This window comes from Vulpes vulpes, chromosome 1, assembly GCF_048418805.1.
Source record: "Vulpes vulpes isolate BD-2025 chromosome 1, VulVul3, whole genome shotgun sequence".
Taxonomy (NCBI): Eukaryota; Metazoa; Chordata; class Mammalia; order Carnivora; family Canidae; genus Vulpes; species Vulpes vulpes.
In genome coordinates, this window is record NC_132780.1 from 6951151 (window position 1) to 7063577 (window position 112427).

At 36.3% G+C, this 112427-nt stretch overlaps 3 protein-coding genes across 11 annotated transcripts; 2 read left to right on the forward strand and 1 right to left on the reverse strand.

The window, feature by feature from the left end:
- Positions 1 to 18055: 18055 nt before the first annotated feature.
- Positions 18056 to 40480, reverse strand: ZNF790 (zinc finger protein 790). 8 transcript variants are annotated; one of them, XM_072751346.1, is made up of 6 exons: positions 40096 to 40437; positions 35442 to 35581; positions 31982 to 32063; positions 30732 to 30855; positions 30354 to 30449; positions 18056 to 22205 (listed from the first exon to the last, which is right to left on the reverse strand). In XM_072751346.1, exons 3-6 carry the CDS (start codon positions 31988 to 31990, stop codon positions 20533 to 20535), a joined length of 1902 nt encoding a protein of 633 aa, XP_072607447.1. In that variant the 5' UTR covers positions 31991 to 32063; positions 35442 to 35581; positions 40096 to 40437; the 3' UTR covers positions 18056 to 20532. The 8 variants fall into 8 exon arrangements, with proteins under 8 accessions (XP_072607447.1, XP_025866022.1, XP_072607610.1 ...); XM_026010237.2 differs by having other exon boundaries at positions 30732 to 30858; XM_072751509.1 differs by having other exon boundaries at positions 30100 to 30449; positions 40096 to 40429.
- Positions 40481 to 45706: 5226 nt separating this feature from the next.
- On the forward strand, positions 45707 to 65847 carry ZNF345 (zinc finger protein 345). The gene is made up of 3 exons (XM_026010304.2): positions 45707 to 45828; positions 46664 to 46738; positions 63360 to 65847. The coding sequence occupies exon 3, from the start codon at positions 63440 to 63442 to the stop codon at positions 64877 to 64879; it is 1440 nt and encodes a 479-aa protein (XP_025866089.1). The 5' UTR covers positions 45707 to 45828; positions 46664 to 46738; positions 63360 to 63439; the 3' UTR covers positions 64880 to 65847.
- LOC112928556 (uncharacterized) lies at positions 45711 to 93739 on the forward strand. Of its 2 annotated transcripts, XM_072751892.1 has the most exons (6): positions 45711 to 45828; positions 46664 to 46738; positions 83260 to 83386; positions 83685 to 83783; positions 85246 to 85299; positions 90782 to 93739. In XM_072751892.1, exons 2-6 carry the CDS (start codon positions 46706 to 46708, stop codon positions 92257 to 92259), a joined length of 1791 nt encoding a protein of 596 aa, XP_072607993.1. In that variant the 5' UTR covers positions 45711 to 45828; positions 46664 to 46705; the 3' UTR covers positions 92260 to 93739. The 2 variants fall into 2 exon arrangements, with proteins under 2 accessions (XP_072607993.1, XP_072608046.1); XM_072751945.1 differs by lacking the exon at positions 85246 to 85299 and having other exon boundaries at positions 45775 to 45828.
- The last annotated feature ends 18688 nt before the right edge of the window (positions 93740 to 112427 follow it).

The window sequence follows — 112427 nt, forward strand, 5'->3', positions numbered from 1 at the left end:
CAACATCTAGATTGATTTAGTTAGGTTTTTATTCTTTATGCTGTTGTTATGAGGTTGTTTAATGTGAAACTTGAATGAATATTATCTCAGCGTTTTATATTTCATAAATTAAAACTTAGTTTCCTATTGAGGTAATAATGAGGGGATAGGAATGTACACTAATCAAATAATAAAGACAAACAGAAGTAACTGCTACACTGCTTTTGTTGGTAAGATATATTGATACCATCACACCCATTCAAAATTAAGCTCTATTTCCCCTACATGCATATAATTCTTTTCAAAGGTCATTAATTTCTTTTCAAAAGTCATTAATTTGTTTTACAAAGTTACATAATAAAGTTTAACCCATACCAAAGAAATAGTGCAAATTAAAAACTCACATTCACTACCTCCCACCCATCTACTGTTAAAACTTTGGTTTTTATCTTGTGATGTTTCCTTCTGTTTTCAAATATGGTCCATATTTGAGTCTAAAAAAAATATGTTTCAATGGGATAACTACCCACTAGAATTTGTTTTATTTTGTGTTAGCTTTTTCTTTTCTTTTTTTAAGATTTTATTTATTTAATCATGAGAGAGAGAGAGAGAGGCAGAGACACAGGCAAAGGGAGAAGCAGGCTCCATGCAGGGAGCCTGACGTGGGACTCGATCCCAGGTCTCCAGGATCAGGCCCTGGGCTGAAGGCAAGCACCAAACTGCTGAGCCACCCGGGCTGCCCAGTGTTAGCTTTTTCTTATAGAACATTTCAAACATATAACGAAAATAGGATAGTACAAAGAACAGCCATGTACCCATCTAGTTTTTTGGGTTTTTTTTGTTTTTTTCTTAAGATTTAATTTCTTTACTCAAGAGAAAGGGAGAGAGCACAAGCAGGGGGAGAGGGAGAAGCAGGCTCCCTGGTGGGCAGGGAGCCCTATGTAGGGCTCAATTCCAGGACCTGAGCTGAAGGCAGATCCTTAACTGACTGAGCCACACAGGCACCCCTATTTTTATTTTTTAATTTTAAATCTAGTATAGATAACACAGCATTACATATTTTTAATAATCACTCTTATTTTATCTTTCTTGTTAACCTTCCAAATATTTTTGGCTGGGGTATTTTAAAGCCAAACCAGTATATTTTAGCATTTCCCCTCTACATATTTCAGTACGTATCTTGAACAGATAAGGACTTAATATCTGGTAATTTTTCAGATACTAAGGATTATAGTAGTCTTATTTGACTCAGGATTTAGAAGACATCTGCTCATTGCATTTTGTTGGTATGTCTCTTGTACACTTGCTCTTCTGACTTTTTAAAAATGCCTACAGGAACATAGTAACAGCAATGTCATGATATATCCTCCCTATTTCCCTGCAAACTGAGTATTCAGGTTATTTCTTTGTTGCTACAAACCAGTGCAATAAATGCCCTTATATGCTTATTCTTGCATGTTTGTGTTTTTATTTCTACAGAGTATATTCCTACAGATTAGGCTAAGTCAAATTACATGTACATTTTAAATTTTAACAAATTATGCCAAAACGTGAAGCAGTTTACATTCTCATCATTAATGTATGAGAGTGTTCATTCCCCATTACATCACCAGGAGCAAAAAATAAGGACTTCCTTTGGAGCCATGATGGAATAACAAGTTAAAACAGGGACTGTTGATCGCCAACAAAAGAGATACAAATTTAGAGAGTACTGTGATCATACCAACTTTCTACCTGGAGATACATTCTCAATAACGAGAAAGGTTATCCCAAACAGAGTATGCTGGTCTGTGTTGAGAAGATGGAGATTAAAGAGACTGATGTGTCTGGAAGTTGCAGAGCAGTTCTAGAGAGAAGGAAGCTGTGCAGAGAATTTCAGAAATGTGTGAAAGGGTCCTCTTCAGTCTTTCCTAATATTAAGTAGTACATGCATAGAGTGTGGTTCTACAAGACTGAGTAAAGTGCAGAGAGCTGCAAGTTGTAAAATGCCCAGAGCTGACAAATGGCAGAGATGCTCTAATTCTGACCAGATGATCACCCATACCATTTGATAGGTAGCCCAGAAGAGTCACACAATAGGAGTAGAGGTGAACTACCTCTAAAGCACTTTAGACCTGTCCTAAACTGCTTTTTCAAAGTTTCAAAAGAATCAAGTAAGTAATCTAGCTGTCTACAGAGCAAATTTCAACACTCTAAAAGAAATGTAACAATAGGGGCAGCCCTGATGGCCCAGCAGTTTAGCGCCGACTTCAGCCCAGGGTGTGATCCTGGAGTCCCAGGATCGAGTCCCATGTCGGGCTCCCTGCATGGAGACTGCTTCTCCCTCTGCCTCTCTCTCTGTATCTCTCATGAATAAATAAATAAAAATCTTTTTTTAAAAAAGAAATGTAACAGGGATCCCTGGGTGGCGCAGCGGTTTGGCGCCTGCCTTTGGCCCAGGGCGCGATCCTGGAGACCCGGGATCGAATCCCACGTCGGGCTCCCGGTGCATGGAGCCTGCTTCTCCCTCTGCCTGTGTCTCTGCCTCTCTCTCTCTCTGTGACTATCATAAATAAATAAAAATTAAAATAAAAAAAAATAAAAAAAATAAAAAAGAAATGTAACAATAGCCACCATTTAACAATGTAAATTTCACAATGTCCAGTATCTATACAAAGAAGGTTAAAAAAAAAAAAAGACACAAAACCAGAAAAGAAAAGTCAATCAGCCAACTGAAATGGCAGGAGAAATAGTATCAGTATAAAATTACTAAAGCTGTTATGCTCAATAGGTTAAGAATTTTTAAAACCACAACATAATGAGGACAGATATGGAGGATACAAATGGAATTTCTAGAAAAGAAAAATATCTGAGAACAAAATTTTTTGGAAGATTAAACACAGAAGAAGGAAAAATTCAGTGAACTTGAAAACAAACATACCTGGAAAAAATGAAGCATATGGAGAAAAAGACTGAATGAGAAGACACTCCATAACCTGTGGGCACATATAAAGCAGGATAAGATACACGTAAATGAGATGTCAGCAAGATGGTAGAGTTGGCTGTCCTGGACCTTTTTTCTCTCAACAAACACACTGATTCAGGTTTCATGGAAAAATTTCCATTGTGAGAAATTCAGAAACTGATTGAAAGACTTCTGTACCCCAGGAGAATGCAAAGTCAGACTCATCAAAACCCATAGGGAGATACGGGATCCTTCCCACCAGAGTCCTGGTATATGGTGCAATACCATAAGATCAGTAAGAGACCTGCTGGCTACTAGCTTCAACGAGGGGAGGGAAGGGGATGGTTTACCCATCCTGTACCTCAAACTTCCTAAATGACTCCCAGAATACTGACTTTGGTCTTGCCAGTTGTGGAGTTTTGACAGGTCCAGTAAAATCTAGTCACTGAGTAGAAATGGAGATGATGGGTTGAGCTGGTAGACGTTAGCTCTGTTCAGCACAGAGCAAACAGAAGTAAAATCTCAGCCCTCAGCTTCCCCCTGGGGAAGAAAAGAATTGATCTCTGCCCAACACCCCAGTGTTGCCCAATGAATTGGCATTTGACTTAGTCTCAGAACTCTGAAATGTCTGGCAGTCTATCTACCTATGGGAGAACAAAGATAATAGTTTCAACTGATAAATGCCACAGCCCCATTTGTATCTCAGCACAAAAGGAATGGGCAAAAATAACAGCTGCCTAATTCTTCCTGGGGAGAGAAAGAGTACATACAGTTCCCCAGATAAAGATGGAGACTGGCAGAGAATTTAAAAATATGTTTCCACTATATACTGGATACAAGAGATACAATGTAGATTCAAATATCAAATTTCAAAACAAAAGGACAGAAAAATATACCATGCAAACATCAACCATATCCTATCAGACCAAATAGACATTAAGACAAAATTACCAGAGACAAAGAGGTACATTTTACCATCACAAAGGGTTTAATCCATCAAGAAGACAACAATCATAAGAATATATGCAACTAAAACCAACAACCCAAGTGTCCATCACCAGATGAACAAGGCAACAAAACGTATATGCATACAATGGAATATTATTCAGATTTAATAAAGAAGAAAATTCTGACAACTACTACAACATGGATGAAACCTAAAGGCAAAATACCAAACATAAAAAGCAAAAACTGACAGAATGAGGGGTGCCTGGGTGGCTCAGTTGGTTAAGTGTTCTGGCTCTTCATTTCAGCTCAGGGCATGATCTTAGCATTGTGAGTTCAAGGCCCCTGATGGACTCCACACTGGGCATGGAGCCTGCTTAAGATTCTCTCTCTCCCTCTGCCCCTCCCTCCTGCTTGTGCTCTCTCTCTCTCTCTCTCTCTCTGTCTCAAAACAAAAAGCAAAACAAAACAGCCCCCCTAAAAAAAAACCCAACCCCAAAATGGACAGAATGAAAGGGAGAAGTAGATAATTAGATGGTAATACTTAAGGATATCAAAAGCCCACTTCCAATAATGGATAGGACAACTAAACAGAAGATCTTCAAGGAAGGAAACAAATGATTTAAACAACACCATAAGCCAAGTAGGCTTAACATATATAAAAAATTCCAGTCAGCAACACCAAAATACACATTTTTTAAATATATGGAGTCTTATCCAGGACAGAGCATATTTTAGTTTAGAAAACAAGTCTTAAAAAAAAACAAGTCTTAGTAAATATAAGAGGATTTGTGTCATACAAAGAATATTCTCCAATCATAATGGAATTAAATTTAAAAAGTGAATAATAGAAAGAAACTTGGGAAATTAATAAATATGTGGAAACTAAATAACATGCTTTAAACCAATGGATCAAAGGAGAATTCAAAGAATTCACAAAGAAAATTCAAAAATGGAGAGGGAGATAAGATGGTGGCCTAGTAGGAGGACTCTAGGCTCATCTTGTCCTTTGACCACAACTAGATAACTATCAAATCATCCTGAATACCCAAGAAGTTGATCTGAAAACTGACAGAACAAACTCCAAAACTAGAAAGAGAGAAGAGGCCACATCAAAGAAAGTAGAAAGTATGGAGATGTGGTTTGGGGGAGAAATGGATCACAGGTGCTGCAGAGGGGAGGGAGCCCTGGTCACAGAGAAAGGTGAGGGAGAGAGGAGCACACAGGAGAATACACAAAGAGAACACTTCTCCAAAGCCATTGGCTCCTGATTTCAGCTCAGGTCATGATCTCAGGGTCATGAGACTGAGCGCCACAGAAGGATTGCCCAAAGAATCAATTTGCGAAGACTATCAGTGTATTTTTTTCCTTTCTCTTTGGCCTCATGTGTTTAAGGAAATTTCTGTCAAATCACTATCTCACCACTAAATTAATAGAAGATTTCAGTAGTCAAGCACAAAAGAGAATAAAGTTTTGACAAAAATAGTTTTAAAAAGTTCACTAAGCAATCACAATTCACAACAAGCAGCAAGAAGAAATCCTGAGGAGGAAAAAAAATCTCAATTACAGTTACTACATGATGATATACAAAGATTTCTAGTTTTAACCAAAACATATGTCATGCAAATATGCATGCATTAATAGGCATTAATAGGCATGCACTAATAGGCAAAAAAAGACATAAAAATTGATCATGAGTTCAGACATTGTACTGACTAGAAAAAACTTTACATCAACTGTCTTAAATATACTTAAAAAGCTGAAAGACACCATGAACAATAGCTAAAGGAAACCAGAAGAACATCATCTCAAGAGATTATCAGTAAAAGAAATTATAAAAAGGAACCAAAAAGAAATTGTGGAGCTTATAAATATAATAACTGAAATGGAAAATGCACTACAACACCTACTAGGATGCCTATTTTAAAAATTGAAAAATAACAACTGTTGATGGGGATGTGGAACAATTGGAACCCTCATACACTGCTAGAAATCCTACATGCTGCTATGAAAAATAACTTGGTTCCTCAGAAAGCTAAATATAGAATTTGCATATGACCCAACAATTCCACTCAGGTACTAAAGGAATTAATAACAGGGACTTTAACAGATACTTGTACATAAAAGTTTACTGCAGGATTATTCATAATAGCCAAAATATAGAAACAACTCAAGTGTCCATCAACAGAACAAACAAAATATGGTATGTATGCACAATGGAATATTATTCAGCCATAAAAAGACATGGAATTCTTACACATACTACAACATGGATTAATGTTGAAAACATTACATTAAATACAATAAGCCAGACACAAAAGTGTATGTTTCCATTTATATGAAATAGCAAAAGTAGGCAAATTTATAGATACAGAAAGTAGATTAGAAGTTTCCAGGTGCAAGGAATCAAATGGAAATTGGGGAGTTATTGCTTAATAGTTACAGTTTCTGTTTAAGGTGATGAAAAGGTTAGAAATAGAAGTGATAGTTGCACAATAATACGAATATAACTAATGTCACTGAATTGTACACTTAAAAGTGAATATGGCAATTTTATGTTGTATATATTTTACCACATCTAATATGCCAAAATTACATTGAATATTACACTTTAGAAGAGTAAATTATGTGGAATGTAAATTATATCTCAATAAAGCTATATTAAAACTAGAAACAAACCAAACTATGAATGTAACTTAAGTAGTTGTACTACTATTTGCATTATTTATTCCATCTTGGATGAATTGGTTAGTTCATGGTTTACAAGAAATGGTTCATTTTTTTAAAAGTTGTTGAATTTCTGTGAGTAGAGTTACTTATAATGCTCCCTTATTATCCTATAAGTGTTTGCTGGGTTTATACTAATATTCTATTACATTTCTGATGACAATCTTGCTAGAAGTTTATAAATTTCATTGATCTTTTTGAAGAGCAGATTTTGGTTTATTTTTCTCTATTGTTTTTCTGTTTACAATTTCATTGATTTTAAGCTCTTATATACTTATTATTTCATTCCTTCTACTCACTTTGCATTGTTTTGTTCTTTTTTAAAAAGATTTTATTTATTCATGAGAGAAACAGAGAGACAGAGAGGCAGAGACACAGGTAGAGGGAGAAGCAGGCTCCATGCAGGGAGCCTGATGTGGGACTCGATCCTGGTACTCTGGGCTGAAGGCAGGCGCAAAACTGCTGAGCCACCCAAGGATTTCATTTTGTTCTTTTTCTAGTTTCCTGAGGTGGAATTTGAGTGTTTTTTTTGAGAATTTTTTCATTTTTAATGAGCATTTAGTGCTTCCCCCTCCTCCTGTGTGTCTGCCTCTCTCTCTCTATGTCTATCATAAATAAATAAATCTTTAAAAATATTTTTAAAAAATTTCAGTTCTATCAGTTTCTACTTTATATGTTTTGCAGCTGTGCTACTTGGTATATAAAAATTTAGGATTGCTGCCTTCTGGGACTGACCCGTTTATCATCACGTAATGTGCTTTTATAGTCCATAATTTTCTTTGCTCTGAATTCTACTTTGATATCAACATAGCTACTATAGTTTTCTTGATTATTATTTGAATGGTATATCGTTTTCTAACCCATAACTTCAACCTATATCATATTTTAAGGTTTTTTTTGTTTTTGTTTTGTCAACAGTATATGGTTGGGATGTTATCCATTTTGCCAGTCTTTTTAACTGATGTTTAGACCATTTATATTTAATGTAATAAATGATATATTAGGATTTAAACCTGCCATTTTATCATGTTTTCTGCTTGTACCTTTTGGGTTTTGTGCCTTGGTTTCCCTTTCTTGCCTGCCTATGGATTACTTGAACATTTTTGGTACCTTTTTTAGTATATCTGTGTAATTTCTTTTACTGGATATATATCTGCACAGGTATTGTATTAGTAGTAATATTATACTACTGTTAACATTTACCACTTCAAGTGGAATATAAAAACAATGCTACCTGTTAGATTACTTTACCTTTATGATATACTTAAGCATTATCTTTGAAAACTGTATCAGACAATATTTTAGCCATCAAATATGATTTTAAAATGTTAAAAGAGGATAATCTGTTACATATACCCATATGTTTATCATTTTTGTTGCTTTTTCTTCTTTCTTGATGTTCCAAGTTTTCTTTCTTTTTTTTTTTTTTTTTTTTAGTTTTTATTTATTTATGATAGTCACACAGAGAGAGAGAGAGGCAGAGACATAGGCAGAGGGAGAAGCAGACTCCATGCACCGGGAGCCCGACGTGGGACTCGATCCCGGGTCTCCAGGATCGCGCCCTGGGCCAAAGGCAGGCGCTAAACCGCTGCGCCACCCAGGGTTCCCAAGTTCCAAGTTTTCTCATTATCATTTTCTTTCTGAATAAATAAATTTCTTTATGAATTCTTTTAGAGCAGAACTTCAGTGACAAATTCTTGTTTTTCCTTCATCTGAGAATGTTTTCATTTTACCTTCCTTACTGAAGGATATTGGTTAGCATTCTGGGTTGAAAGTTCTTTTTTCAGAAAAATAAAATGTACCACTTCCTTCTGGCCTCCACAGTTTCTAATGAGAAATCCACTGACATTCAAATCACTGTGGTTCTATAGCAATGGTTCTCAATTGAAAACAGTTTTGTGTAACTTCTTGCAAGATACATCCACGAAGGCAAAAGAAACAAAAGCAAAAATGAATTATTGGGACTTCATCAAGATAAGAAGCTTTTGCACAGCAAAGGATACAGTCAACAAAACTAAAAGACAACCTACAGAATGGGAGAAGATATTTGCAAATGACGTATCAGATAAAGGGCTAGTTTCCAAGATCTATAAAGAACTCATTAAACTCAACACCAAAGAAACAAACAATCCAATCATGAAATGGGCAAAAGACATGAACAGAAATCTCACAGAGGAAGACATAGACATGGCCAACACACACATGAGAAAATGCTCTGCATCACTTGCCATCAGGGAAATACAAATAAAAACCACAATGAGATACCACCTCACACCAGTGAGAATGGGGAAAATTAACAAGGCAGGAAACCACAAATGTTGGAGAGGTTGTGGAGGAAAGGGAAGCCTCTTACACTGTTGGTGGGAATGTGAACTGGTGCAGCCACTCTGGAAAACTGTGAGGAAGTTCCTCAAAGAGTTAAAAATAGACCTGCCCTACGACCCAGCAATTGCACTGTTGGAGATTTACCCCAAAGATACAGATGCAATGAAACACCGGGACACCTGCACCCCGATGTTTATAGCAGCAATGTCCACAATAGCCAAACTGTGGAAGGAGCCTCAGTGTCCAATGAAAGATGAATGGATAAAGAAGATGTGGTTTATGTATACAATGGAATATTACTCAGCCATTAGAAATGACGAATACCCACCATTTGCTTCAATGTGGATGGAACTGGAGGGTATTATGCTGAGTGAAATAAGTCAATCGGAGAAGGACAAACATTATATGTTCTCATTCATTTGGGGAATATAAATAATAGTGAAAGGGAACAGAGGGAAGGGAGAAGAAATGGGTAGGAAATATCAGAAAGGGAGACAGAACATAAAGACTCCTAACTCTGGGAAATGAACTAGGGGTGGTGGAAGGGGCGGAGGGCAGGGGGTGGGGGTGAATGGGTGACGGGCACTGAGGGGGGCACTTGACGGGATGAGCACTGGGTGTTATTCTGTATGTTGGCAAATTGAACACCAATAAAAAATAAATGTTTTTATTAAATAAATAAATAAATAAATAAATAAATAAATAAATAAAATAACTTAAAAAAACAAAAAGAAAAAAAGAAAACAGTTTTGCACCTGGAGGAACATTTGTCAATGTCTGGAGACATTTTTGGCTGTCACAACTAGGAGTTGCTACTGGCTTCTACTGGATAGAGGCTAGGGATGTTGAAAACATCCTAGAAGACATGGCAAACACCCCCCCACCCCCGCCCCCACCCCACCAACAATGAATTCTCTTGACACAAAATGTTACTGATGCCAGAGTTGAAATGCCTTGTTATATAGGTTTCTTTTGTCTGGATGCTTGTAAGATTTTCTTGTCTTCAGTTTCCAGAAATTTGAATATGATGTGTCTAGATATGGATTTTGTTATTTATCCTGTTTACTCATCTTCTTGAATCTATAGGTTTGTGTCTTTTGCTAAATTTGAGTTTTCAGACACTTTCTTCAAATATATTTTCAGCTCTGTTTTTTCTCCTCTCCTGGGACTGATATAAATGTTAGATTTTTGTTGTCATTAAGGCCCAAGAGCTTCCACTAATTTTTTTCCTTATTTACTTTTCTCTGTTTATTCAGAATGGATAATGTCTGTTGCTCTCTTCAAGTTTGCTGCTTTTTTTTTTTTTTTTTCTGTCATCTCCATTCTGCTCTTGTGTTCATCTGGTGATTTTTTAAAAAGTTCAGTTATATTTTTCAGTTCTAATGTTTGTATTTGATTCTTCCTTATATCTTTTATTTCTTTACTGATACTCTACCTCTCTCTGATTTGACTTAAAAGCATTTTCCATTGCTTTGTTCCATTTTAAAAGATTTTTTATTTATTCATTTGAGACAGAGAGAGAGCATGAGTCGGGCAGGGTAAAGGCAGAGGGATACGGAGAAGCAGCTCCTTGCTGAGCCAGGAGCCTGACATGGGACCTGATCCCAGGACCTGGAGATCATGACCTAAGCTAAAGGCAGACGCTCACCCATCTGAGCCATCCAGGTACCCCACTTGTTGCATTTTTTATTATAGCTGCTTTAAACTTACTCTAAGATAATCAGGTCTGTGTCATCTTGGTCTTGGCAGGTATTGACTGTCTTTTCTGATTCAAGTTTTGGTTTTCCTGGTTCTCCGTTTAATGAGCATTAATATTTTTATTTTTTGGCATTTTGAGTGTTAGGTTATGAGATTTTGGTTCCAACTTATATAACTTTATTTTTTTTTTTTAAGATTTATTTATTTTAGAGAGAGAGGGAACATGAGCAGGAGGGGTGGAGAGAGGAGCCAAATCTTAAGTAGACTCCTTGCTGAGCAGAGTCCCAGGCTGGGCTCAATCCCATGACTCTGAGGTCATGATCCAAGCAGAAACCAAGAGTTGGATGCTTAACCGACTGCACCACCCAGGTGCCCTATAACTTTTTTTTTTTTTTTTTATGATGGTCACAGAGAGAGAGAGAGAGAGAGAGAGAGAGGCAGAGACACAGGCAGAGGGAGAAGCAGGCTCCATGCACCGGGAGCCCGATGTGGGATTCGATCCCGGGTCTCCAGGATCACGCCCTGGGCCAAAGGCAGGCGCCAAATCGCTGTGCCACCCAGGGATCCCCCCCTATAACTTTTTAAAAAAATGCTTGTAACTTAAGCAACAAAAACCTGCCAGTGTTCTCCAAAGCTGTTTTACCCTTTATTTTTTTTTTAAATTTATTTATTTATGATAGTCACAGAGAGAGAGAGGCAGAGACACAGGCAGAGGGAGAAGCAGGCTCCATGCACCAGGAGCCCGACGTGGGATCCTATCCCGGGTCTCTAGGATCGCACCCTGGGCCAAAGGCAGGCGCCAAACCGCTGCGCCACCCAGGGATCCTGTTTTACCCTTTAAACTCCCACTAGCGGTGTATGAAATTCAGCTCCTCCTCATCCTTGCCAACATGTTTTATAGTCAGCATTTTTTAAAAAAGATTTTATTTATTTATTCATAGACACAGAGAGAGAGGCAAAGACACAGGCAGAGGGAGAGGTAGACGCAGGCTCCATGCAAGGAGCCCAACGTGGGACTCGATCCTGGGTCTCCAGGATCACACCCCAGGCCGCCGGCGGCACCAAACCGCTGGGCCACCGGGGCTGCCCTAGTCAGCATTTTAAAAAAAGATTTTATTTATTCATGTGTGTGTGTGTGTGTGAGAGAGAGAGAGACAGACAGAGAGAGAGAGAGAGAGAGAGAGAGAGAGAGAGAGAGAGAGCAGAGACATAGGCAAGGAGAGAAGCAGGCTTTGTGCAAGGAGCCCAATGTGGGACTTGATCCCAGATCGCGGGATGATGCCCTGAGCCACCGAGGTGTCCCTATAGTCAGTTAGTATAAATGCTAACTATACTATTAGCTTATTTTGCTTTAATTTGCATTTCTATAAGACTAATGAATTTGAATATCTTTTCATGTGCTTGACATCTACATATGTTCTTTAGCTAAGTATCTGCTCAAATCTTTTGCTCATTTATAAATTGGGGTATTATTGAATTAAAAATTTTTTATATTCAAATCATTTATCAGATGATTCGAAAATATTTCCCCCAATCGATGGCTAATCTTTTCATTTTAATGGTGTCTGTTGAAGAGCGTTCAATTTTCATGAATTATTATCAACTTGCTCTTTAAGGATCACACTTCCAGTAGAACATTAAAAAAAAAAAAAAGTTCTGCCTAACCCAAAGTTCTGGAAGTTTTGTGGTTTTAGGCTTTACATTTAGGCCTATGACATAATTTTACTTTTCTATGATGTGATGTATAAATCAAATTTACCTTTTTTGCATATGTGTAGCTAGTTCATCCAAGCACTGTTTTGAAAACTCATTTTCATCTTTGTCACAAATCAGTTGTTCATATGTGTCTATTTCTGGACTGTATGCTATTCCACTGATCTATTTGTCTATCTTGATGGCAATAACACAGTTTTGATTACTTTAGCTTTATAATAAACCTTAAACTTAGGTAGGCAATGCTCTTCAACTTTGTTCTGTTTCAAGGATGTTTTGCTAGTCTAGGTCCTTTGCATGCCTACATATATTTTAGAGTCGGTTTCCACAAAAAATAGTTTCTTGATATTCTTATTGGTACTTTATTAAATCTACAGGTCAATTTGGAAAGAATTGACGTAACAGTATTGACTACTCCAGTCTCTAAACATGGTGTATCTCTGTTAACTTAGGTCTTTAGCTCTCTCAGCAGTGCTTTTTAGTTTTTATGGTATGATTCTTTGGACTTCTTTTTCTAGATTTATCACTCAGTGTTTCATGCTCTTTTTGCTGATGTGATACTGTTAACATACAAGTTCCAGATTGTTCATTGCTAGCACAGAAAATTTGATTTTATGTATATTGATCTTTATCCTGCAACCTCACTAAATTCACTTATTAGTACTAGTAGTAGCTTTTTTGTAGATGCCATCGACATGCATTTGTTAATATAGTTTTAGGTCTATTCCAATCTGGATACCTCCTCTGCCCTTTTCCACCCTTATTTGCCATGGCTAGAGCCCCCCAGTACAATACTTAGTGGAAGTGTTGAGACAAGACATCTTTTTCTTGCTCCTGGTCTTAGGTCTTTCACCATTAAATATGATGTTAGCTGTAGTTTTTTCACAGATACTCTTTACTGGTTAGGAAATCCCCTCCTCTTCTTAGCTGATGTTTTCTCATTAATGGATATTAGATGCCCAATAGTTCTTTACTGGATGCCAGACATAAACTTTGCCATTAGGTGCTCCATATTTTTGTATTTCTAAAAATATTCTTGATCTTTCCTTGGAATACTGTTATTTGGAAAATTTGATTCTTTTGGAGATTGCTTTTAAGCTTTGTTAGGATCAGAGTAGTGGTTAGTCTGTGGCAAAATTTCCCCCACAACTGAGGTAAAATCCTCTGAGTACTATGTATGAAATCAGGTTTTTCACTTTGGCTGTTGGGAGTAGGAATTATATTTGGAATTATATGAGCTCTGAGGATTGTTCTCTCCAATTCTTTCAAGTGGTGATTTCCCCCTGGTTTCAGGTAATTTTCTCACATAAATGTATTGATGAGTATTTAGATGAACTTAAGGGAAATCTTCTGCTGATCTTTGGACATCTGTAACCTGAGCCCTGTAAACTCAGACCACATTAACCTCATCATTCCATCTTAACAGTAGGAAACGACTGGGGTCTGCCTGGTTATCCCTCCCATTCATAAAATTAACTGTTCACTCTTAAAGTTGACTGTCGATTAACAGAATAAAGTTAATGCAAACAGATAACACTTTTCTTTTTTAAATTTAAAATGCTTTCTCTATAGTATAAAATATACTATTCCCTGAGGTTATGAAATATTCTTAGCTGTGTTCTAAAAATGTTATTCTTTTGTTGTAAAGTCATCAATCCATCTTCAACACATTTTCATGTATTTCATGTTGCTGAATTGCATTCTTATGTGGATACTCAATTGTTCTAGAACAATTTATTGAAGAGGTGTTCATTCCCCAGGGCTCTGTATGCTACCTTTGTAATTAACCAAGTTACAAAGCATGGATCTATTTCTCAGACTGTGTTTGGTTTCACTGGTCTTTTTATCCATCTGTACTATACCATATTGTATTACTATCTATACACTTATGTCTTAATATGATAGAATGTCCTCCCATGTTGTTCTTATTCAATAGTGTCTCCTTTATTCATGACTCACTGTATTTCCATATAAACTTTTAAGTCAGCTGGTTGTTTAAAAAAAATCCTATTGTGATTTTGTTTTAAATAGTTTGCTTGATCTCTAATTTGGTAACTAGCAACTCTACAATATTGATTCTTCCACCACATTACTGAGGTATACAGCTCATCTTATCCAAGTATCTAGTTTTCCCTCAATATGCTTTTATTGTTTTCTGTATAGAAGTCTTAAAGATCTTTTGTTATAATTATTACAATCAGTTTTTAATGCTATTATAAATGTCCATTTAAATGTTTTTTTTTTTCTTTCCTTAACAGGAAAACCAAGAGAAGAAAACCTACAATTTTGAAACACAGACCTCTTCCACATGCCTATTTTACCTTGTTAAACAGCTTCTGTCTTGCTACTGGATCCTAGGCAAGACTGCATAGCTAACCATAGGACAATATATGACCACACATGTTGAATTATTATGAACTGGGTGATATTTCTTTCAAAACATGGCCTTATAAATTAATCTGACATTCTGACATTGGGGGCCCTTCATTCCAATGACAAAGCAAGGAAATATGTCAAAAAATGATATCCACAGATTTGCTACTCACTGATAAAAATTAATGGATTACAATATCAACTCTAAAGAGAGGGGATGAATAAAAGCTCAGACCCTTCAGGAATGGAGGTTTTTATCAACCCAACTAGAACTCCCAGATGAAATACAGCAAAATGTTAGTGGTAGATTTATGTAATGTGCATACAGAATATGCTGTAATATTCCTTCAGCTTTTCTGTATGTTTGAAATTCTCATAAGATGTTGAACAGAAAGGAGGAATACAATCTGAGATGCTTTTAGCAAAGAGAACACAAAATAAGTATCTGAAGGAAATATTAAATACTACAGTTTCAAGACTTGTAAAAAGAACTATGGCAGCTCTACTTTTTCTCCCCCAACTATGTGTGTATGAATAAACTTCCTCTCTCCCTCTTTCCTAATCTTGATTTATATAAGGTCTTTTGATGGTGATTAAAGATAAAATATTTACTCTAGTTTAGCACAAACTACAGTGGAAATGTGACTGGAGAAGAGGAATCACCATGACCAGTGACTATGCATATTCCCTTTTGGGAGAGGGTGAGGTATTTATTTTAAAAGTTTGTAAAAATTATGGACAATTTATTTATTTATTTTTTAATTATGGACAATTTAAAACATGCACCAAAAGAGAGGATTTTAAACAACTGATAATACTTTTTTTTTTTTTTTTTTTTTTTTTTACATTTACTACATCCCCTAATTTTTTCTGGGGTGTCTACATGCAAATCATTTTACTCACACTTTAATATGTCTGGCAAATAAAGATTTCCACTTGAAGTAGCTGTAGTCTTTACACATCTAACCAAATTAACATTATTTAATATCTAATACCCAATCCATGTTCAATTTTTCATGACTTCCTTAAAATATCTATTCAGTTACCTATTCAAGTCTGGACCCAAGAACGTTCTACACTTTGAATCTGGTTGATATGTCCTAAAGTCTCTTTGTTTTTTTTTTTTTTTTAATTTTTATTTATTTATGATAGTCACACACAGAGAGAGAGAGAGAGAGGCAGAGACATAGGCAGAGGGAGAAGCAGGCTCCATGCACCGGGAGCCCGACGTGGGATTCGATCCCGGGTCTCCAGGATCGCGCCCTGGGCCAAAGACAGGCGCTAAACCGCTGCACCACCCAGGGATCCCCTAAAGTCTCTTTTGAACTACAGCAGTTCTCTGTTTTTCTCCCTCCTTACCATGCCACTCATTTATTGAAGAAACTTGGTTATTTGTCCTGTAGAATTTTCCAAATTCTGATTTGGCCAATCGTGATTTTCACTATAGCACTTAAGGGCTTTAAAATTCATTTTATTTCCTCTAAACTGGTAATTAGATCAAGAGACTAAATTAAGATTCAATGTTGGGAAATATAGCTTAGGTAGTACTTTCCCCTATCTATGGTATCATATTAGGAGGCATATTAATACCATACTGTTCCAATTAAATGTTGCTAAGATTGGCCAACTAATTCAGGTGTTATCAACCTGATTGCTACCTTCCGAAATTCCAATCACCCATTTATTATGGATTGTTGCTAAATCCATTATTTTGTTAAAGGATGCCAAATATAACTTTCTGTCTTTCTTTCTGAATATGTTAGCTAATTCTTTTATAATAAAATCTCCTCTCACCAACTATTTGATTACAGATTGTACAGAAAAATCATGATAAATACTTGACTCTTTTCTTCAACTTACTGAAATTTCAGAATGAGCTAGTACTCTGGCAAAATCCATAACGAGCTCTATCTTTTTTTTTTTTTTTTCATTTTGAATTTAGGAAGTTCTACCTATGATGATTTCAACCCACTGCAATAGTTTTTGATGCTTAAATTATCCTATTTTTGATCAGTTTCTTTTGGTTGATGATACTATGGTCTTTGATAGCTTTATTGCTTTTAGGTACAATAAGATGTTTTATGATAATCATATATACATCTGGTATCCTTGACCTGTCTTATATCATTCCTTCAAGGAGCCCTTGCTTTTTTAAATAGAAAACAGAATTTAAAAACTAGTCTAGAGCTCATTGCTTCTGTTACTAATGCTTCTAAATCCCTTGGTGGACAGAGGTAGGAAGTACTTTCAAGTCAAATGAAAGAGTATAAGATATTTTACTTATGTTTTTCTTTTGAAAAAATGTAATTCCTCATGAAATTAAGTTATGTAATTAATTTTGGAATCACCTAATATCAATATTACCACTAACAAAAGACTAGTAAAGGCATTTTAGATTTCTTTATATTTCTCTTTTTCCTTCAGATACAGAATATTCTGGAGATATTCTAATAGTAAGTCAAAATATTTTTTTAAAGATTTAATTTATTGCAAAGAGAGAGAGAGAGAGAGAGAGAGAGAGCAAGAGTGAGAGCAAGCTTGAGTAGGGGAGGACCAGAGGGAGAGGAACAAGCAGACTCTGTCACCCAAGTGTTCCTGACTTAATTTTTAAGATAAAAGCTGGTATGTAAAGTATCTACATAGATCCAAAATCAAACTAGAAATCAAGGCATAACTGCAGATAATTACCTTTCATCCTCACCCTCTCCTGCTGTTTCACCTTGAGATTTCTTGTTGAAAGTACAGGCATATATTATATTCCTCTTTTTTCACAAATAGTAGTATCATATAATATCATTCTGTACTTACCTGTTTTTAATATATCCTGAAGATCACTCCATAGAACACAGGTACACAAAATTCCACTGTACATTCATATAATTAATTCAGTCAGTCTACTGCTGGACATCTGGGTTGTTTCCAGTTTGCTGCATTTACAAATAGTGTTTTGTAAATTTTTTCCTTTGTGTATACCACATTTTGTAATTTTGCCAGTGTATCTCTGGGATAGAAGCAAGGATGTGGGTCTTATGGTAAATGCATGAGACTACACATGGATATTGCTTGATTCTTTCCTATATAAATTGTACTATTTTGCATTTTCATCAGTAGTTTCTGTCCTTGTTCTTCCAGTCTTGCCAATGGAGCATATTAATACATTTTTTTATTTTTGCCCATCTGATTGGGATGAAGTGGCATTTCAGTGTGTGTAACTTGCATTCCCATCTCAATTTTTAGACTCTTTAAATATATGTCTGTAGCATAGTTGCAAATATTTCCGTTCTGTCATTCTCCTTTATCTTTAATACTTAGTCCTATAAAATTATTTATTTTTTTCTTATTTCTACTGGATTTTTGAATCATACTAATTGATAGCTTCATTCCTGGGTTATAAAGGACTTTACCTATGTAGTACTTGTAAAGTTTCTTCCTATTTTTTACATGTAGATTATCTTGATTTGTTGGGAATTCACCCTAAAAGACTAGAGAAGACATCAAAATTCACAAACATACCAATGGAAAGAGTGAAAGTTCAAGAAACATGTACCTCAAGCATTCAAGGAGATCCAGGAATTCACAATGAATGAGACAGGAGCACCAGATATGCAAACTGATACTAAACTCAACACAAAAGTCTAAGCAAAAGGAAAAAGGAATGCCCTATATTTATCTATATATGTCCAGAAAGCTGATATTTTTCTCAGTGTATTCATCACCTTAAAAAAAATAGCATGATGAAGATGGTTGGTTTATTACAATAAAGTAATATAACAAAAGAATTTCATTTTTCCCATGTAAATTGAGAAATTGCACAGAAGACAATAATGTGGGAGGGAACTTCTGTTCCCTAATATTGTTTAGCTACTGTTAAAGAGCTGGATTTAAAATGTGCTAAGTACATGTTTATAAGCTCAGCATTCTTTATTTTATGTAATAAGATATACCAAGAAAATATCCTTAGAATAAATTTAAGTACTGAATTGATAAAGTACATCTTCATCATCAGTATCTTGAAGTTATGTGTAAACTACAGAATTATCACCTACCTATATAAGAGTTTAAACATTTTGGTTAAATATCATTTGATTCCTGCATTAGTTTTTTCTATGTATGTTCATGAGTGAAATTATTCTTGAATTTGTTGTTCAAGGGCTACTCGACATCTAATTTTATTATCAGAATTATATTGGTCTTTTAGGATCTGCTCACAATTTTTCCATAGGATTTTCTTCAGGGGGTAGTCTGTACAATTATCTGCTCCTACATAATTTTTAAAGATTATTTTTTCCAGTCTTTAAATTTTGGGGCACCTTTTAGTTACTCTTGAGATATCATTTAAAATGTTCCTAGAAAACAAATAATACTCTATTTAAAAGTTGTGTCTAATAAGGTTTATATCTATTTATATGATCATTAAAAATATTCTCTAAAACATCTATCCGAGTTTTCCTTTCTTATCATAAGAGAAAGCATTGCCAAAGCCTAGTAATAATAGTTTCTTCAAAGAAATATTTTGACTTAAAAATTTAAAAACCTTTTGTATTGTTCTTTATTCCATGATTTTTGCTTTATTTTCATTAAAACTTTCTATCAATTCAAATGCCCATTGAGGCATTAGCTTGTTTAGTTCAGTAATCATTATTTAATTTGACAAATATTTGGACTCCATAATATGACATAGTGCTGGAGACACAGTGGTGACAAGAAGTAAACTGCCCTCAGTTGTCTTAGTTATATACACACAGTAAATTCCATTGAGAACTGCCATGGTCATGTTCATAGAATTTGATATACAGGAGTTTCATTATCATTCACATCTAAATAGCCAGTAACTTGACTACTGACCTGCTCATTCCTTTGATAATTATTTATATATGTAGTACTAAATTTCCACAAGGTCAGAATTTATTTGGCCATTTTCTAATTTTTAAATTTAAATTGTGGTGATAAAATGGATATGACATTTGGCTTTAGAAAAATTTGTTAGAGACAAGTCACTTCCAAATGCCTTTAAAAACAAAACAAAAATCATTGCTGAACACTCAACAACTCCACTTTCATTGAAACCATAAGGCTTTCTTTATAGTATGGATTTTTTTGTGCAGCAAATGAAATACTGATTCAACGCTTTCTTCCCTTCATTCTGTTTTACAGCCTTTTCTTCAGAATTAATATCCTACTGTTCAAGAAGACACAAATACTGATGGCATATTTATCTATATTCATTATATTATTAAGGTCTTTCTGTCATAGAAATGGTCTAATACTAATATTCATGATGGTCATGACATCATTTAAGTCATCAAGCTCATTTAACCCTATAATCAAATAAGTAAGTGAACAGACACAGATTTGAGTTACTTTCCAAAAAATACCAGTAAGATGTTTTGGAACTAAGGCATACCATATAAATTGTATGACAAAGCTCAAGGCTTTCCAAGATTAATTATGTAACAGAAATTCAACTTTGGTATAATTTTATGGAAGTGTAACAAGATTTAAATAGAGATAGAAGGTTTCCCTACATGAGTTAGATTTAGACTCTATGTGGAATATTATCAGTAATGTAGAGAATACTTTAAGAATGATTCAAAAGATATTCACAGTGTCATCTTATTCATAGGGTTTTACTCTGATATTCCAAATGGAAAACCATAAGTAAATGCTTTCCGGTATTAATAACAGATTGCATTTGAATTGTCTGCTATTCAGTGTTACGTGCTCCAATAAAGGGTTTTCCAATATTACTTACACTTGTGGGGGTTTTCAAAAGAAGAGATTGATTCTCATCAATGAGTCGTGAATAAAGGCCTTCCTATATTTTTATATCATAAGAGTGAAATAAAGTGAGAGCTTGGAGAAAATGATGTCTCAAAATTTTTATATTCATAGGATTTCTCAAAACTGTAAATATCCTGGTGCTGAGGAAAGTCTGAGTCGTGACTAAATGTGTTCCCATAGTCTTTCCATTGATAGAGATTCTCACAATTGTGAATTTTCTGTTCAGGAAAATATGGATGGTCATTAAAGATCTGGTTACTTTCCTTACATTCATAGGATTCTGCATCAGTATGAATTTTCTTATGTCGTGTAAGTTGTGAACCCCAGATAAAAGATTTCCCACATTCTTTACATACATAAGGTTCCTCACCAGTATGTATTCTCTGATGTCGAGTAAGTTGTGAACCCCAGAGAAAGGCTTTACCACATTCTTCACATTCATATGGCCTCTTTCCAGTATGGATTTTCTGGTGTCGATTAAGTTCTGAACCACGAAAAAAGGTCTTTCCACATTCCTTACATTCATAGTTTCTCTCACCAGTATGAATTTTTTGATGTCGATTAAACTCTGAGCCATGAAGAAAGGTCTTTCTACATTCCTTACATTCATAGAGTTTCCTCTCATTATGAATTTTCTCATGTTGAGCAAGGTATGAGGCCCAAATAAATGTCTTCCCACATTGCTTACATTCATACGGTTTCCTACCAGTATGAATTCGTTGATGTCGAGCAAGGTGTGAACTCCAGATATAGGCTTTTCCACATTTCTCACATTCATAGGGTTTCCTACCAACATGAACATTCTGATGTTGAGCAAGATTTGAACCACGAATAAAGGCTTTTCCACATTCCTTACATTCATGAGATTTCTCACTAGTATGAGTTCTCTGATGTTGAGTTAGGTGTGAGCCACGAGTAAAAGCTTTTCCACACTCCTTACACTCATAAGGTTTTTCACCAGTGTGAATTCTCTGATGTTTAGTAAGATGTGATCGCTGACTAAATGCCTTCCTACATTCATTACATTCATAGGGTTTTTCACCAGTATGAATTCTTTGATGTCGTGTAAGATCTGAGCTACAACTAAAGGCCTTCCCACATTCCTTACATTCATAAGACTTCTCACCAGTATGAATACGCTTATGGACACTAAGTTGTGAATGAAATCTAAAGGACTTCCCACATTCCTTACATTTAAAAGGTTTTTCACCAGTATGAATCCTCCTATGACCAGTAAGGCTTGAACGCAAACTAAATGCCTTCCCACATTCTTTACATTCATATGTTTTCTTAGCAGAGTGAACTGTCTGATACTGAGTAAGTTCTGAATCAGAAAGGAAGGTCTTCTCATATTCCTTATCTTCACAAAATTTCTCTCTAGTGTGCATTAATTGATGTTGAGTACAGTCTGAGCCAGAATGAAAGGCTTTCCGAGACTCTTTAAATTCATTCAGTTTCTTTCCTGTATTCTGTTTGTGATGTACATTAAAAGTTGTGTGATGGTTAAAAGTGGACATTTTTTCATAGGTAAGTGTAACCTGCTTAAAACATTCTTCCTGATTTTCCTTTTGTGTTTCAAACTGATCTTTGCTTTCCCAATCACCCCTAAAACATAAATATTCAAGGTTGTGTTTTTTACAAATTTCCAATTGAGGTAATTCTCTCTCAAAAGTGACATGTTTTTGTGATAACTTCTTGCTCTGACAGCTGGACTGCATGTCTGAAAGATAAGAAGATAAATTCATACTGTTTTACTGTTCCAAAAGACACAAAATGTCCAATGTAGATATAAAAAGTAAATCTTAAAATGCATAAGGCACACAAGAAATGACTGGCTTAAGAAATTCTCAAATTCTGGGCAATATGAAAAAGGGGCAAAAATAAATAGAAATTTAAGAGAACTGAAAAAAAGTTGAGGTGAGTGATTAGATACATAAAAGCTTTGTTTTAGTCAATTACATCTGAGTAGTTCCATTTAAAAAAAATATTTATTCAGCTATCACCCAGTCATGGACTGCCAATGTAAAGATAAGACTATTTCATTCAGTATGGTAAATCAAGTCTTAGCATGTTAGGCATTAAAAAAATAATTCTGTAAAAATACAATATTAAAAAAAAGGATATGGGGGGAATTTAGGATGGAATAAAAGGTAATACTACAAAAACCAAGTACTGGGAAGCATGATTAGGATCTTTTAATCATATAATAATTTAATACATCTCACTGTCTAGTTGCTTCCATCATTACTGAAATGAGTATGTATACTGCTTCCATATTACTTTTGTACTAAGAGGAGGAAACAAAAGTACATCTAAACTAACTGAAAGAAAATTTCCAGAAATGTAATCATACCTACATAATCAGTTTTCAGTTTGCCTTTGCACAAGCAAAGACTTCAACTTGCTCATTTCCTCCATGGTACATAGCCAAACCATCTTTTTGTCACATGACCCCAATGAAGGTGGTTTTGTTTTCTTTATTCTTGAGTTCATAGTATTGCTCATCTATTCTGCTTTATGCTTTGAAGCCCTTCCCCAGGTCGCCTCTTCTTTTCCCTTCTGTGTAAGGCCACCAAAATATTACAGAAAGTATCTACAAATTTTCAAGTACCATGGAAGATACTATGATGAATGTCTTATATAATTCTGAGCTTAAAAACAGCAATGTTGGGAAATAGGGTTATCAGTCCAATATGTGGGAAGTAATCTGGTCTAGAGTCAACAGACAGTAGGAACTCAGCAACACAGGTATGTCGCATTTAGGTTAAAGGACATAATTATGGGTGACAGTTCAAAAAGGAAAATAGGGGATCCCTGGGTGGCGCAGTGGTTTGGCGCCTGCCTTTGGCCCAGGGCGCGATCCTGGAGACCCGGGATCAAATCCCACGTCGGGCTCCCGGTGCATGGAGCCTGCTTCTCCCTCTGCCTATGTCTCTGCCCCTCTCTCTCTCTCTCTGTGTGTGACTATCATAAATAAATAAAAATTTAAAAAAAAAAAAAAAGGAAAATAGTTTGAGAAGCTGCCAAAGGCAAAGAGCTAGGAAGAATGTGACTCATTTTTGATATGTGCTAGGATTTGATGAAATTGTCATGCAGTTGTTAAAATTTTTCTTGGGATGATAGAGGCGGGAACTGATCAAGTGCTCTAGCAGTGACTAAGTTGAAAAGCAGTTCAGTTACATGTGTAAGTAGTAGTGTATTATAGTGGAAAAAGGACAGACCATAGTTTCAGGCTCAGTTCTATTTACTAACACCATCTTTAGGTTATGAGAAAATTACTAAGCTTGCCTGAGCTTTCATTTTTCTGTATGATACTAGGGATATTAATATCTTTTTTTAAGAGATTTATTCAGAGGATTGGGAAAACATACTATTTTTATAAAGTGCCTGACACAGAAAAAGGACTGAACAATTAGTAGCTGCTGCTGCTGCTGCTTCCACTGATGACAGGAAAAAAAACGTGGGAATGTGGGGGACTGGAAATGGTTTACCAGTATTTCACACATAAACTACTGCTAGAAAGTAATTATTATTATTGTGCTAATTAATGCAGGCAAGGAGTTTAGGATAAATTAAAAAGAATGTTGAAGGAATATAAACCAAGACGTTAAAATAAATTCCGCAGATAACAGAATATGATGAGGAAGCAGCTATTTTGAGATGCTTCCTAGACAGCTTACAATATGACAATCCTGCTCACACCCAGAGTCTCAGCATTTAGATAAGGAGCTGAGCTTAGGATTCCCACCATAAGTTCCTGCTTGGCTTTTCTCAGGCACCTTTAAAAATAACCAGTTAGAGTTGAGCCCACAAATAGTGACCTCCACCCCAAATACCTTATAAGTATGGTGCTCACTACTTTGCTCTCTTATCTCCCACTTGCTCATGACCAGAGATGGAGGACTGTCCTTCTCATAGCTCATTGTATGCCCCTGCTTCCATTTTCTACAATTCATAAGTATTTAATCTTGTGACTTTACTTCTTTTGTGTGATTGTATGAAAACTGTGCCTTCAATCAAAACAACTCCAGCATTTTCACTTACCAAAGTGGAAGCTTGGATATTGAGGGAGCTACCTGCTGTCCCTATGTGGATGATTTGTGCCTCCTCATTCAGCAGGTTATAATCTGCATATCATTAATACACAAGCTATGGGCTCCTCAAACACAACATAAACACGGAGGTTAGAAATAATGACTCTACTATACCTCCTATCACCCTATTTTTTTCACTTCCATTTATATTACAAGTCCTTGACTATGACTCTTGTATACATCTCTTCCTGGTGAAACCTAACTTCCTGCTTATCCTGAGTCTGAATTAAATGAGTGAACATAGCTAGAAAAAATAAAATGTGTTGACTAGAATCATTTCTAATTTATATTTTAAATGCCCACAACTGGGTTCTCAGCTGTGTCCAGAATTTTTATATATTTCTGGTCACAAACAATCAAGTGGAGGACAATCAAGGAATCAGAAACAGCAGAAACTTAGGTTGTGACAAAAGGAACAAGACAGATTATTCCATAGGTGTTATTTCACTATAAGCATGTAAAGAAAGAATTATAACTTTTCTTTATACCATATACAAACAGAAACTACAAGTAAATTAAAGACATAAATGGCAAAAAAAATCTTTAAAACTTATAAAAGAAAACAAACATCTCTACTAAATCTCTATGGGATATCAAACTTACTGGTAAATATTTTAGATGAACAAAACAAGAAAATTCTACAACTATTACTTGAATATACTAAAAGGCTCAGCCAATCTTTAGCACTCAGAGTGTACTGGTACTAGTATTTGGCTTAGAGACTGACAGAACTTATGACATCTCAAGGCTAAGGTGATAGAGATTAGTATCCAGGGGCTGTCCTATAGAGGAGTCCTAAACATTCATGTTGAGTTAGAATAGAAAGGCTATTACCAAGGAATATGGGTAAAAAACAGAGGTAGACCTACACAGGAAATATAGCTCAGTTTCAAACCATCTCGGTGACTAAGGAGGGTGATGGACTGAGAAAGCACCAAAATATTAATGCCTTCAGTTACCTGATAGAAGCAACGGAAATCCTCTATAAAGGAAGGTAGTCTAGGCATTAGTTTTACCATTTTACAAACACTGTCTGCCATAAACAGTCCTAAACATTCATGTTGAGTTAGAATAGAAGGGCTATTACCAAGGAATATGGGTAAAAAACAGAGGTAGACCTACACAGGAAATATAGCTCAGTTTCAAACCATCTCGGTGACTAAGGAGGGTGATGGACTGAGAAAGCACCAAAATATTAATGCCTTCAGTTACCTGATAGAAGCAACGGAAATCCTCTATAAAGGAAGGTAGTCTAGGCATTAGTTTTACCATTTTACAAACACTGTCTGCCATAAACTAAGTAAATAACCAGACAATATTAATGTAAACAGACTACGGAAACAATAGTAGAAATACATCTAAAAGTTCTCTAGATATTGGAGTTATGAGACAGGGTTTAAAAATAACTGTGCTTAATGGGATGCCTGGGTGGCTCAGTGGTTGAGTGCCTGCCTTCGGCTCAGGTCATGATCCTGGGCTGGGATCGAGTTCCACATGGGGCTCCCCGCAGGGAGCTGGCTTCTCCCTCTACCTTCGTCTCTGCCTCTCTCTCTGTATCCCTCATGAATAAATAAAATCTTAAAACAAAACAAAACAAAACTGTGCTCAAGAAGCTAAACTCATCATTTTAGTAGAGAATAAGAAACCAATACAGATCAAAAAAAAAAAAAAATCCAAGAGAAAAAGATTGGAAAAATCTTAAGAGAAGCATTATGACATAGAAGATTCAGTTAGAAAACTAAACATAAATGTAAGTGGAAGCTTAAAGGGAGAAGAGAGGAAGAATGGGAGAAGCAGCAATATTTCAAAAGATAATGGCTGAGAATTTCCAGAACAAACTCCATGAACAGGTGAATGAATGAAGTATAGCCAAAAGTGGAATACTACAGAGAAACAAAACTAAACTATTGATACGTGCAACAACATAGATGAATTTCAAAATCATGCTAGCAAGAAACAAGGTCAACAAAAAGAAAAAAGAGTATACCTTGTATAACTCAATTTATGTAAAATTCTAGAATATATAAACTCATCTAGAGTTACAGAAAGCAGGTCAGTGACCACTTGAAGACAGGAGTGGGAGGATGGATAGCACAGGGGCATGAGGAAAACTGGCAATAACTGAAGGGTTTCTTTTCTTTCTTTTTCTTTGTTTCTCTCTCTCTCTCTTTTTTTTCTAAAGATTTTTATTTATTTATTTGACAGAGAGAGAGCCAGAGAGCACAAGCAGGGAGGATGGCAGAGGAAGGAGAAGCAGGCTCCCCATTGAGCAGGGAACCCAATGTGGGGCTCAATCCCGGGACCTGAGCTGAAGGCAGATGCTTAACCAACTGAGCCACCCAGATGCCTCTAAAGTGTCTGTTTCCTGATTATAGTGATTATTTCATGGATGTAACAAAATGTCTGAACAGACCAAACTGTATACTTCAAATATATGCAGTTTATTATTCTTTAATTATATCTTGATTAAGTTGTGAAGTGAGAATTTTAGCACTATAATAAGAGAGAACTAAAATCCTAAAGAAAATAAAGATAAATATCCTTTTAGCCACTTTAACTAGGTATTAGTGTATTAGTATTTCCTTTATGTGAATGCTCATTCACACTAAAAATACAAAGTATTAAGCCAACAAATGATAAGTATAGATCAAGTACACAGCAAATATCAAATAAATACAATCAGTAATTCAGTAAACAAACACAGAGGAAATATCTATCCTTACTAGAAATCAACAGCCTTTAACCTACTAAATTATTAAAAAGTTTTAATTAAAAAAAAAGTTTTAATTAAAAATAACTCAATTTGTAGTGAGACTACATTGAAACTTATATCATTCCTGACCTCCATATGAATCAACGCCCTCCAATCCTTCTGAAAACACATTAATTCCTACAGTATACAAATACATTCAAGTCATAGCTACCTCTCAGATACCCATGTGTTTACCATGAATCTGTTTGTTTCCAAACTTGTTGATACCAATTGTTTTTGACATTTTACCTATATGTTAATAACATTATATAAAGAAATATGAAAGGTTGTTTGTTTTATATGAAAACTAAGTGAATGCTCTAAAAAAAAAAAAACTAATTCAAAAAGGCTGAAAGAAATTCTAAGGACTGAGGGGAAAAAGAGATTCCACAGTAAGATTGTCTAAATTCTCATTCAGATAGAAACCAAATAATTAGGAGAATGAATTATTAGTGTAGTTAATATAAGAAAGCATAGGGAGAACTCTAATTAGGGAAAGTATGCACTGGTCCCTTATTGAAACAGGTGAACCAGTTATGGGTTGTAAATATTAATTTAAGGGATTCTCGGAATTTTGTATGATTTAAAATAATCAATTAACTATCTTAAATTAACTGGGTACACAGTATTCTAACTTTAAATCCTCTGGCCAAGGAATTTCATATCTGAAACACAACCATAATTCAATGTGGAAAAAAACCCCATGAATAATTGACCTGTACCAAGAATTACAACTTTAGTAACAAGAAATGCAGAATAACCTTAATATACAACAGAAGATTCATAGTATGTGAAAACTGACCAAAATTTTAAAAGCATATAGTAGTGTTTAGGGAACAAAAGTATGAAATAAAATTGCACAGACCTTTAGGAACAAAATATGTTATAAAATCTTATTTTGAAATACAGTTGACCCTTAAACCACACAGATTTAAACTGCACAGGTCCACTTATATGTGGATTTTTTCCAGTACCGTAAATTTATTTTTTCTTTCTTATGATTTTCTTAGTAATATTTTCTTTTCTCTGACTTATTTTAAGAATACATTATATAAAGACATAACATATGATTTATATTATCAGTAAGGTTTCCAGTCAATAGTAAGCTATTACTCGTTAAGTTTCTGGGAAGTCAAAACTTATATATTAATTTTTTAAAGATTTATTTTAGAGAGAGATAGCAAATGAGTTGCGGAGGGACAGAGGAAGGAGAGGCAGAGAATCTCAAGCAGACTCCATGCTGAGCACAGAGCCCCAAGCGGGGCTCGATCTCACGACCCAGAGATCATGACCTGAGCTGAAACCAAGAGTCAGAAACTTAACCAATTGTGCTACACAGGCACCCACCTCTATGTGAATTTTTGACTGTCCAAGGGTCTATATTCCTAAACCCCTCAAACTGTTCAAGGGTCAATGGTAACTACAGATTCACAATAAGTTGCAAAGAGTACCCTTTATCCAAGTTTGTCCAATGAATACATCTTACATAATTAAAGCACAATATCAGAATCACGAAACTGACATTGGCACAATGCATATGTGTACTATGTCATTTCATCACTTATGCAGATTCCTATAACCACCACCTCAATCAAGACACATCTAGATCATTATCTCACAGATTCTACCTCTTGTGCTACCTCTTTATAGCCATAACCACTACCACCATTCCCCAGCTCATCCCTACCCCTGGCAACCACTATATGCTTTCAATCTCTAAAATTTGGTAATTTCCAAAATGTTCTACAAATGGATTCATTTGGCATGTGACCTTTTGAGTTGGCATTTTTCATTCAGCACCATATCCTTGAGATTCATTTCAGTTGTTGTAGGTATCAATAGTTCAGAAAAAGAACAATTTAAAAACACAAATATAGCTTTTGGAATTTAAAAACATGATTCTAGTGAGGAGATAAAATTTATTTTCTTTTCTTTGATATTTCAAATAAAAAAGAAACTCCTAAATAAACAACTAACAAATACTGTGGAAAAAAAAAGAAGCTACAAAAGTATATTATTTCAATCTGAGTCCTGCCCATAAACAGAAAATTCATCAATTAGCCTCAACTTGCCAAATATGTGCCTTGTTTCCTCTTGACAGCAAGGTTTGTTTTTTTTTTTAAGATTTTACTTATTTATTCATGAGAGACACAGAAAGATCCCTGATCCCAGACCCTGGGATCAGGACCTGAGCCAAAGCCAGACGCTCAACCACTGAGCCACCCAGGCATCCCCAGGACTGGTCTTTTGTGACACTGCCCTCTCTTTGTTTTCCTCCATTAGCCTTAACCTCTCTTCTGCTACTTACTATTCCCTGTAGCCAGAAGCCATTTTCACCTATTATCCTGATTTTCAACTAAGCAGACTATCAGGACTTCTCTTAATGTAGAGCCTATTTTGCTGAAATGTATGGACATGTTCCAGTCACAGAAAATTCAAGTTTTTTAATAGATTATATACTCTTTGTTAACCCTTCCTATCCCAAAATGAAATTAGAAAATCAATAAATGTTGCTTAAAAGAATGAATTAGTAAGTGTAGGAAACGCAGAAGCAAGAATTTAGGCAAGATAAGAAGAATTCAAAACATAGTAGATAAAATAAAAAACAGTCAAGATTTTTGGAGGGAGAAATTTACAAATATCTAAATGAAGAAATTTACAAATATCTAAATGAAAAAATTTACAAATATCAACATGAAAAAAAGAGAAAAAGAAATTGAGTCAAAGCACTGATACATTACCTACTGAAGAAAAAGAATGGTACTTACCTTTTTATAATATGAGGGAAAGAAAATGAAGAGTAGTACTGAATTGCAGTGGTATTTGGAGGTGAAAAGAAGAGTCATTTGGAAATTCATGGTGAAAAGGTTACTTCTGGCTCTAGGTCTCAGAACTTTATTCACAGGATTTTATCTCTTGAGGAGACTTAAGACCAGTATTTCAGAGATGCTGCTGCCTCCGTAAACATCTGAGCTCTTATCTGCAATGATGGTGTCCCTGTGCAGACTCAGCCCTTACTCACCTGGGCATGGTCCTCTTGTCTCATCCTGTAAAACCATCCAAGGCTCTTTCCCTTTCTCCAGTAAAGAAAACACATCTGGCTGATAAATGCAAAGTCCTGATCAGAGATAAGAAATAAGAAATAACCACATGGTAAGGATTTCAAAATTTGAATCTAGTCCTTCAGTTATGAAGGAAGAAAGACAATTATAGGAAGAGTAAGAAAAAGGCATGAAGTATTTCTCCATCTAAAAGATGGAGAAGATGGAGGTTAGCAAATTTACAAGGCATAAACAATTTCCCAGAAAGAAGTCAGAAATTTCCCTAAGCACTTGAAAGACAATGCAAAAATTCACAATGTAAAAATCAGAAATTTCTGGGGTCAAATTCTGAATCTTACCCAGCAAGATCATGTTGCTGTAGTTCTCCAACATCACATCTCTGTACAAGTGTCTCTGTTCCAAGTCCAGGCACTCCCACTCCTCTTGTGAGAAGTCTATAGCTACATCCCTGAACACCATCAACTGCTGAAAGAAACAATGCAAGCATCAATGGTGAAATTTAAAAATCTTTTATTTATTTATTTATTTATTTATTTATTTATTTATTTATTTATTTATTTTAAAAGTTTTCTTAATTTTTTTTAATAATAAATTTATTTTGAAATTTAAAAATCTTTTAGATAGAACGGGGAAGAAGTGAAAAAGAGCACTGTATACTTACTGTATACACCACGTATATAGTGGTGTATTGAGTATACAGTGGTGTATACTCACTGAGCAAAAAACTGAAGTCGGCTGCCTGTAGTATGGGGGGAAATTACATGGAAATTTGTGACTGAGGCTAAGTGACTATATGCTCTTAAAACCTTCTATTGTTCAGCCACAACATCCTTATGACCTTCCAGGGACAAATATCAGACAATAGGATGGCAGCCCAGAATCAAGAGTTCTTTGTTAATATCACTTGGAGGCCACACCAGGCTTAATCACTAAGTCCAGCTTTATTATGGGATAAAAATAATCCCCTGCCCCTCCTTAGGCTACTTTTAGTTGACTTTTCTGTTAGCTGAAGCTGAAAAGATTCTTAGCAGATACACTCCCTAACTGAATACCATTTTCTGTGAGAATGTATAAAATCTGGGTTCTGGGCTAAGTAGCTGACAACACAGGTCTTGTTAATAATATTAATCTCTCACTGATTTCCCGGCAAGATCCCAGATCTCTCTGAACTTAACCCTCCACCAATCCTCTATTTAAAAGCATGATAAAGTGCCACATAATAAAATGAACACCAACCAACACCAACTCTCACCTTTATTAAATGAGACACCCCATTCTACAGAGTAAATAAAGCTTTCATGCAGTGTATCCCTTTTAGCCACTCAGTTCCACCTTGTTAAGCCACAGATTTGAAAAGAAAGTCTCTACTATTTCCTCCTTCAGTGCACTATCAAAGTCTTAGAACATAGGAGGTGCTGAATGCCATGTTGGAGAGAAGAGGGACACTTAGGGAAGGCAGAGGACTGTTTCATGGCTATCACCATATTGAATAGTGACTCAAGTAAGCAGTTTAAGGATAATAAATAAAAGTATTCATAAGATGTGATATAAATGGTTAAAATTTTGGAGAGAGGTAATTCCAACTCACATGGGCCATGACTTAAAATTCCCAGAATCAATCAGTCTTCTATACTCCTCTCCTGGTGAAGCAGAGTCCCGAGGAAGCAGAGCTAGAAGGAAGGAATCATGAGAGGTCAGGTTTTCCACAGAACTTTCAAATGGACTAAAAATGCCATTTTCTTCCCTGAAGAAAGGTCAGAGAGATCTACAAAAATCCTGGCCCAAACCAAAACCCAACTGACTCATTCTCACTCCTCCTTTTTCCTAGTCCTATGTAACCACTAATTCCCGTTCTGTTTCTATAGATTTTCTTATTCTGGACTTTCACATGAATGGAATCATACAATATGTGAACTTATTGTTACTCGTGTCTTTCATTTAGCATAATGCTTTCGAGGTTCATCCATGCTGTAGCATGTATCACTATTTCATTCCTTTCTACAGCTGAATAATATTCCACTGCATGACTAGACCACATTTTGTTTATCCATTAATAGACATTTGGGTTGTTTCCACCTTTTGATTATTATATATATGCTGCTATGAACCTTTGTGTACAAATTTTTATGTTCAAATACCTGTCTTAAGGTTTTAAGAACACGAGTTTTACATTTCACTTATTAAATTTATTCCTAAATATTTTATGCTTTTCGATACTATTGTGAATAGAACTGTTTTCTTAATTTCATTTTTGGATTCTTCATTGCAAGTGCATAAATATACACTTGATTGGGGGGGGGGGGGCAGAGGGAGAAGCAGAGAGCAAATCTTTAGCAAGCTCCATTCCCAGAGCAGAGCCTGAAGCAGGGCTTGATCTTACAACCCTGAGATCATGACCTGAGCCAACAGTCACCCAGGCACCCCTACACTTGATTTTTATCTATTGATCTTATATTCTAAAACTTTTCTAAACCCTTTTATTAGTTCTAATAGTTTGTGTGTGTGTTTATTCCTTAGGATTTTCTATTATCAAAAAAAAATAAATAATGTCATGTGTAAATAGAGATGGTTTTACTTCTTTCCCAAGACAGATGCTTTTTATTTCTTCTTTCTTGCCTAACTTCCCTATAAAGTCTCCAGTACAGGGGATCCCTGGGTGGCGCAGCGGTTTGACGCCTGCCTTTGGCCCAGGGCGCGATCCTGGAGACCTGGGATCGAATCCCACATCGGGTTCCCGGTGCATGGAGCCTGCTTCTCCCTCTGCCTGTGTCTCTGCCTCTCTCTCTCTCTCTGTGTGACTATCATAAATAAATAAAAATTAAATTAAATAAAATAAAATAAAATAAAATAAAGTCTCCAGTACAATACTGAATAGAAGTAGCAAAAGCAGCCATTCTTGTTTAACTCCTGATCTCAGGGGGAAAATATTCAGATATTCACTATTAAGTATATTAGCTACATGATTTCTGTTGGTGCCCTACAGCAGGTTAAGGAAATTCCCTTTCATTCTTAGTTTATTAGAGTATTTTTAAAATGAGAAGGTATTGGCTTTTGTCAAATGCTTTTTCTGTATCTATTAAAATGACCATGTGATTTTTTATTTTTTATTCTTTTGATATGATGTATCACAGTAATTAGTTTTTGGATGGTCAGATAACCTTGCATTCTTGGGACATATTCCACTTGGCCATGTTGTATAATTCATTTTATATGTTGTCAGGTTTCATTTGCTATTTCGTTGAGGATTTTTGTACTCAAATTCTTATGATATATGCTTTGTCTGGTTTTGGTATCTGGGTAATATTGGCCTCATCAAATAAGTTGGGATCTTAGCTGTATGTTTTTCTCCTTTTTGAAAAAAAAATTATTTTTAAGTGAATTCTAGGGACACCTGGGTGGCTCAACGGTTAAGCGTCTGCCTTTGGCTCAGGGCATGAGCCTGGAGTCCCGGGATCGAGTCCCACATTGGGCTTCCTGCATGGAGCCTGCTTTTCCCTCTGCCTATGTCTCTGCCTCTCTCTCTCTCTCTCATGAATAAATAAATAAAATCTTTTTTTTTTTTTAAAGTGAACTCTACACCCAATGTGGGACTCAAATTCACAATCCCAAGATCAAGAATTGCATGCTCTTCTGACTGTGCCAGCCAGGCCCCCCTGGCTATATATTCTTTAATTGCAGCAGAGGCACCACTGGGGAATTCAGAACTGTTAGTAGGAGTTGTTCTGAACCAGGTTATGTTCTGAACAACAAAGAAAACCTGGTTGTTCAGAGGAACCATACTTTATTTATTTACTTACTTACTGATTTATTTAAATTTTAAGTAGTTAACATACAGTGCAATATTGGTTTCTGGAATAAAAGTCAGTGATTCATCATGTATATACAACACTCAGTGCTCATCATAACCTTCCTTAATACCCACCACTCATTTTAGCCAATCCCTTACCTACCTTCCTCCATCACCCTTAGTCTGTTCTCTATTGTTAAGAGTCTCTTATGGCTTGTTTCCCCTCTCTCCTTTTTTTCATTTCCTCTTCGCACATGTTCATCTGTTTTCTTTCTTAAATATTACAGATGAGTGAAATCATATGGTATCTGTCTTTCTCTGATTGACTTATTTCACTTAGCATAATACATTTTAGCTCCATGCTGTCACAAATGGCAAAATTTCATGTCCTGGTGGCCGAATAATATTACACACACACACACACACACACACACACACACACACACACACACACCACCTTTATCCATTCATCAGTCGATAGACATTTGGTCTCTCTCCATAGTTTGGCTATTGTTGATAATGCTGCTATTAATACCAGAGTGCATATATCCTTTCAAATTTGTATTCTTATATGCTTTGGGTAAATACCTAGTATTTTTTTTAAGATTTTATCTATTTATTTGATAGAGAGAGAGAGAGAATGCACAAGCATGTATGAGTGGGGGAAAGGGAGAGACAGAGGGATATGCAGACTCCCTGCTGAGCAGGGAACCCAATGCAGGACTCAATCCCAGGACCCCAGGACCATGACCTGAGCCAAAGGCAGACCCTTAACCAACTGAGCCACCCAGGTGCTCCCATGGTAAATGCCTAGTATTGCAATTCCTGGGTCATAGGGTGTTCTATTTTTAACTTTTTGAGGAACTTCCATATTGTCTTCCACAATGGCTGCACCAGTTTGCATTCTAACCAACAGTGTAAGACAAAGAATATAGAAACTAGCAAATGGAACAAAACAAAGAAAGAGATGACAATTATTGGAAGAAAACACTGAAAGTCAGAGATAATCCAACTTGCAACTAAGCAAACCCCTACAGATGAAATCCAAATCAAAGAAGAAGAAAAAAAAAAAAAAAGAAGAGAAAAAACATTAAAAACTTTATTTTTAACATTAAAAAATAATTTCCTGAAATAAAGCATGAATATACATAACGAAGAGACATCAGGGAGAAATGATTCAAAACTGTCAGTATGATAACATTTCCTAATAAAATTATTAGGCTAAAACCCATGGGAAGTCAAGATAAAAATATGAACTTACCCATAAGAAAAAGGAAATTCACTTGTCAATAGACTTCTCCACTACTAAATTCAGTGCTCCCAAGAGGGAGGTAGTCTCTCCAATATATTTGCAGTAAAATGAATGACAGAATCGAAGATTTAATATGCAGCCAAGCTGTCCTTCAAATAGAAAATATAAAAAGTTCTATGCTACAACAACTTAGGGAATATTGTTCATATGAGTGCTTTCTAAACTACTAAAGGACATATTTCTGCCATAAAAGAGAGAACAGAGAAAATTTCAGGAAAAGCAGTGATGGTAAACATATTTAAGTGCAGACCTAAATAAAAATAAGATGGAGATTATGGTACCAGTATGTAAGATGGTTCTTAAAGGTATCTAGTATTTGGTATTAATGCTGTGTAGTTGCCCCCTCCACTGAATAGAGCTGACTTGTGTACCAAAAAGATATTGTGGAAATGATGGAGTATGAGAATAGGTCAAAAAGAACATTATGGCTTCTTCCTATACTCTCTTGCTGCCCTTCTGCTCTGGGGAAAACCATATAACATGTTATGAGGTCCATATGGAGAGGAACCGAGGTCTTTTGCCAATAGCCACGTGAGAAAATCATCTTGGAAGGTGGTCCTCCAGCTTCAGTCATACATATAGATGAGTGTGGCATGGCCAAGAGTTTGGCTATAACTTCAGGAGACCTAAGCCAGAACCTCACTGCTAAGCCACTCCTAAATTCCTAATCTGCAAAAACAGTGTAAGATAATAAATATTTATTGTTTTATTAGGGTAATATGTTTTACAGCAATAATTAACAGAGAAATAAAGTTTGCAAAATGGAAAATAGACAAGCTCACTGACTGCCTCATTTATAATAACTGGGAGAGAAAGGATATCATTTAAAGCAGCCAAGTCGGGGGATCCCTGGTGGCTCAGCGGTTTAGCGCCTGTCTTTGGCCCAAGGCGCGATCCTGGAGTCCCGGGATCGAGTCCCGGGATCCAGTCCCACATCGGGCTCCGGGCATGGAGCCTGTTTCTCCCTCCTCCTGTGTCTCTGCCTCTTTCTCTCTCTATGTCTATCATAAATAAATAAATAAATCTTTAAAAAAAAAATAAAAAATAAAGCAGCCAAGTCATGGGTAGATATACAGAAATATTTAAGAATACAAATATGAAGGCAGAGAGAGTAAAAATGTCAACTGCATTTCAACATACAAGCAAAAATTAGGAAATTAAAATTTAGATTTAAAATGACAGGGATCCCTGGGTGGCGCAGCGGTTTGGCGCCTGCCTTTGGCCCGGGGCGCGATCCTGGAGACCCGGGATCGAATCCCACATCGGGCTCCCGGTGCATGGAGCCTGCTTCTCCCTCTGCCTGTCTCTGCCTCTCTCTCTCTCTCTCTCTCTCTGTGTGACTATCATGAATAAATAAATAAAATCTTTTAAAAAAAAATGACAGCATTTGGGACACCTAGGTGGCTCAGCAGTTGAGCATCTGCCTTCCGCTCAGGACATGATCCCGGAGTTCCGGGATCGAGTCCCACATCAGGCTCTTGCATGGAGCTTGCTTCTTCTCCCTTTGCCTATGTCTCTGCATCTTTCTGTGTCTCATGAATAAATATATAAAATCTTTAAAAACATAAAAAATAAAAAAATAATATGACAGCATTTACAATAGCAACAAAAATGTTAAATACCTATAAATTTAACAAAATAAAATAAGGACAAGGCCTCTACATTGATTACTAAAAATAACAGAATAAAATGAAAGAACATCTAAATGAATGGAGGAATTTATCACATTTATGAGATGAAAGTGATTATTTTCAAGATATCAGTTTTTCTGCAATATAATGGTGTAAAAAGGTTAAAAGTAAAAGGATGGGAGAAGATATACCATGGAAATCATAATCAAAAGAATGCTATAGTAGCTATATTAATGAGACAAGGTAGATTTCAGAACAGATTATCAGAGAGAAAAGATGGTCTTTTCAACAAACAATACTAGATCAACTGAATATATGAGGGAAATGAATTGATCTTCCCTTATACATACACAAAAATCAATTCCAGAGGGTTTGTACATCTAAATGTGAAATATAATAAATATAGAAGAAAATATTAGTATCTTCATGCCTTAGAGATAAGCAAAGTGTTCTTCTTTTTTTAAGATGTTATTTATTCATGAGAGCAGAGAGAGAGAGAGGCAGAGACATAGGCAGAGGGAGAAGCAGGCCCCCCATGGGAGCCTGATGTGGGACTCGATCCTGGAACCTCAGGATCACACCCTGAGCCAAAGGCAGATACTCAACCACGAAGCCACCCAGGTGCCCGAAGCATCCAACTCTTGATTTGGGCTCAGGTCATGATCTCAGGGTTGTGAGATCAAGCACCACATCAGACTCTGCACTGGGTATGGAGCCTGCTTAAGATTCACCCTCTGCCTCTCCCTCTGCCCCTACTCCCCTCTCTAAAAATAATGATGATGATAATGATGATGAATATTTATCAACTAACAGCAGCAACTTCAATAAAGCAGAAGCTACAGGTTATGTAAGAGAAAACTTCACTCAGAGTATTTTAACACATTTTTATCAATCAAAGACAAATCAAGTGGAAAACAAGTAACCATAGACAGGTCATATATTAGACCACAAAGAAAAATTTTTAAATTCCAATGTTAAAAAATATCATAATGCAGCAAAACTGGAAATTATAAGTGAAGAGGAGGCCTATCTGCCTTACTGAATTCCTCAACTTTATCAATAGGGATTGATTTCATGTCACAGGGCTCAAGACCCCTCCACAGCACTAAGGCTAAGACGCTATACCACCTGTTCTGAGCAATAAATTATCATAAACACAGTGGCTTAAAACAATACAAATTTATTACCTTATGCTTAGGCAGTTAGGTAAAAGCCTGAGATGGTTCTCAATGGGCCAATATCAAGGTGTCAGCAGAGCTGTGTTCCTTTCTGGAGGTTCTAATGGATAATTATTTATTTCTTTATGTTTTCCAGAGTCTAGAGGCCACCAACATTGGCTCCCTTCCTTCAGCCAGCAATTCTGCATATCTCTGACCATTCTTCTTTGATCCTATCTCCCTCTGACCCTAAAGACTTAGGAAAGGTTTACTGAATTTAAAGAATCCAATTGGGCCATTGGGTAATCTAAGATAATTTCTCCAATTCAAGGTCCTTAACTTAATCTTGTTTGCAAAGTCCCTTTTGCCCTGTAAAGCAAAATAGTCACAGATTCCAGGGATTAGGACCTGGACATCTTTCCAGGGGCATTATTCCACCTACCCCAACCACCTTTAAAGCTTCTATCCTTGGCTCTCCTCTTCCTGAGGGATACTCAAAAATCCACCCTTTCTATCCCATCACTTCTTCTCCAGCAGTCTTGAATCCAAAGAGAATAAGCATCAATATTCCCTGTATCCATGTTTATGTCCATTGTCAGAAGCCTTAGATTCCCTGATAATCTGTCTTTTGAGACACTGTACTCCCCCCCCTCAGCTAGATGTACTTTCTTGTCATCTCTCCCCACATCTGGACACTTTCTAGTATGCCCTCTGGAATTCATAATTCATTAATAACAAACTCCTCTTTTATCTCCAACACTTCCTTGAATACTCCCTTCACCTTTGGGTCTAAGGGAAACCTGGCTCTCCCCCAGCGGACTCTGCAGCCTTTTCAACATCTCCCTCTCCTACCCTCCCTACCCCCAGCCTCTTGCCACTGGGTCTGGAAGCAGGGCAGGTATCCTCCTTGTTCTTATTACTTTCAGACCTTCCTCTCTTCCTTTTCTAAAAAAGCTCTACCTTGGAATTTCATGCCATGAGATTACATATAACTCACCACACCTCACTGCGGCTGACATCTACCAAATACAGGATATTTCTCCTTGTTTTTTGAAAACTTGGGCTCATGGCTTATTCTCTGCAACACTACTCTTTTATTCTTGCAGTTGCAGTGCATTCACACAGTTGAGCCTTGCTTACTCATTCTTCCCAGTATGTCTACTTTTCCCTCTCTTGTGGCTCATTATTACCAGCATACTTTTAACATTGTTATCCTCCCACCAGCTGCTGTTCTATTTCTCTGCTCATATTTACAGAGAAATTCTTGGAATATGTTCTCTACACTGTCTCCTATTCCACTCCCCACATTCTACATTACTCAATCCAACTAACGGCCATCAAAGAAACTGCTCTCCACACATTTACGAAGGACTATGGTTATTACTAAACGCAATATTCTTCGTTTCTGGCTCCACAGCTGCTGCTACCACATTTACACACACAGGCACACAGTGTGCAGCCACAATCATGCATGCACATGCACAGGGGCACCTAAATAGCCATCACCGTCATGTACAGCTTCCCTCATCATCGTGCACATTATGATGTGCACACACACATACACACCCTCACCCCCACGGCTCCTGAACGATTACCCCCACCTCCCGCTCCCGTAACCATTTCACACAAGCACCCACAGATCCCATCGTGATCGCTGGCGCACGAGCGGGCACACACATACACAGCTCCCTACCAACTTCCTTCCCCATTCCTTCTTGCTGGCAAAGCCTGAGACTCCGAAAACATTAATCCCTCACTACCCTTCCCAGTGGCGTTGGCCCCTCAGGGGTCATTTTGTGTCTTAGATGATCTTACCTGACCCTGCGATCCCTACAAGAATGTTCCGCGGTGACTCGGGCGGGACGCTTCCTACAGTCGCGAGAGCGTCGGTGCGCGGACAGGAAGCTGTCTCGGCTACGGTGGACACTGGAAAATGTAGTCAAAGCCCGGACAGCCTTCAGAGCCCAGCGCCGAAGATCTCAGTTCATAGGCCTTGGCCCCGGTCTCCATCCTTTCCCTCGACAAAGACCATCGCCCTCATCACTGCTCACATCCGTGGCAAAGGGCTTCTCTATTCGTTCCAGGCCGCGATTCGAACGCAAGACTCCACTGAAGCCTCCACGCTGCTCCCCCACAAATGCTGGGAACCTGGACAATAAGCCAATGCGGCCTTTCGACCGGAAGTAGCCTTGGACGCGATGGCCCCTGGGAAATGTAGTTTAGGGTCGTAGAACTACTTCAGAGGAAGGGTGTCATTCTTTGCTGCTTGAGTTTGCTGTCTGGGCATGTGACAGACACATTGTGACAGAAAAGTCCTGTTAGACGGTGGTCAAGCGATCAGTGACTCCTTCCCATCTTTGTCTGAGTCTTGGTCCAGCCTGATGCATATCTCTTATCCCACAACTATCGACCTGGGGGTAGGATGAAGGGGCCCAACTGCAGGAAGGTCCCTTCTCTGCGAAGCCATGGAAGCTCCTCCTTTTTTTTTTTTTTTTTTTTTTTGGAAGCTCCTTCTTTAGCCAAGGTGTACTATCCTCTTAACTCCTCAAATAAATACTTCACTTAAATAAATAAATAAATAAATACTTCACTTATTCTCATCCTCCAATTACCCTTAAAGAGTTTGGGTTAAATTAATATTCAAGCTTACATCAGTGCTTTGCAAATGCTATTCATGTCTTGGCTCCCTCCCACCCCCCGAAAGTTAGTACTTGATAGCTTTTGAATTTTGCTTCCTCTTCTCTGAGCTCATCATTTAGCTGGACAGTTTAGGCAGAGACATAGGCAGAGGGAGAAGCAGGCTCCTTGTGGAGCCCAATGGGGGACTCGATCCCAGGACTCCGGGATCATGACCTGAGCCAAAAGCAGACGCTCAACCACTGAGCCACCCAGGAGCCCCAAGATCACAGTTCTGCAGGACATGGGTGTCCATCAATTTATAAATGTCTTAGTGATATACAAATAAAAAGCATTCTTATCAATAGCCTAACTTTCAGAAACCTATAACTCAATTTCCTGGAACCCTAACATCACCCTCCCCTCCATGAGTGATGTGGAAAACAGAGGCAGAAGGGAATGTAAACAAAATTAAGTTTCTTTATAACTTGCAGTCCATTGACAAATACTTGAGATAGAAAGTCCTTTTGGAAACCTCCCTTTTCCTTACTTTCCCCAACTCCCAAGTATATAAAAGTGTGAGGTCACCCCTCACACTTGTAATGCAGCTCTTTATGTCCACGAGTCCTGTCACTGTGCTTTAATAAAGTCACCTTTTTGCACCAAAGATGTCTCAAGAGTCCTTTTCTTGAACATTGGTTCTGGACCCTAACACTATCCAAAACTACATCAAGATCACACTCACATGTCTTGGGAGTTAGGATATAGACATATCTCTGGGGTGCCACAATTTCCTCTACGCGTTATTATCTTTAGTCTTACCCTAATAGATTTCTTTAGAATTATCAACCTCTCGCTACTATAAATGCCACCTAGGTACAGGCAACATGTAAATGTTTTTCCTTATTTTTTAAAAAATATTTTATTTATTTATTTGAGAGAGAGAGAGGGAGAGAGCTAGCACAAGCAGGGGAAAGGGGGAGGGAGAAGCAGACTCCTGCTGAGCAGGAAGCCCAATGCTGAACTCATTGAGGGGCTCAATTCCAGGACCCCAGGATCGTGAGCTGAGCCAAAGGCAGATGCTTAATCAACTGAGCCACCGAGGTACCCCAAATATTTCTCTTTAACATGGACTATCTTGGTTTAAGAGAGCAAAGAGAAAATTCTTCATACACTCCCTAAAACTTGTTCATTCCATACTTGATTTTTTAAAAAGATTATTTATTTATTTTATTTATTTGAGAGAGAGAGCTCATGCACTTAGGCGAACATGGCATGCAGAGGCGAGGCAAAGAGAGAGGGAGAGAATTCCAAGTAGATTCCTCGTTCCTCCTTGAATATACCAGGCTTATACACAATGCCTGGCATTTATGTTTTGGTGTTTTCTTTGTTTATAATTTGCTTTATCCAAATATGTTCAAATGTCACTGCTCCTTCCTTTTGGTTTTGTTAAAATATTTTCTTCTTAGTTAGGCTTTTCCTAACTATTTCACTTAAAATTGCAATTCCCAGGGCATCTGGCTTCTCAGTCAGAATAGCATGCAACTCTTGGTCTCAGGGTTGTGAGTTCAAGCCCTACATTGGTGTAGAGACTACTTAAATAAAACTTTAAAAATGCAATTCCCTTGGGACTCATCCCATTTCCAAGCTTTATTTTTCTCTACAGAGCATAACTTTATCTAGAATACTACATATTTCATTGGCAACTTTCCCTGACTAGAATGTAAACTCCTTGAGGAAAGGAAATTTTGGCCATTTTGTTCACTGATGCTTTTCTATAATAGAACCTGGCGCAGATAAAGGGCTCAATAGGTCACACTGAGCTGCTAAATGAAGGAATACAGTGTTTGACAGGAACAGGAAATAGGCACTCTCATAAATTTTTTGGTGGGAATGGAAAGTGATTCATCTTACGTGGATTGCAAATATTTATAAATAAGCTTTGGCCCGGTGCTTCTTAAAGGAATTTATTACAAAGATGCATGCACATCTATCCAAAGCTGAAATTTTGGTGTCCCAGAATTATACGAACCTGAAAACAACCTAAATATTCATTAATATGGTGTTAAAATATGACATTTCCCCTACCACAAAATACCGTACCGCTATACGAAGGAATAAGGAATATGTATTAATATGGGATGTCTCCTAAGAAATAATAGTGAGTAACAAGCAGGATGTTTTATAGTATATTAACATTTGTGAAAAACAAAGATGAGGGGCTTTATGTACATAGATATGTTGGTATAAATATAGAATTACACAAAGTACATATAAACTGGTCACAGTCGATGCAAGTGGAAAAGAGAAATAGTTGAAAGGGAGACTTCTTTTTTCATTATAACCTTGGTCAAATATTTAAGATGAGTAAGATGGTTCCTTTAAAAACAATTGCAAAATTAAAAAAAATTGACAGAATGGAGAGCTGGGGGAAAGCAGCAATGATTTCTAGGCTAATAACCTCAAGAGATGATGAAAGTTGCTGAAATATGACTGTGGGAAATAAGTGATAATGGGAAATGCAGATGTAAAAAATAAACATAAAGTTTTTAGCACCAGGAAGATAGAAAATGGAATGTAGTAAAACAGAAACTGCAGTGTGCAACAATAATAGTTTTGAAATACTGTTGATTTGTAAAGGACTGACGGTACATGTAGGCTATGACAATGAAGAGAATATGCCTCCCCCCTCCTTTAGGATTACTTAAATAAAAGAGGGCACTGATACAGGGAGAATGATGACAGAAGGATTCACATCAACCAAGACTGAAGGATAGTAGGGCCTATAAAGGAAATCCTGAAAAACATTTCAGTGGTGTCAGCTCTCCCACTGAACACTTGGGTCCTGCCTTATCCCAGGCAAATCTGGCTGGTTCTCACTCACACACTTGGAGAGTATCTCTTTCACATTTCCTCTATTCACCACCCATGGGTCTCTCTTCTTGTTCCAACCTAAATATTTTACCTAGTTTGGTGATGTGATAGCCTATATCTAGGAAAGTGACATAAGATTGAATTTCAATTCACACCATCCCCAAAATCAGACAGAGCCTGGGTCTTTAAGGAGGTTACCACATAAAGAAGAACAAAGTAAATGACCTTTTACCTTAAAGGTTGAGCATATACAATCATATGGCAGAGGGCTTAAGAATACCTGAAACTTGTATCTCAAAGCTGAATATATTATGCCATGTAAAGTTTCTAAATATTTCAGAAATGGAAAAGAGACAGCATTTTACTTTTAAAAATTGGATTATAGAGGAGCTCTCCATGACTATTCTGGCTGTGTTGCTCTAGGTCTCCAGCATCACATCCCTGTACAGCTTCCTCTGAACATCTTTTAATTGTGGTTGATACTTCTGGTTGAATTGAGCAATTACATCTACAATTACATCTCCAAACATTTGCTCTATCAATGACTCCAAGAGAACAGAAAAAAGTAAATGGGGGCAAGACAGTGGACAAAACAGGTACTCCTATATAGAGCAAAGTATACCTTGTTAAAATGTCGTACTGATTTGTTTTTCTATTCCAGAACAAATGGTTGGAACCTTAAGAGTTCATGTAAAAATAACAGGTTATTTATTGTATAAATTAAAATGTACCTTTCTCTCTTAAAATCGAAGCTCCAGGAAGATATACCTTTATTATCAGTGTGAAGAGGAAATAAGGCTTGCAGGATTCAGATTCCTCAGGCACCCATACTGAGATGACCCACATTCATGTGATCACACACATACTCATATCCATACCTGCAGGGATCCAGACACTCTTGCCCTACCTGCTGTACACAATTACCTCAACCACACATCCCCATGATATGACCCTCCAGCCTCACAAAGCCACACATAATCTTCATTCTACCGCTCTGTCACACTCACCAATTTTACCCACCTGCAGTTTTTCTTTCACTCAACTGTCCTTTCCCCGAACCAGTCACACATATAATCTCACTACTGTCTTACACGGGACCTCCTCTGTCCACTTTCACATATATGACTGGGCTTGAAGATTCCTCTCTTTGAAACTCCCCAGGCTGATTTGGTCGCAGATGCTCAGGTCCACATTTGGGTTGGTTCTTCTGACAAGGTCCTCAACAGCCTGCCTCAAGAGTGTTTTTGTATTTCCAGGGAAAAACAGAATTCCGAGCACCCTCCAGGGCACTTAAAGTGAGACCAGGCCTCACCTCAGTGCCTAGAGGACGCAACTTACCTTGGCCTGGTCCATCTGGCCTTTGGCAAAGTCCAAGACTGCATTTCACAGGAGGGCCCAGTATATTGCAGTGAGTGGTCAAAGCCTGAGAGAGCCGCACTGGGGGCTATGTCAACGAAAAACTTTTCTAGGCAAGTTAAATAGGTAAGGAAGACTTTCTTAAAGACTGTGGCAATGGAGAAGAGAGGCTGAACTCAGCTCAGTATATAACAGTAGCTTGGATTTATAGCCAATGGGCAGGGTGAGGGAGTCAGTGAATAGAAATTACTAAGAGGAGCTTGGTTAAATATCAAGAGCAGGGGGGATTCTTGCTCAACTATAGTCAGCAGGTCAAGAATGAGACCTAGTCAAGAGGAAGGCTCAGAGGAGCCTGACCACAGTTTGGTCGAAGGACTCCTAGTTAGCTGACACTCGCGGGAACCTCCAGTGCGCGGCTCGGCCAGAAGGCTCAATTCTGGCTGGGTCCAGGCTCCTTGCCACGCACCAGTCAAGATACCCAGAAGACAGCTTTTTAACAATGTCCCTACTACAGCTGTACTACATTTCCCAGAGGCCTCTAGGCTCAGTGCTCCCTCTCGCGAGAACTATACCTTCTTCTGAGCAGTGGGCGGGATCTTCTGGCGGGTTGGGGCAAACGACCTCCGGGCGCCGTGGGAGCTGCCGCGTTCGACTCGTTCCAAGCTGACTAGAGGGGTGCTGACCCTCCCGAAGGAAGCATAGGTGAGGTGGCCGGGAACCCGGGGTTGGGGCCGGCGTGTCTGGAACCTCTGGCCTGTGCGGGCTGTGTGGGGGAGCCAGCGGAGCAGGGGAGATTGTGAAGAGGGCGTGTGTCTAAATGTGACTGTGTCTCGGTGTCAGTGAGAGCGTGTACGGAACTGTGAGGGCGGGGAGGAGGTCTGGATTTGCGGTTGTGATTGTTCAGGTGTGATGAGGTTTAATTGTGTGGCCGGGTGTTTGCTAGCGTAGCGTTCTTTGACCGCCGTTGTAAAACCGGGTGTCTTCTTGGTGCGTGTGTGTTTATGACCATTTGCTGAACCGTGAGTGCGGGACGCCTTGACTGTGAGGTCTGTGATTGTGTTTACCCGTGGTGTTATGTATTTGTGATATCATTGGTGTAGGATGCGTGTCAGTTCGTTGTTGTCACTGTGTCCCCGTGAAGTGTGGCCGTGGGAATGTGAGTGTGTGGGGTGCCTATGACTGCGATTGTGACTGTGCCCGTTCCTGTGGTGTGTATGCCTGTGTGACCATGTGCAGCCGGTTGTGTTGAGGTTTGGGGTGCCTGCGTCCCCATGGTGCGAGTTTGTGGGACTCTGTGTCCGTACAGCACTGTAGTTGTGGGGCGCCTTTGTCTGCCTTTGTGACTCCAGCGCTCTGCTCCCAGGGGACCTCTGTGAGCTCAGGGACAGATTTCTGCCCAGAACTGCAGTGACCCTGCTCTTGTCTTGGTACAGGACGTCCTAGCCTTGCCTGACTTATATTTAAAGGTGGCGGGAGGTTGGTTGACCTGGGGTCCCAGAAGAACCTGATGTTTCCTGACTCCTTTCTTCTTCCCCAGCTCTGCTTTGCTTGCACAGAGGCTTCCAGAGTGGAGTGAAGAATGGCTGTGGAACATGTACAAGGCTCCAGCAAGGTAGTTTGTCATTTCCCCTTGTTTCCTGAAATCCCCTTTTCTTTGTCAAGACTTGACTTGCTTTTCTCCGCTTGAAAATTCTTGCCCGTTAGGTGACTTCATCCCTGGAATTTCCACTTTGATAAAATGTGATTGGCTGCAAACCCTAAGTCTTCAGGGCCACCTGATTTTCTCTTACTAATTTGTCAATGGTTTAATTTCCCTTTATGCTTCTTTTTTTTTTTTTAATACTGTTTCTTCCTACTTGTAAAAGTAAAATGACTATTTAAAATAATTTCAAAAGTGTGTCTTTTGAAGAAAATTTCAATTCCCAGTTAAAGCCAATACTTTTTTGTATTTTCTGTTTTATGTACAAAATGTGATCCTGTTCTGTTTTATATAATAAAATGTGAATTTTGAAGATTGAATTCATTCAGCATTTACCATTATAGCCTGCATTTTTACACAAAATTGTATTCAAGTATTTTCCCACATGATTTAATATTTGAAACATTTTTAGAAGTGCATGTTTATTTGAATGCCTGTGGCTTTTTCCTCCCAAATTAGAAACAGAAATGGCATAACCTAGTCATATGTGCCATTTCATACATAATTATAAAGACTCACATAGGGAGTACCTAAGATATAAAATACAACCATTTCTAAAGAAACCTCTGATGTCCCATTAAGCAGTCACAAATAATTGTGTTCCTCTGGTGATGACCACTGTGATCATTTCTTTGCCTTTCATTAGAACTTTAGTGTATGAATTCCAAAATCATATAGGTTTAGTTTGTGTTTTCTATCTTTGTATGAATAGACATTATTTTATGTCTTTTTTTAGTAAAAAATAAGACCTTCATTCATGTTTCCTCTAACTACAGTTCATTTTTTCCCCGTTGCTGTCCATATATTTTCTTGAATGATGGCATCACAATTTACTATTTATCCATTCTACCTTTCGTGGATACATGACTTGCTTCTAGTTTTTGGCTGTTACAAGCAATGTGACTATGAATATCTTGTGCACATATTTTGGCACATGTGTGTTTGCATTTCTTTAGCTGATATGCTAAAATTATGATTAAATTGCTGAGGGATGGAATTTGTACGTCTTCAGTTTTACTAGACCATGTCAAACTGTTCTCTAAAGATACTGTGCAAGTTTTTTACTTGTATGAGTAGTTTGTAAAGGTTCTTTTTGTTCCACATCCATGCCAGCCCTTGGCATTGTCATACTTTTAAATTTTTGCCAATTTGGTGGATGTCTAATGTTATTAGTCACATATTTAATTGATATTTCCTTGATTAGCAATGAAACAACACAATTCTTGCCCAACCAGATGTCCTCTTTTATAAAATGCTTGTTCAAATGTTATTCCAATTTTTAATTGGTTTTTCTCTGATTAATGTGTGTGTGTATTTATCTTCTGAATAATGGTGACTAAATATTTTCTTCTGCTCTGGCTTGGTTTTTCATTCTGGTGACTTTTGATGAACAGAGGTTCGAGATTTAAATGTAATGAAATCTTTTTCAGTGGTTAGTGTTTGTTTAAGAAATTTTCTGCTACCTTGAGGTAGTGAAGATTTTCTTATGTTCTCTTCTGAAAGCTTTCTAGTCTTTGGCTTTAACGTATAGGTCTTTACACTACCAGGAATTGATTTCTGTAGGCAGTGATGTAATTTCATTTTATCCCCCATGTGGGTATCCGGTTGTTCCAGTATCATTTATTGAAAAGTTTATCTTTTTTACACTGATCTGCAGTGGCTATTTTAGTAAAAAATCAAGTGATCATATATATCTACATCTATTTCTGGACATTATATTCTGTTCCGTTGCTCTGTTTTTCTCTCCTTGCAGCAATATCATGCTATCTTATTCACTGTGACTTTATAATATTTGGAGCAAGTCCTTTTACCTCTTGTTCCTGAAGAGTGTCTTCGCTGTTTGTGTTCCTCTACATTTCCATATAAATTTTTTGAAATAGCTTGGTTCCATTCAAGCATCTTTTGTAATTTAGGTTGAATTGCATTGTATCTGTAATTGTGTGAGTAGAAATTTGGGATCCTTGTAATAACATAAACCTCTCGGTTGTTCTAGGTCTTGGTAAGGTTTCTCAACAAGTTCTTGCTTATCTCCTGTAAATAATTCTAGGCCAATAGGAACCATATAACCCATTGTATTAGTGTTTTCCTTTTGCATTGATTGCCAGTAATGTAAGCACTTCAAATAATGATCAATCATAGTAATTTTTGCCTGGGATAATGAATTTTACCTATGACCATTGTGTATGATTAAATTTTTTTTTCCCTTAATTCTTAGCCCCCTCAAATACATTTTTGGAAGTGAGGATATAAAAGTTAGGTAGGGGATGCCTGACTGGCTCAGTCAGTGGAGAGTGTACCTCTTGATCTTGGGGTTGTGAGTTCAAGCCCCACTTTGGGTGTAGAAATTACTTAAAATCTTTTAAAAAATAGGTATAGCCTTAGATACAGATGTAGCTATCTATTGTCTAATATTTTTATTTTAATAACATTCTGGTCCAGTCAGTTCTGCTTTTTATGGTACCTTTACTGTTCTCTCCTTATTATATTTCTTTTTTATTTGCCTTTTCCTCTTGCCTCTGCCCTCCATTGTCTTTTGTCAGGTGGTTTCTGCTTCTGCATCTTTGCCATTTATTCTCATTAACTGCTTAGTTTATTTATTATTATTTATTTATTTATTAAAAGTCAGTAATATGTTACTCTTGAGAATTTTACTTTTTTAAAAAAGATTATTTATTTATTTATTTATTTATTTATTTATGAGACACACACACACACACACACACACACACAGAGGCAGAGACATAGGCAGAGGGAGAAGCAGGCTCCATGCAGGGAGCCTGAGGTGGGAGTGGATCCCAGGTCTCCAGGATCACGCCCTGGGCTGAAGGCGGCGCTAAACTGCTGAGCCACCCGGGCCGCCCAACTGTTTAGTTTAAATATTGGCTTCTTCAGAAAAAGAAAAATCATCTCTCAGATTATTTTACCTATTTTAGTCTCTCTAACATGGTGTGAAAAGCATAGGTTCTAGTATCAAATGTGGCTTTTGAGCTTAGCTGCACCACCTGTAGCTGTTTATACTATAAATGAGAGGTTCTTATTCTCACTTAATGTTTAGAATGAAATAAGATATATGTAGAACACTTAGTACACATCAGAAGTTCAATAAATGTTAGCTCTCTGCTACTTCTCATTTTTGGGACCTCTATATCAATTACAGTATAAAGCACTCATCTAAAGGTCTTTGGTGATTCCCAAAAGAATTTTTTAAATTGAGGTGTAATTGACATGTAACATTATATTAGTTTCATAAGTAGAAGATAATGAATTGATATTTGTGTATATTTTGAAATGACCCCACAGTAAGTCCATCACAATTAATATCCATCACCATTCATAATTTTTTCTTGTGATGAAGATTTTTAGGATTTAGTCTGTTAGCAACTTTCAAATATGCAATGCAGTATTATTAACTCCCCCTGACTTATTTGTTTTATAGCTGGAAGTTTGTACCTTTTGAACCCCTTTATCCATTTCACACCCCCACTCCCAGTCTCTGGCAACTACAAGTCTGTTCTCTGTTTCTATGAGCTTGGTTTTTGTTTGCTTAAATTCCACATGTAAATGAAAGAATATGGTAGGTATTTCTTTTTGTCTGACTTACTTCACTTGGCGTAATGCCTTCAAGGTCTATCCAAGTTGTCACAGATGGCAAGATTTCATTCTTTTTTATGACTGAATAATATTCCAATAATCTTTATTCATTCATCATTGGTCATTCAGATTGTTGCTGTATCTTAGCTATTATAAACAGTGCTGCAGTGAACATGGGGGTGCATATATCTTTCTGAATTTGTGTTTTCATTTTCTTTGGAAATATACTCAGAAGGGGAATTGCTGGATCATATATGGTAATCCTATTTTTAATTTTTTGAGGAACGTCCATACTGTTTTCCATAGTGGCTGCACCAATTTACATTCCTGTCAGCAGGGCACAAGGGTTCCCTTTTCTCCATGTCCTTCTCAACACAGTATTTCTTGTCTTTTTGGTAATAGCCACTCTAATAGTCATAAGATGATATCTCATTGTAGTTTTGATTTGCATTTCTCTGATAGTAATGTTGAGCATCATTTCACGTACCTGTTGACCCTTATGTCCTTCTTTGGCGCAATATCTATTCAAAACCTCTGCCCATTTTAAAAATAAGAATATTTATTTGCTGTTGAGTTGTATTCTTTATATATTTTAGATATTGTCATATACCCCCTTATCAGGTATATGATTTGCGAATATTCATTTCAGTAGGTTGCCTTTTTATTTTGTTGATGATTTCCATTGCTATTCAGAAGCTTTTAAGTTTGATATAGTGTATTTGTTTATTTTTGCTTTTTTGCCTTTGTTTGTGGAGTTATGTCTAAAAAATCATATCTAAGACCAATGTCAAGTAGCTAACAGCCTCTGTTTTCTTCTAGTTGTTTTATGGTTTCAGGTTTTACATTCAAGTCTTTAATCCATTTTGAGTTATTTTTTTGTATGGTGTAAGATAATAATCTAGTTTTATTCTTTTGCATGTGGCTGTCTAGTTTTTTCAATACCATTTTTTAAAGAGACTGTCCTTTCCCTTTTGTGTATTTTTGGCTCCTTTGTTGAAATTAATTGACCATAGTTTATTTCTGGGTTTGTGGTGTGTATGTTTATTTCTAGGTATCTATTCTGTTCCACTGAATGTGTGTCTATTTTTATACTAATACCATACTATTTTGATTACTATATCAAAACAATAATATACTTTAAAATCAGGGAGCATGATATGTCCAGCCTTGTTCCCCAAAGGATCTTCTAGGCAAATTTTGCTCCCCAAATGCTTTGTAAATCATTGAGCGCCAGGACTGTGTGTGTGTGTGTGTATGTATATATATATATATATATATATATATATATATATATATATATATATATATATATAATAGAACTTTTTTTTTTTTTAAATTTTTATTTATTTATGATAGTCACAGAGAGAGAGAGAAAGAGAGGCAGAGACACAGGCAGAGGGAGAAGCAGGCTCCATGCACCGGGAGCCCGATGTGGGACTCGATCCCGGGTCTCCAGGATCGCGCCCTGGGCCAAAGGCAAGCGCCAAACCACTGCGCCACCCAGGGATCCCTAGAACTTTTTTTTTTTTAAAGATTTTATTTATTCATGAGAGACACACAAAGAGACACAGGCAGAGACACAGGCAGAGGGAGAAGCGGGCTCTGTGCAGGGAGCCTGATGTGGGACTCGATCCCAGGACTCTAGGATCATGCCCTGGGCCAAAGGCAGGTGCTAAACCGCTGAGCCACCCAGGGATCCCCTTATATAGATAACTTTTAATCCATTTTAGATTTGTTTTGCTGTGTATTGGGGATCTAAATTCAATTTTTTTTCATTTACTCAGTATTGTTCCAGTATCTTTTATCCAGTAATAACTTATTTCCTTTTCCATTACTTTGCACTATTTACTTGGTATTATGTTATTTTTTTTTTTTTTGGTATTATGTTATTTAAATAGGCTGTATTATCTATTAAATTTTTTAAGAATTTATGTCTCTGTGCTTGTTCCTGTGCCATGTTAGGTAATTTCCTTTTACAAGTTTTTGAATACCTGATCAAATATGTCACTTTTTTCTGATAATAGCTGTATTCTCTGTTCCTTTCATTACAAAATATATTATTAATAACAAATTTAGAAAATACAGAGAAGCAGAAATAAAAGACAAAGGTCATCTGTAGTCCTATCAATTAAAGACTGCTGTCAAATTGTTAGAGCAAATGCTTAGAATTCTTTCTTTAATGTGATCATACTATGGCCACTGACTTGTAACTCATCTTTATCATGCCAAAATACAGAATGAACAGCTGTCACGTTTCTTCACATTTATATTCACCATGAGTTATAATGGTCTCATAGTGTTACCATTTTTTTTTTAGATTTATTTATTTATTCATGAGAGACACACACAGAGAGAGATAGAGGCAGACACATGCAGAGATACAAGCAGGCTCCTCACAGGGAGCCCAATGCAGGACTGGATCCCAGATCCTGGGGTCATGACCTGGGCTGGAGGCAGGTAGCCAACTGCTGAGCCACCCAGGCATCCCTTGTGTTACCATTTTAATCAAGCCCTTCTGTGTTGAATATGGTTTGCTTACAAACTATTGCCTTTGTAAATAAGTATGTCCTTATCCTGAATGCTAGTGTTTTCCTTTTTAAATTTTAGTTTTAGTTAAATCATAATTATATATTTTTTCTTACAATTTATATGTTATGGAGGGGCTCATGTGACCACAGTCCCCAATCCCAAGTGTCTATCCAAAGTACCCAAAGTTGTAAGTTAATTATTTATAACAAGTTTTGGCTCTTGGTGCAGTCAGAAAAAGGAGTTTAGAGACATCCAGGAAAGATGACTTACCCACGGCGGAATTTATGTGTCTATTTCTCAAATCATAAGTAGATTTTGAACATAAATGAAGAATGTAACACTTCCCTCCCCAACATTGGTATGCTTGTCGTATATGTTAAATCATTTTATAAAGTTGTGATATCTTAAAATGGTAAGACTTAAAACGAAATTCTAATACAACTGTATTAGAGAATCAGGAGCAAAAAAGTAATAGGTTATCTGACGGTTCACTGGATGAAGTGTCTAACAGAGTACTTTTTATTAGAATTTTGTGGACTTACACAAAATAACTATAGCATAATAAGATAGGGATAATTGATAAATAAAAATGGCATTTCTTGAGCTTTATTATGTTCAAGGCACTATATATACCTTAGAAACTGATAATTTTTTACCAATATTCTATAGAGGAGAAAACTAAGTTTTAGAGGGACAAATAATTTACCCAAAGACATAAGTGTTAGGTCTTAGATTTTAGGACCTGGATTGAAAGCTGAGTTTGTCAGACTTTAGAGCTAATGATCTTAACCAAGATAGTTTGGATTGAAATCTCCAGGAAAGATATAAAAAATAAAATTAGCTAACATATCATCGACAAAATGGAAGTTTATTCTTACTTAGGGAAAGGCAGTTTTCTTAAATGTTCTCAAACTTTTCTTTTCAGTTGTACTAAGAAAAGATAAGATTTGTCTTGCTAAATCGTGCTGTACATGTACTATGATTCTTTTTTTTTTTAATTTTTTAAAAATTATTTATTCATGATAGTCAGAGAGAGAGAGAGAGAGAGAGAGGCAGAGACAGAGGCAGAGGGAGAAGCAGGCTCCATGCACCGGGAGCCCGACGTGGGACTCGATCCCGGGTCTCCAGGATCGCGCCCTGGGCCAAAGGCAGGCGCCAAACCGCTGCGCCACCCAGGGATCCCCCATGTACTATGATTCTTAAACAACATATACACATATATCTATATGCTATTTCATTTCAATAGCTGTGTGACTTTATCATACTTTACCCAATATATATATTTTGTGTATTTTTGGGTTTTCAACTATTTGCTCTTAATAAAAACTGTTGCTATGAACATTCTAGGATGTGTTTTTCCCAGGAGTGCAACTGCTGAATCATAGGAATATGTATATTAACCTAGATAATACTAAACAGTTTCAGAGTGGTTCTATGAGATTCTGTTTCGAAAAGGGTATGTTTATGTACTGCTTTACATCTTTGCCAATATTTGAAATCCTTACACTTTTTATCTATCTGACTTATGTATAGTGATCTGTCATTACAGTTTTAATTTATAATATATTACTAATGAAACAACATCTTTTTGTTCTGATTTTCTTTTGGCTTCTTTTTTTCAAAAATTTTTCTTATTTATGTGAATTCATATAATAGTTAACCATTTTATTTTTATTTTCTTAAGATTTTATTTATTTGACAGAGAGAGAGAGAGAGAGTGAGAGGAGAGAGAGAAGCAGGCCCCCTACTGAGCAGGGAGTCTGACAAGGGTCTCAATCTCAGGACCCTGGGATCATGCCCTGAACTGCAGGCAGACGCTTAACTGAGACACCCAGGCACCCCAATAGTTAATCTATTCTAATATTAGAATGTACAGTTCAGTTGTAGTAGTGTAAATTCTATGGTATTTAACCTATCTTTGCAATGTTGTGCATACACCAGCTCTCTCTAGTTTCAAACTTTTCTTCACCCCATAAAACACCCTTACCTATTTGAAGCACAAAACCTTTAACTTTGATGATTTAAAATGTATTTTTTTATTACTTATATTTTTGGTGTCAAATCTAAGAATATATTGCCAATTCCAAGGTCATAAAGATTTATAAATCCCTGTTTTCTTGAAAGAGTTTTATATGAGGCACTTGGGTGGCTCTGTTGGTTAAGTATCTGCCTTCAGCTTAGGTCATAATGCTGGAATCCTAGGATCAAGTCCCATGTTGGGCTCCCTGCTCACTGGGGAGCTTCCCTTTCTCCATCTGCCCCTCTACTCTGCTTGTATTCTCTCTCTCTTGCATTCTCTTTTTCTCTCAAATAAATAAAATCTTTTAAAAAAAGAAAAAAATTAATGAGTTAGCTCTTATGTTTAAGCTATTGATCCATTTTCAGCTAATTTTTTAATTGTTAAGCCAATTTTTATGAAAGAGGGCTTTATTTTTTTTTTAAATTCTAATACAATTAATATACAGTGTTATATTAGTTTCAGGTATACAATATGATTCAGCAACTCTATACATTATTCATTGCTTATCACAATAGTGTACTGCTAATCCCTTTCACCTATTTCAGCCATCCCCCTACTGACATCTCCCCTGATAATCACCAGTTTATTCTGTGTATTTTAGTCTTTTTTTGTCTCTTTTTTCTTTCTTTGTTTTGTTTCTGAAATTCTACATATGAGTGAAATCATATGGTACTTGTCTTTGACTTATTTCACTTAGCATTGTACCCTCTAGATCCATCCATGTTGTTGCAAATGGTAAGATTTTATTCTTTTTTATGGCTGAATAATATTCCATTGAATATATATACCACCTCTTCTTTATCCCTTCATCTATTTATGGACATTTGGGTTGCTTCTATAATTTGGCTATTGTAAATAATGCTGTAATAAATATAGGGGTACATATATCTTTTTGAATTAGTGTTTTCATATTCTTTGGTTAATTACCAGTAGCAGAATTACTGGATCATATATATGGTCATTCTACTTTTAATTTTTTTAGAGGAATCTCCATATTAGTTTCCACAGTGTCTGCAATAGTTTGCATTCCCACCAACAGTGCTGGAAGGTTCCTTTTTCTCCACATCCTCACCAACACTTGTTTCTTTGTTACTGATTTTAGTCATTCTGACAGGTATGAGGTGCTATTTCATTGTGGTTTCTACTTGCATTTCCCTGATAATGAGTGATGTTGAGCATCTCTTCATGTGTTTGTTGGCCATCTGTGAGTCGTCTTTGGAGAAATACCTGTTCATGGGTTTTGCCCATTTCTTAATTGGATTATTTGGTTTTGAGGTGTTGAGTTGTGTATATTCTTTATATATTTTGGATACTAGCCCTTTATTGAATATATCATTTGAAAATATCTTCTTCCACTCAATAGGTTGTCTTTTAGTTCTGTTGATTGTTTCCTTTGCTGTGCAGAAGCTTTGTATTTTGATGTAGTTTATTTTTCCTTTTATTTTCCTTGTATCAGGAGACAAGCATCATGAAAAATGTTGCTGTGACTGATGTTGGGGAAATTACTGCTTGTGCTCTGTTCTGAGGTTTTCTGGTTTCAGGTCTCCTTAATCCATTTTGAGGTTATTTTTGTGTGTAGAGTAAGAAATTGGATCCACTTTCATGAGTTAATTTTTCATATGAAGTGAGATTGAGGGTTTGACTTCATTCTTTTGCATATGTTTATCCAGTTTTCCTAGCACCATTTGTTAAAGAAATGTTTCTTTCCCCACAATAGACTTGTCATCCTTGTTGAAAATCAATTGGTCATAGATGTTTAGGTTTATTTCTAGATTCTCAGTTCTATCCCATTGGTCTATATATCTAACCTTGTGTCAGTATTGCAATGTTTTGATTACTGTAACTTTTTGTTAGTAAGTTTCAAAATGGGGAAGTAATTGTCATAGTTTGTTTTTCTTTTGCAATATTGTTTTTCATTTCTCCAGAAAGACCATTGAAATTTTGATAGAGGTTGCATTGACTCTGCAGATTGCTTTAAGAAGTTTTGCCATCTTTTAACACTAAATCTTCCAGTCCATGCATGTGGGATGTTATTCTGTTTTAACCCCAGCTGGTTACTGCAGTTGAATTCTGTCACTAACCACCCTGAGTTAGTGTCAGACTCCACAGGTTTTAACTGTTTATCTCACTCTACTTTAGACCAACTGGCTACAAATCTGTTTGGGAAGAAAGTCCCCATGACTGCCCTCCTTGCCAAATTTAATAATTTACTAGAATGACTCTTAGAATTCAGGAAAGCACTATACTCAAAATTAAAACTTTATAGTAAATAATAAGGATACAAATCAGGAATAGCGAAATAAAGAGATACATAAGGAAAGTTGGAAAGGAATCCAAGTACAGTTTCTGTAGAATTTCCTTGTGAAATTAAGGGTACATTACCTTTCTGGTTCATCAACGTGTTCATCAGCCAGAAAGTTCTACTGAGCTTCAGCGTCCAGACTTTTATTGGGGTTCCATTATGTGGCGTAAATGATTTATCCCTGACTTAATGATTGAACTCAATCTCCAGTTTCACTTCCTTCTTCCAGAGGTTGGGTAGGTTCATTCTTTCTGGTGACCATCTCTAAGCCTGAAGCTAGCTATACAGTCACACCATGAGTTACCTCATTAGCATAAACTCAAGTGTGATCCAATGACAATGACACTTCTATCACTTGGGAAATTCCAAGAGTTTTAGAAACTATGATCTAGAAACCTGGGACACAGACCAGATAAATTGTTTATAACGTAACAGATATTTATTTAGTGGTTCCTTTTCTCTTGGATTATTTAGCTTTTTATTAATGATTTGAGAAAGATCTTTATATTTTGGGTACTAGATTTTTGATAAATATTTTATAAATATCTTCTCCATTCTAAGGCTCCTTTCTTTACTCATTGTCATGGATTTATTCATAACTGAGGTGTGAGTCATGTTTGCCTTGTTCTACAACTTTATTTTCTATGTAATTAATATTGCCTGTGTTTTTTTTTTTTTTTGCCTGTTTTTTAAGTGAGGGTTATGCCTCATTGTCCATATAATATCGCTAATTCATACTCAGAGTCTTTCAGAAAATAAATTTCTGGGAATTCTGTCAGTTTCCTGATAGACCGCACGCCTTCAATCCTTTGTCCTTCTCTGTCTACTATTATTCCAAATTTTGCCTTTTTGAATTCTGCGCTCTTCTGTGTTGAGTTGTTATTTCTTAGATTTCATGCCTTCTTGTTTCTTGGTTTACTCCAAGAAAACTTCAAATTATCAAAATTGTTTTTTGGGGTGCCTGGGTGGCTCAGTCAATTAACTATCTGCCTTCAGCTCAGGTCATAATCCCAGAGTCCTGATATCGTGCTCAGTGGGGACTTTGCTCATGTTGGACTTCCTGCTCAGTGGGGACTTTGCTTTTCCCTCTTCCTCTATCCCTCCCCGCCCCAGCTTATGTGAGCTCGGTCTCTCAAATAAATAAAATCTTTTCAAAATATTGGTTTTTTATATAGGTGGCATGTAAGAATGGATAAATGTGTTAAACTTGTGAGATCTGATAAGGGCTTTTTCAACCAGTACATTGGTTCTTTTGCAGGACAGGAATTCTACATCAAATTACTTTTTTTTTTTTTTTAAGATTTTATTTGTTTATTCATCAGAGACACACACACACACACACAGAGGCAGAGACACAGGCAGAGGGAGAAGCAGGCTCCATGCAGGGAGCCCGACATGGGACTCGATCCCAGGTCTCCAGGGCCACACCCTGGGCTGAAGGCAGCGCTAAACTGCTGAGCCACCCGGGCTGCCCGAAATTACTTTTCTTTAGAATTTTGTAGCTATGACTTCTGGCTTAAAATATTATTAAGAACTCTAAAGCCATTTTCATTCCTGCTCTTTTATTTATGCCCTGTTTTTACTCTTTGGAGCCTTTTATGGTCTTTTGTTTCTAGAGTCCTATAAACCAAATGTAAAATACATCTCAGTATGAATCATTTTTATTCTTTTTTTTTTTTTAAGATCTTATTCATTTATTTGAGAGAGAGCACCAGCAGGGGGTTATGGGGCAGAGGGAGCAGCAGACTCCCCACTGAGCAGGAAGCCCAATGTGGGGCTTATCCCAGGATCCTGGGACAATGACCCAAGCTGAAGGCAGATGTCCAACCAACTGAGCCACCCACCCAGATACCCCAGTCATTTTAATTTTTTATGCTGTCAAGTGAATCCATTAAATGTGGAGATTCATGTCCTTCAGGTATGGAGAATTTCTTAAATGCTACTTTCTAAAACAACCTGTAATTTCTATTTTCTTTGAAAATTTTCTGATATACAGCAAAATTGAAAGAATATTCCAGTGTATATTATATAGCCATCACTTAAAATTGCCTATTCATATTTTGCCACATTTGCTTTATGTGTCTAAACACACACACACACACACTTTTTTTTTTTCTTTTTTGCCCTGGAATCATTTGAAAATAAGTTGAGAATATCTGGACATTTTACCTTTAATACTTTTAGCTTGTATTTTCTTTTCTTTAAACATTTATTTATTTATTTATTTATTCATGAGAGGCACAGAGACACAGGCAGAGGGAGAAGCAGGCTCCATGCAGGGAGCCCGATGCGGGACTCAGTCCCTGGACTCCAGGATCACACCCTGGGCGGAAGGCAGGCACTCAACCACGAGCCACTCAGGCACTCCGTGCATTATCCAAATAACAACAGTGACATAGCAAATCTATGAAAATTTATACTAACTCATTAATACCACCTCCAACATTTCATATTCAAGTATTTCCAATGGTTCCCAAAAGTGTTCTTTTAGCTGATGTAATGTTTTTTGTTCATTTGCTTGGTCACTTGCTTGATCTAGGATCCAGTCCCTTTAGTCTCTTTTAATCTAGAACAGACTTTCATTGTTTGTTTAATATGACACTGAATGTTTTAGACAATTCAGGACAGTTGTCTTATAGACGGTCTCAACAACCTCCATTTGTCTGATGGCTTTCTCATGGAAATTGAAGGCTTAGATTCAGTGTAAGTATTTAGTAAGCATACTATATAGATGACAGGATGGTGTAGCTTTTATTCTATTACATTGGGAGGCATAGGTTGTTGCACCATTCATGATGCCCAGTTTTATAAATTAAGGTTAAAGGTGGTGAATACTAAATCTTCTCAGTGTAAAGGTGTATTTTTCCCTTTATAATTAGTAGTCTGTAGAATGATACTGTGAGAACAGTAAATATCCTTTAACTCAACAGCTATTCACTTTCTAGTTTTAGAATTTACTGAGAATCTTTTCCTGAGTCAATAATTAGATTGCTGTTTTCAAAATGATGATTTTTCTGGTTTCTTCATTCCTCCTAGCATACTGCCTGACACTTGGCAGATGCTTAGCACACTTTTAAAAATGATCTCTTTCCATTAGATACTGAGCTGCCTTGCATGACCTTCCAATTTTCATTCATTTTCCATTTCCGTATCTTGCCGTACTTTTTAAAATAAAGATTTTATTTATTTATTCATGAGAGACAGAGAGAGAGAGAGAGAGGCAGAGACACAGGCAGAGGGAGAAGCAGGCTCCATGCAGGGAGTGTGATGTGGGACTTGATCCCAGGACCCCAGGATCAAGCCCTGAGCCAAAGGCAGATGTTCAACCACTGAGCCACCCAGGTGTTCCCTTGCTCTACTTTTTAAAGAAATGTTTTTCATTTATTCTTTAACCTTTGTAATTGTTTATTTTTATTCCCACTTTATATTTTCATTTCCTAAGATTCTTTTTTTCATCTCATTCCTTTTAGGTTGTCCTATTTTCCTATCATGTGAAATAATTTCTTGTGTCCCCCTTAGGATATTGATGGTGGTTTCTGAAAATTTTTTTTTAATTTTTAAAAATTTATTATGATAGTCACAGAGAGAGAGAGAGAGAGAGGCAGAGACATAGGCAGAGGGAGAAGCAGGCTCCATGCACTGGGAGCCCGACGTGGGATTCGATCCTGGGTCTCCAGGATCGCGCCCTGGGCCAAAGGCAGGCGCCAAACCGCTGCGCCACCCAGGGATCCCTGAAATTTTTTTTTATTATGTAGTTTCTCTTCTAAGTTCTTTGGGATTTGTTCATTTAATCATTTTTTTTTAGTTATACATTTTCCTTAAATATGTGATGATTTTTTGCCTTTCTGTATTTTAGAATGGACACTATGAACCTGATCTAACTTTTTGTATGATAACTGGTAAACCTCCATAGGTACGTAGTGCCCCCATTTCTTAAACCTTTCTGGGGGTTCTGCAGGATAAATCCTCCTCCTCTGGGTTTTCTTTATTTTTTGAGTTAAGTTTCACCATTCTTTGGTTTGCTAAGTTAGTCATCTTTTATCTTTATGCTTTCCAACTTGAAAAGCTTTGTTGCTGCTATCGCCTCTTTAACTCTCTTTGCCTTTTTTAAACATCCATTTCATTGGTTTTAGTGAAGCTTTTAAAAGGGCAAGAAAAACTGCATGTGATCCACTTGTCCTCCTTGAGAGAAAGTGTATTTCTAGAGAAATCTTGTTTTCAGAAGTTTATTTTTAAGGACAATGAATTTTGAAACTAATTTATTGCATTAGGCATTCATTAAATGTATTTTGGTCTTTTTGCATGTGCCAGAGTTCAAGGTGATTAAAGTAACAGACATTGGTTATTCTTCCTTCCTGAAGGTTGGCTCCTCTGTAGCAGACAGACATTAAGCAAACTTTCACATATGAAATTTGTGATTGTAGGAGACAAATGTGTAATCAACCATTACCCAAACAAAATACAAAGAATGGGGCGAAAAAGGTGGGGGAAAATACTTGAGAGATAATGGTGAGATGTGCATAATTAAGATTGGATATTCAGAAAAGATCTTTATTAGGATATGCCACTTAGCAGAGACCTAAACAATGCCCAAGAACTGGTAAGGCCAAGAGAGGGTAGTGGAGAGTGAGTATGGACAAATATGTAGGGTAGATGAAACCATTTTGGGTATGCATGCCAGGAAGCATTACAGTTTAGTGCATTTGAAGCACTGAGAAGACTAGTGTAGCTGTAACTTATTATTGAGGGGAGAGAAGTATCAGGTTGAAGATGCAGGCAGGAGGAAGATTACTGATGAATTATTAAGATATTTATTTATTATTAAATATTAATAATATATAATAATAATTATTATTAAATCACCAAGGTAAGGAGTACAGGTCTTATCCCAAGGACAGTGGAGAACCCCTGAGGCCTTTTGAACAGAATAGTGCCAGGCTGAAATATCACTCTGGCTGCTAAAGGTAGAAAACTGGAAAGGCAGACAACTAGATAAAATATTGCTTTTATTTCAAATAGAAGATCATTTTGTCCTGGATCATCTATTGACAGTGGAGATGGAAAGAACAATTTCAGGACATATTTAGGCTTACCCCAAACAAACTTACTGTATGAGTGTTATGAGAATGGAGCTCAGATGTTTTCACCTTTGGCGCTTGACATATTTGCTCAGGGACTTAATTGATGTCTTTAAGTTTATTCCTTTTCCTAGTCCCTTTTTTTGGCATGTAAGTCTTTCAAAATAATAGCTATTGAACACTGTGCAGTTACTTTATAAAACTACATAAATATATTATGTGTTATCTCAGAATCATTCAGTAATCATTAGAGCTGGAGTTCAGAATACTTGTCGATCTGCATCCTTGCAATCTGCCAATAGTATCACATTACCTCTATCTGCTCTTCCCTTCTTTCAGACTTTAAAACTAGATTCTCAATTATAGTAGCTTTTCCTGAGTCCCCTATTTTGTTCTCCCAAGATTAGCCTCATAGACTTCCTAGACAAATATGGTTTTATCAAACTTTTATGGATTATGTGGCATAAATAAGCCACATTCTTACCACAGTAGATTCTTCCTTCTGCATTGCTCATTCATCACATTAATTTTCATCAGAACACTGCCATATCTTCTATTTCCTTCAGATTATAGGCAATTTATGTTGATATGCAATTCATTATTTATCCTAGATTTTTCCTTCTACTTGTCGTTTCTTAATGCTCCAAAAACCCCTAAGAAATGGGTTAAATAGTAATTACCCTCATTTTAAAATGTATATGACACCAGATTGAGGTAGAGCTTAGGCATCTTTATATATATCAAGTTCCCCATGTTTAAAGGGGATTTTTTAGTTAAATCACTATTTAGGAATAACTGACTAATCTGTTTTCCTAAATATCTCCTTGGCCTTCCAGTGTGACTTCTTTTTACTTTCCTTATCTATTTGTCAAATTGCCCAATCATATTTGAGAACTGTATAAACCACTGATTTTTTATGAAAATTAGTTTCAGTTAAGTCTTTTCTATTATAAAAGTTTTTTTTTCTCCCAGAACACAAAAAAAGTGAATGTTTGCTTTTATATTTTCTTTCAGACTGTGAATCAAAGTTGAGACCAAGAAATTATTTCTGAAAAAAGGATATTTATGGAATAGAATCATCCTGATGAGAGATAATGGAAAGACTTATAAAAAACAGCATTGAGTGTTCAAGTTTCAGAGGTGATTGGGAATGTAAAAGCCAGTTTGAGAGAAAACAGGAATCTCAGGAAGGACATTTCAGTCAAATGATATTTACTTCTGAAGACATGCCCACTTTCAATACCCAGCATCAGAGAATACATACTGATGAGAAACTCCTTGAATGTAAGGAATGTGGGAAGGATTTTAGTTTTGTATCGGTCCTTATTCGACATCAGCGAATTCATACTGGTGAGAAACCTTATGAATGTAAAGAATGTGGCAAGGCCTTTGGTAGTGGTGCAAATCTTGCTTATCATCAAAGAATTCATACTGGTGAGAAACCTTATGAATGTAGTGAATGTGGAAAGGCCTTTGGTAGTGGCTCAAACCTTACTCATCATCAAAGAATTCATACTGGTGAGAAACCATATGAATGTAAAGAATGCGGGAAAGCTTTTAGTTTTGGATCAGGCCTTATTCGACATCAGATAATTCACAGTGGTGAAAAGCCTTATGAGTGTAAGGAATGTGGAAAGTCCTTTAGTTTTGAATCAGCCCTTACTCGGCATCACAGAATTCACACAGGTGAGAAACCTTATGAATGTAAGGATTGTGGGAAGGCCTTTGGCAGTGGTTCAAACCTTACTCAACATCGAAGGATTCATACCGGTGAGAAACCTTATGAATGTAAAGCATGTGGAATGGCCTTTAGTAGTGGTTCAGCCCTTACTCGGCATCAGAGAATTCATACTGGTGAAAAACCATATATATGTAATGAATGTGGGAAGGCTTTTAGTTTTGGATCAGCTCTTACTCGACATCAAAGAATCCACACTGGTGAGAAACCTTATGTATGTAAGGAATGTGGGAAGGCTTTTAATAGTGGCTCAGATCTCACTCAACATCAGAGAATTCACACTGGTGAGAAGCCCTATGAGTGTAAGGAATGTGAGAAGGCCTTTAGAAGTGGTTCAAAACTTATTCAGCATCAAAGAATGCACACTGGTGAGAAACCCTATGAGTGTAAGGAATGTGGGAAAGCCTTTAGTAGTGGTTCAGACCTTACTCAACATCAGCGAATTCATACTGGTGAGAAACCTTATGAATGTAAAGAATGTGGCAAGGCCTTTTGTAGTGGCTCAAAACTTATCCAACACCAGCTAATTCATACTGGTGAAAAACCATATGAATGTAAAGAATGTGGAAAGTCCTTCAGTAGTGGTTCAGCTCTTAATCGGCACCAGAGAATACACACTGGTGAAAAACTCTATGAATGTAAGGAATGTGGGAAGAATTTTGGTTCTGGCTCAAGCCTTACTCAACATCAGAAAATTCATACTGGTGAGAAACTTTATGAATGTAAGGAATGTGGAAAGGCTTTGGGGAGGGGCTCAGAAATTCATCAACATAAAAGAAGTCATACTGGTGAGTAATTCTGTGAATTAGAAACTTTCTAAGTTAAAAAAAAAAAGAAACTTTCTAAATTAGAATTATGTGGTTAAGGAAGGACACAGGACATGTAAGAAAATTCATACTAGTGAGAGTCACTACAAATGTAAGTAAGGTACAAACACCTTATTTATGCTTTACCACTTAGTCTGAGAGAATTTTATACAGGAAAAGAAAAACTACTCTTAAGAACTTTATCTGTATTCATTCTTTCATTATTTTGGAAAATTCATACTTGTTAATATTAAAATTAAAAGATTGTGTATTGTATTTTGCCTTTATTTTAAACATTGAAAAATTCAATTGGGGGCTATCCCTGCTACTTTTGTTTACTGATCCATCTCAAAATTATTTTAAATTATTTATTGAGGGTCTAAATTTGCCCTTCTCCCTGTTTCTCATTTGAATGCCATTTATTTAATAGCCATATCTATTTTTGTATTTTTTTTATTGCCTGTTTGATGGTAAGTTATATTTTTATACATATAAAGCATGGATATCAGGTCAGTCTTTGTTTTCTAAATTTGCATATATGTGTTTGTATCTGTGTTCCATTTTGTTTGTGTTAAGCTACTATTTTAAGTATCCTTTAATATCTTATGGATCTGTATCTTTTGTTTCGGAAGATTGTTTTACTTTTATAAAGTTTATACTCTTTTTACAAAACAGTTTCTCTCTATATTAATGTAGATATGAACAAAAAATAGTTATCTGTAATCATACCAATCATAGACAATCATTGTCAAACTTTTGTAGTAAACCCTTTAAGACTATGTCATTGTTTTTGAAAGAAAGTGTGATTATGCTATACTATAACCAGCCTTTAATTCTTTGTAAATATGTTGTTACTCTTCTATTGGCTTGAAACTATTCACCTGTCTTTTTCAAACCCCTATTTTTGTCAAATATTGAAAATTCTGCCATTATAAAGAGTTACCTTAATGGCCCCTTTTGAATGTGTCTTCTTTATTTTTTATTGTTCATTTCAGAGAAAATGTATGGGGTCTCTTCTGGATTTTAACGATTTGTGCTATAATCTGTAAGCGCTGCTTCCCTTGACCAACATTTATGACCCCAGTTATTTCCCCAAAATTAACCAACGTACGTATTCTTCCAGCTCCTTTTATATGCATATATAATGTGCTTTTGGTAATGTGGGCATAATCAGCTCACTTCAGAGGCTTGTTATGTGGATTCTACAGTTGTGCCTATCACATAATAAAACTTGCTTAGTGTTAGCCTTCGTCATTATTATCTTTTCAATTTTGTTATTTATGGAAAAGCTTTTAACTAGTATTCATGTTTTATTGAACATCAAAGACATTATAATGGGAAAAAAGACACTTATGTAAATTAGTATAAGAAAGTTTGACCAACATTTATTTCCTATTGACAAGAGATAATTCATTGTAAAGAAAAATATGAAATGATAAAGTGTAAGAAGGCAAAATTCATACTGAGGTGAGAATAAAAATTCTTCATAGAAATTTGAGTTTTGAGGAATGACCTCAGTCAGCATCATGGCAGCATAAGATGCCCACCTTCATTTGGCCCCCCACAATTAACAAGTAGAAGTGCCTCTGTGGTTCTCGTGGGATCTAACACCATAAGCTAAGGGACCTGAGAGGAGTCTCACCCGCATTGAGTAATAAGCTGACAGTCCTTGATACAGACTATGGAACTAGCAGGAGTCAACCAGCCCAAGCCCCTCTTGGCTGCATTCAGGGCAAATCTGGAGAGTGCTGATTTGAGTAGACACTCACAAATGAGAGAGCCTTTGTAGAACTCTAGATATCCTGAGGAGATATACTAGCACTCTATTGGCAAAAAAAAAAAAAAAAAAAAAAAAAAGAGGGGGTGAGTTGAATTTTACTAAGGCCACTCCTTCCCCAGGGTGGCACACTATGGAGCTGAACTACCCAGTGATGACTTCTTCCATGGGGAAAAACAGTGAGTGATTGTCCAACTTCCCTACTTGTATAGGATGCTGCAGAACTGTTTCTTTCTTGCAGCACCCACAGCATTGAGGCAGTACCTGCATGACTTGGGGGAGGGAAGAGATCAGGATATAAGAATATCAGAGTATATTAAAGGAATACAATTCCTACTGGCTGCATTCAGGACTCCAGCAGGAAGCCCATCACAAGCTGCTGGGAAAACCTTGCACAAGGATCCCTCACATGGCTTGCATGCACCCCCAATGCCCCAATCCACAGTTACTCTAATTCTTCAGCTAACTCTGTGTATGCTCCCAAGTATGGGCATAAAGGCCAGTTTTGGTAGACAGCATGCAGAAAACAGGCCAGAGTCTGTGGCAAGGGAGAAATCACAAACTTGAGCTGTAGTATTATCTTAGGAAAAACCAAAGAGGTTTCCAGCAGCCAGCCTGGTGAGTTGTAAGGTTGAGAGACAACGAATAAGCTTAAAATTTCTGCCACATGGGGACAAGAAGCATGGAGTACATGTATTCCTATAAGGACAGAGAAAGCCCCAGTTATGGACTGATTAAAAAGTATCTGACCTGAAGGCAACTAGAAATGTTTGGAGGAGATGACTACTTCAAATGAGAAACCAGCAATGCAAAACTCCAAGAAACACGAGGAATCAATGAAACATGGCATCACAAGATCTAAATAGTCCTCTAATAACTGAACTCAAAGACACCGAATTCTGTGATTTGCCTGACAATTCAAATTAGCTGTTTTAAAGAAACTCAATGAGCTACAACAAAACATAGAACTTAATAAGCCAGGATAACAACACATGAGTAAAATGAGAAATTCAACAGAGAAATCATAACAAACCAAACAAATCTGGAGCTGAAGAATTAACAAAATGAGAAATGCAATAGAGAACATCAACAGAAGAATAAACCAAGCAAATATAAAACCAGAGAGATACAAGATAAGGGCTGTGAAATACTCTTGTCAAAGGAGAACAACAAAAACAACAACAAAAAAGGATGAAAGAGAATGAAGAAAGCCTACAAGATGTATGGGACACCATAAAATAAACAAGACTATAAAAAATAATTTGTTAATCAATTCAGAATATAAAGAGAATTTATTTTTTTTATAAAGAGAATTTTAAAAAATAGTAAAATTAAAAACACAAAAGGGGGCAGTAAAAGAGTAGAATTTTTGTGTGTGATTAAAGTTGCTATCTATCAGCTTAAAATGGATTATTTTATAAAATTTTTTAAAGATTTATTTACTTTAGAAAGAGAGCAGGGAGGAGGAGCAAAAGGAGAGGGAGAGAAAGAATGCTCAAGCAGACTTCTCAGTGTGGAGCCTGACACAGGGCTCAATCCCAGGACCCCGAGATTATGACCTGAGCTGAAATCAAGAGCCAGCTGCTTAACGGACAGAGCCACCTAGGTACCCCTGTAAGATGTTTTATATTTTTGTTGTTGTTTCACAGTAACCACAAAGCAAATATTTATCAGATTCACAGAAGATAAAGTAAGGGGAATTGGAATGTTTCCTCTTTCATTTCTGATTTTATTTGGATCCTTTTGCTTTTTTTCTTATTCTAGATAAAGCTTTGTCAATTTTATCTTTCAAAAACAGATTTTGGCTTTGCTAATCTTTTCTATTCTTTACTAATCTCTATTTCAGCTCTGTTCTTTGTTATTTCCTTCTGCTAACTTTGGCCTTAGTCTGTTCTTTTTCTAGTTCCTTGACATTTAATGTTATTATAAATCTTTCATTTTTCCTTATATATGCATTTATTGCTATAAACTTCCAAGAACTGCTTTTTAAATTTTTAAACTTTTTTTTAGAGACTTATTTGTTATTAAACTTATTAGAGACAGAGAAAGAGAGAGCACACACAGAGGGAGAGGGAGAAGCAGACTCCCTGCTGAACAGGGAGCCCAATGCAGGGCTCGATCCCAGGACCCTAGGATCATGACCTAAGCCAAAGGCAGACACTTAACTGACTGAATCATCCATTCCAACTGATACCACAGCAATACAAAGGATCAAAAGAGACTGCTATGAACACTTGTATGCTAACAAATTGGACAATCTAGAAGTGGATAAATTTCCAGAAACATATGACCTATCAAGACTGAATTTTGAAGGAATAAAAAATCTAGACAGACCAATTACAATACTTGTAAGGTGATTCAATCAGTAACCGAAAATTTCCAAAGAAGAAAAACCAAGCACCAGATGGCTTTACTGTTGATTTTTATCAAACATTTAAAGAATTAATGCTAATTCTTCTCAAATTTTCAAAAATTGAAAAGAAAGGAACACTCCCAAGGTTAACCTAACTTTGATGCTAAAACTAGACAAGGACACTAAAAGAAAACATTACAAAGCAATAATCTTGATGAATATAAATGCAAAAATTCTCAATATTAGCATTGAATTCAGTAGGGCATTAAAAGAATCATACACCATGATCAAGTGGGATTTATCCCTGAGATACAAGGATAGTTTCACACATAGAAATCAATAATTGTGGTATACCACATTAATAGAATGAAAAATAAAAATCGTATGATCATCTCAACAGGTGCAGAAAAGCATCGACAAAATACAGCATCTTTTCATGGTAAAAGAACTCAACAAATTTGGATATAGAAGGAATGTCCTCAAACAATAAAAGCCAAATATGGCAAAAGCCAAATATGGCAAACTTGACAGTGAAAGGGGGAAAGCTTTCCTTCCAGTTTGGGAATAGCACCAGGATGTCCACTCTCACCACTCTGATTCAACATAGTAGTGGAATTTCTAGCCAGGGCAAAGATATGAGAAAATAAGTATAAGGCATCCAGATTGGAAGAGAAGAATAGAATTTTCTCTGTTTAGATGATATGATCTTATATATAGAAAATCCTAAGGACTCCACCTTGAAACTGTTAAGAGCTAATAAAAATAATAAAGTAGGATACAAAATCAACATGCAGAAATGAGTTGTGTTTCTATACACTAGCAACAAAATACCTGAAAAAGAAATTTTAAAAAATAGTATTCGCAATAGCGTATAGGTACATAGAACAATAGGTATATAGAAACAATAGGTATATAGAAAACAGAAATAATAAAATATGTAGAAATAAACGTAACCAATGAGGTGAAAGATCTGTGTGGTAAAAACTATAAGACTTTGATTCAAGTAATTGAAGAAGACACAAATAAGAGACATCTCATGTTCATGGATCAGAAGAATTATTATTGTTAAAATGACCTACCCAAAGCCATCTATGGGTTCAATGTCATCTCTGTCAAAAATCAACTGGCATTTTGCACAGAAATATAAAAATAATCCTAAAATTTATATGGAGCCATAAAAGACCATGAATAGCCCAGGTACTCCTGAGTAAGCAGAACAATGATGATGGCATCACACTGCCTAATTTCAAACTACACTATAAAGCTATAGTAACTAAAACTGGTTGGTACTGGCATAAAAATGGACATATAGTCCAATGAAACAGAATTGAGAATCCAGAAGTAAACCCTTACATATACAGCCAGCCAATATTTAACAGAGGAGCCTAGAGTATTCAGTGGGGAAAAGATAGTTTCTTCATTAGATGGTGTTGGGAAAACTGGATATTCACATGGAAAAAAATGAATTGGACCCATATTTGTACTACTCACAAAAATTATCTCGAAATGGATTAGAGATTTAAACATAAGAACAAAAACCCTAACATATGAATAAAATATAAGAAAAACCTCTTTGACATTGGTCTTGGCAATGATTACTTGTGTATGACACCAAAAGCACAAACAACAAAAGCAAAAATAAATATGTGGTACTAAATAAGTAAAATTTTCCTGCACAGCAAAAGAAACCATCAACAAAATGAAAAAGCAACCTATGGAATGGGGAAAAAAAAGTATTTACAAATCATATTTCAAAATGGTTTAATATTCAAATACATAAACTCATACAACTCAGTAGCCAAAAAAACCCCCAAAAACAAAAAACAATAAACAAAAAAACCCCACAAAAACCAAAAAACAATTAATCTAACTTAAAAATTGGGCAAAATTGAAGACACACTTTTCCAAAGAATACATGCAATAGGTAATAGGTATATGAAAAGGTATTCAATTCAATATCACTAATCATCAGGGAAATACAAATCAAAGCCACAATGAGATATTCCCTCACACCTGTTAGGATGGCTATTATCAAGAAGTCCAGAGTTAGCAAGTGTGGTTGAGGATGTAGAGAAAATTAAATCCTGTGCACTGTTGTGGAAATGTAGATTTGTACAACTACTATGAAAAAAACAGTATGGAAGTTCCTTTAAAAATTAAAAATAAAACTTTATATAATCCAGCAATCCCACTTCTGGGTATATATCCAAAGGAAATAAAAACAGATATCAATGAAATATATACTTCTGCATTCTTTTTTTAAATGCTATATTTCATTTTTTAATGTTATATTTATTTTTTGTTTCAAGTTTTTGTTTAAATCCTAAGTTATTTAACGTATAGTGTAATATTAGTTTCAGGAGTAGAATTTGGTGATTCGTCACTTACATGTAAACATCCAGTGTTCATCACAATAAATGCCCTCTTTAATATCCATCACCCATATAGCCCATCACCCCACCCACCCACCTCCCCTCTAGCATACCTCAATTTGTTCTCTATACTTAACAGCATCATTTTCCTCTCTCTCTCTTCCTTTCTCCTATGTTCATCTGTTTTGTTTCTTAAATTCCACGTATGTACACTTCCATATTCTTGCAGCATTATTTATAATAGCCAAGATATGGAAACAACCTAAATTGGTCAATGGATGAATGGGTAAAGGAGAAGTTATATATATGAATGTGTTCAAAAAGGAAATCTTGCTACTTGTGACAGCTTATATCAACTCTGACGGGATTATGCTAAGTGAAATAAGCCAGAGAAAGAAAAATATTATAGGATATCACTTGTATGTCGAATCTGAAATAGGTGAACTCATAGAAACAGTATAGTGGTTGTTACCACAGGATGGTGGGGGATATGGGGAGATGCTGGCCAATTCTAATCACATTTTACTTATAAGATGAATAAGCTTTTGGGATCTAACGTACAGCATGGTGACTAAATACTGTATTAAATACTTGAAAGATGCTGAGTGATAGTAAATGTCTCAATAACTGCAAAAAAGAAATGGTAATTATATTACATGATGGAGGTATTAGCTAACACTATGATGCTAATCATTTTGCAACATGCATATCATATCAACATGTACACCTTAAGCAGAATTATAGTCAATTATATTAATAAAGCTGGAATTAAATTTAAAAATTTAAAAGCTATACTAAAAGTCAAATACCTTGATAGGGAGAAATTATATTTTATGTCTACATGTGTGGCCTTTATTATGTTGAGGTATTTCTTCACTATACCTCCTTCATTAAGAATTTTTATCATAAATGGATGTTGAATTTTGTCAAATGTTTTTTCTGTACCTGTTGGGATGATTATGTGATTTTTATCCTTTATTTTGCTAATGTGGGTTTCTCATTAATTTGTGGGTGTTTAAGCTATTCTTGCATCCATGGAGTAAATCCCATTTGATTGTATTTGTGAATTTTCCAGTTTTCTTCTTATAATTGATTTCTAGTTTTGTATCATTGTGGTCAGAAAAGATGCTTGATATGATTTCAGTCTTCTGAAATTTATTAAGGGTTGTATTGTAGCCTACAATATGATCCTGAGAATGTTTCGTTTGTGCTTGAGAAGAATGTGAAGTCTGTTTCTTTTGAAGGGAATGTTTTGTGTATGTCTGTTAAGTCCATCTGGTTTATGTTTAAATACTTAATCCTTTTTCAGTTAATTTTTTTGTTTATGGTGTGAAACAAAGGTCCAATTTCATTTTTTTGTGTGTGTCGATAACCAATTTTTCCAACACCACTTATTGAAGGGCCTATCCTTTCCCCATGTTGTATTGGTGCCCTTCTCAGAGATTACTTGGCCATATATGTGAGGTTTATGTCTGGGCTATTCTATCCCATTGGTTTATGCACATGTTCTTGTGCTGATACCATACTGTTTTGATTACTGTAACTTTGTAACATGTTATAAAATCAGGGCACTTAATATCTCCTGCTTTGTTGTTCTTGCTTAAAAATGCTTTCACTGTTCAGTGTTTTTTTTTTTTGTGATTCTAAATGAATTTTAATTTTTTTCCTATTTCTGTAAAAAGAAATGCCATTGGTATTTTGATAGAGATTGCGTTGGATCTGTAATTTCTATGTATTTATAAATTTTCCCATTTTATTTCCATTATTGATAAATGGTTTTATTCTGTTGTGATATGGAAAGATACTTGGAATAATTTCCAATCTTCTTAAATTTATTAAGACTTGTTTTATGACTGCATGTGATGTACTGAATAATGTTGCATATATGCTTAAGAAGAATGAGTAGTAATCTGCTGATTACTTGAGTGGAATACTCTATATATGAGTGTTAGATTCATTTAGTCTATTTTGTTGTTTAGTTCTACATTTCTTATTGGTTTTCTGTTTGGATGATCTATTCGCTAGTGACAGTGGGATTTTGAAGCTTCCTATGATTATTGTATTGCTGTTTTCCTTTTAGATCTGTCAATGTTGGCTTTATACATTTAGGTGCTTTGTTATTAGGTGCATGTATATTTATAATTGTTATGTATTCTTGTTGAATTGTTCCTTTTATCATAATATGACACTTTGACTTTTGTGAAGATTTGTGACTTAGAGTTTTTTTTTTTTTATAAAAGTAAAGCCACCCCTGCTTTCTTTTGTTCCATGTGCATAAAACATCTTCTCTGCCTCACATTTTCAGCCAATGTGTCCTTAATTCTGAAGTATTTTACAGACAGCATTTGTTTGGGTCTTGTTTATGGTTTTGGGTTTTTTTTTTCAGTCTGTTTTTTCAGCCACTCTATGTCTTTTGACTGGGGAGTTTAGTCCATTTACATTTAAATTAACTATTAATAAGTAGGAACTTATTTTAATTTTGTTAGTATTTTATCAGTTTTGTAGTTCTCTTGTTCCTCTCTTCCTTTTTTTGTTTTCTTCATTATAGTTTGATGACTTTTTGTACTGATATGTTGTGATTCTTTTCCTTTGTTTTGTTTATCTAAGTTTTTCATTTGTAGTTACCATGAGGCTTGAATAAAATAATTTATAGTTATGACAGCTATTTTAAGCTATCAATTTAATTTCAATTGCATACATAAGCTATACACTTTATTTCCCTCCACATACACACATTATGTAATTGTTTTTCAATTTTTTTATATTGTATTTTAATTAGCAGATTTTTCTGGTTATGGTTATTCTTAATACTTACATCTTAAACTTTTTATTGGTGTTAAAATATATATGGCACAATTACAGTATTGCAATATTTTGTCTTTGTCTTTACCAGTTAGATTTATGTTTCCATATGCTTTCTTTAAAAAAAAAATAGTTTCAGAGGTAGAATTCAGTGATTCATCAGTTGCAAATAACACCCAGTGCTCATTACATCAAGTGCCTTCCTTAATCCCCATCACCCAATTACTCCATCCCTCCACCCATCTCCCTTCCAGCAGCCCTGTTTGTTTCCTATACCTAAGAGTCTCTTATGGTTTGTCTCTCTGTGTTTTCATTTTATTTTATTTTTCCTTCCCTTCCCTTCCCCTATGTTCATCAGTTTTGTCTTTTAAATTCCACATATGAATGAAATCACATGGTATTTGTCTTTCTCTGACTGATTTATTTCATTTAGCATAATATCCTCTACTTCCATCCATGTCATTGCAAATGCAAGATTTCATTCTTTTTGGTGGCTGAGTAATATTCCATTGTGTGTGTGTGTGTGTATCACACTTATATATATATAAGTATATATACAAAGTATATATACACCACACTTTATCCATTCATCTATTGATGGACATCCATTTGCAGGTATATCTCATATATATATATATACATATATATATATATGTATATATATATATATATATATATATATCACTTTATCCATTTATCTATTGAGGGACATCCATTTGCAGGTTTTTGTGTAGTCATAAATTTTTACTTCTTTTGGGTAAATACCTAGAAGCCCAAATTCATCATATGTTAAAAATATGTTTAGTTTTATAAGAAACCACCAAAGTATCTGAACCATTTTGCATTTCCACTAGTAATGAATGAAAGTTTCTGTTACTTTCCATCCTCATCAGCATTTGGTGTTGTCAGTGTTTAAGATTTTGGCAATTCTAATAAGTGTGTACTGGTATCTTGTTGTTATTTTAATTTGCATTTCCCTGTTGACTTATGATGTAGAGCATTATTTTATGGGCTTATTTTCTATCTGCATATCTTCTCTAATGAGATTTTTATTCAGGTTTGTCCCATTAAAATTTTTAAAAATATTTTATTTATTTATTTATTCATGAGAGGCACAGAGAGTGGCAGAGACATAGGCAGAGGGAGAAGCATGGGAAGCCCAATGCAGGACTTGATCCCAGAACACTGGGATCATGCCTGAGTTGAAGGCAGATGCTCAACCACTGAGCCACCCAGGCATCCTTTGGCCCATTTTAAAAATGTGGTTGTTTATTTTCCTATTGAGTTTAAAGTATTTTAAAAAATAGTCTGGATAATAGTCTTTTATCAGAAGTGTCTTTTACAAATGTCTTCTCCCATTCTGTGGCTTTGTTCTAATTCTCTTGAGATTGTCTTTCAGATAATAAGAGTTTTTAATTTTAATGAAGTCCAGTTTATCAATTATTTCTTTCATAAATCACGCCTTTGGTGTTGCTGGAAAGTCATCACCAAACCCAGAGTCTTCTAGATTTTCTACTATATTAACTTATAGGAGTTTTATAGTTTTGTATTTTACATATAAATCTATTGCCCATGTTTTAGTAATTTTTGTGCAAGATGCTCTGTTTAGATTCATTTTTGCATGTGGATGTGCAGTTTTCCCAGCACCATTTATTGAAAAGTCTCTCTTTGGTCCATTATATTGCCTTTGCTACTTTCTCAAAGATCAGTGATTATATACAATTGTTTCTGGACTATTTTGTTCTATTGATCTTTTTGTACTGAATAAATTTGACCTGTAACATTGCCTAGGGTTAAGGTGTACAGTGTATTATTTTCATACATTTATATATTATAATATGGCTAATATAGCAGTATTTTTCACATTATATAATTATAGTACAATATTATCTATATTCATTATATCATGCATTGGGTTCTATGGCTTATTTACTACTGACTGCAAGTTTGTGCCCTTTAGTATCATTGTTCATATCCACGTCCACCATCCCCTTGTACCCATTTTACTCTGTTTTTTACACATTTAGTTTTTTTAGATTCCATATATAAGTGATAATATACAGTACTTGTCTTTGACTTATCTCGCTTAGAATAGAAGGATATCCTCCTTTCTCATGACTGAATAATATTCCTTTGTGTATATGAACCACATCTTTTCTATCTGGTTATCCATTGAGGGGTATTCAAGTTGGTTCCGTATCTTGGCTATTGCAAATAATGATCTGATAAACATGGGATTGTATATATGCAGTCAAAATTCTGTTTTCTTTTCCTTTGGCTATATACCTAGAAGTGGAATTGCTGGATCATATAGTAAATCTATATTTAATTTTTTGAGGAACCTCCATATTGTTTTCCAAAGTAGTTGAATCAATTTACACACACACCAGATTTTTGTGTATGTTCATCAGGGATATTGGTCTGTAGTTCTCTTTTTTAGTGGTATCTTTATCTGGTTTTGGTATCAGGGTAATGCTGATCTCATAGAATGAATTTGGAAGCTTTCCTTCCTTTTCCGTTATTTGGAATAGTTTGAGAAAAATAGGTATTAATTCTTTTTAAAATGTTTGATAGAGTTCATCTGTGAAACTTTCTGGCCCTGGACTTCTGTTTGTTGGGAGACTTTTGATTACTAATTCAATTTATTTTCTGGTAATCAGTCTATTCAGATTTTCTACTTATTTCTGATTCAGTTTTGGGAAGTTCACCCTTCCTTCCTTCCTTCCTTCCTTCTCTCTTTTTCTTTCTCTCAGTCTTTCTTTTTCATTCCTTTTTAACCCTTTATCTCTGTGGTAAGGGTCTCATCAATGTCTTCTTTTCTCATGCCTAGTAATATCCTTATGATTGTTGCTTTAAATTCTATATCAGGTATATTATTTATATCTGTTTCATATACATCTCTTGCCCTGGCTTCATCTTGTTCTTTTATTTGGGATAAATTCCTCCATCTTTGCTTTTTGTCTAGGTCTCTGCCTTCTTGTGTGTGTTAGAAAGCCTCACTGTGTGTCTTTCATGAATAAATAAATAAAATCTAAAAGAAAAAAGAAAGCCAGTTATGTTTCCTGATCCTGAAAGTAATGACTTTCTGAAAAAGGTCATGTAGTACTTAAGGCCTGGTGCTTCAGGGAGGTCTCTGATGTGTGCTTCGTATGCTTTGTTATTATGTTTTGATTGCTCTGTCCTTCAGCCCAGACGTCTGCAGAGGCTCTCCTTGCATGCTGTGCTGTGAGCCATTTGGCTCTTGGCCTGAATGAGTTTTAATTAGATGTGTTCTGGTGTGCTTGTGAAATCCAACCTGACTCACCTCCACCAGAACTGATGTCCTGCAGAATTCTGTTTGGGAGACATGGTGTGGTCAGGGGTTTATGCTGGTCTTCTGAGGAAAGGTCCTGCCACACTGGAACTGAGGCAGGAATGACTGAGAAGGGCAGTCCCTTCAGAGCAGAGGGGGGTAAGTCTTGGTATTTTCAAGTTAGGCAGCCAGTGGTGGAGCTGCACCGCTTCCTGCAGGTGGCTCTATGTTTATACTGAGGGGACAGGGAGGTAAATGGTACTGGCCATTTGTTTACAGAGAGGTGTCTCTGTGAACACTCTCATTGATACACTCTGAGAAGAGTAAATAATCTCCTAACTCTGTGCCCCAGGTGTTCCTCAAATCGCTGTTTCCATGCTGTCTATCCCTGGATTGTTTGTCTGCCTTCTCTCTAGGAGCAGCACAGTGCCCTCCAGGCTCTATCCCAGCCAAGGCTGCTGACTTTTAAAACTCCAGGCTTTATGCCCCATTGATTGCAAGAACTCCAGTAGTTCAGCCCTCTTATTTTCTAAGCTAACGGTTTTGGGGAAACTTTCTCCTTGTGTGTTCCCTTATGTGTTCCTCTCTCACCCTTATCTATGGCCATGGCTCCCTCCCCTCTGCAGAACCAGTGATCTATTTCTCCCATGAAGCATGTCCCCACATTTCCTACCTTCTTCAAGGTGGCCTCTTTTCTCCCTTTAGTTGTGTAGTTTGTCCTGTCAGTCTTCAGGTTGATTTCTGGGGTAGTTAGAATGATCTGATAGTTATCTACTTGTGTTCATGGGACAAATTGAGCCTAGGATCCTCCTACTGTGCTGCCATCTTCCCCTGTCTGTGAGTGTTTTATCACAAATGAGTGTTAGATTTTGTTGAATGCTTTTACTGCATATATTGATCATGTGATTTTTATTTTTTCGTCTGTTCATGTGGTGGATCACATTAATTTATTTTCAAAGGTTGAGCCCACCTTTTGTATTTGGGATAAATCCCATTTTGTCATGGTGTGAATAATTATTTTTATATATTCTTGGATTCAATTGCTATTGTTTTGTGAGGATTTTTACATTCCTGTTCATGAAAGATACTGGTCTGCAGCTTTCTTTTTTTGTAATGTTTTATCTGGTTTTGGGGTTAGGGTAATATTGACCTCAGAATGATTTAGGAAGTAATACTTCTGCTTTTATTTTCTGAAAGACATTGTAGAGAATTGACACAATTTCTTCCTCAATTGTGTGATAGAATTAACCGGTGAATCCATCTAGGCCTGGTGCTTTCTGTTTTGGAAGGTTATGAATTATTGACTCAGTTTCATTTATACGTCTACACCTATTCAGATAGTCTTCTTCATCTTTTTTTTTAAGATTTTATTCATTTATTCATAGAGACACACACACACACAGAGAAGGGCAGAGACACAGACAGAGAGAGAAGCAGGCTCCACGCACGGAGCCCGACACGGGACTCGATCCCGGTCTCCAGGTTCATACCCCGGGATGTAGGCGGCGCTAAAGCGCCGCGCCACCAGGGCTATCCAGTCTTCTTCATCTTGTATGAGTTTTGGGATATTATATCTTTCAAAGAATAATTCCATTTCATTTAAGTTATCAAATGTATGGGCATGTTTATGGTATTTTTAATTAACTTTTAATATCTATACAATGTAATGCTGTCCCCTCTTTCATTTCTTATACTAGTAATTCATGTCTTCTGTATTTTTCTTAGTTAGCCTAACTAAAGGCTTATTTGTTTTATTGATGTTTTAAAAATATCATTTAGTTTTCTGTATTGATTTCCTGTTTTCAACTTCATTGATTTTTGCTCTCTTATTATTTATTTTTTCTGCTTCCTTTGGATTTTTTCTTTTTCTAGTTTCTTAAGGTGGAACTTAGATATTTGGTTTCAGGTCTTTCTCCTTTTCTAATATATACATAATTGCTATAAATTTCCCTCTGAGCACTGCTTTTGCTTCATCCCATAAATTTTTATAGTCTGTGTTTTCATTCTCACTTAGTTAAAATGTTTTTAAATTTCTCTTGAAAGTTCTTCTTTGACCTATCTATTAGAAATCTGTTGTTCAATCTTCTTATATTTTGGAATTTTTTAATTATCTTTCTGTTGATTTCTAGCTTAATACTATTATTATTTGAGAGTAGATATTATATGATTTCTATTCTTTTAAGTGTTAGGGTATATTTTATGCTCCAGAATGTGGTCTATCTTGGTGAACATTCCATGTCAGATTGAACAGAATGTCATATTTTTTAATAATGAGAACCCAGGAGTCCCTTGTCAGATTGACAAGTATGACTTTTTGCCTATCCTACAAGTGACAAAACTATGGTACATTTGTAGCAAATTATAACTTACTACTAATCTCAATAAGAGAAAAGCACAAAAACCTCATTAAGATCTAGCCAGAATATAAAAAAAATTCATAGTATAGGAACTGCAGTAATAACTAGACAGAAGTACTCAACCTTATATATTATAAAAATAAATATTTGAAATATAAATGAGAACTTCCCGTTTTACTTCTTACATTGACAAAGATAAAGAAATTTGGTATTAATTATGCCAGCCATAGTGTGAGGAAGAATATTCTCACACCATCCTGGTGGGTAGAATGAATTGGTAGGTATTGCCTCAATAGAGGTCAGTTGGACATTTCTTTCCAACTTTAAAATCCATGTAGTGTTGGCCAGCACTTCCAATTCTAGGATTTTATCCTGGTGATGTCAGACAAACACACAATGATATTATTCATGGAAACATTGCTTGTATAATTATAGCAAAAGCTTAGAAGCAATGTTAATTTTCATTAATGCAAAATGCAGTTTTCACAGGGTAGAACATTGTTAGCTGGGGAGTGTCTCATAGTCTTCCATCTGCCTACTGATCCCATGTGGACAGATTTTTCTTTATGCTTACTTAGCACCTGTTGTCCTACACTTTGCATTTTATATTTATATGGGAATCTTCTCTTGCCACTATGGTAAAGCTTTTTTTTCCCTCTTTCTTGATTTCTTGTGTAACTTTTTGCTCTTTTACACCCTGGCATTGATATAACACATCCTTTACTACCTTAGAATACAGGTCCACAGAAAAGGCTGAAAGAAAGTATTTCTCTCTTGAAGCAAGTCAGCAAAGACTAGAGGAAGAATCTGCTTCTCCAAATGTGAACACACAATGTAAAACTTGAAGGAACACCAAAAAATCAAGGAAACATGGCACTACCAGGGGAACATGATAATTTCACAGTGATTGACCCTAAAGAAATAAAGATATGCAATTTACCCAATAAAAAATTCAATAATCATTGTTTTAGGAGGCTCGGTGAGAAGAAAATACAGTAAGATAATTCAGTAACATCAGAAAACCAATATACTAACAAAGTTTAACAAGGAGATAGAAATCATGAAAAAGAAACACAAAATATGGAGCTGAAAAATACAGTGAATGAAATGAAAAAATGCAATAGGATGCATGAACAGCAGACTTAACCCAGCAGAAGAATGAATCTGTGAAGTCATAGACAAGTCATTTGACATTATCCAGTCAGGAAAAAGTGAAGGAGAGAAAAAAAGAATGAAGAAGTGAAGAAAATGTAAGACCGGAAACCATAAAACTATTAGAAGAAAACATAGGGAGACAGCTTTTTGACATTCGTCTGGGCAGTGAATTTGGATATGACATGAAGAGAATAGGCAACAAAAGCAAAAATAAACAGGTAGGACTACATCAAACAAAAAAGTTTCTGCCTAGCAATGGAAACAGTAAACAAAATGAAAAATCAATGCATGGAATGAGAGAAAATATTTGTAAACCATATATCCAAAACCGTAAATATCTAAAATTATAAGGATTTATATAACTCAATAGCAAACACACACACACACACACACACACACACACACACACACACACACAAATACCCTGATTTATAAATGGGGAAAGGACCTGAATAGACATTTTTCCAAAAAAGATATATTAATGGCCAGCTGGTATAAAAAGTGCTTAACATCACTAATCACTAGAGAAAGCTGAAGACTGCAAGGAGACATCACCTCGTACCTGTTAAGATGGCTTTTACCAAAAAGACAATAGCTAATCATTGGTGAGGAAGTGGAGAAAAAGAAACTTTTGTAGACTGTTGGTTGAAATATAAAGTGGCACAGCCACTGTGGGATACAGTATGGAGATTTCTCAAGAAATTAAAAATTGAATTACTATGTGACTCAGCAGTCCTACCTCTGAGTATATATCCTAAGAAATCAAAATCAGTATCATGAAGAGATATCTGCACTACCATGTTCATTTTTATTGCAGCATTATTGCCAATAGCCAAGATATGGAAACAATCTAAGTGTCCACTGATGGATGAATGGATAAAATAGACGTGAGCTATCTTTATAGATAGATAGACAGGGACATATATAGTGCAATATTATTCACCCATGAGAAGGAAGGAAATCCTGCCATTTGCAAAAACATTGATGTATCTAGAAGACATAGAGAAAAGCAAATACTGTAACGATCTCACTTATGTGTGAGATCTAAAAAAAAAGTCCAATTCACAGAAGCAGAATAATATGGAGGTTACTAAGGACTGGGTTGGAGGAGATAGAGATATGTTTGTCAGAGGGTAGAGGCCTTTGGTTATATATGAATAAACTCTGGGTATCTAATGTACATCATGGTGATTATAGTTAATTATACTATGTTATGTACTTGAAATTTGCTGAAAGGGTAGACCTTGGGGTGTCTGGTTGGTTCAGTTGCTTAAGAGTTTGCCTTTGACTCAGGTCATGATCCTAGGGTCCTGGGATTGAGCCCCACCTTGGGCTCGCTGCTCAGCAGGGAGTCTGCTTCTCATTCTCCCTTTGCCCCTCCCCCTTGCTTGTGTTCTCTCCCTGTCTCTCTCTCTCTCTCTCTCTCAAATAAATAAATAAATAAAATCTTAAGAGTGACTCTAGTAGAGAGTTCATTCTCAGTATTGCGAAATTTGTTACATTTTTAATTTTGTTTCTTCATTTCAAGGCACTATTGAGCAGGGCATCCTGTTTCTATTTTCTGGTACCTTTCATGTGACCTACTTTCTGATTGTTGAAAATGTTAGGATCTTTATATTCTTTTTTAAAAATATTTTATTTATTTATTCATAGAGAGACACACACACAGAGGCAGAGACATAGGCAGAGGGAGAAGCAGGCTCCATGCAGGGAGCCCGATGTGGGACTCAATTTTGGCACTTGATCCCAGGACTCTGGGATCATGCCCTGAGCCAAAGGCAGATAGATGCTCAACCTCTGAGCCACCCAGGTGTCCCTATATTCTTGTTATTCTAAAATTTTATCCTCTTATACCTTTCCCAGAGCTTACCAATTATTTATAACTTGATTTTTCAGGGGGGAAGGGGAAGCAAGAGAGTACTTCCCTTTACTGAGAATATACTATATATCAGTTAGGTTTTTAAATAGATATTCTTATTAATTGGATTTAGTATATTTTAAAACCAGAATGGATCTTGAAATTCTCTCAATCTGTACAGGAGTTTTTATCTGCAGAAATTGGGTTGTGTGAGGCCTGCTCGTTGATTAACACTAACTCTAATCTTCACCCTTATCACAGGTATTGAGCCCAACCTGTTTGTGTTCCATTTCACTCCTTTCCTCTAAAACTCTCCTTTACTTCTCTTTTTATGTTTCTCATCTCTTCTACCTTGAAGTCATTTATTTTCATTATACAAGTATAACACAGGGTTTTTGTTTCAGGGATTTGTGATATTCAGGGATGTGTCTATAGACTTTTCTGAGGAAGAGTGGGAATGCCTGGATTCAACTCAAAGGAATTTGTACAAATACGTAATGTTGGAGAATTATAGCAACCTGGTCTCAGTGGGTAAGTATACCTTTCTCCAAAAAGTCTACAGCCCTCCTGAATATTTGCTTCCCCTGAGAAGAATTTCTCAACTTCTTTCATATATCCTATGTGTTTCTTTTCCCTATTCCTAAAGAAATGAGCTTTGTAGAGTTGGGAATGCATGGCGTCATTGGGCCTACCGCCAAAGCTCTACCTTTTCTTTTTTTGTGTGGCCCTTCCAATAGTGACATCATCTTTTATTTGCTGATCACAGGATAGGATTTGAGTCCTGAAACAGCTACAACATAAAAAGTCTCCTTTGTTCTCTTATGAGTAGGAATTTGCATTCCCAAGCCAGATGTGATCTCTTTATTGGAGCAAGGGAAGGAGCCTTGGAGTGTTTTTGGCGGTGAGCTGACAAGGGGCCTGTACCTAGGTAAGTGATTGAGGATTATGTAAGGGAAGAGGAATGTAGGGTATAAACCAGATGCTCAGTGAGGAGACCACATCTTTGAGATGCTTGGAGGAATTTCCCCTCAAACACCCACAACTATTAAGAAAAGTAATCCTCATCATCATGAACTTCCAAATGCCCACACTTTCACCTTCAACTTAATACTATCTATGCTTCTTTTCTCTTATTTTCTGTCTATTTCTAGTAATTTTAATGAGAAACATCTACCTTTTTTTTTAGAAACATCTACTTTTTTTTTTTTTAATTTTTATTTATTTATGATAGTCACAGAGAGATAGAGAGAGGCAGAGACACAGGCAGAGGGAGAAGCAGGCTCCTTGCACCGGGAGCCCGACGTGGGATTCGATCCTGGGTCTCCAGGATCGCACCCTGGGCCAAAGGCAGGCGCCAAACCGCTGCGCCACCCAGGGATCCCGAAACATCTACTTTTATGTGAGATCTAATTCCCGTTAGTTCACTCTTTCTTGCCTTTTGGTCTATACATATGTCACTCCTTTAAACATTTTGGTATTAGATACATTCCATTTTTTAATCAATTTTATTCATGTATTCATTCTTTCAGCCAACATTTCCTTATATTCTGTGTTGTGGAGAATATTTTTCTAGGAGACACAGACATTATAAAATATATCAACTATGAAAAAATTTATAGCATAGGGATTGAGGAAAATAGGTGATGGGGATTAAGGAGTGCACTTGCTGTGATGAATACCAGGTATTATATGGAAGTGTTGAATCACCATATTATACACCTGAAATTAATATTATACTGCACGTTGCACATTAACTAACTGGAATTTAAATCTAAAACTTTAAAAAATCCATAAGTATCTTTCAAAATGTAGAATTAATTGCAATTGTAGAATTGATTGCTGTTCAAATGCCACAACCTGGAAAAATAACTAAAGATTGAAAGGTGGAAAAGCTTCACAGAGCTATAATAGTTGGAGCCCTGGGAGTGATTGCAGTCACCTTGGTAGAGAGTTTTGGGTATAAAGGTTATGTGCTTGCAATGGGATAGCAGAGGTTGTAGACAAGACAAAATTGAGCTGAGGGAGGAGGATCAAACAATTGCATGATGCATGCAATCAGCATAAAATAGAGTGGGAGAGAGGGAAAAGGTCATAAACATGGATGATTCAGGGTAAAGGGCACAGTAAGTACAAAAGTCCTGAAGCAGGCAGGCTCATTGTGTATGAGGAGCACCAAGGTGGCCAGTATGGGGGAATGAGTAAACAAAGAGGAGAGGAGTTTGATCTGTGATCAGAGAGGTATGAGCACATAGAAAGAGTCAGTTTATGATGACCTTGTAAATTGTGATTAAACTTCCTGAGTGAGATGGAAATAAGTAGAAGATTTTAAGCAGAGCTGTGATGTGATTAAGCTTTTTATTTTTCAAAAATATTATTTTTCCTATTTACAGAAGAGGAAACTGAGACACAAAGACTTGAAGTAACTTGTCCAAGGCCAACAACTAGTAAGTGTTGGAGATAAGGTTTAAAAGCAAATTGTACATCTCTTAGCTCAAAAGCTATTTTGCCTCTCCAAGTCAAATCAAAGGGGAAGTATAGTAAACATACTTTCATCTTAAATGCTTGTGAACAGATAGAAGTTAACTTTTTAAATTCAATTTTTAAAGTGAGTTTTTACATCCCATAAATAGCTAACTATAGCACACATATTACATGTATTTATATATACAAATACACATTAGATGTATATAAATGCATCATGGATTTTCTCTAAAACACTTTGTCATATGCCTTCCTTTCTTTTTTTTAAAAAAATATTTTATTTATTTATTCATGAGAGACACAGAGAGAGAAAGAAAGAGAGAGAGAGAGAGCCAGAGATAGACAGAGGGAGAAGTAGGCTCCATGCAGGCCTGATGTGGGACTCAATCTCACGACTCCAGGATCATGCCCTGGGCCAAAGGCAGGCACTAAACCACTGAGCAACCCAGGGGTCCCTGCCTTCCTTTCTTAATAAGCTTTTAGATATATCAATATTATAATATAAATATATTTGCATAATGAAGTTGTCTTCCATATTTTTCTAATTTCAATTTCTAATTGAGACTTCCTGGGATGCCTGGGTGCCTCAGCAGTTGAGTGCCTGCCTTCGGCCCAGGGAGTGATCCTGGGGTCCTGGGATCTAGTCCTGAATTGGGCTCCCTGCATGGAGCCTGCTTCTCCCTTAGCTTCTCCCTCTGCCTGTGTCTCTGCCTCTCTCTCTGTGTCTCTCATGAATAAATAAATAAAATCTTTAAAAAAATAAACTTCCTTTCTTCTATACATTCTTTTGTAAATAAATTTTTCACTTTTTTTATGATTGATTTTTTAAAAGAAGACTATTTTGAAATCTTTTCCAGCAAGATATATAATACATATGTCCAATTTTATTGCATCATGTTCAGAAATGTGTACCTTTTAAAAAATAAATTATTCTATGCTGTTTTAATCTTGGAATCAAGAACAATATCTTGCATATTTTTTGTTGTTTTTCAAAATAAGAATATTTTCAATAGTGAAAGTCAATTTGTCCTGTAATATTTTACATTCAGGATTTATCTAATTGCAGCCCCATGAGTAGAGTCACATTAAGCAATTTCACCTGATCTGATACTTAATTAGGATTGTGTACTTCATTTTGTTTTGTGTGTGTGTGTACTTCATTTTTCAAAAGATTTATTTATTTATTTCTGAGAGAGAGTGAGAGCACACACAAATGGGAAAGGCAGGAGAGGAAGAGAGAACTTCAAGCAGACTCTACTCTGAGCATGGAGCCCAATGCGGGGCTCATCTCATGACCCTGAGAACATAACCTGAGTCCAAACCAGGAGTCAATTGCTTAACCAAGTATGCCATCCAGGCGCCCCTAGGGTTGTGCACTTCTTAATTCATGATATTAAAATGCGAAGTCAAGTTTTTTCATTATACTAATGGTAATTTTGATCAGGTGGTTGGAGTTGACTACCAGATCTTTCCATTAGAAAGGTACATTTTCCCACTTATCATTACTAAATAATCCGTGTAGTAATACTTGGAGACCGTGTAATTGTACTCTAGAAATTTTTCACCCAAAGTGTTTGTTATTCATTTTTTCTTATTCAAAACAATTATTAAATTGAGCTTATAAAAAAAGTGAAGTTCTACTTATATCACTTTCTTTCTGCATTTATTAATTGGCCTTGCATTGTTAAAGAAAAAAAAAAGCTTTTCCTCTCCATTTTTGTTGAGAAACACTACAGATTCGTTGATTCTTTTAAAAATCAATATTTTATAACCCATGGTAATCAATCTTTTTTTATGATTAAACTATCATTCATGGTTAGCCATTGAAAGCCCATTTCAGGTGGCTTCTGCATCCTTTTTCAGGGATGCATGAGTCTTTAATGACCTTCTGTTTCCTGGCACAAAAATATGTTCCAGTCTCATATTATTCTTTCCCCCAACTTGGAATTAACCAGCTCATTAAGAAGCCTTAGTTTCTTTTAATAAGGAATGGTTTTCATTGATTAATATCAGTGGTCACTGGGCTCATTACTACTGGATTATCATTGCTTTTCTATCCATTAAGTGCAAAGAGACAGGGAACATATTTTTAAAAAATATTTTATTTATTTATTCATGATAGTCACACAGAGAGAGACAGAGAGGCAGAGACACAGGCAGAGGGAGAAGCAGGCTCCATGCAGGGAGCCCGACGTGGGATTCGATTCCGGGTCTCCAGGATCGCGTCCCGGGCCAAAGGCAGGCGCCAAACCGCTGCGCCACCCAGGGATCCTAGGGAACATATTTTTTATAACTGAATCATACTAATAAGTACTCTAATTGAAATCTGAAAGACAAGATTCTCACTTTTCTGCATTTCAGTTTTGTAACTTTTTCTTGAATGGTAGAAACTCTATTTCCCACAGTGTGAGTACATTTATTCAAGTCTTCTGTCCCAAATTCCACAGAATAGTTTCAAAATTAGAATAACAGGGATCCCTGGGTGGCGCAGCGGTTTGGCGCCTGCCTTTGGCCCAGGGCGCGATCCTGGAGACCCGGGATCGAATCCCACATCAGGCTCCCGGCGCATGGAGCCTGCTTCTCCCTCTGCCTGTGTCTCTGCCTCTCTCTTTCTCTCTGTATGACTATCATAAATAAATAAAATTAAAAAAAATTTAAAAAAACAAAAAACAAAACAAAACAAAAAAAACAAAATTAGAATAACAGCGCAACTACTGACTGAAAAACCTACCTGAAGTCATGTTCAAGATTCATTACAGTTTTCTTTCCCTTTTTCCATTAGGATGTGCTACACTAAGGATTTCCAGTCAGAGTACCCTTTGTAAAGTTGCTAAATTAAGTATTTTTTTGTGCATTTTCAACTTAATATACCACTTAACTATTGCATTTAGATTTTTTTAGTTTATAATTGGAATATATAAAACATTTACATGTTTCAAAAATCATTATAAAAATATATGTAAAGAAGTTATGTGGCAGCCTGGGTGGCTCAGTGGTTTAGTGCTGCCTTCAGCCCAGGGCATGATCCTAGGGACCCGGGATCAAGTCCCACGTTGGGTTCCCTGCATGGAGCCTGTTTCTCCCTCTGCCTGTGTCTCTGCCTCTCTCTCTCTGTGTTTCTCATGAATAAATAAATAAAATCTTTAATAAAAAAGAAGTTATGTTTACATTCCTATCTACTTCATTTACTGCTACACTCATTCTAGGTAACTTCTGGGGGGGGAGGTTGGGGGTAGTCTGATTAATCCTTTCTGCCTTTTTCTCCCAGAAATAGAGCATGTTCACATTTACATTCCCAATTCCCCTTCTGTCTTTTACCTGGGATATTATTCTCTCTGCACTCTTCTTTGCTGTCCTGGTTTTTGTTTTTGAGAGAAAGAGAAAGAGAGAGCAAGTGGTGGGAGGGCAGAGAGGGAGAGAGAGAGAATCTTAAGCAGACTCCACTCAGCATGGAGCCCGATGCTGATCTCACAAACCTAAAATCATGACCTGAGCCAAAATTAAGAGTCAGACACTCAACTGACTGAGCCATCCAGGTGCCCTGACCTGCTTTTCTTTTGATAATTATTAACAAGTTATTGTAGAAATATTTCCATATAGATATGGTGGCAAAAATAAAAAAGATATATAAAATTAACTTATTAATAATTCTAATAATTAATGAATAATAGCAAAAATCAACATATAACACCCAGAAAGATAAGTTAATTTAATTCTAATAATAATAACTCTACTATTAATTCCAATACTTAGTAGAGTTTCCATGCAGTCACAAAATTTATAAATATTTTCAGTTTTGTTTCTTGCTTTCCTATGCTTTTAACTTTGATACTCCTTTCTAGTCTTATCACTGTGGCTACACACCTTTCTGGAAGTGTTTAATAGAAATAGCACTACTGTATGTTTTCATCTTTTTTCATGATTTTTATGGGCATCGCTTTTTCTTCTTTTTAAAAGAACTTATTTATTTTTGTTTTTTTAAAGATTTTATTTATTCATGAGAGAGAGAGAGAGAGAGAGAGAGAGAGAGAGGCAGAGACACACACAGAGAGAGAGAGAGAGGCAGAGACACAGGCAGATGGAGAAGCAGGCTCCATGCAGGGAACCCAATGTGGAACTCAATCCCGGGACTCCAGGATCATGCCCTGGGCCAAAAGCAGGCACTAAACTGTTGAGCCACCCAGGGATTACCCCAACATTTTAAATTTTGGAATAATTTTATATTTGCCAAAAAGTTGCAAAAATAGTATGGAGAGTTCCCCATATCTCTCACCTAATATCAATTTCCCCTATATTTCTGTGGTATATTTGAATTTACCCCGTCCCCATTGTTTTCATTCCCTCCAATATAGTATACCTTTCATAAACTTCATGATTTTTCCTTTCTTTGTTTAGTGTGAGCATCTATGCATGTATCTTCATATATCTCTTTTCTTAGATAAATAGTAGTAGCATACACTATGTTTCTTCCACCTTGTTCTTTTACTTTAAAAAGTCATGAAGATCATTCAATAGGAATATATAATATATAATATATATTATAATTATTATATATATATAATATATATAGTTATATATCATATAATATAATATATAGTTCTCATATAATATATAATATATATATATTTCTCATTTCCTTAGAAAGTTTCTTAGAACTCTATTGTGAGCATACACTATACTGAGTTCAAGTATTAGTAATTTGGTGGCTATTTGATTCATTATAGACATTTGCTATTTGATTCATTATAGTCATTTGCTCTTACAAATAGTTCTATAGTCCATAAAGACTCCTAACTCTGGGAAATGAACTAGGGGTGGTGGAAGGGGAGGAGGGTGGGTGGTGGGGGAGAATGGGTGACGGGCACTGAGGGGGGCACTTGACGGGATGAGCACTGGGTGTTATTCTGTATGTTGGCAAATTGAACACCAATAAAAATAAATTTATTATTAAAAAAATAGTTCTATAGTGGATAACTTGTGAACCTCTACAGATTCTTTCCAGAAGTATATGTTTGGATTTCTAGAATTGGGGTTGCTTGTTCAAGGGATAAAGAATTATATAATTTTGCTAGAAACTGGCAAATATCCCTGTATGGTAATTGTATCATTTTAATTTGCTATACTGAATTGTGAGAGAGGCTACTGAGCTATAAACTTCTAACAGACTAGGTTATCAGACTTTTGAGTTTTTGCCAAAGTATACTTTAAATTTATTCCAAAATTTAAGAATCATTGATTTAATCTTTTTCTGATCACCTTCCCCTGTGCCTTCCCATATGGCTTTCCAGTTTCTATACTTTATCTCTCAAATTGCACCACCATATAAGAACTATAAATCCTATTTTCATTTATAAACATTAATGTCAATGTAATTATGCCTTTTCTAAGTTTTTTGTCTTCTCCCCTGCAAAAAAAATGAATGTTTTTATATGTGTTTTCTTTCAGAATATAAATCTAGATGTGAGAACAAGGAATTATCTCTGAAAAAGGATAACTATAAAATAGATTCATCCCAATGGGTTATAATGGAAGAATTTACAAAGCATGGACTTAAACAGGGATCTCAGAAAAGACATTTTAGCCACATCTCTGAACACATGCCCCCTTTCAGTCAGCATACATCTCTTCCTCTACATCAAACATTTAATACCAAAGGGAAATCTTATGAATGCCAAAAATATAAAAATGCCTATGGACAGGGTTCAAAACCCATTACACAGCAAGAAGGCCATACTGGCAAGAAAGTCTATGACCATAAGGAATATCGGAAGGCCCTTAGTAGAACTTCAAAAGTTAGTTCATATCATTCAATGCATGTTGATATGAGACCCTATGAATGTGAGGAATGTAGGAAGTCTTTGAATAATGGCTCAGACTTTATACAACACCAGATAATTCTTACTAGGGAGAAATCTAATGAATTTAAGGAAAGCAAGAAGGCCTTTACTAATGCCTCACAGTTTTTTCTACATCATAGCATTCATACAAGTGAGAAGCCCTTTAAATGTAAGGAATGTGTTAGAGAATTTAGTAATGGTACAGCCCTTATTCGTCATCAGAGGATTCATACTGGTGAAAAGCCCTATGAGTGTAATGAATGTGGAAAAGCTTTTAGTACTAGTTCAATTTTTAGAGTACATCAGAGGATTCATACAGGTGAGAAACCCAATGAGTGTAAAGAATGTGGAAAAGCCTTTCGTCATTCCTCATACCTTACCCAACACCAAAGAATTCATACTGGTGAGAAACCTTATAAATGTAAGTACTGTGTTAGGGCATTTAGTAATGTTTCAGCCTTTATTCGGCATCAGAGGATTCACACTGGTGAGAAACCCTATGAATGTAAGGAATGTGGAAGAGCCTTTAGTACTGGCTCAATACTTACAGCACATCAAAGAATTCACTCAGGTGAGAAACCCTATTTATGTAAGGAATGTGGGAAGGCCTTTCGTCAGTCTTCAGACCTTACTCAACATCAGAGAATTCATACTGGTGAGAAACCCTACAAATGTAAGGAATGTGGAAGGGCCTTTCGTCGTTCATCAGAACTTTCTCGACACAAGTTAATTCATAGTGATGAGAAACTATATGAATGTAAGGAATGTGGAAAGATCTTGAGTAGAGATTCAATACTTATACAACATCAGAAAATTCACACTGGTGAGAAAGCCTGGGAATGTAATGAATGTGGGAGAGTTTTTACTTGTGCAACATACCTGACACGGCATCAGCGAATTCATACTGGTGATAAACCATATACTTGTAACAAATGTGGAAAAGCCTTTCTTCGTTCTTCAGACCTTATTCTGCATCAAAGAATTCATACTGGTGAGAAACCCTATGAGTGTAAGGAATGTGGGAAGGCTTTTGCAAGAGGCTCAAATCTTAATCGCCATCAAAAAGTTCATACTGGGAAGAAATAGTATGAAAGGAAGCTTTGTAAGACCTTTAAGCATTTCTTGCAGTAACATGACATGAAAGATAAACCCTAGAAATGTAATAGGAGAAATTCTAAGAATTTATTGGTAAGAAAATATAGAAATACAATTAATATGACAATGCCTTATGTGTTTACAGTTTAACTACCATAAGAATAAAATGAATATTGTAAGACCTCTATTAATAGTTCATTCCTTTTAAATTTTAAAAACTTACTAATCATGAGTGGAGGAAAGTGAAAAATCTCTTGTTGCATTTTCACATTTTAAAATATTTTAAACCCACTTTATTTTTATATAGCTATAAGTAGTTTGGTTTATGCATAGCTAAAATACTATATTATTATACGTTGTATATTAAATTTTTAAATTTATATTCTCACCAAAATTCTTATTCCAGTACAACTTAATCAGTAACGATTTCCTGATGCTATTTATGCACAGTTTTGTGACATTTTATATTTTTAGTGTTATAAGCTTGGATTTAATGACCATCTTTTTATACTCCAACATCCAATTTGGGAGATCTTCGATTGATCTTTTTCATAATAAATTTTTACCTGCATGTCTTTGCATCTATACCATTTTATTTAAAATATCATTACTGGGACACCTGGGTGGCTCAGCAGTTTAGTGTCTGCCTTTGACTCAGGGCATGATCCCAGAGTTCTGGGATTGAGTCCCACATCAGGCTCCCTGTGAGCAGCCTGCTTTTTCCTCTGCCTGTGTCTCTCTCTCCCTCTCTGTGTCTCTCATGAATAAATAAATAAAATCTTTTTAAGAAAATAAAAATAAAATATCATTACTTTAAGAGGTGCCTGGCTGGCTCAGTCAGTGGAACATGCAACTCTTGATCTCTGGGTTGTGAGTTTGAGCCCCATGTTGGGTGAAGAGATTACTTAAAAATAAAATCTTTAAAAAGTAAAATATCATTAGTTTAAGATATATATTTTGATATTGATAAAGTGATAGAACTATTTGTATATGTAAATTAATATTTTTATTTCATAAATTTGATATTTTATTGTAATAATTTTCTCTGAATTTTTAAATTCTACAAAGAAGTCAATAAAGTTAGCTTTCTTCCCCCAAAGTGGCCATAACTATTGTCAAATTGCTGGAACAAATTCTTTTATAAATTTTTTAAAGCAAGTGTAATCATGTTATTCAAATTGCCTCATAAATTGCCTTTTTAATGACAAGGTGTGTCATATAGGACATTCCGTAATTAAGTGTTTAATAGTTTTTTAATATATATGACTGTACGATTATTTTTACCAAACATCTATGGTCAAATATTCTGACTGACTCCACTTTTTGTATTTATAAGGAATGCCATGTTTAGCATCCTACTTGGCATACTGTATTCACTTGTCTACATTGTTTTTGAGATAATCCATGTATACCTTTTAACATGTACATATTTTAAACATGACAGATTAAACTGGCTGCCCTTTTGACCATACTGTGTTATGCCATTTTTCTCTCCTCTCTTCCATGTTACTTATCCTTGCAGAATTTTTCCTAATGATTTTGCCCAAATATAACATAGGGACATTTAATTTTTTAAAAAATTATTCATTTCCACTTAAATGTATTTATATTAAAAGCCTATTCCTATATATTATTATTCTTTATGTGAAATAGGCATGGCTATATTCACTAACATCTTGGGTTTGGTAAGGATCAAATGAGTTAATCTACACAAATGCTTATAATTAAGACTTTAACATACTCAGTAAATATAATCCGTTGTTAAAATTATTTTTTTTCTTTTGGCTATTTTATTATTTATAAAGGCTCTTAACTATGGTGTATATTTGATTTAGTATTAGAAATTTAATACTGGAGAAAAATATAAAACCTCTAGTGAATATAGCAAAGCCATCATCATTCATTCCTTCTTGGTATTGAGATGATCTATCCTGAAGGAAAAAAAACCCATAAAATTATAATGAATAATGCCTTTACTCATATCTAATTTTATATGTTGAATTTATGTCAGCATGAAACATTATTGAGAATATTATTGCCCACATTATCTGGCTGATTAAAAATAATACTGGATTGTAGAAATATTTGACTCTTGATCCAATGCATGTTTAAACCAACATTTGGCTAAGGATGAAATTGAATAAACTGTGATTTCTTTGAATATAAAGGACACTAGTATCCTATACAGCAAAACCTGTGGGAGGTGGACAAAATTACTCACAGAACTTGTAACTCTAAGTCCAGACACGTAAAAAAATTTAAAACATAAATCCAGACACGTATTACAATAATTAATACCTAAAATCTGGTACTGGTGCCACAGGGATATGGATGAAGTTTCCATGTATCTGGGATTCAGACTGCCTTAAGAGTGGGGTTTAGCTTGGCTAGTGCTGTGCTGATGTCTCTGGGGAGGTATGATACAGGTGATTCTGAAAGTTTGGAACAATGTCAAACAAGAATCAACAGCTTCAACTAGGAACTATGGCCACTAATAGGGTTTATTACATTTCTACTGCTGCAAAATAAATTGCCACAATTTTGGCAGCTTAAAACACACTTCTCATCTCAAAGTTTTCATGGGTACATGTGAGGGCATAGCTTAGCTGGGTCCTCTGCTCAGTTTTACAAGGTGGCAGTTGAGGTGTCAGCTGGGGGTGGTGTCTCACCGAAGGCTCAGGATCATCATCCAAATTCACTTGTTTGTTGGCAGAATTAATTTCCTTGAAGCTGTACCAATGGTGGCTTGCTTTTTAAGGACAACATAAGATATTCTTAGTTCTGTCTCTGACATATAGATCTTTTTAAAAGCTCAGATCCTACCCAGTCAGGATAATCTCCCTTTTGATTAACTGTTTAGGGACTTTTGTTTTATCTTCCAAAATCCCTTCACCTTTGTCATATAACTTAATTATTATATACCATCATTTCTGCCACATTTTATTTGCTTTACAGTCAAATGTGTGTCATTAAGGAGTCATCTTAAAATTCTGCTTTCTGTCTTCTGCCACACAATGTAAAGAAGCATTTCTGGAGAAAGAATAGTTAACGATAGAGAACTGGGAGGCAAGAATGAGCTGGCCAGCTTCTTTTTCCTCCTTAAGACTTTCAGTATTTTTTTGAAACTCCACTTAGCAAAGCCTAATAGGAATCGAAAAGCTGGAATACGAGCCTCTAATTCCAAAATCATAAAGCAGTGTATAAAGGTTTTAGGGTTGAAGCACAGAAATAAGATATAATTACTTCAATGGCCTCATTGCTTGTTTTTGAGGCAAGAGGAAAACAACCATCTTTTCATTAATGAAGGTAGGAATACACTACACAAAACAACTTTTGTTACTGGGTACCTCAGTTCTTATCCCAGATGCACCAAAGAATTGGGAGACCTAAGACCAGAATGGAGAAAGAGAGTTTATTGAGTGGATAAGTGTGCATGTGCCTATGCATGATGCAGTCTGTCATAATTAAATTTATTTGTATATTGTTTGAGTTTCTAATGAGCTTTTGCTGTGACCCTGAGGTTACTTAAGAGAAAGTTGCACCTTTTGTGTGCATGCTCAGTTCTTGGACATCCCCTTGTGGTTTTTGAGCCAGCTCTGTGGCTAGGCCTTTCCTGTTTTGTGACCCTTAGAGGTGGCTCTAAAGGTATGGCTGTTAACTCTGAGGGGTGGCTCTGAGGATGTGGCCAGCATCTGCTTTATCCCTCCTTGCTCATGCATAGCTAACTACCTAACACTTTTAAGTAATTCTTTATCTCAAATCCAATCCTACTTTCATCATCTTTGATATTTTTACCCCTTAGTGTTCATTACATTAACAAGTAGACACATGTAGCTATTTAAAGTCAGATTTAAACTAAAGAAAATTTAAAATTCATTTCCTCTGTTTCATTAGGCACATTTCAAGTGCTCAACAGCTGTTTGTAGCCAGTGACCATTGTATTGGACAGCATATTATTTGAACATTTCTGTCATTGCAAAAAATTACACTGCACAGTCCTATGATATAAATGATCTTTCAGTTATTGAATTATAGGAGAAAATTTGATGTTCATTGGTTCTGTTGCATACCCTGCAGTGATATCCACAGACAGGGAGAGTTGGCACCAGTTACTTTGTGGCTTCACCTAGATCCAGGAGAAAAAAGTTACATTTTATCACCCTTTTGCACATTAAACTATGATGAGAGAGAGACCAAACTGAAGTTGCCTTGGTAGAAAATTAACATAGAGAAGTCAATGAATTCATGTACAAATATTCTTTTTTTTAATGTACAAATATTCTTTAAAAATAGAAGATCCAATAGAAAAAAAATGCTTTTATAGTCACCCCCCCAAAAAAAGAGCTGATAGCTCAAGAAATTAAACGAAATAGAAATGTCCACAATCATTATAGAAAAATAAATAAAAATTTTCCAAAGTAATCAGAAAATGAAAAAATAAAAGGATGTGGTGGGATTGCAGTTCTGACATCATTAAGACTCCATCATTCCTTAGGTTATAAATGTGATGCAATCCCAAAATCCCAGGAATTTTTTAAACATGAGCTCATTCTAAAGTCTATATGGGAAAATAAAGAAATCAAAATAACCAGTAAAATTCTGAAGAAGAGGAATTGCATAATTAGAACTATCAGATATTAAGATATATTATAACTCTATAATAATTAGGTGTAGCTCTAGCAAAAATATAATGAACCACTAGAACTACTTAAAAGTCCAGCTACAGATCCAAACACATAGGAAAAATAGTATATGATAATGAAGGCATTTTGGATCATTTAAGACCCTTTGAATTGTTATAAATCTTGAAAAGTTGGATGTATTATTTCATATGTATGTATTATTCATAGATTTTTCAACAAATGTTTTTAGTAGTCATATGGCAAAGATAGGACAACTTTGTATCCATATTTATTCAAACAGTCTGAAAGCATCACTCCATAGTTTACTCAAAAATAAAAAGAGAAAATATAGCTTTAAGTAGATAGGACTGTTGACTACAGTCTTAAGGAAATAAATTAACATCAGAAATGGGAAAAGTGACATCAAGTGGCCCTTGATATGATACATTAAGAAAGACACAATATCACCTATGGATTATTCTTGTCTAAGATATTTAACCTGACATTCAACAAGGGGAAATAATTTTCTTAAGTGTGTAGAACATTCTGGGAGAGAAAATCAGTGTAGATACCAAAAGTATGAACTTTGAGGTACAAGAGAGCTGTGAACTGTTCTAGATCAAAGCAGACTAATGAAATATGCCAACTAAGTGGAGTACATGATATCTGTGTCTTGGATTTTATAAGAAACTTTAAAATCATTGTTGGGGGTCACCTGGCTGGCTCAGTCAGAAGAGCATGCAACTCTTAATCTCAGGATTATGAGTTCAAGCCCCACATTGGGTGCAGAGATCACTTAAAATAAAATTTAAAATAATCATTAGGTTAATTGGGAGAAATTTGAATATGTACATATATTAGATTAATATTGTGTGATTGACTTAAATTTCCCAAGGGTATTTATTGTGATTATTTTACAGAGTGTACTGATGTATAGGACATGTTTAAAATATAGACATATCTGTAAAACATAGATCGAAAAATTAATGGCCTTATCTAATTGAGTAGCCACATGGGAGAGAGAAAAAAATTGGATCCTTAATGGGTAGCTCAAAGCAAAATAAAATGCAAATGAATCAAAGCTGTAAATTAAGAATTGAAACCAAAAAATCCTAGATAAATCCATAGAAGAAAATAATGTGAAATTAACTCAAAACCATGAAGCCATTGAAGTAAAATATATTTGTGTATTTTGCATACAAAACTATGCAAACACAATGTTTTGAGACACTATTGAAATATATAAATCCCAAGTTGAGAAAAATTTTAAATAGAAAACTGTCTATATAACTTAATAACAAAAGTAGGTAATACAAATCATTAAGAGAAAATACAAACAGTGATCTAAAAGAAAATAGGTGAATATGAAAAAGATATATCACAGCAGAAAAGCTGCAAAGGAATTGTTATTCCTTCGAAATAAATTTTTTTATCTCCTTTCCCAATAAGGTATATGTAATTTAGAGATGTAGCTTTCACTCATCAGATTGACACTATAAGTGTGGTATCTAATATCTTAGCCACAGACTGGGAAAATGGGGATCTACACATATTGTTGTTGGACAGCTAAATTGCCATAACCTAAAGGAGGGCAGTAGTAAATACCTACCAAGACTTAAAGTGCAGGTACCTATTTCTCCAAAATTTATAAAACAGATGTCCTGAGACATATCCACAGAAACGAGAACATAATTTATGGCATTAGTGTAGTAGCAAAAGGAGGAGGAAGGGTCAATTATAGTAATATATTGGTTAAATAATCATACATCTATTCAATGGACAATACATAGCAAATTAAAAGAAAAAGGACGTATATTAATATGAAGTTACAAATATTTTAGGTGTGTATAACAAGTTAATATTTTTGTTAAAGTCTATCATATTTATCTATTTATATGAATTTAGACATATAAACTACACACATACTGTGGTGGGAGGGTGGTGAACGCACTGTTTGCTTGGAGAATATTGGCTATCTGGGAGATAAGGGTGCAAAGTGTTTCAGTTTTCTCCTTCCATCATTTATCTTTTATTTACCATATGCAAAAATTAGTCATCCATGGAAAAAAATTTTAAATCATTTAAAAAAAGTCAATCTTGAGTCATAATTCGTTTCTACTTCCTAGTTGTCACTAAACTTTTTTGTTCTTTTTTTCTTTTTAAGATTTTTATTTATTTATTTATTCATGATAGACACACACAGAGAGAGAGACAGAGAGACAGAGAGGCAGAGACACAGGAAGAGGGAGAAGCAGGCTCCATGCCGGGAGCCCGACGTGGGACTCGATCCCAGGACTCCAAGGTGGCGCCCTGGGCCAAAGGCAGGCGCTAAACTGCTGAGCCACCCAGGGATCCCCCACTAAAGTTTTTTGACTCTGGTTTCCAAAGTCTGTTGAACAAAGTAATGATTGCCCAGATGGGATGGAGACAGCCAAGGGAATTGGTAGCTCAGGCAGTGGTCATTAAGTAACATTAACTTCGGAATAGCAACGGTACCCCGGAGAACACCGACCCATCCTACAGCGCGGCTTCCCCAAGGCGGGCGGGCAGTCAGCCCCAGGCCCAGGCGGTGAGATCCAACGTGGTGATGTCACACGTGCAGCGAGCTCAAAGGATTCTGGAGATTGTAGTTCAGGCCTCGTGGACTCCTCCACGCCGCGCAGGCGCAGATGCAATTTGGTAAAGTGGCGTCAGTTTTGTCTTCGGACTTGGTACCTTTACCTGTGGAGTCCGTGGATCTCCAATCCCTTCTTCTCACCGGGGCGCCGGATTTCTTGGGGCTGGAAGGCTCATAGACCCGAATGGGCATAAGCATACCCCTACGACTGGAGCCCCCGTATCCATCCGGTAAGCTTGTGCATTTGTCGCCGCGGAGTCAGCAAGTTGGGCGCAGTTATCAGCGAGCGGGCTGCGCCTTAACATCTGGAGGTTGATTTACGGGCGGGGGCAACCGGGACTGACTAGCTGTGTTCCGGGAGCCACCGCCTTCTTGAGGACAGACGCACTCCCGGGTCTTTGATATGGGGCCTGAATTGGGGAGCGTCTCCGGCTCAGGGTCTTTACTGAGGCGGAATTTTCCGCTGTAGGTCTAGGCTCCGGGAATCCTGCTCCCCAGATGTAGCGAGGACAGAGGAATGCTCAGAACTAAGGTGGTGCGGGGTTCGGGCATTTGCGTCCGCATCTCCAGAGCCGCCAGCTGCCCAGAGGCCATTCTGCTGCAGCTGGAGCCAAGGACTCGGGCGGAATCTGTCCATTCTTCCTCCCTTCCCCGTCGGTGTATCTGTGTGAATGGGAGAGAGTGGACAGTGGGGAAGGAGGCTAGAGGACTGCCCTTTGGACCTGGTTGTTCTGGAACTGAGGCCAGCGTTACCCTGCTAGCCCTGCAGTGTCAGGATTCTACTCTTTTCCAGAAGGGGGCCCTGAGGAAGACTGGGCGTCGTGCAAGGCCAAAAGCCATGACCCATGAGGTGATGCTTCCTTTCTGCTTCCTGAAACATAATGATCATTTGCTTTCTTTATCCTTACCTTTCCTGGGTAGGAGCATCTCTTTCAGGACCTCCTGACCGTTTCCTTCCATCCCATCTACTCAGCTGTGTTGCCTACCTGCCCTCTCTGAAGAGCCACAAGTGTTCACGACTTTTTTCTATAAATCGTTATCTTTTTTCCACCTGGGGTCAGGAATGTTGATTGAGCAGAAGTGCACAGGGAGGAAAATGAGGATATTCTTTGCTAAACTTGTTTTACCTGGACTATGATGTGATGAGGTCAAATTGAGCACTGGAGTAGGAGGTCCCATCTGGAAAATCATGATCATCTCCATAGACAGTCTAGTCAGACAAAATGGGAGTTGGTGTTGTTCAGTCTTCATTTGCCCTCAATCTCTTTGTGAATCTTCATCAGTTTCCAACAGATTTCGGCAACTCGGGAACCACGAACATTCATTACAGTTTAGTGATGCCTGATTACAGGTTGAATTATACCTCAGTTGTTTAAGAACCTTTATTGTTAGATCCCAGACAGACAGACCTTTAAGGTCTGATTAATGCTAAACACCAAAATGAGAAGAAAGATTAAGTCAGCTGTCTTTAGTATTTATACTGGTATTTCCAATTATTCACATTTTACTATTTGTGGAGGAATCAAGTGTAGTCATTACTCCTTGGTTTCCTTGTGTGTTGGAGTGGGAAATTAGCTTTTCCCCCACCAGGGTTATTTTTTAAATATTTTATTTATTTATTCATGAGAGATACAGAGACATAGGCAGAGGGAGAAGTAGACTCCCTGCGGGGATCCTGATGCGGGATTCAATCCCAGGACCCCAGGATCACGACCTGAGCCAAAGGCAGAGACTCAACCACTGAGCCACCCAGGCTGCCCCCAAGATTATAAGATTTTGAGCTATTAAAACGTTTATGGACTAAGGAACCTATGAAAAAGTCTATAAGAATTTTTTTTAAAAGTAAAACCAACTATGGGTGAGGGACATTAAGGAGGGCATGTGATGTGATGAACGCTGGGTGTTATATGCAAGTGGTAAATTATTGAACACTACATCTGGAACTGATGATGTACTATATGTTGACTAATTGAATTTAATTTTTTAAAAAGGTGAATCAACTACAAGAGGAGTTAAATAGAGCAGTCAGAAGAAAGGGCTAAAGATGGGCAAGTGGAAAGCCCATGTCTTAGTTCATTTCAGCTACTATAGCAGAATACGAGGGATTTGGTGACTTCTAAACACAAATTTATTTCTCAGAATTCCAGAGGCTAGAAAGTTCAGGAACAAGGCATACTTCCTCATGGTTGGTTATCTCGCTGTATCCTCATAGGACAGAAAGGGGGATCTCTCTGGGGTCTCTTTCATAAGGGTGCTAATACTATTAATGAGAGTTCTGCCTGTATGACCTAATCACCCCCACCCCAATACTGTCACCTGAGGGGTTAGTATTTCAATATATGGGGTACGTGGGTGGCTCAGTCATTTGAGCATCTGCCTTTGGCTCAGGTCATGATCTGGGGTCTTGAGATTTAGCCCTGCATTGGGCTCCCTGCTCAGTGGAGAGTCTGCCCCTCCCCCTGCTTGTGCTCTCTCTCTCTCTTTCTCTCGCTGTCTCTCAAATAAATAAAATCTTTTTAAAAAACAGAATTTCAATATATAAATTTGGGGGGAAGGATATAAACATTCAGTACATTGCAGCCCTCACAGAGATATAATAGCTGGAACATTTGGAGTGACTGCAGTCAGCTCTGTAGAGAGTACTGAGGATAAGGGCAAGTGCCTGAAATCCCAAGGCACTAACATACAGTAGAAAGTATGATCTATGCAGTTATCCGGGAAGAGGGAATTTCAGGCAAAAGGCATAGTAGATGCATAGTCTATGAGGTAGGAACAGAATTATTATGATTGAAGAACAGCAAGGTGGCCAGTGTGGCTCAGACAGAGTGAAGGAAGTACATCTGAAATGTACTCAGAGCTATGGACTTGGGAGTGGGTCAGATTATGTAATGACTTTTAAATTAAGATGATGATTTTATTCTGATTAAAATGGAACATATATAATAAGATTTTAATTACTGACTTATACTTTTAAAAAATTATCTTGGGGCATCTTAGTGACTAAGTGACGCTTAGTTGGTTAAGCGTCTGCCTTTGGCTCAGGTCATGATCCCAGGGTCCTTGGGTTGAGACTCAAATCAGGCTCTCTGCTCAGCAGGGATTGGAGGTGCAAGGTGGGAGCAAAGAGACCAAAAGAAGGGGTTTTTCCAGTGTCTAGATGAGTGATGTATTAACAGTGTATGTGATGAAAAGTGATTAGATAAAGCCATAAACTTGACTAATACTTTGGTTGGTGTTTGTGTATGAGAGAAAGAGAAGAGTTGAGAATGATTCCCAAATTTTCTGTCTTGACCAGTTGAAATATTGAGTTAACATTTTTGGAAAACAAAACAAAACAAAACATTTTTGGGGATATGGATTACTAAGTAAAGATAGGGTTTAAATTCAAGAGTTCAGTTTTGGATGTGTTGTGAGGTGATTGTTAGCCATCCAAATGTAAAAGTCAGTGGGGTTGTTCAGATTTAGGTTTCTGGTTTTTTAAATGGAGTGAGGACTAGAAAGAAAATAGGAAATTCATGAGGCACCCCATTTATCCTACTCCTAACAATTCATTCCAAAGAAAAGCAGGCAAAATTTCAAGAGATAAATGCAATTTAACTTTGTTTCTTATTTATGTCTGTTGATTTTTCTTATTAATTTTTAGAATACTTCCACAATTTGTTCTTTCCCTGTAGATAATAATATTGTCAGGGGCACCTGGGTGACTCAGTCAGTTAAGCATCTGACTTTTGATTTCTGCCTAGGTCATGATCCCTGGGTCATGAGATTGAGCCCTCTGCCAGGCTCTCTGCTCAGCGTGGAGTCTGCTTGAGGATTCTCTCTCTCCCTCTCCCTCTGTCACACTCTCTCCCTCTCTTAAAAAAATGCTATATTTATATAGTATAGTATATAATATTTATGTATATATATGTGTATATATATGTATATATATGTGTGTGTGTATATATATATATATATATATATATAGTCAGTTTTTTCATGCTTTCCAATGGTTAACCTTTCTTTCTTTTTCTTTTCTTTCTTTTTTTTGGGGGGGTGGGGGGTACTGTCAAGTCTTACTTCAGTGCTTGTAATTTCCAATAAATGTTGAAAAAAGGTGGGGACAGTAGGTACATCCATCTTTTTTACTGATTTTTTAGAGCACAATTTTAACATTTCATATCATGTGTGTTTTGGTCTTAGGTATCTGTAAATTGTTCTAATTAAAGTAAGAACAATCTATTTTATTCATAGCTTGTTGAGAGTTATATGATTAGATGTTCAGTTTTGTCAAATTATTTTCCCTGTGTTCAGAAATCTTTTTTTCCTCTTTAATTTGTTGATAGTGAATTTTCTAATGCAATCTTATGTTCTTAGAATAAAATTAACATGGTCATGGTGGTTTATTTTATATGACACTACAGGATAGAGTTTGCTAATGTTTTTTTTCAGATTTTACATGTCTATTTGATAGATTGGCCTATAATTTTCTTTCCTCATACAGTTTTTGGTTCTTTTTGTTCAAAGGCTTTATTAGTCTCATTAAATGAGTATAAGAGTGTTGCTTCATATGGATATACTGTACACACACATATATATGTATATACTTGTAGAAAATAATTTCAGTGAAAAGGTACAAGAATCAGAGAACCCCTATATATCCTTTATCTAGATTCAGCAGTTTCACAATTTTTAATATTTTGCCACATTTGTCATTCTTTCTCTCCCTCTCCCCCATCCCTGTCTCTATCTCCACATCCACATATACTCATACATACCATTTTTTTTTCTTGAACCATCTAACAATAGGTTGCAAACATCATGGCCTTTTAGTCCTTAATACTTCTTTGTGTACTTCCAAGGAACAAGAATATTCTCTTACATTATTACAACATCACTAGTAAAATTTAAGAAATGTAACATTGGTAAAATATTTTTATTTGACCGTCATATTCCTGTTGTATCAACTGTCCCAAAAAGGTCTTTAGGGTATTTTCTCCCCATTTAGTACAGGATTCAGTCTGTTTTGACTTTGCATTTTATTGGCCTGTCTCTTTAATTTTCTCTTAAGTTCCCAACGTCTATTAGATTTTTCATTGTTTATAATTACATTATTATTTTTTGAAGAAAAAAGTCCACTTTCTTTTTTTTTAATAGAATACTCTTTATTTAGCTTTTTTTGTGTGTGTGTGTGTTATCTTGTGGTTAAGTTCAAGTTATTCTTCTCCTGCTAGGATACCAAATATGTGATATTTTGTTTTTCTCAGGACATTATATCTAAAAGCATGTGATTTGCTTCTGGCCCTCATTGAAGATGTTAATTTTGATTACCTGGCCCAAATATTTTCCACTTTCCTTGTTATATAGTTTTAATTTTTTTCTGCAACTAATCAGTCATCTGTGGGGAGGCACCATGTTGATATTGTATTCCTCATCAAATGCATCCCACCCCCAATAGATTTAACATCATTAATGATTCCTTCTCACACCAGTCTTAGCTATGAGGGTTGCACAATAATCATTTCTCAGGTCACGTGGGTGACTCAGTGGTTGAGCATCTGTCCTGGGATCCTGGGATTGAGTCCCACATTGAGCTCCTGGCAGGGACCCTGCTTCTCCCTCTGCCTATGTCTCTGCCTCTCTCTTTGTGTCTCTCATTAATAAATAAATAAAATCTTTAAAAAAATAGTCGTTTCTCAGTTCTAGCACTTCCTCTGTATTTCTCAGTCTGTATTCTACTTTTTGGAAGTGTCTTCACTATTTGTCTATCTAATTTATTTTGGTTTCTATTTCTCATTGATATGGCCTCATGGATTTGTATTCTTTGCCAAGGTTATAATTAATTAATTATTTTAGTGCTTAAACCATCTAAGGTTTGGCAAGTCAGAGCCAAAGCTAGCTCTAGGTCTTTCTGACATGCAGACATAATTTTTAAGTACTCGCTTACTTTTTGGTACAAAAAGATGCTCAAAGATCTTTTTCCTTTTTAAAAACTTTTTCAAATATTTTTGGGAAATGTATTGTGTTTATTTTTCAGGGTTGTGAAAGAGAATCTTTTCTATGCTTATTTCCTAGCTTCCATTGATTTGCTGGCAATCTTTGTCTTTTCCTACATCATGCTGACCTTTGCCTTCATCTTTAGATGTTCTCTGTGTGTATGTTTCCAAATTCCCTTTTCAAGAACACTAGTCATATTATATTAGGGGCTCATCCTACTCCTGTATGATCTCATCTTAATTTAACTAATTTCCACATAAGGCCACATTCTGAAGTAGAGGGGCTGCTGGTGGCAGTGGTAAGGACATCAATAGATGAATTTGTAGTGAACGCTATTCATCCATAACATTTTCATACATATAAAAATTTCAAAACCAAATTGCATAGTCTGAGTAATAATATAGTGAAGATCTATCTTACTACTATGTATTTTAAGAAATAGAACATTGCAGGTACCTTCAAGGCCCCTTATGTGCCCAATTACACTGTTGTTTCTTCACTATAGGGTTTGAAATAAGATTAGCTATAGTATACATCTTGGTATCTAGTCATGCAAGTTCTCACATCCTTGCTTTTTGTTAGAACTATGAGTTATGATCCACTGGTGATAAACAGGTACACTTATAAGTTTTAAAATGATCACCAGGGATCCCTGGGTGGTGCAGCGGTTTGGCGCCTGCCTTTGGCCCAGGGCGCGATCCTGGAGACTCGGGATCGAATCCCACGTCAGGCTCCCGGTGCATGGAGCCTGCTTCTCCCTCTGCCTGTGTCTCTGCCTCTCTCTCTCACTGTGTGCCTATCATAAATAAATAAAATTAAATTAAAAAAAGATTTAAAAATAAATAAATAAATAAAATGATCACCAATATGGGGTACCTGAGTGGCTCAGTCAGTTAAACATCTTTCTTTGGCTCAGGTCATGATCTCAGGGTCCTGGGATTAAGCCCCATGTGAGGCTCCCTGCTCAGCAGGGAGTCAACTTCTCCCTCTGCCCCTTCCCCTGCTCTCTCTCTCTCTGAAATAAATAAAATCTTAATAAATAAATAAATAAATAAACAAACAAATAAATAAATAAATAAAATGATCATCAATAGTTCTACTCTGCTGAAATTGATTATAAAACTAAAATCATATTTAATTTGCTTTTGGTAGTTTGAGGTTTCTTTTAATTTTGTTTTATTATTATATAGAATATTTCCAAGATTGCAATGGCAAATCCATAAAATAGGGTATATTCAGGGAAGTCTAGCTTTTTTTAATAAAGATTTCATTTATTCATGAGAGACACATAGAGGGAGGTAGAGACATAGGCAGAAGGAGAAGCAGGCTCCCTGCAGGGATATTGATGCAGGACTCAATCCCAGGACACCAGGATTATGACCTGAGCTGAAGGCAGATGCTCAACCACTGAGCCATCCAGATGCTCCGAGAAATCTAGCTTTTATCCCAGTCTGTTCAATATTGTTCTCCATTTCTCTCTCCCTCTCCCCAATGAGTTTGCTCTCCCATTTTTTTCCTAAATAAAAGCAATTGGGTATATCTTCTAAACTTACCTTTCTTATTTTCATAGCAGCATACTATATACAATTTAGTCCACCTTCCTTTTTTCACTTAACAATATATCCAGGAGATAATTTCAGGAAGGTATAAAGATTTTCATAATTCCTTTTTATAGTTGGAAAATATATTCCACTTAGTAGATGAACCATAGTTTTTTCAACCAGTTACCTGTAGATAGTTGGGTTGGCTCCAGACGTTGCTATTATAAAATTGTGCTTCACTGAAGGGCATTGTGAGTAAATCTTTAAAAAAGTATGTCAGTATACCTTCAGAGTTGAGTCATGTCACTCAGATTGCTTATCCTTATAAAAGGATAAGTAAATATTCAATTTGGTTGGGTATTACTGAATGCTCCTCTAAGTGGGTGCGCCATTTTGTCATCCAGCTAGTAATGAATGAGAGAGGCTGTTTCTTCTTAGCTTCCTAAAAGAATATGTTGTCAAACCATTAGATTTTTGCCATTCTTACAGTTGAAAAATGTTACCTCTTTGTAGTTTTAATTTGTTTCAAAATTTGGAAACTGTTCATTTAAAGTTTCCTAATCACCTCATTATCCAGTATGACTTCCTATCAATTCATGTGCTTTGTGCATTTATCAAATTCCCCCAGTATATTTGATCACTGTATAAATCATTTATATCTCATATATATTAGTTTCAATTTAATTCCCCTATTTATACTATAAAAGTTTCATTTCTAACAGGGGAAAAATAGTGAATGTTTTCTATTATGCTTTTTTTCAGACCATGAATCTCATTGTAAAATCAAAGAATTATTTCCAAAGAAGGAAGTTTATGAAATAGAATCACCCCAGTAGTTTATATTGGGAAGTCTTACAAAACATGGACTTAAGTGTACCTGTTATAGAAATGACTGGGAATGTAAAAGAAAGATTGACAAAAAACAAGGATCTCATGAGAAAAGTTTTAATCAAATTATTTTCTTTTTTTAAATTTTTATTTATTTATGATAGTCAGAGAGAGACAGAGAGGCAGAGACACAGGCAGAGGGAGAAGCAGGCTCCATGCACCGGGAGCCCGATGTGGGATTCGATCCTGGGTCTCCAGGATCGCGCCCTGGGCCAAAGGCAGGCGCCAAACCGCTGCGCCACCCAGGGATCCCTCAAATTATTTTCAACTGTGAAAATACATACATTTTAGGTCAGCACACATCACATACTCCATATCAAAAAGGTTTTCTTGAAGAGAAAGCCTGCAAATGCAAGAACTAAGAGAAAGCTTTTGTGTGTGACTTGCAACTAACTATACATCAGAGAATTGATACTGTCAAGAAGTTCAGGAACCATAAGAAATGTGGGAAGGCTATTAGCAGAGGATGAAAACATACTCAGCATCAGATCATGTATACTGGTGCAAACTCTGAACATAGGAATATGATAGGCCTTAGACTGTGCACGTCAGAGCATTCATACTGAAGAAAAAAATCTATGAGGGTAAAAAACATGGAAAAGCTTTTGGTACTGGTTCAATATTTCTATCACATCAGGGAATTTACCCAGGTGAGAAACTTTGTCTAGTTAAGGTAGAATGGTTTTTTATCATTCTTCAGACCTCACTTATCATCAGAGACTTCATGCCAGTGAGAAACCTTATCAGTGTATGCTATGTAGAAAAGCCTTTAGTAGTAAATCAGCCATTACTCAGCATCAAAGAATTCACACTGGTGAGAAACCATATATATGTAATGAGTGTGTAAAAGCCTTTCATAGCAGTTCAATACCTATAGAATATCAGAGAATTCACACTGGTGAGAAACCTTATATATGTAAAGAATGTGACAAAGCCTTTCACTATTCCTCAGATCCTAAAAGGCATCAGAGAATCCATATTGGTGAAAAGCCCTATGAAGGTAAAAAATGTAGCAAGGCCTTTAATAATGCATCATATTTGTTTATAATCATAGAATTCATACTGGTGAGAAACCCTATGGATGTAAAAATTGTGCTAAGGCATTTTTAAGTAGCTTACCCCTTAACCTACATCAGAAAGTTCATACTGGTGAAAAACCCTGTATATGTAAAGAGTGTGGAAAGGCCTTTTGTAGTAGTTCAAAACTTATAGAACATTGGAGAATTTGTGAATTCTCCAGGTGAGAAACCCTACGTTTGTATGGCATGTGGAAAGACCTTCTGAAATAGATTTATGCTTATAGAACATCAGAGAATTCACACTGGTGAGAAACCATATGTGTTTAAAGAATGGAAAGTCCCTTTAAAAAAAAAGATTTTATTTATTCATGAGAGACACAGAGAGAGAGAGGCAGAGAGAGAAGCAGGCTCCCAGCAAAGAGCCCGATGCAGGACTTGATCCTGCACCCCAGGACCATGCCCTGAGCCGAAGGCAGATGCTCAACCACTGAGCCACCCAGGCATCCCTGGAAAGGCCTTTGATCACCCTTCAGGCCTTAGTCAACATTGGGGGATTTTTAAAAAAATTTTTTAAATTAATTAATTTATTTATGATAGAGAGAGAGAGAGAGAGAGAGAGAGAGAGAGAGAGAGAACAGAGACACAGGCAGAGGGAGAAGCAGGCTCCATGCACCGGGAGCCCGATGTGGGATTCGATCCTGGGTCTCCAGGATCGTGCCCTGGGCCAAAGTCAGGCGCTAAACCGCTGCGCCACCCAGGGATCCCTAGTTCAAATCTTAACATCAGAAAGGTCATGCTGGTAAGAAGCTCTGAAAATTATCTGTGGGAATGGCATTATGGATTTCACCTAATTTGAGATAGAACCTCATTAGATCCTGTAATTAATATGAAGAGCCTTTTATTTGCTTTTCACAATCAAAGTTGCCTAAAGGATATATAGTAGATATCAGAATACCATCAACAGTTCACTCCTTACTTAGGAATTTATAACTGTGAATGAAGAAAATCAAAACTAGGGCACCTGGGTGGCTCAGTGGTTGAGCCTCTGCCTTTGGCTCAGATTGTGATCCTGAGGTCCTGAGATCGAGTCCTGTATTGGGCTCCCCATGGGGAGCCTGCTTTTCCCTCTGCCTATGTCTCTGCCTCTTTCTCTGTGTCTCTCATGAATAAATAAATAAAATCTTAAAAGAAAAAGAAAAACTTCCATGCTTGTCAACCTTAAATATCAGAGAATATAACGAGTAGTCCTAGAATTTCATTTACTTTTTGTAATTTACCTCTAGATATTTTTGTTTTATGTATATTTACTGGTCATTAAAATTGTTAATTCTGATGGCTTTTTTTTCTCCAAGATTTTGAACCTATCACTACTTATTCTTTCCAGTTGCTTTTCCTGCCGCTTTGGTAATATATTTTAATTTATCTAAGCTTTTTTTTTATATAAGCTTTTTTTTTATTTTATAAGGTTAAGTTTCAGGATAACAATTTAAATATCATTCATATGTATATGTTTTTATCTATGTATATATATAAATATACATATATTTAACTTTTCATTCTGATAAAACAGAATGAAAAGTCTCAATTTTGGGGAATTCCTCTACAAAGCTCTGATCCTCACTGTTAAGAGCCAAGCTCCTTACAGTAGCTTCTTTTGCTATCTTATTATAGGAACAGTGTTTTCTGTGGAGCAAGAAATAGATGAATGCCAACTGACTTTTCAATCCCCTCTTTCTCCAGTGGTCAATATAAACCACTTTCACAAAGAGCTGAGCTGTGTAGAATCCACAGTTTTCTAGCTTGCTGCAAAGTGATTAGGGACAAATAGGAAAAAAGGAAAACAAGAAAGCTAGCACTGCAATCATACTTCTCATGTCTCTGGATAAAGAAGTATGGGTTACCTTTAGCCAAAGGAATTAAAAGTATGCAAGGTAACTACCTAGTTCATTCACCATTAGCTAGATTTGTTCATTTAAGGCTTTCACCTCTTTCCAAACCCACAATTTTGTTTTATTCCAGCTATGCCTGCTAATAAAGAAAAGGCATGCTCTCTCCAGATTTATCCTTTACTGAGCCTTTGCATTTGGTACCTGGCAGTGAGGAAGTATGCTTTTCTAATAGGTCAGTGCTGAAGACTAACAATGAGAAATCCATTAAAGAACAATACTCTCACCTCTGGAATATGTTATCCACACTTTCCTTACCCTCACATTAGACACAAGAATACACTGAATTTAGTTTAATCTTTTGCAAATAAACATTATCATCACAATTTTGTTTTGAGGAAACTACTTTTAATCTCTCATTAAAGAAAAATGAAGATATCTACTCATCTTAAGAAAGATCTAATATTGGTCAAGATCATGAAAATCCAATTTTACATGTGGCACCAAGAAAAAGGAATGCTATAAAAATTATCTTCATCACACTACTGGGCATGCTGAGGCTTTTTATACTGAGCTCTTACAAGTGATGCTGGCTCAAAAGGAATAGCACTACACAAAGCTCTTAGAGTTTCCCCAGCTTACTTCTGGAATGGAGAAAGGCAATTTCATACCAAAACAAAACAAAACAAAACAACAACAAAAAAAAAACAGAAGGTAACCGATAAAAAGAGCTCATGAACAATCCCACAAAGAGACCAAATCCTGCAAGTGAGAATTTTAAAGCGCACTAATTAGTGCTCACTTCAGCAGCACATATAATAAAGCCCACTAAATAAATCTTTCCTGGATCCAAACAAATGCTACAAATACCAGATTTTTAGGTTCTCAACTCACAGAATTAAAAGCCTGTTGGCTGTTAATTGTCCTGTGGGACTCACCTCTTCACAAAATTTTCCCATAGAATCTGTGCAAAAGTAACAGACACACACCTGCAGTGTAGGACAACATGGGAGGTGTTCTGTTTCATGAGGCAAGAGTCATTTTTTTATGAAACTGAAAATGAAAAAGGTGCTATGGAGAGAAACAAAGTTTCCCAACAGTATAAAAGCAAAGACTGGCTGAAATTTGTAACTTTAGAAACAAAAATAATAAAATAACCCCTCTCTAAAGAAGTCCTCCACAGTGAACAATCTGCTCTACATACCACAATGAGGAATGATCCTGGCTTCCATGGTGGAAACCTGCTACAAGTGCCAGGCCAGGCCCTACCCTTCCTGGCTCCTCAGTGCACAAGGTGGGGCCACCTACTGCCCTGCAGCCAGACACAGGGAGCTTCTCTCACTGACCTGCTAACACAACATTGGAGTTCTGGCCTCCAATGTGTTTCTGTGCATAATTTTATGAAGTATCTAAATGCCATTCGCTAGATCAAAAAAAAAAAAAAAAAAAAGAATAGAAAACTCTGGACCAAGGAAATTTTTAACTCAAAAAGTTAGGAGGGACACCAATTACATTAACAACACTTTTCTTAAAAAGTAGAATTACTTTCTTTTGAAATCAACCACAGTGGTGAGATGTGTTTTTCTTTTCAGGTGCCCAATGATGGCACA

What these genes read in the sequence shown, in the direction of transcription:
- ZNF790 (XM_026010236.2), bottom strand. An exon ending in CAGCAACATGATCTTGCTGG is followed by an intron (nt 30,450 to 30,731) that starts GTAAGATTCAGA and finishes ATCTCTGATCAG; the next exon opens with GACTTTGCATTTATCAGCCA. An exon ending in GACAAGAGGACCATGCCCAG is followed by an intron (nt 22,206 to 30,353) that starts GTGAGTAAGGGC and finishes CTTATCTTTCAG; the next exon opens with ACATGCAGTCCAGCTGTCAG.
- LOC112928556 (XM_072751892.1), top strand. Translation starts at nt 46,706, where the DNA reads ATGGCTGTGGAACATGTACAAGGCTCCAGCAAG. An exon ending in TAGCAACCTGGTCTCAGTGG is followed by an intron (nt 83,387 to 83,684) that starts GTAAGTATACCT and finishes TCTTATGAGTAG; the next exon opens with GAATTTGCATTCCCAAGCCA. An exon ending in GACAAGGGGCCTGTACCTAG is followed by an intron (nt 83,784 to 85,245) that starts GTAAGTGATTGA and finishes TCCTATTTACAG; the next exon opens with AAGAGGAAACTGAGACACAA.
- ZNF345 (XM_026010304.2), top strand. Translation starts at nt 63,440, where the DNA reads ATGGAAAGACTTATAAAAAACAGCATTGAGTGTTCAAGTTTCAGAGGT.